The sequence below is a fragment of the Homo sapiens genome, chromosome X (genome assembly GCF_000001405.40).
Source record: "Homo sapiens chromosome X, GRCh38.p14 Primary Assembly".
Classification (NCBI taxonomy): domain Eukaryota; kingdom Metazoa; phylum Chordata; class Mammalia; order Primates; family Hominidae; genus Homo; species Homo sapiens.
In genome coordinates this window covers 102,212,366-102,334,261 of record NC_000023.11, presented here as the reverse complement: position 1 = coordinate 102,334,261, position 121,896 = coordinate 102,212,366, and the positions used below count along the sequence as shown (strand labels likewise).

At 42.4% G+C, this 121,896-nt stretch overlaps 2 protein-coding genes and 1 pseudogene across 3 annotated transcripts; all 3 read right to left on the bottom strand.

Annotated features, from left to right (window-relative positions):
- Positions 1-7,539: 7,539 nt before the first annotated feature.
- On the bottom strand, positions 7,540-87,095 carry NXF2 (nuclear RNA export factor 2). The gene is made up of 23 exons (NM_022053.4): positions 87,024-87,095; positions 85,704-85,825; positions 27,141-27,236; positions 17,110-17,299; positions 16,733-16,883; positions 16,346-16,429; positions 16,130-16,234; positions 15,934-16,014; positions 15,678-15,747; positions 15,433-15,521; positions 15,205-15,312; positions 14,916-15,025; positions 13,201-13,237; positions 12,752-12,820; positions 12,610-12,665; positions 12,371-12,478; positions 12,192-12,250; positions 11,938-12,053; positions 11,800-11,842; positions 11,127-11,199; positions 10,410-10,592; positions 7,939-7,999; positions 7,540-7,792 (listed from the first exon to the last, which is right to left on the bottom strand). Exons 3-23 carry the CDS (start codon positions 27,181-27,183, stop codon positions 7,748-7,750), a joined length of 1,881 nt encoding a protein of 626 aa, NP_071336.1. The 5' UTR covers positions 27,184-27,236; positions 85,704-85,825; positions 87,024-87,095; the 3' UTR covers positions 7,540-7,747.
- Positions 72,570-75,219, bottom strand: LOC100499471 (leucine rich repeat containing 14 pseudogene; annotated as a pseudogene).
- Positions 87,096-107,466: 20,371 nt separating the features above from the next.
- Positions 107,467-118,961, bottom strand: TCP11X1 (t-complex 11 family, X-linked 1). Of its 2 annotated transcripts, none has more exons than NM_001368158.1 (10): positions 118,922-118,961; positions 118,297-118,434; positions 116,182-116,307; positions 112,601-112,721; positions 111,647-111,837; positions 110,744-110,880; positions 110,277-110,497; positions 109,997-110,178; positions 109,072-109,235; positions 107,467-107,897 (listed from the first exon to the last, which is right to left on the bottom strand). In NM_001368158.1, the coding sequence occupies exons 4-10, from the start codon at positions 112,694-112,696 to the stop codon at positions 107,665-107,667; spliced, it is 1,224 nt and encodes a 407-aa protein (NP_001355087.1). In that variant the 5' UTR covers positions 112,697-112,721; positions 116,182-116,307; positions 118,297-118,434; positions 118,922-118,961; the 3' UTR covers positions 107,467-107,664. The 2 variants fall into 2 exon arrangements, with proteins under 2 accessions (NP_001355087.1, NP_001391955.1); NM_001405026.1 differs by having other exon boundaries at positions 111,647-111,867; positions 116,182-116,284.
- Between the last annotated feature and the right edge of the window lie 2,935 nt (positions 118,962-121,896).

Here is a 121,896-nt window from a genome sequence, read left to right as displayed (position 1 = left end):
CCAGTCCTTCGGACTGGAGTGGGAACTTGTGGTGCCCTTTCTGGGCCCGCCCATGGCCACCCATGGAGCAATTGGCATGCACTTCCTCCCCTCCGAGGCCCATAAAAGCCCTGGGATAAGCCAGAGCTGAGCAGACGTTGGGACGACCAGCTGCGGAGAGGAGCAACCCACTCTAGGGCCTCCTCTCTGCTGAGAGCTGCAGAGATGATGAAGAGACAATGGGGAGATGATGGGATGACCTGCCTGCAGAGAGGAGCCACCCACTCTCTAGGGCCTCCTCTCTGCTGAGAGCTGTGCAGATGATGGGATGACCAGCTGCAGAGAGGAGCTACCCTCTCTGCTGATAGCTGAACACTTGTCGGGTTGACTTGCCTAGCAGAGAGAAGCTACCCTCCATGCTAGCAGCTGAACAGTCATTGAGACACCCTGGGTGCAGAAAGGAGCTGCCCCCTTCGGGTATCCTCTGAGCTGTTCTATTGCTCAATAACGCTCCTCTTCGTCTTGCCCACCCTCCACTTGTCTGCATACCTTATTCTTCCTGGGCACAGGATAAGAACTCAGGACCCACTGAATGAGGCTAAAGGATCTGTAACACAAACAGGGCTGAGGCATGCCCCTTGCTCATCATGTTGCAGGTGAAGAGAAGGAAAGAAGAGCTGCGGCCGTTTGGGAGCCCAGACTGAGGAGCTCACTGAGCCAGGGCTGTGACTCTGTCTTTGAGGCACTGCAGTTCCTGGCGTCTCCAAGCTTCAAGGCACCACAGCGTTCCCTGGTGCCAACTGTGGAAGCCGTGGCGCACCTGGTCAAGTGGCAGCCCAGTGGAGAGCTGGCACCCATGCTGGCACCTGGAGCTCCCCACCCGCTGCAGCAGCCGGCATTTCTGACTGTGCAGTGGTTGGACAACACACTTGCTCACACACCCCTCGCTGCTCCATGCAGTCTCCCATGGCAGGCGTGTGATCCAGGCCGGTAGCATGAGCTGAGCGCAGCCTGCCAGGTCGAGTGGGTGGAATGAGCCCAGTGGGCCCAAGAAAAACTCAAGCAAAGGTGCCACAGGCCACAGAGGTTTCCGGCCAGAAAAGTGACACCCCAAAGATCCCGTAAAAGTGTGAACATCATAGAGTGTACTTGCACAAAACTAGATGGTATAGCCTACTACACACCTAGGCTATATGCTATAGCGTATTCCTCCTAGGCTACAAACCTGTACAGCATGTTACTGTACTGAATACTTTAAGCAATGGTAACACAATGCTAAGTATTTGTGTATCTAAACATAGAAGAGGTTCAATAAAAATATGGTATAAAAGATACAAAATAGTCACCTGTATAGGGCAGCTCTATGATAATCTGATAGAACTACTGTCATATATGTGGTCCATCGTTAACTGAAACATTGTGGAGAGAGAGAGAGAGAGAGGAGAGAGAGAGAGGAGAGAGAGAGAGAGAGAGAGAGAGAGGAGAGAGAAGAGAGAGGGGGGAGAGAGAGAGAGAGAGAGAGAGAGAGAGAGAGAGAGAGAGAGAGAGAGAAGCAGTAATGCTCATTGTTAACAAGAAACCCCAAACAACACACTTAGGTTCACTGATTGTCTTCGCAGATAACGGAGCAGAAAAATAATGGTGCTCTGTGTAATTATAGGTTTTGAGTTCCTGGACATTAATTTACAAGTTTATTTCTCTAGGGAAAGTTGCTTAACTTCCCATAACCCCTGTACCCTGATCTGAATAATATCAACAATGAACAGTAACTTGAATAGCTGTAAGAATTCAATTAGATAAATTACCTGTGGATTAAAATCCTTGCGCAAACGTCAGTAATCTTTTTCAGGCCACCTTCCAGAGAGAGCAACAACTCCGTTTTCATGTAAGCCTTGCTTAACACCTCAGGGACCAGCTCAACCATGTGGCTCCTACACCCAGGTTTCTGGCACAAGGTTTTTATTCCTATACTGAATATCATGTTGAGGGAGTACCCATGTGGATACAATTCTAGGACAGCTTAAAACAATCACTCCTTAAGCTTTGGAAGCCCATCATCTGAAAGGGAGGCTAACGGGGGTATTGTGAGGCGGGCAAGAGAGAGAAGCCCATTCCTGCTCATGACTTGATGTGTGACCCTGAAAAAGTATAGTGTTCTGTGGGTCTATCCTTGATCATCTGTAAAACGGGAATGTTACCTTCCTCAGAGAGCTCTGGTGGGGAAAAAAGGAGAAACCCTATAGAAATGCCTGGCACATTGTAAGACTTGGAAAAACATTAATACTGCCCATTTCACTTCCTCCCATAAGAGAGATGTCTTTCAAATAAACTATAGAGCGTATCTATCTTAGAGAACACCTGGAAATAATAGCCAGAAAAGAGAAATATACAGATATTTACCTAATGTATGAGTTTTGGGTGTCATTTCCGTGTCTTGGGAAAAGCAAGGAATTTTAAGAAGGAGAAGAAAATAATTTGCTTTTATTTCAGGTGATTTCCAATCTTCTTATTTCCTTTCTAGTTTGATACCAGAGGAGCATTTCCCACCAAGTCTTTAAAAAAGAGCATAAATGAGAATAAAGCAATATTGGCACCCATGGTGAACCAGAGGACCTTGGGTGAGTCCCTCGTCCTGTGCTGGCCTCAGCTCTAACGGAGAAGAAGACGCAATACAGAAACAGTGGTTGTGGGCGTGGAGTTTGTAGAGTGAGATACATGTGGATTTGTCCTTTAGTTGAGAGGCACTTAATCTCGAGGAAGCAATTTCTCTCTCCGGAGTTCACCTTTCTTCTTGGGCTATATGGGAATTGGGATGGTACTTGCCCCTTAAAGATGACATGAGGAGTAAATGGATCACTGCATTGAAAGCAAGCAGAGCAATGATATATTAGTCCATTTTCACATTGCTATAAAGAACTACGCGAGACTGGGCAATTTATAAAGAAAAGAGGTTTAATCGACTCACAGTTCTGTAGGCTGTACGGGATGCACGGCTGGGGAGGCCTCAGAAAACTTACAATTATAGCAGAAGGCAAAGGGGAAGTAAGGCACAACTTACATAGTGGCAGGAGGGAGACAGAGAGAGAGAGAGAGAGAGAGAGAGAGAGAGAGAGAGAGAGAGAGGAAAGTGCCACACTTTTAAACCATCAGATCTTATGAGAACTCACTATCACAAGAACAGCAAGGGGGAAATCTGCTACCTTGATTCAATCACCTCCCACCAGGCCCCTTCCCTGAAACTTGGGGATTATAATTTAACATGAGATTTGTGTGGGGGGACACAGAGACAAACCATATCAAATGCCCAGCATCTTCTAGTGATGAATATGCATTTGCATCATTCATCGTATTTATCGTTACTCCTCCCAACCATCCAAAAGGAGAGTCGTGTGAATGGGGTTTGCATTGCCAGGCAATGTAATTGTTCTGTGGTGCTGCACCTTCATCTTTGTTGGGAACAAACTGGTTGACATACAGTTTAAAGGGGGACTGTAAAAAGCTCGGGAGCAGTCTCAGATATGTAACATTATTTAGTATAAGACATATTTGGCATTTCCAATCCGTGCATTCAGATGCATGGTTCTAGAAATGAGACAGGTGCATGTATATACGGTTTGATAGAAATTGAAGTTCAATACTTTCCCCATAGCAAATTATTTAATATTAATTAAAACATCAACAAAACAATACAGCATAAAACTGCGTATATATCACAGTTCTATGAAATGTCAATGCAGTACATTTGCACGTGGGCAAGCAAACAAAAAATAAGGGAATGAAGTTCAGGAAAATGTTAACAGTTCTTTTTCCAGCGATGATGGGATCGTTGGTTATTGATATTTTCATCTCTATAATTAACTGTATTTTAATCATTTGGTAAAATGAGTATATGTTTATGGTAGAATAAACCTTCAGCTTCTAAAATTTTTGTTACTAATCCAACATATCAAATATGCAAAATGTTATAGAGAGCTATAAAATGAACACTTGTGTATCCACTAACCAGGTTAAGCAATAAACTTGACGAATGTTTGAGCCCATCCCCTCATTTCACTTGTCCTTCCTTTACTCCTCAGATGTAACTCATAACCAGAACGTGGTGTTTATATTCCCCATAAATTGTTTCATAATTTTATCGTGAATAAAAGCATTCTTAAAGTATTATATATATGTTGTATGCATATATTTTCATACTGTAGGTGTCTTTATTCTCCTTATAATCATGATCTGAAATTTCGTTTTTCATACGAATATATGGTCTGATTCTTATAGGTCTAGGGTATTTATTTTCATGGTTATAGAATATTCCAATATAAGAATGAGCCACAATGTATTTTTTTGGACTAATGGTAATGAACATTTTTGTTTTTCCTACAGCTTTGCTCTCACAGACAATGCTGAAGGTACCACGATTACAGATGAGGCCATGTACGGACATGCCAGATATTCTCTAGTTTCTTGCTACTCAAAGTGTGATCCATGAAATAGTAGCTTCAGCATTACCTGGTATATTAGGGATCCACCAAGAAACAGAACCAGCAAGGGGTGTGTGTGTGTGTGTGTGTGTGTGTCTCGTTTGTGTGTGTGTGTGTGTGCACTTTTTTAGAAATTGGCTCCCGTGAACCTGGAGCCTGGAAAGCATGCAGGGAAGGCTGGCAGGCTGGAGACCCAATGAAGAGCTGCAGTTCAAGTCTGAAGGCATTTTGCTGGCAGAATTCCCTCTTCCTCAAGGCAGGTAAATCTTTTTACTCCTGAAGGCCTTCAACTGATTGGATAAGGCCAACCCACATTGTGCAGGGTAATCTGCTTTACTCAAAGTCTACAGATCTAAATGGCAATCTCATCTAAAAATACCTTCACAGAAGGTATTTTTAGAATAATGGAAGGCATTTGGAATAATGTTGGACCAAATATCTAGGTTCGTGCTCTTGGATGTGGCCATTGAAGGGGAGAAGGGTTCATATCCAACCACTGGCTTTCTCCAGCACAGGGGTAACAGGAGGGTGGGATCATAAGGAGTGCTGCATGGAGGGGAATTCTGAGATCATTAATGGAATGATGCCATTAAGGCCTCATGAGCAGACAACTAGGATGAATGGAATCCATGTTTGCAAAGATCAGCAGCAGTTATGCAGTAGGGCTGAGGGCAGGAGCTATAGGCAGGAACCCTGGGGTAAGGGAATCAGTTGGAGGCAAGTTCTGGGACAAACTATTAGGAGTGCAGACTAATACACAGGAGCCAGAGGTATTCTGAGGGAAGGCACAAAATTTACTTGGAGATGAGGGATAGAAAAGGGCATCATCAAGGCCACTCACCCTGGTGTTCCTGCAGTTGCTTCTGGACTCCTTCCACATGGAGGTTCCTGTGCTCTGATGAAGACAGGGAGGGGTCCACCACCCGCCCACACCAGCAACCTTTGTAAGAAGTGCAACTTTGCTGGGTGACTGTAATCCCAGCTACTCTTGAGGCTGAGGCTGAAGGACTGCTTGAGCCCAGGAGTTTGCACCCAGGAGTTAAGAGTCCAGCCTGGGCAACATAATGAGACCCCAACTCTAAAAAAAAGTACACCCTGTTGGAGGTGTCTATAAACTTGATGCCATCATATGCAGTGGGCAGGAAAACAAGTGACATATGGGAAATAATGCCTCTTCTCAGGGATGAGCCCTTATGAATTCCACAGCCCCAGCCTCCCTGCCACCCTATCCCTAAGGAGAGTGTGCCAAGGCCCAAGGAAAAGAACAGAGCAGTTGTGGATGGACTCTCCTGGCTGTGGCTGCCGTATGCTCCTTTCTGTCCTAATCAAAGTTTCCCCTCCACACTCCACACAATTAGCACATAAATGAACAATGTCAAGAATAAAAGAAAGTCATCACTGCAGATCTACATAAAATTATAGCATGATGACATGCATAGCTTTATGTTAATGACTTTAACTAAAATGAAACGGATATTAAACTGCATCTGCATTATGATTTCTCTTATATAAAAAGTGTGCATATATATTTATGTGCACATATATATTTATTCAATTATTTATGACTGAATTGTTCTCAATGATTCTAAAAAATGGCTATGTCAATTTACATGCTCGGAAGCAATGTATGTGAGTACTCTTGTCTCCTCCCTCCAACTTCAGAAATAATCTTGGGAAGCATACACTTTGCCTCACCATTTAAACTTCCAAGATTGTCTCCTAATGGACCATTTGCAGATGATGATGATGATGATGATGTGTGTGTGTGTGTGTGTATAGAGGTAGAGCGCACGAGAGATGAGAGAGTGAGTTCAGGTGTCAGAGTTAGCATGTGCTGGGAGGATAGGACCACAGGAAATCGTGGGAATTGGCAGGAGGATGAGTGACTGGAAGACCAGGACGTCAGAGCTGGCTAGGGAAGGAGGTCCAGGCTGTGGAAGCCTGATGATGTAGAGAGAGGAAGCAGAGGGGCCATGTGATGGGTTCCATGGTTCCTGTCCACAAAGGAACCCTGGTAGCTCTGAGAGCCTGAGCTGAATAGACACTGTGGTTGATGGGTAACATGTGAGGCCATCTCTAGTCCCCACGATGAGGCTGAGAAGCACACATTGTAGTCTCTGCTCCCTGGCTGAGAGGACCAAGGCTTAGAGAGGTATAGGAGCTTGTCTTCGACTATTGAAGCACTACAGGGAAGAACAAGGTTGGCATATTCTTTTTGTAATGGCAACTATCCCCTTAGTTCCTAGTTTTATGAAATCCACACTCCAACATATGGATCCCTAATGTACATGTACATAAAGAACTGAAAAGTGGCAAGTGGTAGGAAGGCGGCAAGTGGTAGGAAGTAACGTATGCCAAACACGAAAGTGGAGGCATAATTTGTAAACTGGTGGTACTTCTCCTATGTCACCATTTATAGGACTGTGACTTGAAAACGTCACACTGCTATTATTTTAATTTCGAAAAGTATGCCAGCTGATTGTCTAACGTGCAAGCATCACAGGAGTGTGGACAATAAATTGTGCAAACGTTTCGTTCAACTCTTGCCTGCAATTAGGAACTGCTAAATGCCAGTTGTTGAGAACTGACCATAAGGTGAGATTCTGTGCTATCGCTGTTTGTTTAGAAGTGAAAATAAATGGCTGATCCCCTTCAAGAACATGGACATGGAGCACCCGGTGTCAGCTCTCTGAGGAGTGTGCCGGGTAGATGGGCTGAGTATCCCCCTCCCCCGCCACCCCCCGCCGCAGGTGCTACCCTGAGACGACTCCTCGAAAAGTGCACCTTTGGGAAAGGGAGGGGTCGGGACGGTGGATGGAAGCCCCTGGTGTGCCAAGGTAACATGCCTGCTTCTGTGGGCCTCCAGGTCGAGCATCTGACAGAGTCCAACTGTCTCTCAAGGCCAGTCTCTGGAAGGAGCGTGTGTCCTTTCTCATGAGGATTTACGGACAAAATTACCTATGAAGGCAAGCCAGATTCATGTATCTGCTAAGGCCAGCCAGGGATGAACAGGGATGCAGTGCTTTCAGTCCTGGTCCCGCTGGCTCACGGCTGGGGCAGGGGAAGAGCAATCCAGGGCACACAATGTACAACGTGTAACGTCACTCTTTATTATGAAAATAAAATGGTGATCATGAGTGGGGCGAATACACAGAGCAACTGGCTCTTTGGGTGGTTATGTCACGTGGCCTGCAAGTTAACGTTGGCTTCCTGGTCAGCCAGGCCTTAGGCTGGTGAAAAGAGGAAACAAAGAGGATGTGAACGAAGACAAAGAAGACATCGGAGGGCTCCTTTTAGGAGATTTGCTTGAAGGCCTCCGCGGGGATCTTGCCCTCGGTCTAGAGAAAGTAAAGAAAAGGAGTTGGGATGTTAGTAGAGCCAGGTGCACTGGGTTCCATCCCCACACTACCTGGCCTCCATCTTCTTGGCCCTCCTGACGACCCAGAGACAGCTGTCTTTTACCCACTTGATTCCCAGACCTCACCTGGAGCATAGTGAAGGCCTGGCCAGCTCTAGTGTAGTTCCACTCATTGTCCTGAAGGCACCTGGGGTGGGAGAAGAACAGGTGCTCTCCATTACTAGCCCAGGACAGACACGCTGACTATGCAATGCCACCCTTAATCTATGCTACCTTTTTGCTGGGTCACATGTACCAATATGAGCACTATTGTAACAATGAAAAAAGGCCTGGGGAAAACCAAAACGCCCATCCCTGACATTAATGCCCACTAGAATTCAAATCAGAAACATAGCGGTATTCAAATGAACAAGGGAGCTTAATACATATTGATAAAGAAAGATGTTCAAGAAATAACAAGTGGAAATTCAATAATACGTTTCTTTTCTATTGAGATATAATGCACATACTGTAGCAGTCACCATTTTAAGGTGTACAATTCAGTGCTTTTAAGTCTATTCACAAGATTGTGCAACCATCACACCTATCTAATTCCAAACTGTTTTTATCACCTCAAAAAGAAACTCCTTAACTGTTAGAGATCACTCCCTGTTCTCCCTCTTCCCCAGATCTTGGCAACCACTACTCTGCTTTCGGTCTCTACGGATCTGGCTATTCTGAACACTTCGTATGAATGGAATCATATAATTATGTGGCTTTTTGTGACTGGGTGCTCCCACTTAGCACATAATGTTTTCAGGGTTCATCCACGTCATAGCATATATCACAACTACATCCTTTTTTGTGGATGAATAATATTCTAATAATATTCCACCGTATGGATGTACCACATTATCCATTCATCAGCTGAAGGTCAATCCATGTGTTTCCATTTTTTGGCTATTTGGAATAATGCCACTACGGAAATTCATGTGCAAGTTGTTGAATGGGCATATATTTTCATTTCTTTTGGTATACACTTAGGAGTGGGATTACTGGATCATGTGGTAACTCCATGTTTAAGATTTTGAGGAACTGCCAAAATCTTTTTGCCAGCAACTGCTCCACTTTATGTTCCCAGTAGTAATACATGAGATTTCCAATTTCTCTGCATTCTCACCGACATTTGTCATGTTTCCTTTTATGGACTAAAGCTAGCGTAGTGGGTATGAAGTGGTAACTCACTGTGGTTTCGATATGCGTTTCCCTAATGACTAACGATGTTGAGAAGATTTTCACGTGCTTCTTGGTCATTTGTATATCTCCTTTGGAGAAACATCTATTCAAATCATTTCCCCATTTTTTAATTCGGTGGCTTGTCTGTTTGTTGTTGAGTTGTAAGGGTTCTTCTTGTCGGCGATGTGATTTGCAAATATTTTCCCTTGTTCCCACCAGTCGGTTTTCCGCTTTCTTGATAGTGTCTGCTGATGCACAAAAGCTTTTAATTTAGATGAAGTCCAATTTACCTATTTTTTCTTTGGTTGCTTGTGCTTTTGGTTTCATATGTAAGAAATGGTTGCCTAATTCAAGGTAATGAAGATGTACACTTACAGTGTTTTACAGTTCTGGCTCTTATTTTAGGTCATTGATCCATTTTCTGCCAGTGTTTGCACGTGATGTGAGTTAGGGGTCAAAATTAATTGTTTTGCAAGTGGATATCCACTTCTCCCAGCACCATTTGTTAAGAAGACTATTTTTTTTCTCCATTGGATTTTTTCAGCACCCTGAATGATAATCAACTGGACATAAATACGTGAGATTATCTGTGGACTCTCAATTATATTCCATTGATTCCCACGTCTGTTCCTATGTCGGTACCATACAGTCTTGATTAATGTAGTTTTGTAGCAAGTTCTGAAATCGGGAAGTGTGAGTCTTCTAACGTTGTTCTTCTCTTTCAAGATGGTTTTGGCTGTTTGGGGTCCACTGCATTTCCACATGAATTTTGGGATTACCTTGTCAATTTCTGCAAAGAAGTCAGTTGGGATTCTGTCAGGGACTGCAATGAATCTGTAGATTGTTCTGGGTGGTACTGCCATCGTAATGATATTAAGTCTTCCAATCTATGAACGTGGGATGCCTTTCCACGTATTTAGGTCTTCTTTAATTTTTTTCAGCAATGTTTTGCAGATTTCAGAGTACAAGATTTGCGCTTCTTCTCTTAAATTTGTTCCTACATACTTTCTTCTTTTCGATGCTACTGTAGATGGACTTATTTTCTTAATTTCATTTTTTTGGATTGTCCATTGCAACTACATAGAAGTACAAATGATTTTTGTATATTGTATCTTTCAACCTTGCTGACCTGGTTTATCAGTAGTTTATTGTGGTTGATTCTTTCAGATTTTACAAATGGAAGGTAATGTCATTTGGGCATTATGCCATTTAAAAAAATATTTACATATACCAGTATAAAAGTATGATACCTTTTTCATGGACCCACTTTTTTTGGAAGCAAAATACCCAGATAGTTATTTTTCCAAATTGCATGTGAGTTTCCATTACTCATTCCTCTGATGTCCCAACAGCCCCCATCCCCATGTACTCCCAGCACTCACTTCTGAGACCACTCCAGTTTCATCCCAGACTGGGCAGAGAAAGCCTGCACCATTTCCTGCTGCTCCTGGGAGAGGGAGGGCTCAGAGCTGGAGGAGAGTGTGGACACTGGGATGGAGAAGGCACTCTGAGTCTCTTGGGGGCTGGCATCCCTCACAAACAGCTCGTCATTCACGATGCACAGACTGGAGGAAAGAAAAATGCACCCTCAAACTGGACAAGTAGATAACTCCGCACCCCCAACAACAGGATCCTTCTTAACCACTGCCACTCAACAACCAAATTCCTTCCATATCCCTAACTGTGCCTGCCTCCCAGATTTTTTGGCTGGTACCCTCTAACCCTCCCACAGAGTCCACCTTTGGAGGGACTGTCTACCAGCTTCACTAGATTTTTAGATCCAACCCCAACGCATTTACCCTGTACAACAGCCCAAGGAAGTGGATAGTCTTATTCCAATTTTCAGAAAAAGGCACTGAATCACAGAGTGGTCGAATAAGTTGATCAAGGTCACACAGTTTGTGAGTGTTGGAGTGAGGAACAGAATCTGTATTCTGACTCCAGGGCCCACACTCTTAAACACTAGGCTAGACTGCTCCTTGGATCTTCCTGTCGGCCTTCCACAATATTGAGAACACCCGGAGGACTGCACCCACCACATTTCCACAACACTGGCCCCAAGCTTGGATGGGTGCTCCCACCCACAACACAGCACTAACCTGGAACTGCTGCCAGGGGTAGCAATGAAGGTCCGGGTGAAGGCGAGAACAGAACCCTGAGACTGTCCTTCCACTTCAAAGACAACAAACACCACCACCTTAGAGTTGCACAGGCTTTAACATGCTCACACGGTGATCCCCAGTCAGAGTATTGCTTGACACTCACACAGAAGGGGGGGAGGGGGCAGACCAGGACAATTGTTCACTTGGAGTCAGGCGGATGTGGCAGGAATGGGGAGGGCAGCAACAGGAACAATCCGCTCCCAGTGACAGGGCCCCTATCATGTGTGGGGCCCTGGGAAAACCACAAGTTCACTTAATTCCTATTTCACAGTAGCCCAAGAGATAGATTATTAGCCCCATTTTGCAAATGAGGAAACTGAAGGGTTAAGTAACCAGCACAAGTTCACAGAGTAAGGACCTGGGATGAGAGCTGTCAAACTCCACAGTCTGTGTCCTTAACGCACGCCTGAGCTGTGCAGGGCAGACAGGCATGGACCTAGGTCAGATCAGGGTGGTTTGAAGGCAGAGTGGGGGTGGGAAAACACGGAAGAAAGAAGAGGAAGGAAAGGAAAGGAACGAAAGCAGGGAAGCTGGGGGAGTTCTGAGAGGGAGCCCAGCCAGGGGGAGGGAGCAGTGGGGGATCTGGGGAGGGGACTATACAGACACTCACCTTCCTTGAAAACCCCATTGACAGAAAAGCAGAGCATCCTTTCCTGAAAAGGAAGCGCTCAGGTGCTCAGGATCCTCCTTAACCTCCTACCCACCTCTGGCTCTCTGGGCCTGCCCAAGGGAGGAAGCAGGTGCTCACCGTCTGGCACCACACGTCCACCAGGATGGAGCTGAGGTCATGCTGAGTTTTGGGCAACGCACTGAGGGAGTCCACAATGTCACGTTTTGTGCGCCTCAGCAGTTCCCCCTTCAGGTCTGTAGAGGAGAGGAGAAGCAAGGAATGGCAGGGTGGGCGGGGCAGGGCGGGGGGCTACCACATCCTGGTCCTTGGCCCCTGTGATTGTTCCCATCACACCCCCTTACCTTGCCCACTCTTCCCCATCACACACTTACAGGGGTCCTTGAGTGTTTTCATATTCCTGCTATCCTCAAAGTACTTGCACAAGCTGCTCCTAGGAGAAAAAGAGGAGCAGGAGTGGGTGGTCCGGCCAGTGTGGGCATTTCCAGGAGTTGGCCTGTGTCTGCTGGGGAGACACACAGCCCCAGAGCAGAGTCTGAGCCGTGATACTCACGGGGCTGAGTCCTTGGGGTCGAAGGGAATAGCCAAGGAGAAGCAGGCCTCATCGTGGTAAGCACCGAGGAGACCCTGTCGATCTCCAGAGTCATAGATCGAGTAATACCTGTGGGGAAGCAGTGAGGATAGGCTATCTCTGTGGCCTGGGCCCCAGATGAGACTTGAAAACTCCCAGGCTGCACGGGTGGCCCAGCCTGTCTCAGCCCTCCCCTTCCTCATGGTCCCAGGGATACTCACTGCTGCAGGAATTGCAGGACTAAATGCTTTAGGGTCTCAGATCCAGTAAAGTTTTCCTGAAATCAAAAGACAATTTGGATCTATGCGGTGGACAAAGCCTCCCTTACAGCAACCCAAATCTTGCTTGGTCCTTCTTCCTCACCTTGCAGGGTTTCATTGTCTCAGAGCTGTCAATGTCAACAATCACTGGTGCGGATAACTCTCGGCCGTCCTGGAGAAGGAAAGAGGAAGTCAGCAGTGGAGACCAAGGAGATGGAGCTGGATGATCGATAAGATGAACATGCCCAGGGAGACAAGCATCAGAGGCTAGGTGGGAAATGGCCCTGGAAATTCCAGTGGGTGGCTTTCTCATGGGGTGCTGGACATCTCTACTATCACATGCAAATGTGTGTGTGTGGGGGGGGTGGCGGCGGGGGGACACATTTTCCAGGGAGAATATTCTTGTCTTTTTCAGGAATCCATGCCTGTAAAATGGATGAGGGTCTGATACAAGCATGTAATCTAGGCAAGACCCAAAGGACTTGAGGGCAGGCGTGGAGGTCCTTTTCTTGAGTAAGAGGAGACAATGATGACGGTATTATACATACTTACCAGGCGTAACAACTTGGGGAAACAATCCCGGATGGCACTGTCCAAAACCAAAAATTGAATGAAGTGACTGACAGTTCAGGGTTGCACAGTCTCTCTCCCACTCCCTCTCACACTCCTCCCTCTCCTTCCTCCTGGTTAGCTTCCATCTAGACTGTCCTGACTCCCTTTTCTCCAGTGCTACAAGAAGCAGCACTGGGAGCCCAGGCTCCAGGGCTTTCTTCCTCTCCCTCCCTCCCCTTTGCCCAAGTCACCATGGAAGGCTCTGCAGGGAGCAGGAAATGGGGTGGGAGCCCAGGGCTCTGCCACCTCACTGGCTGTCCATCAACCTGCCTGACCAGGCCCTGGCCAAGACCAGGTCAGCCCTTAGGGATGGCCCAGGATGCTGGGACACGGAGGTGAGTGAGGCCGGACTCAGGAGGCAGGAAGCGGAAGGCAGGGGGGACAACAACAGAAACGGGGTGAAGGTAGGGGAGGGACGGATGGGTGAGACATAGGAGAGGAGAGACAAGGGAGAAACAGGATGCAATGCAAAGGGAAGGGAAAGACTCTCTACTGCGGAGGTGGAGTTCAGGGAGGAGAAGAGGAGAAAAGGGCTCCCCTGCTGCAGCCCTTTCCCTCACTGCTCCCTGGCTGGCCCTGGGGACCGAGGCAGGAAAGGAAAACATGCGCCTGTTGGGCTGGGGCCCACTGGATGCAGCTGGAGCCTTCCTCACCTGTGTGAGCTCAGTCTGAGCTGGGCATGGGAAACAGAGCAGCCACGGGGACAGGAGACCTTCTCCCGGGAGGAGTGAAGAGTCAGGCCCCAGCTCAGCATGGGGTTCAGAGTCTGGGGACCCCCTCTCCAGACCACTGCATTCTCTTCTGATGGTCCCTGACTCCTGTGCCCCTCTGTGCTGACGCCTTGACCGAGGAATGCTACCCATCTCGGGCTACCCAGGGCTCCTCTGAGGGCCCAGGCAGGACGATGTGAGGTGGAGAAGGAGGGAAGGTGGGGCAGTGCCCTGAGAGGCCTGTCCTTCTGTCTTCTCAACCTCCTCTGCCCTCTGCCTTCCACTCCTGCCTCAGGAACGTGGCCCGCTTCTGGCCCCTTGACGTAGGAAACCCAGGTTTCTCCCCAAGGAGGGCCCAGCTCCTGGCATTGGGCCAGAGGAAGAGATGGCATGACAGCAGCCACCCGGGGCCCCAGCCCTCAGTATGGGGCAGGGAAGCCCCCATGCCAGCCCAGGACAGGTGGGGGGACCTTTTTGGAGCAAGAGAAGGAGAACCCCTCTTGGGACAGGGGAGGGAAGCCCCATCGCAGCATGGAGGCAGGAAGGCCTGTCTCAGCATGAAGCCCCGGACTAAAGGACTCTTCTCGGTCCAGGGCACCAGCATCTGAATACTGCTGGTCCTGGGGAGGTGGGGGAGCCCCACTTCCTGGAGCACACTCACAGAGGGCACACTGGAGGAGGCTTGGTGGAGACAGGCGGGAAACACACCCCAGAGCAGGTGAAAAGGGGACCATGTCAGAGGAAGGAAAGGAGACCTCTAAGCACAGATGAGTGAGTGACAGAGAGAGAGGAGAGAGAGAGAGAGAGAGAGAGAGTAGGAAGGGAGGTCTGTGGTCCTCCCAGAGGACCAAGGCTGCTTCTTCCTGCAGAAGGGCACCTTCAGACACAGCTCAGTCACCCAGGGAGCAAAGGTGCCCAGGAAGGGTGACCGGGGTTGCCACTGACCTTACATAGGCGGACTGGTCCGAGAAGGTGCTGCACAACGGGTTCCCTTCTAGCCATAGCTCTTCGAGCTTCAGCCCTTTCACCTTGCCCAACTCCCACGCCGACTCCAGCTAAGAAAGATGGGGAGGAAACTGGAGAAGGAGGGCCAGGGAAAGAGAGACACCCAGGACCCTGGGCCCTGAATTCCCCCGGCCCTCATAGTCACCCACAGGTGCCACTGCCTGGCTGTTGCCATTATCCTGATGTGTCCTGCCCTCCACCCAAAGTTGATCTGGCTCCCCCTTCTCACCTTATTTTTGGAGAGATTCAGGGTCTTGACTTTGGGAGCCTTCTCTGTAATGTCAGAAAGGCCATCCAGCTGGTACAGCTTGTTGTTGCACAAGTTCAAAGACAACAGCTTTGGGTCAAGAAGAGTTAGAGTGGCGGCTACTATCTTGGGCCTCAGAGACAAATCTGCCCTCCACCTTATCCCTTCCACCCCTCTAACTAAATACCAGCACTGAGCCTAAGGCTTCACCTCAGGGAAATTTCTTTCAATGATCTTCAGGGTGGCAGCCATGCAGTTTCTTCGATTCAGGATTATATCAATGTCACGGCCCATCAAGTCTTGAAGAAGCCAAGAGAAGGGAATCGGAAGGCTGGGAGGGCCCTGGCTGGACCAGAGCCAGCCCCAACCCCTCTGTAAATTGCCATTCCTAAGTCTCCCTCCCAGGCAGACCTCTCTGCCCCCGCTTGTCTTAGAATTGCTGCTGTCAGCCTTACCTGGGTCAAAGCGGAGATTCTGGAGATCAAGAGCTTGCTGGGAGACATTGTACCGTTTGTTCATGGTCAGCTGCAGAGATAGAGATGAAGACAGAGGCTCTGGGGCTCTGGTGATGGTGGTGGTGGTGGTGGTGATGGTGGTGGTGGTGGTGGTGGTGGTGGTGGTGGTGGTGGTGGTGACAGGGAAAGAGGGGGCCAGGGGAAGAAGAGGTGGGTCCAGGAAGCAGGCATACAATGATCCTTGAGTCTGTATTACCTTTAGCATCTCCATTTGGCCTGGCTTCAACTTATTCTTCACAGAGTAGGGCGCAGTAGAATGATTGACAAATATACATATCTGCAGGAAGGCAGGGTGGTAAGTACCAGGACCTCTAATCCCAAAGAGGATGACCAGCCCCCTGGCCTGTCCTCCTGCCCAGAGACTAAGTACAGGGCATGCCCTCGGCACACACCTTTTGGTTCTCATCATCATAAATCTTATAACTGACATCCTTCAATGCGGAGGCAGCGCTAGCATCCTGGACAAAGAAGCATGCCCGATTTCGGACGTAGTGGAACTACAGGGAGTGAAGGCAAGAGCAACAGCGTCAGAGGCCAATGGCCCCTGCTGAGCCAGGCCTCTCCCCGTCCCCCATGCCCACTCATCTGGCTTCACCATCCTCTCTTACATCAACCGGAGTGAAGCGGTCACTGCAATGGCTCTGGATTGAATTCATTAGCCATGCCTTGTCATACTTTATCCCGTAAGGAATCTAAGGGTAAAAAGAAGAAATAGGAGGGAAGGGAGAGACAACGTGGAACTAAGGATGGAGAACAGAACCAACCAGCTGGGTTTTTTTTTTCTTTCTTTCCAACCTTCTACTTAGCTTAGATTTCTAAAGAAAGGACCGCTGACATGATTTCTTATTTTTGTGCCAAATATAGATGCCCTAAACTCCCTTTCCCCCCATTCCGAAGCTCTCCTCCAAATAATCAACTTAGGGTGTTTTAAGTGGTCTTCCTTCTATCAGGTTCCAGAATAGTCCACCTAATGCAGACCCCACCAAGATACTCACTGTGACCTTAAACCAGTTCCTTGTGTATCCATCCTGTGTGTTCTGACTCATTTTTCTCTCCGGAGGTTTTCTATTTCTCCACGTGGTAATACGGATTTCGTCTTCACTATGCCATTTCATTCTTCTTTCGCATCGGATGCTATAAGGAGTGCTGTGGGGAAGAGGAGAGAAGGCGGGTATCCATTAAATCTAAGAAAGTCTCCTATACATGCTCCACTCACTGACGCCAGGGCTACAATTAGGACTGCTCAGCCACTATTCCACTTCCAGCATTCGTCAGTTCTCTAATGAGAGAAGAAAAGGAAGACCACAGAGAATGAAAGGGTTGCACAGTCCCGGGGGCTGCTACGTGCAAACCAGGCTGCCTGGTCACTTACTGTCTTAGTTGTTGGTCCTTGTGGACATCCCTCATCTCCACGCTTCCATCATTCTCCTGGCAGTGTGAAGGCGGGCGCTCATACCCACCATGTTCATAATGACAGCTCCTCTTGTCAAAATTATCCCGGAAAGAACTCCCACCTTTCTTTCTTCCTTGAAAAGTGCTACCATGGTCATGGCATTCTGCAACTGAGAACAAAAAGACAAGTTTGAGACACATCAATGGTCCACTTACCACGTACCACGTCGTGAGCTAACTCCATGGTAGGGCTAGCAAAGTGCCAACCCGCCACATAAGCCCCAGAAAACAAACTCCTCTGCCTGTCCAGATACAAGAGCCTTATCTCACAGGTGGCACAATCAGGGTAGGAATCTTGGGAGAGGAAGCAACTGTGTTGAACCTCCTGAGAAATGGAGCAGGAATTATAAAGAACAGAGGTGCGCGTGTCCATGGGTTAGACTAGACACCAGCCACACACCTGGAAGGGGTCCTAATCTTGCCTTCTCTCAGGCTTCTCTAATCTAACAACCACACCAACACCTGGGAGACAAGCTCTCTCGCACCTCCCAAATCCAATCCCCAAATGCATTCTGTGAACAATCAGCAAGCTATACCTCTTTGCCAGTGCAGTACGAGCTTTAATGACAGGTGGGTCCGATGTAACAGCTTCCCAAGCTGCCCTCCTGCCTCCAGCCTTGCCCTCAAAAATACTCAGTTTGAAATACCCAGAGCAAGCTTTCTTTTTGCCCAGCCCGAAATGCTTTCAGCCCAAGAGACAACTCTTCCTAAGCAAGTGACAGAATTACTGGAAAGAAAATCAGCAGATACTGAAAACCACTACAGTAACAGGATCTAAATGACATAAATAAAACACCGTACCCAACACACTGTACCCAACAACAAAAACAGAGCATGTATGTTTTTTCCCCCTCTACTGTCTTGCAGCATTCACGAAGGTAGACCATCTCCTGGACCATCAAACAGACCTCGACCAATTTCAAAATGTACACCTTGTCTCAGGGCACTCTTATGAATAAAATTTCGGTCACTGCTGACCTCTCTGCAATATACTGATTATGGCCAGGCCTCAGATGAACTTCTGTAGGGGGCATCATTGCTTTCACTGTGTGTGACCCGCTGTCAGGACAGTCCTGCTCCTCTCGATTGCTGGGACTTTCCCTGTGTGCCATTAGAAGTGAAATTAAATGTGGGCAGAGCATCTGACCTAGACATTCCTGATGCTTGGTCCCTACAACTTGGAAGTGGGGCTGGAGTGCTCTCTTTCTCTCACACTCTACATCCAACCGATCAGGATGGATGTATCTTCTCTTGGCTCTACCTTTAAAATATATCCAGAGTCTGGCCACTTCTCACCCCCTCCATTGCTACCTACCCTGGCCAGGTCACCAACATCTGTCTCCTGGATTATGCTGCCTTCCAAGTTGTCCTGCTTTTGCCCTTGACTCCCCTACCATCTATTTTCAACACAGGAGGCAGAGTGATTTTTTAAGGCATAAGTCAAATCTTGTCATTCCTTTACTCAAAATCCTTTAACCGCGGTTTGGAGCCCATCAGTATGTTAAAAAGTTATGAGTCCATAACAATACTCAACAACAGCAACAACAACAACAAAGACCCCTATTGGTGACATTTGGAGGATGTCCAGAAACCAACTCATTTTCATGAAAGTCCATAAATGAAAGGGAAAAAAATCAAAGATTAAAGTGAGGGTTAAGGGCACACGGTCAATATATGGAGCACAGGAAGAGTCAGAGTCATTTTTGAGAACACACATTACTTCAGAAATAACGTCACTGAGGGGAAGAAGGTGTAAAAGTGTAAGCTAGCCAACAGCTACAGCTACAGCCTCAGGCAAGGCCTTGTGTTGGAAGAGAGCACATGTGATAAAAAGCCACAGAGGGACCGGACAGAGAGAGATGCCGAAGACACAACACACACAGGCGTACATCCACTTGCTGAACTCTGGCATCTCAGCACAATCCCTGTCTCGCAGTTGTGCTGCCAGAATTACGGGCGATCTCAAGAGTATTATAAAGCAGCTAGTACTTCTCACCCAGACCGCCTGGGTTTCCCCTCAAGTCCCACCATGTACTGGCTGATCCCCCCACACAGACATAGTGGTGAGTAACCTTTATGACATCACGTGTGTTCCTACTGGTACTTCCTGTGTTAGTTTGGAATTCTGCCTACATCACTGCCATGCCACTGAGTGCATGGCATCAGCATCCCTGCTACGGCAGGGAAAGAACGGGATAAGAAGAAAACCAACCCTTGCCCAGTGGCAACCAACATCTGCTCAGTGTTGGGCAGACTCACTAGGTTTCTCTTGACCTCCTCACAGAAATCCCATGAGAATTTTATCCACAGTCCCTTTTCAGATCATGAATATTGGGTTCACAGATGTCGGGTACATTTCCCAGCCAGGTAAGTGGCAGAACAGGAATTATGTCCTCACGTATATTGGTCTGCCTCTATACCCTGAGTGCTCCTCCAGAGACTGCACTGGTTCTCCCTTAAATGGCAAGCTTTCAGGTCTCATCGACAGATTTTTTTGTAAGCAGGCCGGGATGATGTTTTGTGCTAGTCACTCCTGTTGGGGTGGGAACCAGGTGTCTTGGATAAGGTGGAGATCTCTGTCTTGGACCAGATGGGTGTAATCTGTTTGGGCCATGGGTTTTCAGATTAGGAGTCACTTTGGGCTGGTAGTGTCTGGCATAGAATAAGGGCCTAATTAATATTTGTTAAATGAATGCATTTGATGTAGGTTTGGGATCATCGACAAAACCACTTTTGAGAATACATCCATCTGAACCATTTCTACCGACCTCTATTTATATTTATTCCAGAGCTATTCGGGCTGCAGAACTATTTCATAACCTGACTGCAAAACTAGAACAAATTAATCTTTTCTTCTGCAACATTAATATTTTTTCATTAATGTATCCTTAGAAATAGAACTGAGTACCTCCCTGCAGACTGTGGCTAGAACTGCAGCTTTGAAGATCTCAGAGAAGGAGGCTTTTGCAAATAGTGCTGACAGAAATGAGGAGAGGCGTTCCCTGAATCCAGCAGATAGGGCTTTCTGGACATCTGGTCTCTGTAGGAAGAATGTTCTGGACCTACAGGCATGTTGTGTTCACTCAGCCTTGTGACAGACAGGAAGCATCATCCCTGTCTCAGAGAAAGGGAAGAATGTGTGGTCTGTGTGTCCGTGTTGCCCATGCGAGCAAGTATTAGTGTTTCGTATTACATGCTTCCACAATTAGGTTACAGATACATGTACTCCAAATCATGTTGGTAAACACATTGCCACACAACACTGGATCCCACTGCACATTTCTTTTCATGTGTTATGTATTATATATGGCCAAATTTTGTTTCTTGTTCAGAATATGCTTTTTAGTGCTTTTTTTCTTTTCTACCTCTCGGTGTTTTAATATTTGAACTGATAGTTTTAAAATAAGAAAGTAGGAGAGTTCCCTGTACACAAAAGTAATGGAACAATACCCACAGGTTGACCAGGGTTACAGAGTACCCCCAGCAGGGGTGGCCAAAAAACCCAGTGGAACACAGCCAGGGCTTCGAAGTGGGTTTAAGATTTTGAGTCCCTGCTCTACAGTTTCCCAGGAGAAGCACATGAGTACTTTTAAGCATAAAGTGATATTTTCGTAAGGATTTTCAATGATATTTACACCAATATACACTTCCACTAACCGTGTGTGAGTCTAATTTTCTGCAATATGCCTAACCATTCAGAAGTCATTCTTACACTTTGATCCAGACGTTTCACTTTTCGAATTTATTACATATATCACTCTCTGTCTAAATATATACATATAATTATACGGCTGTGCTTTACAGGTCCTTTGGGACAGAAGGATGACGGGACCAGAGAGTGGCTGATATTGTCAAAGGGAGAAGTAGAAATGACTGCCCTTGCAATGAAGTAGACATGGCAAGGAAGGGGCATGAGTACCTGACATACAGGGTGAAAAGGCCAAGGGATGGATGTGTGGGTCAGAAAGAAGAGGGTGAGTACAGAGAAGACAAAGAAACACACATTGAAAACGCCTCCAGGGAACTGAATTCATCCTGGCGATATGCTCCCCTCTGAAAACCCTCCTTCCTTCCTGTCCATGTACATCTTGTCTGTCCCTGTTACTTCACTTCAAGTTGAACACCAGAGAAACAGTTCCCACACAGTCCGAAAAAAGGAGAGATGGTATAGGGCAACACTGTGCAATGATGAGTCTCTTGGACAGAAGGCTGGAGTCGGGACATTGGTTCCAGAAACCACACCCATCATTGCCCAGCAGACTTTGAGTGGGCCCTGTCGTACTGCTCATTTCAGCCTTGACACAGAGTCGCACATTATTGGTTATGGGCCTAGGATTTGTGGTCAGATCCATCAGGATTTCAATCCTGGTGCTAAATTCTATGATCCAAGGCAACTAAGTGACCTCGCTGTGACTCAAGTTCTTTTTGCTTGTTTTCCCCCTAACTCAAAGATAGTAACAGTTTCTACCTCATGGGCTACTGTAAAAATTAAGTGAGTTAACACATGGAAACACGTGAAAAGCACCTGGAGAAATGCCCGTGACCTAACAAGCACTATAAATAAGTTGTCTATTACTATGTCGAGAACGTAGTACAACATCTGGCGTTTATTGAGGGAGAAATACGTGTTAGTTGCATTCGTTGTTATTAGTCCTCCTGGAAATGACAAGGAAAAGAGATGAGTGAGTGGCATCTGGTTGCCATGTCAGCTATTAATGTATCTTACAAAGCGGCAGTAGTAAAACAGGGCAGCCCCGGCTCCAGTGGGGAATCATCTGACATATGGGTTCAGGGAACCAAAACAGAAAGCTCAGAGCATGAAACAGGTTATGCGGAAGGATTCAGTAGGGAGCTTAAGTTCCCGTTTCCGATCTTTCAGGAAAAAAAAAAATGTATTATTATGCAAGAAATGTTTCAGGTTTAAGTGGCAGACTATAAGCAACAAGGTAGAATACTCGTCACGCCACGTGATACAAAGGGAAAGAAAAACAAAGTCAGGTTATAAAACTGTATATTACAGTATGATTCCTCAGAAGAAAATATTAATGAGAAGTTATGTTTTCATTTGTAAATATAAACACAAACAAGTCAGGGTAAAGGGACACGTGAGAATGTCAACCATGTGTAGAAGTAGGTGGCTGGAATGCAGAATGGTTATACTTTCACACCTACGCTTCATACTTGTATAAGAGGATGTTTATGGCCGGGTCAGGGTTTTGTCAAGTGCTTGGGGAGAAGCACTTTTCCTATCGACCCATATACAGCATAATGGAAACCGTTTATTACTGACAATCAAGTGTGAATATCTTCTCTCTGATTAATAAGCTAACCTCACTTTTGACGACTCATTCAACTTCTCCTGATCCCAGGTTCCTTACATGTAAAAATCAGAGATTAGGGCTAGCTACCACCTCAATCAAGATATAGAACATATAACACAACCCAAAAGGTTTCCAGTCGATCTCCTCTTCATCCCTTGGCTCCGTGCAAACATTGATATACTTTCCGTTACTATATATTCATCTTCCTGTTCTAGGATTTCACACAAATGGACTTGTGCATGCTGCACCCCTTTGGGTCTGGCTTCTTTAACTCGGCATAATGTTTCTGAGACCCATCCATGTTCTTGACTTTTCCTTGCTGAGTAAAAGCCCCTTGATGGATATACCATAATTTGTTCACCTTTGATGTTGTTTTAATGAAGTTTCAGGAGGAAGTGAAAGGAGATCCTTGCCTTCAAAAAGCCATCTTTCTTGGGCAGTCTTCTATTCTTTCGTAATAGACACAATTTCATCCTTTATCACTCCTTTGTCTCTCTGGGGAAATATTATCTTAATGTCTGTTTCAGCCTCTTCCATTCTTTCTGTTCCCTCAGTGCCAATTATTGGATTTGTTGAGTTTGTGCCATCCCTTCCTTGCTGATCCTGGGTTGTGGATGTCTTCTGCAGAGGAAGCTCCACTGCTGAATCAGCCCTGGGCTCACAGACACTTAGCTTTAATCCATACCTTGCTCTGGCCTTGCCGGCAGTTTAGCTTCAAGCCGGACACAACCTGTGGTGGCCCCGGCTTTACCACTGTGTTTTCCCATTTCCTTTCTCTTTGAAAAAGACAATCTTCTCGATGTCTTACATGGGAATCTTTATTTCATATTTTCCAGCGTAACTATGTATTTATTATTACTGTAATATTATCATTCTGAAACCACAATTATAAAATTTTAAAATTAAATATTGTGAAAGGCTTGCATTCTTATGATTTAAATTGTTCAAGCAGTTCTCAACCATGATTACACATTAGAGCCACTTGGGGACACTGAAACAATTCACTAGCACCAGGACACACCCAAAACAATCAAAGCAGAACCGTGGTTAGATCCAGGCAACCACATTTTTTAACTCTCCATGTGAATTGCAGTGTGCAACCAAGGTTGAAAACAACCGTGTTAAAGCCTCAGTTTTTGGCTTATGCTTGCCAGAGGATCCTAGCAATAGCTGCCTCCTCATTTTGCTGACTTCCCACTCAGCACTGTTTTGGGGACCCAGTGAGTCTATTAGCTTAGAGGTCAGCAACTTATTAGCTTAGAGGTCAGCAACTATGCCCTGTGGGCCAAATCTACCCCAGATCCCCATTTCCTTCAAGGTCTTTTGCTTGCAACCAATTTTGCTGCCAAGTACTCTGTTAATCAAGGTCCCAACTTGCCTATGCCAGAATTCACTCTAGCTCTTTTATACAAACAAGATATCTCTAATAAAATATATTACATAGCTTACAAAAACTCTGTGAGGGCCAGAAAAGCAGGCCTGGATGCTGCACAGCCAGGAGAAGTCCACCCACGTGATGGAACTGCTACAGCTGAAATACCACTGCTGCCTGCCCGTTAATTGACATGCATGACAGAGACTGAATTCTAGAAACTCTGCAATGGCTGCCGCATGAAAACTGGAGACCTCCCTCATCACAGGTAGTCCACCCCACATATGGCTCCCATGTTATTCAGTTCCACTTCTGAGTCTCATGTTGGCACATACGCTTGATGCGATAAATATCCCATTTGAGACCCTAACTGCAAGGGACTCTGGTAAATTGTATGTGTGTGAGAGTGTATTTGTGTGTGTGTGTGTGTGTGTGTGTGTGTGTGTGTGAGAGAGAGAGAGCGAGAGAGAGAGAGAAAGAGAGTGTGTGCGCACATGCGTGGGGTCATGTGCATGTGTGTTTCCTTTCATGTTCCAACTTTCTAGTCTCTACAGTACAGGAAAGCATATAAGAATGTTTAAGAGTGCTGGAATAGTTGCCAAGTAAGCAGATTCATCGTATATTTCACAAGACATGTTTTCTGTTGTAAATGGTATATTTACAATAATGATGGTATTTTCTTTGTTACAATGGTTTGTGTATGTTCGTCTTATAGCCAACAAACTTGTTAATCTCCATTATTATTTTTAATTTTCTGTAGCTTCTCTTGAGTTTCATATGAAGATAGTCACGTTGACAGCTTTTTCACTTTTATACACGTATTAATTTATGTATGTAGGCATGCATGTATCACAGCTTACCGCACTGCCTAGTATGACATATGGCTTACTGCACTAGACTCAGTACGACATTGAACAGAATTCGTCATACCAGTCATCTTTATCCCTTTTCTGATTGTAAGGAGAATACTTCTAATGTTTTACTATTAAGGGTGGTGTCTGATGGGGTCTATTGTTTTGATACCCATTGTCAGTTTAAAGAGATAGCTTTCTATATTACCGATCTGCTGAGAATTATTGGTATTGTTGTTGTTCAATCCCGGTTGGTTAATTTATTGCATACTTTTTTTTTTAACTGGATCTTTTGTGGTATTTGTCCTGTCCTCCTCCCTTTATTCAGCTAATGTGTTAGATTACATTATGGATCTCTTAAAATGTTAAACTCAGCTTGCATGCTTGGGATTAAACACAACCTCGTCATGCTGTATTATCTGCTTTACCCATTGTTGGGTTTAGTTTGCTATTAATTGATTTATATTATTTGCGTTTATGTAACTAATTCGGGTTGGCTAGTAATTTTGCCTTTGCATGTATTCCTTGTCAAGAATACATTGAATAAACCAAGGTTTTCTATTCCTTCAGTTTGGAAAGTTATATATATTTTTCCCCTGGAATTCATCTATTTAATCTAAATTTTCAAATTTTCACATCCTTTTCATAATGTGATCTTTTTCAATCTTTTCTGTCACTGTAAGTGTGACACTATCTTCATTCCAAAAGTGGCTGACCCGCACCACCTCGCTAATTTTCTCTGCCCGTGTGGCCAGAGATTTTATCATTATCCTGCGCTTCTGAAACACTGACATCTAGCAATTTTGTTCAACTCTCTCACATGGTGTTTTCACTTTCATCAAGGTAGGCTCTATTTTTTTATCATTTTTCCTCAACATAGCGGTAAGACATGGGGATTATTCCACATTAAGTAAATGATCAATGAAAAGTCCTTTCATCTACCACCTGGTTTTATTTTTATAATTGAATACAATGGATATTCAAATATCCAATACATTCCCTCATTTGGAAAAGACCTCTGGCTTATCAGTGCTGGTCTTTTTAACCAGTGCCATCGTGTCTATTCAATTAAACTATCAGATGATTAAGGAAGAGGGCATTGCATCATTGATGTAAAAGAATTTTTACTATAAGCTTCCTTTAAGAGAAGAGCAGGCAGCGTAGAAAGAAGCAGAAAGGACATCGACTTTGAAATCACGCCTGGGTGGATTCAAATCCTGATTCTGTCACTTACGGCCGATGTGATGTTAGGCAAGTACTTAATCCCTCCCAGCTTTGATTCCTTCATGCAGTAGTCAGTGCTGCCATTTACCAAGTGTTTACATTCTCCCCTGTACCAGGCACCTGGTAGGACTGCCCGACCCGACTGCCTTCCTTGGGGCAGGGCCGTGCATGTGACTAGCTCTGGCCAATGGGTTGTGAGTGACGAGTGACACGGGTTATTTCTGGGTCAGAACCTTTGGTTGTTGGTTTGAGACCCTCTACGGCTCTCTCCCACTCTGACGCAGTGAGTAACCCCTTTCTAGATGGTGGCTGCTCCATTAGTTTGGGTCTCTGAGTCATTCCAATAAGAATGGCTCAGAACCCAACATCCACCATCCCGTGAAGGATATGCACCTGGCATAAACATGCAGCAGGAGTGAGAAATAAGTCACTGAGGTTTGGGGGTTGCCTATAAGCACAGCGTTACACTCAGCCTCTCCTGACTCATATATCTCATCTGTCAATTAAGATAACACCCTCTCAGGACTTTCCTGAGGGTTAAATGCAGTAACTTGCATGACAGCCGAGGTTATCACAGTGCTTGACATATGACAGGGGCTCAAACTATGGCAGCTGTAATTATTAAGTAATAATAAAATGGTTCTGAAGAAGTGTGGTTTTTTATTGTGTAAAATGAGCGGTACTGCATCTGCTTGTCCTGACAGGTAAGTTGTATCTTGTTTTCAAGAGTGGGGGCACTTTATTTGCTGCCACAGGTAAGGCTTCCTAATGACTTGCATTTATGCACATATTGTCTGCCACCACCATGGTATCAGATGCATGCTTGGCGGTATCTCTGAAGAGTAAAAAAGTACAAAGATTCAAGCAGGAGAGACTGACTGATGACATGAGATAAAATGAATTAAAGAGCAACAATCAATGTCTTAATGAGCAGACTAGATTACAACTATTATAAACCCACATTCCATTGTTCTGAGTAAACAAAGGCACAAGGTTTTAAAGTGTTAGAAGATGTAGTCTGAACAGGGTTTCCCCAAATATTTTCTGAAGAACACTGGTACCTCAAATGCTCTGTGGAAAAAAATGTTCCATTCCCATACAAGTTGGGGAAAGTAGCCCCCCCTTTGAGACTCGTGTTGTTTATTAGCATATCATCTAAAAAAATCCTACAGTATTCGTTTACCTTCAGTTCTGTATGTCCCACACTTCTTTAGAGTAGAGCACATTTTGTTGTTGCTTTGTCCTGACACTACAGTCTCACAGAACGAACTTGGAAATGCTGAAATGAGAGAAAAATAGATTATTCAACCTACATGTAATATCAAATATCACAAGTGACAATATTCTCTAACCATCTGACAAGCAATATTTGAAACCCCGTAAGTTTAAGCACAATCTTGCTATTTGCTCAACTTCATTCACCCAATACCGCTTTCATGATGTACCAAATGTTATCACCCATGATTGTACCTTAAATCCATTCACTATACTTTTTTCCACAGGAAGAAAAGGAGAGAGTTTTCAGAAAGGAATCTAAGAAGCAATCATTAGAAAATCAGGGGTTGATGGGGGGAGAATCAGAAACAAAAGAGTGTGAAGCTATACTACTATAAGCTACTGAGAGATCCTAAGCGCACACACACACAAAAAAAATGTCACCCACTCCCAAATGTACTTTTTAAAGCCAATGGAGTTCAAATAAAGTATAACAAGTAAATTCTGAATCTTCACATCATGACGACTTGGACACTTTTATTGAAATATCAAATTCTCTTTTTAAAAAAATTCCCGATTCCCCTCTCTCCCTTTCGCCCACCCCCCTGAGCCCATGTTTAGAAGGTTTAGTAGAAAAATAAATCATGGAAACAAAGAGAATCTTTACATAATCAAATAAGAGACAGAAATTAAGATTGGGTCTGGAATCGTCTATACAAACTGGGATCTAGGCAGTCTCGAGTGTCCTTAATAACAACATGGTCTGAGGAGGGGCAGAGGACAGAATCACCTGGCACAGACGGTGAATCGGGCAGAGTGACAGGCAAGGGTAGGGCTTTTAGTGTGGGGGCGGGAAGGGGGGGGAATCCCATCAGGCTTCCACAGCCCTGCCCCTGAGAAACGACTTACGAGTTCATGAATCCCTGCCGCCCCACTACCAACCCTACCCCTATCCCCCAGCCCCACATTCTGCCCCAGTGCCTTCTCCTCCAACAACAGCTCCTGTGAGTCCAGGATCAAGGCGGATGGCAGACATAGATGCATGGGTGCGCACGCACACACACACACGCACGCACACACAGTTTCTCTGCCAGGTGTTCACAAGTTCGGCCACATTAGGGAAGTCCTCCGCTACCTCCACCCAAACCCCCCATACACCCCGACCCTCCCGCACCCCCCACCCTCCCCACCCCCCCACCCTCCCGCACCTCCCGCACCCCCCACCCTCCCGCACCCCCGGCACCCCCCACCCACCCCACCCCACCCCACCCCCTCAGAGCCTCTGCTATTTGGAGATTGCTCAGCCACGCCTTAAAGCCCAATTCTCAGTAAACTTCTAGTACCGGCTGGTTCCACTCGTACCAGACTTCCTTCCAGCGCGTCAGGATATGAAAGTTGCCGGAAGGCTTCAGATCTGAGCCGAAGTCCAATAAAACTTCCGCCTGAGTCAGGGTGTGGAGCCGGAAGCACCTCTCTGACAGGATTCGGAGCACTCAATCTTCACGTGAATGGGAGGGTGCGGAATCTCACGTGACCATAAGAGCCACATGTACAACAGCCATTGGTTAGCTGCGGTGCTCACAGGACCGCAAAGGCTTTGCCTGCCACGAGATGACAGGAGCCACTTGGCTGCCCACACACACATCTGCAGAGTTTGGCAGCTCACAATCTTCACGTGACAGAGAGGAATGAGCCTAACACTGTGGCCATGGGGAGGGGTGAGTGGGAGCAGTGGACATGACCATAGCATCCACATGACCCTAAACAGTAGGTCATCTATATGACTTCGAGGGCTGAGACTTCCACATGCTGGTAGCCAGTAATGGCCAGGTGAGGGAAGAATCCATGTGAGCAACAGGGTTCAGGAGTCCACCATACTGTAGTGACTGGAAGAGCTGGGCCCATCACATGACCATAGGAGCAACATGACAAGAGAGGCCACATGACCTCAAAGTTTTAGAGCCCTTGGTGCTGATATGACCAGTAGGGCCCTATCAGTAGGGCTCATAATTGTAGTGTTCACATGATGGTGGCATCCACGTGGCTTGCAGCCTTAGGATCCTGCAAGGCTCAAGTACCCAGGATAGGTGGGTGAGCTTGGGTCAACTTCCTGACAGTAGAATCCAACCACTGCAGAGTTCTCCTGATCTGCATGTTTCAGGAGACCGTTCTGTTCATGAGACCTGGAGCTCTGAGATTGCCCATATTACTGAGATGGTGGTACCTCCAGATAACCTCCCACAGCACACAGACTTGAGCTTTTGCTACCCTCACCTCACTTTTTTTTTTTTTTTTTTTTTTTGAGACGGAGTTTTGCTCTTGTTGCCCAGGCTGGAGTGCAATGGCATGATTTCAGCTCACTGCAACCTCCGCCTCCCGGTTCAAGCGATTCTCCTGCCTCAGCCTCCCAAGTAGCTGGGATTGCAGGCGCCCACCACCACGCCCAGCTAATTTTTGTATTTTTTTAGTAGAGACGGGGTTTCACCATGTTGGCCAGGCTGGTCTCGAACTCCTGACCTCAGGTGATCTGCCCGCCTTGGCCTCCCAAAGTGCTGGGATTACAGCATGAGCCACCGCTCCCGGCCCCCCATCCCTCTTTAATATATTTTATGTGTTTCATTTCTAACAACACGTGAAATTTAATACTTCACAATGAAGAAGGTCCTCACTAAAACCATAATCATAGACACTACTGCAAGAGCCTAAGCAGTCCGTACAGGTAAGCACTGTTTACTTAATTTCATACAGGGCCAAAGGAAATTAGGGCAAACCTAATGAATTTTAGTTGTTCATTTGAAAAAGAAAATGTGTATAGTGATTAGTATGTGCCACACACTCCAAAAGGTTACCGCATTTAAGAGTGCTAACTCTATGGAGTAGGTAGTATAACAGAATTTTACAGACGAGGAAACTGAAGCACAGAGGCGTTAAATCACTTGCCTAAGAGGTCACAGACATTGCAGGTGGCAAACCAGCTGTCTCCCCCAGGCAGTATGGTGCTAGACTGTTCTGACCACCCCCGGGTTTTCCAAAGGAAATTAATTTTAGTTCAGCCTTATTAATTCACACAAACTGGAAGCCAGACCCAGTTACTGAAGAGTTGAGGTCTTGGATGTTCTCTTTGAAATACCAACTAAGAAATTTCAAGTACTGTCAGTAATTAGCACCAGTCAATGCTGAATCTAATTAAGGACCTCAGGAGATTCATTTAAATGTATACATATAAACCTACCATTAATATATAAAATATGTATATATGAAAGTCAGTATAAAATGTTTGAGGTTAGCTGAAAACATTTCCTTCTTTAAAAAAATTACTGAAAAGAGAAAGATTAGCACTTTTAAAACATCATACCTGGCTCTGGCCTGAACTGCAACAATTTTGTATGAGTGGAATCTGAATTATAATTAGATTTCACTGTATTTTTATTCTGCCTGTGTCTCCCCAGAAAGGATAGAGAAAAGAGAAGGAGAGTACACATTGCAGTTGTTGTTAATCGCAATTTCACGACCACCTGTTTTGCTGGTTTGTGTGGGAAACTGCAGCTTCACCTGCATGTCCAAAATAAATTTGGTGGAGTGGAGTCTTTCTGATTTGCTTGCAGAGGCAAACAATGCTATACAAGCATTGGGATTACTTTGCTAGGTTCCCGCACTGTGGCCTGGCTACATAAATAAGCAGAAGAAAACTCAACAGACCAAATTTTCCACCACAGTTAAAGTTGAATATACTAGTGAGGACAACAGGCTGTGTTAGTGGCTCTAAGGTTATCAAAGGAAGTCATGATATTTGGACGATATTGGGCGCGTTCACGGTGGTATGGCCGTAGACTGAAGTCATGATAATTGGAATGAATGACTAGGAAGCGCCAATCAGTGGGTCTCGGATAATTCTGGAGAATTATTTATGGGACACATGTAAATAGAGGATATAAAATGGGGCTACATATTTATGAAAGAGCCTATTATGAAATTTCAAGTTGGATTTAGGAAGTATCTATACAAAGTCACAGGATGGAAGCCTACTTCAAGACCTGGTATCTGCCCTGGCCCCCGTTTCTATCATTACATACAGATGAACAGATCACCAGTAAAAGGCACAGCACAATTTTATCTAGCCCACCTATGCTCAACTGGAACTTACACGGTATTGATGATGGTCAAATTCTTTCACCAAAAGACAAATCCTAATTATAACTCTTACTTTAATTCACAGTTTGCTCCTGTCAGACCTGATACTCATATCATTCACTCTTTCTCTGAGATGATTATCAGGACTTTGTTAGGATTTTTTTTTTTTTAAGTTACACCAATGGAAGTCTGTCGGTGCTCTAATATGCACAAACAGTGGGGGAAGGTAACTCTGTGGACAAAGATTCATATGTCCGGGGTCCAGTTTAGGCACTGAATTTATTAGGCGCTGTGTTTACTGGGGTGAGGCAGGTTGATAAGCCATTTCTCTTGCGTGTGATACGGCAGGATTTAACAGGAACAACTTCTCCTTCTTTTACCTTTTCGTTCTGTGGTGGACATTTTGGGGATCCATGCTAGTGGCTTTAGGAGGGGTGGCTTTACCTAACACAGAAAAGAGAGAAAGGGGAGTACTGGAACTCCCCTTTCTAGAACTTACTTACTCAGAACTCCCCTAAGTATCAGAACGGTTGCGACGTTGTTAAATTAAACATAAATACTCTAACGCTTTTGGTTTGAACAGATACATACACCTGAACTAGGTGTCCTATGTAAATTAACTTTCAGAAAGTAAAAATGACTGACCTAGCAACAGCATACAAGGGAAAGCATAAGATGGGACTCTATCATTACGGGCATTACATTCAAGACCTGTTTTTCTGTGTTCCTTCGTGAAATTCATTAGCGTAGCTAGAAGTAACTTTATGTCAGTGCCAAGCAATAGGAAAAAAAGAGAAGCAGTTGCAGATAGTGCTCCCTGGCAAATTGCTCAATATGCCAACCCCTCAATGCAAGGTAAAATTCAACAGCTCTAGGTAATAGGCTCACTCTTTGAGGACTACCACAACATACAAATACAAAATTATGTCTACAAGGAAAACTTCCTTCAGGCAAAGGATGGAGAGGAGTGAAAAGGTAGGGATTCCATAGAGGGTGTTTACTGAAGAGCAGTGCCATTTGTGAAGATGCAGCTCTCTGGTCCAAACCCCCTCCACTGTGAAGACCATTTAAAACAATGAGCAATTATGATTCAAAGATTTCTAATGTATTAAAAGTAGAGAATTTTAAATTTCCCAGATTGCTTCCTGTTATCTGCTCAAGGCAACTATATTTTGCAATTCAAGAAATAGTTCTAAATACTCTGTTGGAAAATACTGTCAGATAATTTTTAAAACATAGTCAGCCACATTGTTTTCTTTTTAGTGTATGCAGCATTTATACCTTGTTTCTTGTGATCAGCTTATCACTGATAATTTATTATCAGTGATTAGATCCTGTGAAAAAAGGCAAGATATATAATGTTTGTGTTTTCTTTTAATCCTTGGATTTAAAACATCACGTAGTTTATCAACAGTTATAGAATGACTCACTGGCTGGATTGCTCAACTGGCTAAGTCAATCAAGGAGTTAGCAAATAATGAACCAGTGAACACGATTAAGCTCATTTCACAGTGTAGATGCAGACTAAGGCAAAACATGAGCAATAACACATTACATATCTTGTCTATGTGATACTACAACGTCTTTATTAAGAGCTTCCATTTATATATTGATAATTAATTTTCAAATCTGCATATTCGCAGATTGGGTGATTATCTTATTTTTAATTTTCTTTTCATATGCATATTTGGTATTGTTATGGAAACATATTCTTTTCAAAGCGTGAATAAATGTGTGCATTAGAGGAAAAGGTTGTTCTTTAATTTTGGTACATTATAGGAGTCTGACTCTCTTCTTTTTTCTCTCCTTGAGACGGACTCTCGCTCTGTTGCCCAGGCTGGAGTGCAGTGGTGCGATCTTGGCTCACTGCAACCTCCGCCTCCCGGGTTCAAGTGATTCTCCTGCCTCAGCCTCCTGAGTAGCTGGGACTACAAGCGCATGCCACCAAGCCCTAATTTTTTTGTATTTTTAGTAGAGATAGGGTTTCACCACGTTAGCCAGGATGGTCTCGATCTCCTGACCTCGTGATCAGCCCGCCTTGGCCTCCCAAAGTGTTGGGATTACAGGCGTGAGCCACGGCGCCTGGCTGAGTCTGACTTTCTTCTAAAGACCCAGGGCTTTTAAGGTTGTTCCATACTGAAATCTGAGGATCTTTGATATCTTTGTGAAGTCTGTGTCGCGTGTTTACAGAAAGACAAAACTTAACGGTAAATACGAAGAATTCAGTTACCTCTGGTCAAATAATCCTAACACAACATCATCTCAGGACAAGAGCGAATAGAAAACTTTGCCGACGAATCGAAAAAGAATGAAAATGGGATTTAAGCATCCCACAGTGGATGCCTGTTGAGGTTCTTCCAAAACATATACTGCACAGGGGAGAGCTCTCATGCTTTGTAACCGCCTATTCATGAATTCAATATAGGTAGCTCCTGAATAAAATATCCGTCTTTGTTACCCGAAGAGTCACTCTATTAGGACACAAGAAGGACTTGAATATTGTGGTTACTATGCTCATAGCGGTATATATAATTTGAGTCTGTACCTGCAGGTGACATTTTTGTTTACCTACACAATATACATTCCTCACCTTCCTGGCTGGGCTCAGGCCTCCATCAGTGTATCTCCTCCCAGTAGAGTCATGTGCTTGAGGATATATGGCCACTTTCTTAGCTCCAAGAGTGGGCCCAGAATTAGTCTAATCTAATCCAATAATCCAATGCCCAATCCAGCAGTGGTTGGGTCAAGATTTAGCCTGGATGTTTACATCTTTCCGTTACTGGCTCAGTTAACCATGAAACTCACTCTGCCTCTGAACTCTCAGTTATATAAGCAAGTGTCTTTACCTATTGGATAAGCCAGCGAGACTTGCACTTTCTGTTAGTTGTAGTTTAAATATCCCTGACCAATACACATTCAATTTTATGGCCATCCTGGGCATCTTACAAAGATGGCTTTCTAAAATAAAACCAACGTATTGGTCTTTTGGTCAAAGATTTTTATGTCTCATTCAGAGTTTCTACACCTAATCTTGTCACAGTCCTGGGTGATTTCAATGTCCATGTAGAAAACCAGTCTGATTCCAAGCCTCATGGTCGCAAGACCTCTTATTTGACTGCCATGCTCAGGGGCACTCCCTGGATCTTGCTACTTCTTGGAACTGCCCCAACTCTAAAATAGTGCACTTTTATATTTTATTGTGGCAACCTTCTTGTAACTCTGAACATCGTGCTTTATGTATTTCTTGGCTATGTTTTTGAGTGCATGTTAAGTTCAGACTTTTTAGCTCTTTGATAAATGTTCTATCATGACTACATGGTGGCCTTCTTTATTCCAAATAATTATTGTTGTCTTAACGTCTATTTTGTCTGATACTAATACAAAAGTAACAGTTTTAAATGGTTTGACTTGTGGCTGGTATTGTGGGTTTCTTTATGGTTTTTTTTCCATCAGTTTATTTGCTTCATTTCTGTGACAGGCCGGAAGAGTTATGTTCATGATGCCCGATATTGAGATGACATTGCTATGAGAGACAAGAGAGCCAAGGTGAGAGAAGGAGCAATGAGCAGGCAAGTGTATGACATGCTGGGCTTTCATAATCCTGCAGCTTCTCAAGTTCAGAGGACTCTCTACAGGCAAAGAGGTTCTGGTGGATGGCAGGAAAGATCTGGGACAACTAAGCCCCAGGTAAGACTACACTAAGACTACTTTATTAATCAAGAGTGGTTTCACTGAGGAGAGACAGGGGCATTTTACTGCTGAGGATTTGGGACTGGAGCACAGTTAGACAGGAGGAATATGTTTTGGTGATCAATTGCACAGCATAGTGAGCAGAGTTAATAACAACGTATCATATATTTCAATATTGCTTTAAAAGTAGATTTTAGATATTCTTAACACAAAATGTGATAAGTAGGTGAGATGATGGATATATTAATTAGCTTGAGTTAGTCTTTCTAAATGTATACACTTATCAAAATACCACATTGTACCCCGTAAATATATACAATTTTGTCTAATTAAAAAATAAATAAAATTTAAAAACAAATGAAAGGAACACAGTGCTTGAAGTCCAAGTTTTTGCTATTACTAATAGAACCTCTCTTTTACTTCATGATACTTGACCTTTCTTAGTTTCAGCTTTCTATTTAGCTATAGACAAAATTTTCCATCATGATCCTCAATTTGGCGTGAGAATTAAATGAAACTTAGATATAGCTCTGCATAGAATAAGGGCTAAGTGGTTTAGCACTGTGGGAGCAGCTGAGTGCCAAACGCTCCTCCTCCACCACCCTCTTTATTTAATCATCAGTCCCTGGGACACCGGCTGCCATGGCTATGCACATGAATACGCTTGAGGGTAAGGAGAATGCATGCTACGGCAGCAACTGTGGTACCCATGCCTGAAAAACAATGACTGTTAGGCAACTTGGTGCCATGCTTAAGTCTCCCTGGGGTGCTGGGGTCCTTCCTTTTTTTTTTTTTTTTTTTTTTTGCATAACTCACAAGGGCTCATCCCCAGGCCCATCTCAGGGATGCACAATCACAAATAATGTCCATATGGCTGCCCCAAGCAGCCACTGATGTTCACCAGGCTAGACACAGTGACCAAAGAGCTCTAGCTTGATCCTTGCTAAACAGGACTCAAGTGCTGTATTCGTTTCTTCAGGCTGCTATAACAAATTTCCATAAACGGGTGGCTTGAAACAACAGAATTTTAAACTCTCACATTTCTATTGGCCAAACGTTTGAAATCAAGGTGTCAGAAAGATTGGTACCTTGTGGTGAGGGTGGCAGTTAAAGAGAGAATCTGTACCACACATCTCTCTTAGCTTCTGGTGGTTGCTGGCAATCCTTGGCATTCCTTGGCTTGTGGCAGCTTAACCCTAATCTCTGCCTCGGTTGTCACATGGTATTCTCCCTGTGTGTCTGTCTCTTTGTCCCAATTTTCCTCTTCTTATAAAGATACCAGTCATTGGATTAGGGCACACCCTAGTCCAGTGTGACTTTATCGTCACTTGATTACATCTACAGAGACCTTGCTTCCAATTAAAATCACCTTCACAGATTCCAGGTAGACATAAATTTGGGGAGGGGGGTGCACGCACTATTCAACCCAATAGAGTCTGCCCTCTGGCTCCCCAATATTTACATTCTTACCGTGAGTAAATTATATTCACCCCATCTCCAAATCCTCCAGATCTTCACCTATTCCAGCATTAACCCTAAATCCAAAATCTCATCTAAAATTGTCAGGATCTTACCGAGTAGACTTTGGGCAAGGTCCACCCTGGGGCAATGTTCCTCTCTGTCTGCAGACCCATGAAGCTAGAAAACAAGTTATCTACTTCCAGAATACTACAGTGGGACGGACGTAGGTTAGACGTCCCCTTCACAAAAGGGAGAAGGTGGAAAGATTAAAGGGGTTGTCGCTCTGGGGCAGGTTCACAACCCAGCAGGAAAAAAGTCCATTAAGTTTCAGGCCAAGAGTAAACTTCCATGGCTCAATCTTCTGTCCCAAGGGCCCTTCAGGGAGGCAGCCCCAAACTTTAGGACCCTCCAGGGAGGCAGCCCCATCTTCCTGGCTTTCTGGGTCAGGGACTCAGTCCATCCAGCCCTCCAGGGTAATGACAATGCCATTTCTGGTCTGGTCTTCCATGTTTCTGCCTTCAGAGACATTCTTCTTTCATTTTTGTCCCATCTCTGGACATTTCAGTCCAGGCTGGCAGCGTTTCTGCTAGTATAAAACTCTCAAAATCCTTGCCATGTTTTTGCAGATGCCAAGGGGATCCACACAACTAGATATGTAGGCTCTGTGTGGGTCCTTCCTGGATTAACCTATCTGGTTTCCTGGCTTAGGGCCAAGGTGGTTGGTTGGGTCCACATGCCTAGCTAGTCTCATTAGCAAATGGCTGTTCAGCCACACTTTTGGCCCTGTTTCCATAGTGCACTATCTGGGTAGACTGTGAATTTTCCAAATCATCAAGCGTGCTTCCTTTTGGCTTAACAGTTCCTTCCTCAACTTATCTCTTTACTCTCACGTTTTACTATAAAGAGACAAGGCCACACCTTCCAGAGTTTGCATGGAAATCTCCTAGCTAAATATCCAAGTTCGTCGCTTACAAGACCTGCTTTCTACACAATTCATTCAAGTTTTCTGACACTCTATCACAAGGGTCACCTTTCCTCCAGTGCTCATTAACATGTGTCTAATTTCCATCTCAGACGGCATCATAAGCAGCTTGAATATTCATATTTCTAGCATCATTCTGTTCATAATGATACACGTGTTCTCTAAGATGATAAGCACTTCCTCTACAACTCTTCTCACTTCCTTCTGGAGCTCTCACAAGAATCACCTTTAGCATTCATATTTCTACCAACGGTCTCTTCAAGGCAATCTAGGGTTTTCATATCATGTGCCTCAAGTCTTCCAGCCTCTAGTCATTACCCAATTACAAAGCCACTTCCATATTTTTAGGCATTTGTGACAGGAACAACCCACGTCTTAGCACTAAAATCTGCATTAGTTTCTTAGGGCTGCCATAACAAAATACCCAAACTGGGTGGCTAAAAGCAAGATAAATTTATTCTCACACAGTTCTGGGGGCTAGAAGTACAAAATCAAGATGTCAGCAGGGCCATGCTCCATCTGACGGAAGAAGCCTTTCTTAGCTCTCCTAGTTCCTGGTGGATGCTGGTACTCCTTGTCACTCCTTGGTTTGTAATGCCTTACTCCAGTCTCTGTCTCTGTCTCCACGCGACTCCCCTATGTGTCTGTGTCTCCTTGTCCAAATCTACCTCTATTTATAGGGACAGCAGTCATATTGGAGTTAGGGCCTACCCTGCCTGGTTCAATATGATCTCATCTTAATGTGACTGCGTCTGAAAAAACACTATTTCCAAATACGGCCACATTTACAGGTTCAGGGTGGACAGGAATTTGGCGGGGGCCACTATATGACTCAGTAAATGCCTCAATTTTTAAAAACCATAGAAGAGTATCCTACTTTCCATTCATTTCAGTGCATTTCATTAACTAATTTTTTCAGGTTCTAGATCCATTATATTTCAGACATAATAAGACATTTGTCAGTAAAGTCAATGAGATTATTTTTAAAGTCTCTATCATGAGGCTGGTAAAATTAGACACTGAAAGTTCAAAAAGGACAGTACGAGCAGTAAAAATTATAGTATATATAATTACAGATGCAAAACTTCTAAATTAATTATTACTAAACTTAACTAGTATATGTCTATTAAAAAAGCGTTCGTTCCAGGAATGAAAGGGTAGTGGAACATTAGAGAATCTATCAATTTACTTCTGATTACTTCAGGAATACTGAGTGCAAATGCTTTTTATGCTCCCACCAGAAAACCCCTAATAATGAAGTGGGGGGGGGCGGGGGGTGCAAAGCGGGACAAAAAATCAGAAGGTACCAGACAACGACACCACACCAAGAAAAATATGTTAGCAAAATTTTATAGGCTATAAAACAGACGTATAGGTCATAAGTCCTTAGAAGACCACAGAAACTAATCCAGCAAGAAACAAACTTCAGAACTCTGGTATTAGAGGTGATAAATATGGTCGAAGTCAGAGACTAGAAGATGTGGATACTTACCGGAGGATTCAAGGAAGGCATCATAGGAATGGCAATCAGCCCTACACTTTCCACCACCCTGAACAGCCAGGATTTCCACCCCAGGCTCAATGTGAACCCCAGTTTTCTTCACATCCTCATTCTTCTCTAGTATACCCTGTAAGAGCCACTGTACCACATCCTACAACAGTTTATTTTTACGTTCTGTGGGTGTCGAGGTGGGAGTATATTGGTGAATGTTCCTTTTAACAATTAAACTGCCAAATAAGAACATAATGATCTAGACCTCCTCTCATATTCCCTTCTCAATGACTGAGAAGTGATCCATGTTGGGAGAATCTCAGGACTGGTGGGCAGCTGATCAAGGAAGCAGGACAGAGGTGCATAAACAGGGTAAGAGTGGAAAACACTAGGCACGTGCCAGAACCCACCCAATGTTTTTAAACAGCTAAACCACTCTAAAGAGGACTGGAGAACCTGCTGCATGTGCCTGTGGCAAGTTTGGATCTTCTCTCTTTTCTTCTTTTTCAGAATTGTTCCGTTTCTCTGAAGGTAAAGCCCATGTTTAACCACTCAACTTCTGCTGACATAATTTGCAATGACCACAGCTAACTTATTGAAGCAGAGTACTATTAGGGCGCCAAGAGCTACCTTTGCTCTTGCCCCGCTTGACAGTAGATGCTGAAATTCACCCCCCACCCCCAAACCAATGATAAATCTGATTACCAAAGCATTCAATGCGCATTTGTAGACGTCTTCATGGGGACAAACGGGGGAGATTCAATGGCACGTGTCCCAGTGAAATGTCACCAAACAGTCTGCGTTAGACTATCTTGCCTCTCTTCCTCATACCCTCATGAGATGGATGGGCATCAGCTCCTGTTCTTCCTGAACAGTCTCATTCCCTTCAAATCTCTTTTCTCTGTGGAGCCATTTATCTCTGTGAGATTCTGATGACTGAATCCTCAGACTCATCACCCTGATCAGCACATCAAGGATCTTTATTCTTAACCCCCTTCTTTAGAATATAAAAGAGTTGTACATAATAATTGTTTTTCACTGTCACATTGATTTTTCTCACATCCTACTCAGAGCTTCCTACCGTAGGTCTTTGAGCCCAAGGTCCATAGTGTATCTTTTCAACAGACTTCTTTTTTTTTTTTTTTAATCCTTTAAGTTTTAGGGTACATGTGCACAACGTGCAGGTTTGTTACATATGTATACATGTGCCATGTTGGTGTGCTGCACCCATTAACTCGTCATTTAACATTAGGTATATCTCCTAATGCTATCCCTCCCCCGTCCCCCCACCCCACAACAGGGAGATACTTTTCTCTGCACTGTCTTTAAAGGTCACCCCTGGGTGCAGCTGTGTAGAGTCATATCCATGCTTGAAAGAAGAGCAAAAGAAAAGCAGAAAAATAAAAAGAAAAAATAATATGAGGCGAGAAAGCAATGAGGTATAAAAGAAAAGTACAATAGAGGCCGGGCATGGTAATCTCAGCACTTTGGGAGGCTGAGGCGGGCGGATCACGGGGTCAGGAGTTCGAGACCAGCCTGACCAACGTGGTGAAACTCCGTCTCTACTAAAAATACAAAAATTAGCCAGGCGTGGTGTCACGCGCAGGTAATCCCAGCTACTCAGGAAGCTGAGGCAGGAGAATCGCTTGAACCAGGGAGGCGGAGGTTGTAGTGAGCCAAGATGGCGCCACTGCACTCTAGCCTGGGTGACAGAGTGAGACTCTGTCTCAAAAAACAAAACAAAAAAAAAAAAACAAACAAAACTAAATATATATATATATATATATATATATATATATATATATATATGGAAAGAAAGAGAGAAAGAAAAGTACAATAGAGAGAATCAACAAAATCAACCAAACCAAAAGTTGGTTTCTGAAAAGACTGACGAAACAGCCAACGTTGGCAATACTGGTGAAGGGAGAAAGATGAAGAGCAGTGGACAGGAGGAGAGAGAGAGAGAACACAAAGGAACAATATTAAAAATTAACAAGCAGAATATGATTAGACATAAACAATAAACAAGATAATACCAAAAACAATTTCATACTGATATAAATTAATGCCTAGACAACGTAGAAATTTTGAAAGAGAAACATATCCTGCCTAAACTAACTATAGAAGAAATAGAAAACTTGACTAGACTTAACAACGATTAAAGAAATTACTGTGGACTACTCGAGGGGGCAGGGAGGGGATATGGGTTGAAAACCTATTTATTGGATACTATGCTCAAAACCTGGGTGATGGGATCCACACCCCAAACCTCAGCATCACACAATATTCCCATGTAACAAACCTGTATGTGTAACCATTCTATCTAAAAATAAAAGTTGACATTAAAAAAAATAGATCTTTAGTTCAAAAAAAAAAAAAACAACGTCAAGAAAACTACCAGGAACACGGGGAAAATTCCACTAAACATTCAAGGAGTAGATAATTAATTCCAAGTTCATACAAACTTCACCAAAGACCAAGATAAAAGCTTACACTCCCAAGTATATTTTATGAGGATAATCTTGACTCTAAAATGAGGTAAGTATAATAGGAGAAAGGAAATTTATAATTCAAGCTAAATGCTAAATTAAATACTGCAGACTTAAGTGACGCACAGAAATGATAATAAACCAGAACAAGTTTGGTGTATCACAGCAGTGTAAAAATGCCTTAACATTAGAAAGGAATGTTAATGTAAATCATCCCATTAATGGAAAGAAACAAGATTGGGCTATCATTTTAATGGACAGGGTAAAATCATTTGATAAAATCCAGTGCCTGTTCACGGAACACACAAAAACAAACCAAAACACAATTCTTGCCAAACTGGGAAAAAACAGATGGAAAACACATATCTACAAAATAATCTGCACCAACAGCTGTGCACACTGGTGAAGATTTACATGGATTGTCCTTAAAAATCAAGAACAGGACAAGGTTGCTCAATATTGTCATTTCTGCTCAACAGTGGCGGTTCTAGCCAGTGCAATAAATAAAAGATATAATGATTGGAATTAAAAACACCCAAACGATCATATCTATATAGACAATATATTATTTACCTGTATGGAAAAACCTGAGATAATCTACAAACTCTCAGCATTAATTACAGCTAAGAAGAAAATCAACTGTATTCCTACAAACCAGCAACAACCACTTAGAGGAAAAACAACTCTTCAATGAACACCAATTATAACTGCCACAAAATAGTAAGGTACATGGAAATAAGTCTAACAAAGATGCTTCAGACTTTAAATGAGAAAATTATCAAATGTTATCGAGAGCTATTAGTTCCAAATTAGGCAGATATAAAGCATGCTCATGGAAGAATCCCTATGATAAAGATGACGGTTTTCTCCACTTAACCTGTATATTTGACGTGATTCCAATAAAAAATCCAACACAGCTTTCTACGGAACAATAGACTCTATGACTCTAGAATGCATACTGAAGGACCAAGGGCGCTTAATATCCAAGAATATTAAAACAAAGTAGAGGGGATCAGAAGGGACATGGCTTACAAGATATCAAGTTTTAATAATTAAGATAGTTAAGATAGTTCACTTATATGACATCTAGGCCAATACAATTGATAGGATAGAGAGCCCATTAAATATAGGAAAACGTGGCATGAGAGGTTTGCCATTGAAGGTTAGCTGAAGAAAAGACAGGCTATTCAATATATAGTGCTGGATCCATTGGTTATACCCATTTTTTAGAGAGGAGATTGCTATCTCACTCCATACACAATATAAATTCCAGAAATTAAAAAAAAAAAAAGAAACCTTAGTGGAAAAAGAAGGAGGTGAAAGGTCTCTAAATGAAAAACAACAAAACACTGCTGAAAGAAATCATCAATGACAAAAACAAATGGAAGCACATCCCATGCTCATGGATGGGTGGAATCAATATGGTGAAAATGACCATACTGCCCAAAGCGATCTACAAATTCAATGCAATTCCAATCAAAGTACCATGATCATTCTTCACAGAACTAGAAAAAAAATATATCCTCAAATTCACGTGGAACCAAAAGAGAGCCCGCATAATCAACACAATACTAAGCAAAAAGAACAAATCAGGAGGCATCACATTACCTGGCTTCAAATTATACCACAAGGCTATAGTTACCAAAGCAGCATGGTACTGGCATAAAAACAGGTATGTAGACCAATGGAGCAGAATAAAGAACTCAGAAATGAAGCCAAATACTGACAGCCAACCGATCTTTGACAAAGCATACAAAAACATAAAGCGAGGAAAGGGCACCCTATTCAATAAACGGTGCTGGTAAAACTGGCAAGCCACATGCAGAAGAATGAAACTGGATCCTCATCTCTCACCTTATTACAAAAATCAACTCTCAAGATAGATCAAAGACTTAAATCTAAGACCTGAAACCACAAAAATTCTAGAAGATACCATCGAAAAACTCTTGCAGACATTGGCTTAGGTAATGAATTCATTCCTTTTTTTTTTATACTTTAAGTTTCAGGGTACATGTGCACAACGTGCAGGTTCGTTACATATGTATACATGTGCCATGTTGGTGTGCTGCACCCCTTAACTCGTCATTTAACATTAGGTATATCTCCTAATGCTATCCCTCCCCCGTCCCCCCACCCCACAACAGGCCCCGGTGTGTGATGTTCCCCTTCCTGTGTCCATGTGTTCTCATTGTTCAATTCCCACCTATGAGCGAGAACATGCGGTGTTTGGTTTTTTGTCCTTGCGATAGTTTGCTGAGAATGATGGTTTCCAGCTTCATCCATGTCCCTACAAAGGACATGAACTCATCCTTTTTTATGGCTGCATAGTATTCCATGGTGTATATGTGCCACATTTTCTTAATCCAGTCTATCATTGTTGGACGTTTGGGTTGGTTCCACGTCTTTGCTATTGTGAATAGTGCCGCAATAAACATACATGTGCATGTGTCTTTATAGCAGCATGATTTATAGTCCTTTGGGTATATACCCAGTAATGGGATGGCTGGGTCAAATGGTATTTCTAGTTCTAGATCCCTGAGGAATCGCCACACTGACTTCCACAATGGTTGAACTAGTTTACAGTCCCACCAACAGTGTAAAAGTGTTCCTATTTCTTCACATCCTCTCCAGCACCTGTTATTCCTGACTTTTTAATGATCGCCATTCTAACTGGTGTGAGATGGTATCTCATTGTGGTTTTGATTTGCATTTCTCTGATGGCCAGTGATGAGCATTTTTTCATGTGTCTTTTGGCTGCATAAATGTCTTCTTTTGAGAAGCGTCTGTTCATATCTTTCGCCCACTTGTTGATGGGGTTGTTTTGGCCATACTGCCCAAGGTAATTTATAGATTCAACGCCATCCCCATCGAGCTACCAATGACTTTCTTCACAGAATTGGAAAAAACTACTGTAAAGTTCATATGGAACCAAAAAAGAGCCCGCATCGCCAAGTCAATCCTAAGCCAAAAGAACAAAGCTGGAGGCATCACGCTACCTGACTTCAAACTGTACTACAAGGCTACAGTAACCAAAACAGCATGGTACTGGTACCAAAACAGAGATATAGACCAACGGAACACAACAGAGCCCTCAGAAATAATGCCACATATCTACAACTATCTGATCTCTCACAAACCTGACAAAAACAAGAAATGGGGAAAGGATTCCCTATTTTGGAAATGGTGCTGGGAAAACTGGCTAGCCATATGTAGAAAGCTGAAACTGGATTCCTTCCTTACACCTTATACAAAAATTAATTCAAGATGGATTGAAGACTTAAATGTTAGACCTAAAACTATAAAAACCCTAGAAGAAAACCTAGGCAATGCCATTCAGGACATAGGCATCGGCAAGGACTTCATGTCTAAAACACCAAAAGCAATGGCAACAAAAGCCAAAATTGACAAATGGGATCTAATTAAACTAAAGAGCTTCTGCACAGCAAAAGAAACTACCGTCAGAGTGAACAGGCAACCTACAGAATGGGAGGAAATTTTTGCAATCTACTCATCTGACAAAGGGCTAATATCCAGAATCTACAATGAACTCAAACAAATTTACAAGAACTCGTTCCTACGAACTCAAAAGCAAATGCACCAAAAACAAAAATAAGCAAGTGGATCCTAATTAAACTAAAAAGCTTCTGCACGGCAAAGGAAATACTCAGAAGAGTAAACAGACAACCCACAGAGTGGGAGAAAACATTCACAAACCCTGCATCCAACAAAGGACTAATATCCAGAATCTACAAGAAACTCAATAAAAATCGGCAAGAAAAAAGCAAAATCCCATCCAAAAGTGGGCAAAGGACATGAATAGACAATTCTCAAAAAAAAAAAAAAAAAAAGAAAAGAAAGATATACAACCAGCCAACAAACATATGAAAAAAAATGCTCACCGTCACTAATTATCAGGGACATGCTCATTAAAACCACAATGAGATACCACCTTACTCCGGCAAGAATGGCCATAATTAAAAAGTCAAAAAATAATAGATGTTGGAGTGGATGTGGTGAAAAGGGAACACTTTTACACTGCTGGTGGGAATGCAAACTAGTACAACCATTCTGGGAAACGGTATGGAGATTCCTTAGAGAACTAAAAGTAAAACTACCATTCGATCCAGCAATCCCCCTACCGGGTATCTACCCAAAAGAAGACAAGTCATTATATCAAAAAGACTCAAGCACATGCATGTTTATAGCAGCATATTTCACAATTGCAAAAATATGGAAGCAACCTTATTGCCCATCAATCAACGAGTGGATAAAGAAGATGTGGCATATATACACCACAGAATACTACTCAGCCATAAAGTGGAACGAAATAATGGCCTCTGCAGCAACTTGGATGGAGCTGAAAGCCACTACTGTAAGTGAAGTAACTCAGGAATGGAAATCCTAATATCGTATGCGCTCACTTATAAGTGGGAGCTAACCTATGAGGGTGCAAAGGCATAGGAATGACATGATGGACTTAGGGGACTCGGAGGGAAAGGTGGAAAGAGGGTGAGGGATAAAAGAAGACTATCTATTGGGTACAGTGTACACTGCTCAGGTTACGGGTGCACCAAAATCTCAGGAATCACCACTGAAGAACTTATCCACGTAATCAAAATCCACCTGTATGCCCCCAAACTATTGAAATTTTAAAAAATGTTAGAACAATTACGAGAGTGCCTAAGTTTATGTCCTCAGAGCAGGAAAGACTTTTTCGCAAAATTAACCACAACCCATGAACACAGGACATCTTTCCACTTATTTATGTCTTCTTTAATTTCTTCAAGCAGTGTTGTAGTTCTCAAGGTAAATGTCTTGATTACGTCTACTCCTGAGTATTCTATTCTTTTCGTGCTATTGTAAATGTAATTATTTTCTTAATTATTCTTGGACTGTTGATTGTCAGTGTACACAAATGCAACTGGTTATGGTGTGTTGATTTTCTATCTTGCAACTTTGACAAATTCATTTATTAGCCCTAACAGCTTTTTTTGTGGAATCTCTAGGGTTTTCTACATAGAAGATCATGTCGTCTGTGACAGGGGATAACTTCTTCTTTTCCATCTTAGATGCCTTCTATTTCTTACTCTTGCCTAATTACTCTGTCTAGAGCTTTCAATAGTATGTTGAGTTAGAAGTGACAAAAGCAGGCATCCTTGTCCTGTTCCCGATCTTAGGGGAAAACCTTTCAGTCTTTTCCATTGAGTATGACGTTAGCTATAGGTATTTCCATATATGGTTTATGTCACGCTAAGGAAGTATCCTTCTCTTCCTAATCTGTTGAGGGTTTTTATTATAAAACCATGTTGGATTTTGTTAGGTGCTTTTTCTGCATCAGTTGACATGGTGATGCGGTCTTTTATCATCAGTCTGTTAATATAGTGCATGGGTTTATTTTCATGTGTTGAATCATCTTTGCATTTCAGCAATTATTCCCATTCAGTCATGGGTGTGTAATCCTTTCAATATACTGCAAGGTTCTGCCTGCTAGCGTTTCATCTAGGATTCTGAACACTGGTATTCATAAGGGATATTGCTTTGTAGCTTTCTTGTTGTGGCTTTGGCAGACTTTGGTATCATGGTAACTAACATTGGCCTTATGGAATGAGTTAGGAAGTGTTCCCTCTTCTTCAATTTTTTGGAAGAGATTTAGAAGGAATGGTGGTAATTCTTCTTTAAATGTTTGGTAGAATTCACCAATGAAGTCATCTGGCCCAAGACTTGACTTTGTTGGAAGGTTTTGATTACTGATAATTCCTATTACTGATAACTCCTTACTATAACTAGTAAGGAGACTGTATCTCATAAGAGATATGTAGTCCTCAAGCAGTAGGCGATATATTCAAAGTTCTAAAAAAGGAGAAACCTGTCAAGCAGGAATTACATATCCAGCAAAACCATCCTTCAAAAATGAAGGGGAAAATTAACACATTCTCAGATTTAAAAATTACTGAAGGCTTTGGGGCAAAGATGGCTGACCAGATGCAGACAGGAAGAACTCCTCCCAATAAGAGACCCGATCATCAAGAAGACCAGCACATTCCAAACAGATCTTTGGAAAGAAGGCATTGAAAATGGATGGAGGAAGGACACAGACCCTGAGCTGAAAGGGGAGGAAGCTGGGAACCCTGCATCAGGTTGCTGAGGACCAGGACTCATTTTGGGGCCTGAGTGACTCCTGGGGAAGGGGCGAGTAAAACAAGCATAGAGTGGCTCATTCTCGCCATGGACCTCTGGAATCCAAGCTGCAGGAGACCCCATGACCCCCACAGACATTTGAGATTGCAGGGAGAATTGCCGGGAGAGCTGGCAGAGATAGAAATCTTGCCTGCATGGAGTCCAGAGGGTTTAGCATGGGAAAAGCTGCACTGAAGCATGGCCATGGGCACCCAACCCCAAGCCTCACCACACTCCTCTCTGTGGCTTTAGTGTTTGCTGGCTGCTGGACCTGGACGCAGCAGGGCAATCTTGGCCATGGGATAGGGTCAGTCTGATCTGAGTGTCCCGCTGTCTGCTGGCCTATCCCAGCGTCCCTGCCTGGCCACACCCGCTTGCAGCGCAGCCTCAGCTTCCCAGATGAGGCATTTGCCAGCAGCCACCACCATAGCTCTTTCACTGGCAGACGCTGCCTAGCAGTTGGGGATCTTCTGCAGGTGGTCCCCTGCAGACAAGTGCACCCTCCCGCAGCCCTCCTCCACCGATGCACTCTCACTCATAGCCTTCCTGCACTGCTTCGCTGGTGAGCCCATGCATTTGGGGGCCCTTGCTGCCCTACCGCTGCCCCACGGAAGTACTTTGGCCGGAACATCCCATCAGAGTGCTGTTGCCAGCGGAATGGGAACACCTCAGCCCCTCCAGAAGAGCAGGCAGTAAACCTTCAGAGTCCAGAAAAAAAAAAAAAAACAAAAACAAACAAACAAAAAAAACCATGGACACGTCCCAGCCCCCAGGGGTAGAGCATGCAGCCCAGGAGCGCTGAGCTGTGTCTTGGTTCCCCAAAATCATCCAGAAATGAAGCCAATTGACTAAATTGACTTATACCACATCAAAACCTCAAGTTCATCAAAGAATGTAAAAGCAAAAAGGCCCATCCACAGGACAGCAACCTCAAACATTAAAGGAACGTCAGCCCACACAGATGAGGAAGAACCAGCCCAAGAACTCTGTTAATGCTAAAAGCCAGAGTGTCTTCTTGTCTCCAAATGGCCACACTAGCTCTGCAGTAATGGTTCTTAACCAGACCTATGTGGCTGAAATGATAGACATAAAATTTAGAATCTGGATGGCAACAAAGATCATTGAGATTCACGAGAAAGTTGACATGGCAGCCAAGGAATATAAGGAATCCAATAAAACAATACAAGAGGTGAAAGATTAAATGGCCATTTTAAGAAAGAACCAAACTGACCTGCTTGAGCTAAAAAACTCACTACAAGAATTTCATAATACAATCAGAAGTATTAACAGCAGGCTAGAACAACCTGAGGAAATAATCTCAGATCCTGATGTCCAGTTGTTTGAATCAGATCAATCAGACTAAAACAAGGAAAAAAAGAATTAACAAAAATGAACAAAACCTCCAAGAAATATGAGATTATGTGAAGAGACCAAACCTATGACTCATTGGTGTCCCACAAAGAGAGGGAGAGAGCAAGCAACTTGGAAAACATATTTGAGGATATTGCCCACAGACATTTCCCCAACCTCGCTAGACAGGTAGAGAGGCAAATTCAGGAGAGTCAGATAACCCCAGTGAGATGCTACAGAAGATGACCATCCCCAAGATGCATAGTCATAAGATTCTCCAAGGTCAAGGTGAAAGGAAAACCACTAAAAGCAGCCAGAGAGAAGGGGCAGGTCACATACAAAGGGAACCCCATCAGGCTAACAGCAAACCTTTCAGCAGAACTCTTACAAGTCAGAAGAGATTGGGAGCCAATAGTCAGCATCCTTAAAGAAAAGAAATTCCAACTGGGAATTTCATATCTAACCAAACTAGGCTTCATAAGAAAAGCAGAAATAAAATCCTTTTCAGACAAGCAAATGCTAAGGGAACTCATTGCCCCCAGATCTGCATTACCAGAGGTCCTTAAGGGAGCGCTAAACATGGAAACAAAAGGTCGTTGCCTGTCACCACAGAAACACACTTAAGTACACAGCCCACTGACACTACCAAGCAACTATATAATCACGTCTACATAACAACCAGCTAACGGCACAGTGACAGGATCAAATCCTCACATATCAATATTAACCTTGAATGTAAATGGGCTAAACGCCCCCACTTAAAAGGCAGAGAGTGGCAAGTTGGATAAAGAAGCAAGACCCAACTGCATGCCGTCTTTAAGAGACCCATCTCACATGCAATGACACCCATCATAGGCTCAAAGTAAAGGGATGGAGAAAGATCTATCAAGCAAATGGAAAACAGAAAAGAGCAGAGGTTGCTGTTCTTATTTCAGACGAAACAGACTTTAAACCCACAATGATCAGAAAGGACAAAGAAGGGCACTGCATAATGATAAAGGGTTCAATTCAACAAGAAGACTTAACTATCCTTAATATATATGCACCCAACACTGGAGCACGCAGATTCACAAAACAATCACTTAGAGACCTACAAAGAAACTTAAATAACCACACAATCATAGTGGGAGGCTTCAACACCCCACTGACAGTGCTAGATCACTGGGGCAGAAAACTAACAAAGATATTCGGGACATAAACTCAACACTTGACAGAATTGACCTAACAGATATCCACAGAACATCGCACGAAACAACAACACAATATACATTCTTCTCATCTGCACAGGGCACATACTCTAAGGTCGACCACATGCTCAGCCATAAAGCAATTCTCAAAAAATTCAGAAACAAACCCGGAATCATACCAGCCACACTCTCAGACCGCAGTGCAATAAAAATAGACATCTGTAGCAGGAAGATCTCTCAGAGGCAAACAATTATATATAGATCTTTCAAAACCAATCAATTATATTATAAGGTCGACTACATGTTTGGCCGTAAAGCAATTCTCAAAAAATTCAAAAACAAACCTGAAATCATTACCAGCCACACTCTCGGACCACAGTGCAATGAAAATAGAGATTAATACCAAGAAGATGTCTCAAAACCAAACAATTGTATGGAAATTAAACAACCTGCTCCTGAATGACTTTTGAGTAAAGAGCAAAATTTGGGCAGAATTCAAAAAAATTCTTTGAAGCTATTGAAAACAAAGGTACAACATACCAGAATCTCTGGGGGCACAGCTAAAACAGTGTTAAGAGGAAAGTTTATGGTGCTAAGTGCCTACATGGAAAAAGTCAGACAGATCTCACATTAGCAATCTAACATCGCACCTAGAGGAACTAGAGAAACAAGAGCAAAGTGACCCCAGAGCTAGCAGAAGAAAAGAAATAACAAATATTAGAGCTGAACTGAAAGAAGTTGAGATGTGAACCACCCTACAAAAGGTCAAAGAAACCAAAGGAACCAAAGGTCCTTTGAAAAAATAAATAAGCTCGACAAACTGCTAGCTAGACAAACAAGGAAAAGAAAGAAAGAGAGAGAAGGCCCAAATAAACACCATCAGAAATGACAAAGGTGACATTACTGCGGACCCCACAGAAATGCAGCAACAACAACAAAAATCCTCAGCGACTATTATGAACACCTGTATGCACATAATCTAGAAAACCCAGAGGAAATCGATAAATTCCTGGGAGCATACAACCTCCCAAGATTGAACCAGGATGAAACTGAATCCCTGGACAGACCAATAACGAGTTTCAAACTTGAATCAGTAATAAAAAAGACCTACCAACCAAAGGCCTGGACCAGACGGATTCACAGTCCAATTCTATCAGACACAGAAAGAAGAGCTGTAACCAATCCCTAATGAAACTATTCCAAAAATTTGAGGAACTGGGACTCCTCTCTAACTCATTGTACGAGGCCAGCATCATTCTGATTCCCAAACCTGACGGAGACACAGTGAAAATACAACACTTCAGGCCAATATTCCTGATGAACCTAGATGCAAAAATCCTCACCAAAATACCAGCAAATTGATTCCAGCAGTACATCAAAAAACTAATCCATCACGATCAAGTAGGCCCTACTCCTGGGATGCAAGGTTGGTTCAACATGTGCAAATCAATAAATGTGATTCATCACATAAACGCAACTAAAAACGAAAACCACATATCATCTCAATAGATGCAGAAGAGGTTTTCAACGAAATTCAACATCCCTTCATGTCAAAAACCCTCAACAAACTGGGCATCAGAGAAGCATACCTCAAAATAATAAGAGTCATCTAGGACAAACCCACAGCCAACATCCTACTCAAAGGCCAAAACCTGGAAGCATTCTCCCTGAGAACCAAAACATAGTCCTGAATTACCGACGCCACCCCTCCCCCACCCCTGGCCACAGCAGCATGGTGTGGAGAGCATCTCTGGGTGCAGGGGGAGGGAGACCACAGCATTTGTGAAGCAATGACCTCAGTGCTATCCTGTTAGAGCAGAAAGGAAAACCGGACCAAACTCAGCTCATGCCCCCCCAACAGAGGGAGCATTTAAAGCAGCCCTAGCCAGAGGGGAATCACTGATCCCAGTGATCAGAACTTGAGTTCCCACAAACCTCACCATGGCAGGCTACAGCACTCTGTGTCTCCAAGTAAATTTGAAAGGCAGACTAGGCCATAAGAACTGCAACTCTGGCCGGGCGTGGTGGCTCACGGCTGTAATCCCAGCACTCTGGGAGGCTGAGGCGGGAGGATCACGAGGTCAGGAGATCGAGACCATCCTGGCTAACACGGTGGAACCCCGTCTCTACTAAAAATACAAAAAAAAAAAAAAAATTAGCCGGGCGTGGTGGCGGGCACCTGTAGTCCCAGCTACTCAGGAGGCTGAGGCAGGAGAATGGCGTGAACCCGGGAGGCGGAGCTTACAGTGAGCTGAGATCGTGCCACTGCACTCCAGCCTGGGCAACAGAGCGAGACTCCATCTCAAAAAAACAAACAAAAAAAAGAACTGCAACTCTTAGGTGAGTCCTGGTGTTGAATTAGGCCCAGAGACAGTGGACCAGGGGTCGGGGGAGGGGGGGGGTCACACGACATACTGAGATACCAGCTGGGGCAGCCAAGGGAGTGCTGGCATCACCCGTCCCCTAACCCCAGGCTGCACACCTTGTGGCTCCGAAGGAGACCCCTTCCTTCCACTTGAGGAGGGGAGAAAGAAAACAGTGGTGAAGACTGTGTCTTGCATCTGGGATACCAGCCCAGCCATAGCAAGATAGGGCACCAGTCAGAGTCACGTGGCCCCTGTTCCAGGACCTAGCTACTAGAGGACATTCCTAGACACGTCCTGGGCCAGAAGGGAACCCACTGCCTTGAAGGAAAGGACCTAGTCCTGGCAGCACTCACCACCTGCAAACTGAAGAGCCCCTGGGCCCTGAATAACCAGCAGTGATGCCCAGGCACTACATCGAGGGCCTTGGGTGAACCTCTGAGACTTGTTGGCTTCAGGTGAGACTTGGTACATAACCAGCAAGTGGTGGCTATGGGGCAAAACTCCTTCAGTTTGAGAAAAGCAGAGGGAAAAGTAAAGGGGACTTCGTTTTGCATCTTAGGTACCAGTATGGCCATAGTGGGGTAGAGCATCAAGCAGACCCTTGGAGTCCCCAGTTCCAGGACTGGACTCTTGGACTGCATTTCTGGACCTGCCCTGAGCCACAGGGGAGCCCACTGCCCCGAAGGGTGAGTCCCAGGCCAGGCAGCATTCACGACAGCTGACTTACGAGACCTTGAGCCTTAAGGGAACATTGGCAGTAGTCTGCCAGTACTGCTCGGGGCCTAGGGTGGCGGTGGCTACAGTGTGAGGCTCTTGTACCTTTGGGAAGGGGAGGGAAGAGTGGGAAAGACTGCGTCCTGTGGTTTGAGTGACAGCTCAGCCACAATACTTAGAACCACAGGTAGCCTTCTAAGGTTTTTGATGCTAGTCCCTGATTCCCAGATGGCACTTCTGGACCCACCTGGGGCTTGGGGGACCTCTCTCCAATGAAGGGAAAAACAGTCCTAGCTGGCTTTGCCACTTGCTTATTGTAGAGCCCCAGGGCCTTGAGCAAACAAAGGCAGTAGCCAAGGAGTAATTACAGCAGGCCTTGGGGGAGACCCAGTGCTGTGCTGGCTTCAGGTCTGACCCAGTGCAGTCATAGTAGTGGTGGCCGCATAGTGGTGGCTGCAGGGGTGCTTGTGTCATTCCACCCTCAGCTTTAGGTGGCTCAGAACAGAGACAGAGAGAGAGAGAGAGACTCTGTATGTTTGGGAGAAAGTAAGGAAAGGGAACAAGAGTCTCTGCCTGGTAATCCAGAGAATTCTCCCGGACCTCGTCCAAGACCATCAAGGTGGTGCCCTCTATGAGTCTACAAGAACCACAGCGTTACTGAGCTTGGGGTGCCCCCTGAAGCAGACACAGCTTAGATCCAAACACCCAGGTCCTCTGAAATATTTGAAAAGCCTTCTGACGAAGGACGGCTACAAATAAGCCCAGACAGTGAAGACTACAATTAATACCTAACAGTTCACATACTCAGAAACTGAAGAAAAAAATATTCGCATCAGCACCATCCAGGAAAACACGACCTCACCAAATAAGCTAAATAAGGTACCAGGAACCAATCTTGGAGACAGAGAGGTATGTGACCTTTCAGACAGGGAATTCAAAACAACTTTGTTGAGGAAACTCAAAGAAATTCAGGATAATGCAGAGTAGGAATTCAGAATTCTATCAGATGCATTTAACAAAGAGACTGAAATAATCTGAAAGAATCAAGCAGAAATTCTGGAGCTGAAAAATGCAACTGGCATACTGAAGAATGTATCAGAGTCCTTCGATAGCAGAACTGATCAAGCAGAAAGAAAGAATTAGTGAGCCTGCAGACAGGCTATTTGAAAATACACAGTCAGAGGAGACAAAAGAAAAAATACACAAAAATGAAGCATGCCTACAGGACCTAGAAAACAGCCTCGAAGGGGGAAATCTAAGAGTTATTAGGCTTAAAGAGGAGGGAGATGAAGAGATAGGAGTATAAAGTTTATTCAAAGAGATAATTACAGAGAACTTCCCAAACTTAGAGAAAGATATCAATATCCAAGTATAAGAAGGTTACAGAACACCAAGCAGATTTAATCCAAAGAAGACTACTTCAAGGCATTTAATATTCAAACTCCCAAAGAACAAGGATAAAGAAAGGATGCTGAAAGCAGCAAGAGAAAAGAAACAAGTAATTTACAATGGCGCTCCAAATGTCTGGCAGCAGACTTTTCAGTGGAAACCTTACAGGCCAGGAGAGGGTGGTATGACATATTTAAAATGCTGAAGGAAAACAAACAAACAAAAAAACAAAAAACGCTTTTACCCTAAAATAGTATATACCCTAGAAGATATCCTTCAAACATGAAGGAGAAATAAAGACCTTCCCAGACAAATAAAAGCTGAGAGATTTCATCAATACCAGACCTATCCTACAAGAAATGCTGAGGGGTGTACTTCAATCAGAAAGAAAAGGACGTTAATGAGCAATAAATTATCACCCGAAGGTACAAAAGTCACTGGTAATAGTAAGGACACAGAAGAACACAGAATACAATGACGCTGTAACTGTGGTGTACAAACTCGTGTTACCCTAAGTAGAAAGACTAAACGATGAACCAATAAAAATTAATAACTAGAACAACTTTTTGAGACATAGTCAATGCAATGATATAGAAATAGAAACAACAAAATATTAAAACGTGGGGGGATGAAGTTAAGGCACAGAGTTTTCATTAGTTTTCTTTTTGCTTGCTTGCTTTATGTTTGTTTGTTTGTGCAAATAGTGTTCAGTTGCTATCAGGTTAAAATAATGGGTTATAAGATAGTATTATTGAGCCTCATGGTAACCTCAAACCAAAAAAAAAAAAAAAAATACAATGGATACACAAAAAATAAAAAGCAAGAAACTAAATCTTATCACCAGAGAAAACCACTTTCACTAGAGGAAGACAAGAAGGAAAGAAAGAATGAAGAGAAGATCACAAAACAACCAGAAAACAAATAACAAAATGGCAGGACTACGTCCTTACATGTCAACCGTAACATTGGATGCAAATTGGAAAAACTCTCCCATCAAAAGTCACAGACTGGCTGAATGGGTGAAGAAACAAGGCTCATTGATCTCTTGCCTAGAAGAAACACACTTCACCTATAAAGCACACACAGGCTAAAAATAAAGGGATGGAAAAAGATACCCCATGCCAATGGAAACCAAAAAAGAGCAGGAGCCGCTATACTTATATCACACAAAATAGATTTCAAGACAAAAACTATAAGAAAAGAAAAAGAACGTCACTATGTAATGATAAACGGGTCGATTCACCAAGAGGATGTAACAATTTTAAATATATATGCACTCAACACTGGAGCACCCAGATACATGAAGGAAATATTACTAGAGCTAAAGAGAGAGATGGGCCCTGACACAGTAACAGCTGGAGACTTCAACACCCCACTTTCAGCACTGGACAGATCTTCCAGACAGAAAATCAACAAAGAAACCTCAGACTGAATCTTCACTGTAGACCAAATGGATCTAACAGATATGTACAGAACGATTCATCCAGCAGATGCAGATAACACATTCTTTTCCCCAGAACATGGATCATTCTCAAGGACAGACCATACATTAGGTCACAAAACAAGTCGTAAAACATTCCAAAACCCTGAAATAATATCACGCATCTTCTCTGACCACGATAGAATAGAATAAGACTAGAAATCAATAGCAAGAGGAATTTCGGAAACTGTACAAATACATGGAAATTAAACAATATACTCCTGAATGACCAGTGGGTCAATGCAGAAATTAAGAAGGAAATTGAAACGAATGGCAATGGAAACACAACATACCAAAACCTCTGGGATATGGCAAAAGCAGTACTCAGAGGGAAGTTCATAGCTATAAGTGCCTACATCAAAAAAGAGGAAAATTTTCAAATAAACAATGTAACGATGCCTCTTAAAGAACTAGAAAAGAAAGAGCAAACCAAACCCAATATTAGTAGAAGAAAAATAATAAAGAGGAGAGCAGAAATAAATGAAATTGAACTGAAGAAAACAATACACTGAACAATCACTGAAACAGAAAGTTGATTTTGTGAAAAGTTAAACAAATGAGACAAACCTTTAGCCAGACTAACTAAGAAAAAGTGAAAGAAGATACACGCAAATAAAATCAGAAATGAAAAAGGAGACATTACAACTGATACTGCAGAGATTCAAAGGATCATTAGTGGCTACTACTATGAGCAACTATATGTCAATAAATTGGAAAACCTAGAAGAGATGGACAAATTCCTAGATACAATACATCCTACCAAGATTGAATCCAAAACCCGAACAGACCAATAACAAGTAACGAGATCAAAGCCATATGAAAAACTCTCCCAGTAAAGAGAAGCCTGGGACCCAATGGCTTCACTGCTGAATGCTACCAAACACTTAAAGAAGAACTGATACCAATCCTACTCAAACTATTCCAAAAAGGAGAGGAGGACAGAGTACTTCCAAACTCATTTTACCAGGCCAGTATTACCCTGATACCAAAACCAGACAAAGAAACATCAGAAAACAAAAAGAATGAAAGAAAAAGAAAACTTCAGGCCATTGTCTCTGATGCATATTGATGCAAAAATCCTCCACCAAATACTAGCAAGCCCAATTCAACAATATATTAGAACAATCATTCATCTTGACCAAGTGGGATTTATCCCTGGGTTGCGAGGATGGTGCTACATACACACATCAATCAAGGTGTTACATCAGATCAACAGAATGAAGGATAAAAGCCATATGATCATTGCAATTGATGCTGAAAAAGCATTTGATAAAAAATTTAACATCCCTTCCTGATAAAAACCCTCAACAACCTGGGTATAGAAGGAACATACCTCAACATAATAAAAGCCATATGCAACAGACTGACAGCTAGTATCATACCGAATGTGGAAAAACTGAAAGCCTTTCCTTGAAGAACTGGAATACGACAAGGATGCCCACTGTCACCACTGTTGTTCAACATAGTACTAGCAGTCCTAGCTAGAGCAATCAGACAAGACAAAGACATAAAGGGCATTCAAATTGGAAATGAAGAAGTCAAATTATCCTTGTTTGCTGATGATATGGTCTTATATTTGGAAAAAAAAAAAAGACTCCACAAGAAAACTACTAATAACTGATCAACTAATTCAGTAAAGTTGCATGGTACAAAATCAACATACAAAAATCAGTAGCATTTCTATCTGGCAACAGTGAACTACCTGAAAAACAAATTTAAAAAGTAATCCCATTTAAAATAGCCACACATAAAATTAAGCACCTAGGAATTAACTAGGCCAAAGAAGTGAAGGATCTCTATAATGAAGACTATAAAACACTGATGAAGAAAATTGAAGAGGACACCAAAAAATGGAAAAATATTCCACGCTCATGGATTGAAAGAATCAATATTGTTAAAATGTCCATAATACCCAAAGCAATCTACAGGTTCAATGCAATCCCTATCAAAATACCTATTTTGATACTATTTCTATTCACAGAAATAGAAAAAAAAATTCCTAAAATTTATATGGAACCACAAAAGACCCAGAATAGCTAAAGCTATCCTAAGCAAGAACAAACCTGAAGGAATCTCGTTACCTGACTTCAAATAATACTACAGAGCCATAGTAACCAAGACAGCATGGTACTGGCATAAAAACAGATGCATGGAACAATGGAACAGAATCGGGAGTCCAGAAAGAAATCCATACACCTACAGTGATCTCATTTTTGACAAAGGTGCCAAGAACATATACTGGAGAAAGGACAGTCTCTTCGATAAATCGTGCTGGAAAACCTGGACCACCCATATGCAGAAAAATGCAACTAGACCCCTATCTCTCCCCACATACGAAAATCAAATCAAAATAGATTAAAGACTTAAATGTAAGACCTCAAACTCTGAAACTACTACAAGAAAACATTGGGAAAAATCTCCAGGACATAGGTCTGGGCAAAGACTTCTTGAGCAACACCCCACAAGCACAGACGACCAAAGCAAACATGGACAAACGGGATCACGTCAAGTTAAAAAGCTTCTTCACAGCAAAGGATACAATCAACAAAGTGAAGTGACAACCCACAGAATGGGAGAAAATATTTTCAAACCACTCCTCTGACAAGAGATTAATAACTAGCATATACAAGGATTTCAAACAACTCTATAGGAAAAAATCTAATAATCTGATCGAAAGATGGGCAAAAGATTTGAATGGACGTTTCTCAAAAGAAGACACACAAATGGCAAACAGGCATATGAAATGGTGTTCAACATCATTGATCATCCGAGAAACACAAGTCAAAAATTCGATATCATCTCACCCCAGTTAAGATGGCTTATATCCAAAAGACAGGGAGTAACAAATGCTGGCATGGATGTGGAGAAAAGGGAAAGTTCCCACACTTTTGGTAGGAATGTAAATTAGTACAACCATTTGGAGAACCGTGTGGAGGTTCCTCCAAAAACTAAAAATTGAGCTACCATATGATCCAGCAATCCCATTGCTGAGTATATACCCAAAGGAAAGGAAATCAGTATGTCAAAGATATATCTACACTCCTATGTTTGCTGCAGAACTGTTTACAACAGCTAAGATCTGGAAGCAACCCAAGTGTCCATCGACAGATGAATGGATAAAGAAAATGTGGTGCACATACCCAATGGAGTACTCTTCAGCCATGAAGAAGAATGAGATCCTGTCATTTCCAACAGCATGGAGGGAACTGGAGATCGTCATGTCAAGGCAAATAAGCCAGGCACAGAAAGACAAACATCTGATGTTCTCACTTATTTGTGGGATCTAAAAATCAAATCAGTTGAACTCATGGACACAGAAAGTAGAAGGATGGCTTCCAGAGGCTGGGATTGGTAGTGGGGAGTTGGGGAAGTGGTGGAGATGGTTAATGGTTAACCAGAAACAATGAATAAGACCTATTACTTGATAGCACAACACAGTGACTATAGTCAATAATAACTTAACCGTATATTTTAAAATAACTTAAGGAATGCAATTGTATTGTTTGCAACTCAAAGAATAAATGCTTGAAGGGATAGAAGAAGAAAGAAGAAGAAGAAGAAGAAGAAGAAGAAGAAGAAGAAGAAGAAGAAGAAGAAGAAGAAGAAGAAGAAGAAGAAGAAGAAGAAGAAGGAAGAAGAGGAAGAGGAAGAGGAAGAGGAAGAAGAAGAAGAAGAAGAAGAAGAAGAAGAAGAAGAAGAAGAAGAAGTAGTCATCATCGTCGTTGTTGTCATCATCTTCACTGGCCCCTTCCAATTATGATGGATCTTAGACCACAGGCAACTGACCAGTGTGGGTGGTCCACAAATATGTCCCTATATGTATATCCGAGTTACACATTTGCAAGCCAGTAAATGAATTCCAATTAGGTCTGCAGAAACTGCGAACTCACTAGTAGATCTTGGTCAGAACTCTATTTACTACCTGGCCCGCACATGCCCCCTTTCTAACAGGGTGCCACAATGACTTTTGGGGTATCAGTGTCATCTCCTACTCCATGCTTGACATTTCTCAAGATACCTGGGCATTTTCCTTTCCACAGTTCATGGTGACGTGAATCAACGGATGGATGCCTCTTGAGGGGAGGTCTGGGTGAATCATTACTGTGTCCACAGGCTGTGGTGCTGCACAGACCTTCTCTGCCTGGGTACCCAACCTCCTTTTCAGTCAAAAAGTTCCAGATGTAAAAAATTGATTCAGGTCCAGGAATTGAACAAAGGATCCCGAGTTTCCTGTGGCAGGGGTTGGAAGGGCTGCGAAACTCTTCAGTATACCTGTCATCAGTCTTGATTTCTTCTGATGGCACATGTTGAGAAGTACTCTGTTTTACTCAGGAGTAAGGTGGCAACACATTCTGTTAACGATTTCCATAGCTCTCTGTTGTCAGGTTTCCTTGGGGCTCATTACAGTAATTCAATCCACCTGGCTGCTGACAGTCAAATGCTGACACCTGCCTTCTATAGTTTCAGGGTCTTGTCATCTCCATTTCTATCTGTGCGCCTACTTCTGTACTTTCTTCTCTTACTGTGATTTAACCCTAGTTATGGCCTATGGCAAGGGGATGTTTGGGAGGTACATCCTGAGGGGATGATATGTTGACTTGAGAGAGAAACCTGTGCATTTTCTTCACGCAAGAAGAAATGCTAGCTCATGATAAGAAGGAGTAGCTCACTTCTGCAGTTCAAGAGATTCCTCAGATTTGCGGAAATTCAGGTTTCTAGAGGTCTCATTCCAAACTACATTATGGGTCTCAATTTTGCCCAGTGCGAGCCATGAACCTGGAGAAACGGTCCTACTTTGGGTGGAAATTTAACCTTCTTTGGAGGTTTACTTCTATGATTATTAAATCACAAGCTTTCTCTGCCATCCTGTGCCAGGAGTTGAAAGTCTCCGTATAATCCCAAGGAAGCCCTGTGGCTTTCGCAGTCGGCTTTCAAGTGCATAATAATTTCTCTCTGATTTCTTTGTCTTCTTCTAGAGTGTCAGTTGAGCTTAGTAGTAGCCATAGAATCTTATTTATCCATTACAATCTCCACCATATTTTTCAAATGCTTGAAGCACTGCAACAGATAGTCTGTGTGACTGATTTTATTGTGCAGGATGTTTATGTGAGAGTACATATGGGATGAGTACCTGTGGAGAGCACAGTCAGAACACAGAATTTGGAAAAGGAAGGAAATGAGCTACTATGAGGTCTCATTACCCTCAGCCAGCTCCATGGGGTACTCTGAAGCTAAAAATGACCCTTGGGGTTTTCTTACGTTGATTAAAAATGTCTGATTTTATACTCCTGCCTCCACCAGTCACTGAATGTGGGCCACTGGAAAAACAAGGAGGCTCTCCGGAGCCAAGGTGCTCTCCAAGGAAGCTGGTAGCTGAAGGCTGTCTGTGGACAGCACTCCCAGCAGAGCGAGGAAAACATCCTAAAGGGGAATCTGAGAGTGTTTTAAAATAGAGTGGATTAGTAGAACATTTGAAACAGATCAGGAAATGACTGCCTTGGAGAGACAGATTGTTAGTCACAGTTCCGAAGAGAAGAAAGGATGCCCAGACATGGGAAATCTCATGGCGAAGCACCATGGTTGGTCCGGGCCAGAGGGAGACAGGAGAACTGCAAGCCAGAGCATTTGTTGTTGTCTCTGCCTCTGTGGGAAGGAACAGGCAAGGGAGAGTAACCAGTTTAGGATTGGCTAGTCTGAATAATTTAAGCAGCCTTGGGGCATAGGGGCTGTCCCTAGTTGCCTGGTACCTGGCCTTGGGGTGATTAGGGCAGGTGGATAGTGACCCAGGGTGTGAGAGCCCTATATAGGACATGGTTGGGAGGTATTGTATCCCCGTTGATTTGTTTGCATTTGAAAAGCACGCTCCAGGGCAAGGTGTTTACTATTTCTAAGAATTGCCTTACCAGGCCTGGGAGGAGCAAGCCTTCCAGGGTCAGCAAGGCCCAGGATGTCAAAGCATCACGACACAGAAAATAAAAGACATGCTTAATAGATCTTTATGTCCACCACGGAGGGCATGTGACGCTAGAGATGACAAAGATGGTCTTTTCCAATTTATCTGTCTTTCTGGTGCCAGGCACAGGGCTTAGAGCATCATATGTGCTCCAGAAGCGTTTGTTAACTGGACATCGTGAACATCTGGTTCTGGGTTAGGCAGTGGAGAATAAACAGGAAATGATGACAGAATCCACCGCATATGGAAAATGTTCAACACATATTTGGTGAAAGAATGAATCTATGGATGAAGCCCAGGGACTCCTAGTCAACACATCTCAGAAGAATCATGGAAAAGCCAGAAACTGACAACCACCTTCTGTGCAGCTGTGGATCCCTCCTTTGTATTGCACTGAGTGAGTTTCAGGAGGCTCTGAGTAAGGTTAATGAGTAAGAGTGGCAGAGGATCTGAGAAAGCATATCTTCCAAATCAGAGGCAAACCAGGTCAGAATCAGGAATACAGGGATGACAGTCTGTCAGAGTTGGGGATTACAGCAGGAATCACGCCCTAGAACCGATAGAGTTTTTGCTGATTCAGGACACAGTGGGGAGAAAGGCAGGTTACAAAATAACAATCAAGGTGCCGAGTTTTGAGACATAGTATAACATTCTCCCCTTTTCAGTCCACCATTCTGTGCATTTTGACAAAAGCATGCAACCATGTGATCAACCCAAGAATGAAGATCTAGGACATGTCCAAACCTCCATAAAGTGCCCTCATGCCCTTTTAAAGTTGATCTTCTATAGCCCAAGAGAACCACTGATTGATTTGTTCTCTCTCTAGTTTTCCCTTTTCTATAAAGCCAAAGAAATGGCATTGTATGTAGTCTTTTGAGTATGTCTTCTTTCACTTAGCATAATGTATTTTGAGAGTCATCCATTCTGTGGCACGCATATTATGTTATCAGTACTTAGAACTGTCTTGTTGTCGAGTAGTCTTCCAGTGTAGGTACATACCACAATTTGTTTATCCATTCCCCAGTTGATGGGCATTTGAGATGTTTCCAGTTTTTAGCAATTAAGAACGTTTTGCTGGAAGGTTTCCTGGGAAGAAGGATTTCACTTCTCTTGGGTAAATACCCTGGAGTGCGATTGCTGTATAAGTGTACCTTTAACTTCATGCAAACCTGCCAAATTGTTTTTCAAAGTGTCTTGGCCATTTTATACTTCCATCGACAATGAGAGACAGTTCCTTTTGTTCTTTTTCCAGCACTTGACAGTGAAACAGCAAGGTACCGGTACAAAAACAGACATATAGACCAATGGAACAGAATAGAGATCTCATAAATAAGACTGCACATCTACAGCCATCTGACCCTTGACAAACCTAACAGAAAGAAGCAATGTGGTAAGGATTCCCTATTTAATAAATGGTGCTTGGAGAACTGGCTAGCCATATGTAGTAAACTGAAACCAGACCCCTGTAGTAAACTGAAACCAGACCCCTTCCTTACACTTTATACCAAAATTAACTCAAGACGGATTAAACACTTAAATGTAAAACCCAAAACTATAAAAATCCTAGAAGAAAATCTAGGCAATACCATTCAGGACACAGGCACGGGCAAAGACTTCATGACAAAAACATCAAAAGCAATTGCAACAAAAGCAAAAATTGACAAAGGGGATCTAATGAAACTAAAGAGCTTCTGCAGAGCAAAAGAAACTATCATCAGAGTGAACAGACAACCTACAGAGTGGGTGGAAATTTTTGCAGTCTATCCATCTGACAAAGGTCTAATATCCAGAATCTACAAGGAACTTAAACAAATTTACAAGAAAAAACAAACAACCCCATTAAAAAGTGGGCAAAGAACATGAACAAACACTTTTCAAAAGAAGATATTTATGCGGCCAACAAACATATAAAAAAAAGCTCAACATCACTGATCATTAGACAAATAAAAGTCAAAACCACTGTGAGGTACTATCTCACACCAGTCAGAATGGCGGTTTTTATAAAGTCACGAAACAAAAGATGCTGGCGAGGCTGTGGAGAAATAGGATTGCTTTTAAACTGTTGGTGGGAGTGTAAGTCAGCTCCACCATTGTGGAAGACAGTGTGGTGATTCCTCAAAGACCTAGAAACAGAAATATCATTTGAACCAACAATCCCATTACTGGGTATATACCCAAAGGAATATAAATCATACCATTATAAATATATATGCATGCATATGTTCATTGCTGCCCTATTCACAATACCAAAGGCAATGAATCAACCCAAATGGCCTTCAATAATAGAATGGATACAGAAAATGCGGTACATATACACCACGGAATACTATGTAGCCACAAAAAGGAACAAGATCATTTCCTTTGCAGGGACATGGATGGAGCTGGAAACCATTATCCTCAGCAAACTAATGCAGGAACAGAAAACCAAACACCACATGTTCTCACTTAAAAGGGGTAGCTGAACATCGAGAACACATGGACACAGGGAGGGGAACAACACACAGTGGGGCCTGGTCGGGGGCACCGGGGGAGGGAGAACATCAGAATAAATAGCTAATGCATGCGGGGCTTAATTCCTAGGTGATGGGCTGATAGGTGCAGCAAACCATGACACACGTTTGTCTATATAACAAACCTGCACGTCATGCACATGTATCCTGGAACTTAAAACAAAATGAAATAAAATTTAAAAACACCTGAAGATTTTTTTAAAAAAGAAAAAGTTTTAGGCCTAAAAATGACATTAACTTCATCAAAGTAGAAATCCAACAGGTCATTTTTTTTTTTATTATACTTTAAGTTTTAGGGTGCATGTGCACAACGTGCAGGTGTGTTACATATGTATACATGTGCCATGTTGGTGTCCTGCACCCATTAACTCGTCATTTAACATTAGGTATATCTCCTAATGCTATCCCTCCCCCGTCCCCCCACCACACAACAGGCCCCGGTGTGTGATGTTCCCCTTCCTGTGTCCATGTGTTCTCATTGTTCAATCCCCACCTAAGAGTGAGAACATGCGGTGTTTGGTTTTTTGTCCTTGCGCTAGTTTGCTGAGAATGATGGTTTCCAGCTTCATCCATGTCCCTACAAAGGACATGAACTCATCATTTTTTATGGCTGCATAGTATTCCATGGTGTATATGTGCCACATTTTCTTAATCCAGTCTATCATTGTTGGACGTTTGGGTTGGTTCCAAGTCTTTGCTATTGTGAATAGTGCCGCAATAAACATACGTGTGCATGTGTCTTTACATCAGCATGATTTATAATCCTTTGGGTATATACCCAGTAATGGGATGGCTGGGTCAAATGGTATTTCTAGTTCTAGATCCCTGAGGAATCGCCACACTGACTTCCACAATGGTTGAACTAGTTTACAGTCCCACCAACAGTGTAAAAGTGTTCCTATTTCTCCACATCCTCTCCAGCACCTGTTGTTTCCTGACTTTTGAATGATCGCCATTCTAACTGGTGTGAGATGGTACCTCACTGTGGTTTTGATTTGCATTTCTCTGATGGCCAGTGATGATGAGCATTTTTTCATGTGTCTTTTGGCTGCATAAATGTCTTCTTTTGAGAAGTGTCTGTTCATATCCTTCGCCTACTTGTTGAGGGGGTGGTTTGTTTTTTTCTTGTAAATTTGTTGGAGTTCGTTGTAGATTCTGGATATTAGCCCTTTGTCAGATGAGTAGATTGCAAAATTTTCCTCCCATTCTGTAGGTTGCCTGTTCACTCTGACGGTAGTTTCTTTTGCTGTGCAGAAGCTCTTTAGTTTAATTAGATCCCATTTGTCAATTTTGGCTTTTGTTGCCATTGCTTTTGGTGTTTTGGACATGAAGTCCTTGCCCATGCCTATGTCCTGAATGGTATTGCCTAGGTTTTCTTCTAGGGTTTCTATGGTTTTAGGTCTAACATTTAAGTCTTCAATCCATCTTGAATTAATTTTTGTATAAGGTGTAAGGAAGGGATCCAGTTTCAGCTTTCTACATACGGCTAGCCAGTTTTCCCAGCACCATTTCCAAAATAGGGAATCCTTTCCCCATTTCTTGTTTTTCTCAGGTTTGTCAAAGATCAGATAGTTGTAGATATGTGGCATTATATCTGAGGGCTCTGTTCTGTTCCGTTGGTCTATATCTCTGTTTTGGTACCGGTACCATGCTGTTTTGGTTACTGTAGCCTTGTAGTATAGTTTGAAGTCAGGTAGAGTGATGCCTCCAGCTTTGTTCTTTTGGCTTAGGATTGACTTGGCAATGCGGGCTCTTTTTTGGTTCCATATGAACTTTACAGTAGTTTTTTCCAATTCTGTGAAGAAAGTCATTGGTAGCTTGATGGGGATGGCATTGAATCTATAAATTACCTTGGGCAGTATGGTCATTTTCACGATATTGATTCTTCCTACCCATGAGCATGGAATGTTCTTCCATTTGTTTGTATCCTCTTTTATTTCATTGAGCAGTGGTTTGTAGTTCTCCTTGAAGAGGTCCTTCACGTTCCTTGTAAATTGGATTCCTAGGTATTTTATTCTCTTTGAAGCAACTGTGAGTGGGAGTTCACTCATGATTTGGCTCTCCGTTTGTCTGTTATTGGGGTATAGGAATGCTTGTGATTTTTGCACATTGATTTTGTATCCTGACACTTTGCTGCAGTTGCTTATCAGCTTAAGGAGATCTGGGGCTGAGACGATGGGGTTTTCTAGATATACAATCATGTCATCTGCAAACAGGGACAATTTGACTTCCTCTTTTCCTAACTGAATACACGTTATTTCCTTCTCCTGCCTGATTGCCCTGGCCAGAACTTCCAACACTATGTTGAATAGGAGTGGTGAGAGAGGGCATCCCTGTCTTGTGCCAGTTTTCAAAGGGAATGCTTCTAGTTTTTGCCCATTCAGTATGATATTGGCTGTGGGTTTGTCATAGATAGCTCTTATTATTTTGAAATACGTCCCATCAATACCTAATTTATGGAGAGTTTTTAGCTTGAAGGGTTGCTGAATTTTGTCAAAGGCCTTTTCTGCATCTATTGAGATGATCATATGGTTTTTGTCTTTGGTTCTGTTTATATGCTGGATTACGTTTATTGATTTGTGTATGTTGAACCAGCCTTGCATCCCAGGGATGAAGCCCACTTGATCATGGTGGATAAGCTTTTTGATGTGCTGCTGGATTTGGTTTGCCAGTATTTTATTGAGGATTTTTGCATCGATGTTCATCAGGGATATTGGTCTAGAATTCTCTTTTTTTGCTGTGTCTCTGCCAGGCTTTGGTATCAGGATGATGCTGTCCTCATAAAATGAGTTAGGGAGGATTCCCTCTTTTTCTATTGCTTGGAATAGTTTCAGAAGGAATGGTACCAGCTCCTCCTTCTACCTCTGGTAGAATTCGGGGGCGTGAATCCATCTGGTCCTGGACTTTTTTTGTTTGGTAAGCTATTAATTATTGCCTCACTTTCAGAGCCTGTTATTGGTCTATTCAGATATTCAACTTCTTCCCAGGTTTAGTCTTGGGCGAGTGTATGTGTCGAGGAATTTATCCATTTCTTCTAGATTTACAAGTTTATTTGCATAGAGGTGTTTATCGTATTCTCTGATGGTAGTTTGTATTTCTGTGGGATCAGTAGTGATATCCCCTTTATCATTTTTTATTGCATCTATTTGATTCTTCTCTCTTTTCTTCTTTATTAGTCTTGCTAGCGGTCTATCAATTTTGTTGATCCTTTCAAAAAACCAGCTCCTGGATTCATTGATTTTTTGAAGGGTTTTTTGTGTCTCTATCCCCTTCAGTTCTGCTCTGATCTTAGTTATTTCTTGCCTTCTGCTAGCTTTTGAATGTGATTGCTCTTGCTTCTCTAGTTCTCTTAATTGTGATGTTAGGGTGTCAATTTTAGATCTTTCCTGCTTTCTCTTGTGGGCATTTAGTGCTATAAATTTCCCTCTACGCACTGCTTTGAATGTGTCCCAGAGATTCTGGTATGTTGTGTCTTTGTTCTCGTTGGTTTCAAAGAACATCTTTATTTCTGCCTTCATTTCCTTATGTACCCAGTAGTCATTCAGGAGCAGGTTGTTCAGTTTCCATGTAGTTGAGCGGTTTTGAGTGAGTTTCTTAATCCTGAGTTCTAGTTTGATTGCACTGTGGTCTGAGAGACAGTTTGTTAGAATTTCTGTTCTTTTACATTTGCTGAGGAGTGCTTTACTTCCAACTATGTGGTCAATTTTGGAATAGGTGTGGTGTGGTGCTGAAAAGAATGTATATTCTGTTGATTTCGGGTGGAGAGTTCTATACATGTCTATTAGGTCCACTTGGTGCAGAGCTGAGTTCAATTCCTGGATATCCTTGTGAACTTTCTGTCTCATTGATCTGTCCAATGTTGACAGTGGGGTGTTAAAGTCTCCCATTATTATTCTGTGGGAGTCTAAGTCTCTTTGTAGGTCTCTAAGGACTTGCTTTATGAATCTGGGTGCTCCTGCATTGGGTGCATATATATTTAGGATAGTTAGCTCTTCTTGTTGAATTGATCCCTTTACCATTATGTAAGGGCCTTCTTTGTCTCTTTTGATCTTTGTTGGTTTAAAGTCTGTTTTATCAGAGACTAGGATTGCAACCCCTGCCTTTTTTTGTTTTCCGTTTGCTTGGTAGATCTTCCTCCATCCCTTTATTTTGAGCCTATGTGTGTCTCTGCACGTGAGACGGGTTTCCTGAATACAGCACACTGATGGGTCTTGACTCTTTACCCAATTTGCCAGTCTGTGCCTTTTAATTGGAGCCTTTAGCCCATTTACATTTAAGGTTAATATTGTAATGTGTGAATCCGATCCTGTCATTATGATGTTAGCTGGTTATTTTGCTCGTTAGTTGATGCAGTTTCTTCCTAGCCTCGATGGTCTTTACACTTTGGCATGTTTTTGCAGTGGCTGGTACCGGTTGTTCCTTTCCATGTTTAGTGCTTCCTTCAGAAGCTCTGTTAGGGCAGGCCTGGTGGTGACAAAATCCCTCAGCATTTGCTTGTCTGTAAAGTATTTTATTTCTCCTTCACTTATGAAGCTTAGTTTGGCTGGATATGACATTCTGGGTTGAAAATTCTTTTCCTTAAGAATGTTGAATATTGGCCCCCACTCTCTTCTGGCTTGTAGAGTTTCTGCCGAGAGATCCGCTGTTAGTCTGATGGGCTTCCCTTTGTGGGTAACCCGACCTTTCTCTCTGGCTGCCCTTAACATTTTTTCCTTCATTTCCACTTTGGTGAATCTGACAATTATGTGTCCTGGAGTTGCTCTTCTCGAGGAGTATCTTTGTGGTGTTCTCTGTATTTCCTGAATCTGAATGTTGGCCTGCCTATTTTTAAAGCACTGTGAAGTGAAAGTAGAAATGTCAATGAAAGTGAAATTAACAATAAGTAGCCACATACAATTTTTTTTTTGAGACAAAGAGTCTCACTCTGTTGCCCAGGCTGGGGTGCAATGGCATGATCTCGGCTCACTGCAACCTCCGCCTACCGGGTTTCAAGCAATTGTCCTGCCGCAGCCTCCTGAGTAGCTGGGACTATAGGCGCCCGCCACCACAACTGACTAATTTGTTTTTTGTTTTTTTTTTTTTTTAGTAGAGACAGGGTTTCACCATGTTAGCCAGGCTGGTCTCGAACTCCTGATCTCAAGTGATCCGCCTGCCTCAGCTTTCCAAAGTGCTGGGATTACAGGCGTGAGCCACCGTGCCTGGCCGCCACATACAAATTTTACTTAAGATCAATGTAAATAACTATTGGATTAATAAAAAAAAAATTCAAATTAAGAATATTTTACAAAGTCACAATAATTTAGAGGAAGTCTTGTGACTGGAGTCAAGGGACTTGAATTTATCTAACTGCTTCTACCATTACTAGCTTAATGTTACAGAAAAACATCAATTCTGGCCTTGTCCACTACTATGCACTAAAACAGAAGCTATTGTTTCAGAAAAGTGCTCAAAACATAAAAATGTCTTCAAATATTCATAAAGTAATCACATTCTAAAAATAATTATACCATATGTTATGCCAGAGAAGTTGGTGACATTCCAAATAAAATTAAATCCAGAATTTCTCATGGAAAAAAAAAGAGTAGTATGAACAGTTCTTGCCTTCTTCTCATCTTATTAATTGTGATATGGAGTAGACATTTTTTCCCGTGACTTGGCAAATTTTGTTTCTCAGTTTTGAGTGTTGATCAGCTTCCACAACTTTATTCTTTGTTCTTTCTGTGTCATGAATATCTCCAAGGAATCCTGTAGTGTAAAGTTTTTTGCAAGTGTCACTTTCACTGGGATATCTTAATCCTTTCCATCAAAACCGTTTTGCAATTTCCACTTCCAGCATTATTTCTTGTCATTTGTTTGCATGTTTCTGTCTTTGTTGGCCAATTACCTTTTTAAACTATCCAGTTCTTTGGTAAAATGTCATATGAGTAGTTCACTGGGAGACAAGGAGGAAACTCAGCTTCATTCTTTGCTGTTGATGCATGAAATAAATAATAGATACTCAGTGACCAAACATGATTAGATTTTAAAAGAAAAGTGACATGACTGGTCACTGATCCTGATGCTCATCTATTATTTAAATAGTGATTTGTGGAGCGACACAAACAGAATTTGAAAGAAGTGACATGACTGGCCACTGATCATGATTCTCATCTGTTATTTCAGTAGCGATTTGTGGACTGAAGAACCAGCAGCAATGTTTGGTCTTTATGTAGTTACTGACAGTTAGTTTACCATGGTAACTGAAATTTGACCCATACTGTGAAGGGACTAGTGTTATTTAACTAAATCACGGTGAATGACCTTAGTGCATATCAGAACTGTGCAAAGGGAGGACTGTATATAAAAATAGAGTTGACCTACTTTTAATATTGACCTGGTATACGGCAACCTAGGCACACTCACTCATTAGTTCTAGGAGGTTTTTCATAAATTCCCAGAAATTTTATACATAGCCACCATGTCAGTAAATAGGGACACTTTTTCATGACTTCATTTCCAATCTGTGTGCCTTTTAGTGCTTTCCTTTGCTTTATTGTACCGGTTGGGTCTTCCAAGGAGGTATTCAATAGGAATGCTGAGAGTGATTGTCTTTGCCGCAGTGCTATCATTTCAACATGTTGAACAATATAAACACATTAGTACTCTGTCTTCTTTTTTTACTGTCTTTGACCTGCAGTAACTTATCATTTCAACACGTAAACAATACAAATAAGTTATTAGTTAGTTATTCTACATTTTTTGTTTCTCACTAAGTCTTGAATATACCGTGTGCGTTTTACAGTTATCGTACATCACATTTTGGAGTAGCCAAATTTCTAGTGCTCAGTAGCCACATGTGGCTAGTGTTTACTATACTGAATAGTGCAACTCTAGGGGAGGAGCAGAGGGAGCAAATACATATGGAATGATGTGTACCATGAAGGAAATGTACATGGTACATTTAAAAACAGCATGGTGAAGTAAGGGAAGTAATGGGAGAGAAGTGGGGTAAGTAAGGAGAGGGAAGTAAGAGAAAAACCTCTCGGAGGACGTAACATCTAAGCTACGGCCTGAGTCTTGATGAGCTATCCAACAGCATAAAGAGGCCAATGTGGATTGAGCAGAGTATGCAAGGGGCAAAGCAAAAAAAAAAAAAAAAAAAAAAAAAAAAAAAATTCTGGGCCATAGATGGGCAAAATAACTTTCCCAAATCCCCTAAGAAAAGAGCGGGGAAACAGACAAAACATAGGAAGATCTGTACTGTGAGTGACTTGGTGTAGGGTCTTGTTTGCCTATTCATTCTTAGCACCGGGAACAGTACCTAGCTAATAACAGATCTTTGGTGAATCTGTGTGAAATAAGGGCAAACTGAACCCCAGGCTTCTGAGACCTAGGAAAGGAGATAGCAATATACTGATAAAGACACCAGTAGGTAGTGGGGATAGTTTGTTTCTTGTTGTTCTTGTTTTTCATTTTAATTGCCAATGGTTTGTCATAAGCAACCTAAGGCAATCATGAATACAGGAAGATTAAAGGACCTCAGTGAGTAATATTATTGGCTTCAGTAACCAGCACCTACTCCAGAAAAACATCCAGGAAAGGTTTCAACTGTCCTGACTTGCGTCAAGTACCCATAAGTGAACCGATCAGTGTGGACAGGGAAATGGTGTGCCACGACTGGGTCAGCCCATGTCACGTACCCAACACTGTGGTCAGTAACAAGAAGGAGGACGTAGAGGACAATGGGCAAGAGACCCACAAGACTTCGTAAAGTCTGCTGTTTCCTTCTTAGAGTTTTTCTTTTATGGAGGTCAGTTACATATCCAATCTTCCTAACACCAGTTTCCTGGAATAGCAGAATGGCACATTATGTGTCTTTACAAATTGGGCTTCAGGCAAGAACACTCAGTATTTTAGTGGCCACACATCAGTGATGAAACAACTCCTTGTCCTGTGAAGATCACTGAGAATGGGTGGTCTAGTTCATGTCGTTCTGTGGTACTGCCTGCAGCATCACCTTCAATGAGGCCTGCACTTTAGCAAGCTTGTATGTCCAAACTGCCATGTGATTGCCATTGTTCATAGCAATGGACAGGGACAGGATAAATCACATGCTTCAGCTCCATCAACGCTGTTAAGTGCTGCAGAAGACTCGTGAGCACAGGCATTGTAATGGGGTTGAAGACAAAGCTAGGGACACAGAGGTGGGAACAGTGGCTCAGGGCTGGGATGACAACAGAGAAAGTAGAATCAGTTATCAGGCAGTTGTCTATCTCCAGATGCTGCAGGGTCCCTGAGACCGTCTCCAGCAGAGCCTGGAATGGCTCAGAAACTTCCCAGGATATCTGATTGTTACTCAGACTCAACAGTCTTAGGTGGGTAACCTCAGAGCTCTGGGATAGGACAGTGATGTCTCTCTGGTAGAAAGTCCACAGAAAGACACATACAGTGTGTACAAATGAGATGGCAGGGCTCTGTAGAGAGAAAAAAGGAAGGCATTTCTGAAGAATGAGGGTTGGATTAGAGCAAGCAGCCCTGAATTATAGATACTTATGACTCTAGAATAAAGTAATCTGTATATCCATTGCAACAGCAGTTAACACTGTGGACTTTACAGTCAGACTTAATAGATTTGTGACCCTAAGAAAGTTACTTTTCCACGCTGAGATACAGTTTTTTAATCTTTCAAATGTGCACAATAGCAATTATTATAGAGGGTTGTGGGACAGATTAAGGGAAAAAGAATTTAACTTAGTGCCTACAGTATAATTAGCAGTGTATCTAGTTCAGTTATTTGATGGGGATGGGTCTGGGAAAGCAGCCGACTGAGAATTCCCTTTGACGAATTTCCAAATGACAGGTTCTCCATTCAGGTCCTAAGCCTCGGGAAAACTACAGGAACAAAACGATCTGGCGGTATTACCTATTGTGACCAGCCCATGGGGATGTGCATCAGTGCTACAGCGTCAGTTATTTCTCCGACTGAATGCCTCCCCTTCCTCTCTAGAAGGCTACACACTCCAATAAAAGCAGGACTGTTGTCTTTTTCGCCAATATGTCGACAGACTTATCTTAGTGTCTGCACGTCTGCACATGGTTGATTGACTGACTGACTGACTGACTGACTGGGCACAGCTGACTTTTCTAATCCTGTCTTTCTCCTCAGCATGAGGGACCACACTCTCTAGCTTGGCCAGTTTAAAACACCCAGCAGTGCCCGTGCTGATGTGGAAGGAGAAATAGGTTACAAAGTGTTTAAGAATATCTAAGAATAGTCGCACTCTTTTGTTCGTAATGGGGCATTCAGGGAACCCAGGTCCCTCCCCAACCTCTCACCCGGAAATTTTGTCCAGCTGATCTGTGAGGCAGAAGCAAGACAAGCTGAGTTCCTGGAGGTTGTTCATCCGCTCATGATGAGTGAAAAAAGTTGAGAAGTTTCTCCCCTTACAGGATTTTAAAAGGATTTTAGATAGACTAAGTCTGTCCTGGTGGATCTTCTGTGCCAAAAGGGTGCTGACTTCACTCAAACAAGCCTGACCTACTTCCAGGTGATCAGTGCATCCCAGATCCAGAAACTACAGGACGCTTTTGTGGGCAGACACTTGATGAATTTGCAAATCTCTGCAGCAGAGATGCAAGGACCCAAGGCTCTGCTCAACTTTACTCGAAAGGAAAGAAAAGAGTTGCCTTGTTCTCAAGGTACCATCAAGGGAAATGTCCACTAACAATCCCATGCGTTCCCTGGATGGGCCGAGACTCAGACTCTAAATGTACAATTTCCAGGCACCTAACACTTCGCTTGGCTTCTTCTATTTTCAGGATAGAGTGCTGAGAGTAAACGCAAGACTGAAAACAAAATGGGAATGTGCTCCTGATCTCAGAGCATGTGGTTCTGCTGTCTGGGTCCTGCTTTAAATCCAGGACCCTCCGTTTTGGCCGTCTGCAGGAAGAGGAAGAGACAGAATATGAAAGGTGGCTGATTTTAATATAACCCAGCAACATCAATGAGGGGAAGGAGGGGCAAACCCTTTATCTTTGCTCTTCACTCTGTAAACAATCTACCAACAAATATTTTTTTGTACAAACTCAACATCTTTTATTGTTTTTCCCATCCTTCCTTCTCCTCCGATCCTCCCCAGTCTGGTGTCCATGTTGTTCTTCTATGTAATCATACCCAGTAGGTGAATCCATCAATAGTACTCTCAATCACCTCTATTCCATAATCACCTCTGTAAGACATTAGAGTCCTTAAGGTGACCCCAAGTGTTGGACCAACAACCTCACAGAGATCCTCAGCATTCACCGTCAACCACCTTTGGGAGACTGTTAGGCCACCCCCTGCCTCAGGCTGCAGCATACCCTCCTGATGACTCACTATGTCTCTAGTGTACATAGGGTTACCGAGGGGAAGAGCTCTGGGCAGGGAGGATCTGCAGGACCATCAATCGTGGCTCCCAAGATTTCATAGTGTGACTCCCTTACACTCAACGGTCCAACATGGAGACAACGGGAGGGCCAAATCCTCACCATGGCCTTTAGTTTCATCTTCTGCCCACCCAAGAAGGCAGTGATGAACAATGGAACAAAGAGGTCTCATGGGAGCTCCTCAAGAGCATGGATAGCTGCAGGCTCATCACTCAGCAGACTCCATGCAGCGAGCTCTAGCAGTGTGGCTGGCACCTTTTGGTCCATTGACATGAACCTGCTTTAGGGTGAGGAACATTAACAAATCCTGAGAAGATTTTCACAGTCTCTTGCCTGCCACCAAAGATAGCAATAAATGAAATATGTATTGAACAAATATATGGTAAATCAAACGACCACTTCAAGAGACCTCTACTATAGACATGGAATACAAATAGACTTGTATGTGTGTATAAATGTCTGTGTTGGTGTGTGTGTGTGTGTGTGTGTGTGTGTGTGTGTGTGTGTGGTGTCTGTCTGTCTGTGTGTGTATACACACACATATGTATTTAGATAAGATAAAATGCCATTTGAAATCAGCTGTAAGTCAGCATAAGGCAATGTCGACCACCCAGGCACCTGCCTCCCAATGTTTCATGTCAAAAGGATATAAACCAATCAGAAAGGAAGATGTAAATCTATACAGAAGCCACATCCTCATCGTTACTTAGAAACAGATAATGCCAAATCTTTAGTAGTGAGTAAAAGGAGAAAAGGCATGAAATCCCAGCACAAGATCTGTCATGCTCTCATCACTAGTCTTTGTGGCAAGCAAAGACAGACCAAGAAAAGCTGCAAGAGACACAGAGAAAGGAAGAGGCAAGGGACTTAAAGTTGGTCCGAAACTACAGTTAAAATGACTGAGCCCAGACTAAGTCTAAAAAAATACCAAAAAGGTGTCCCAGATAATAAGAGCAGGGACTACAGGGAAGGACCTCTAAAATACGTGTAATTTAAAGGGGTAGAGATGATCTTAGAATGTAGTCTTTGGGTTGGGTGCAGTGGCTCATGCCTGTAATCCCATCACTTTGGGAGGCCCGAGGCAGGAGGACCACTGAGCCCAGGAGTTTCAGACCAGCCTAGGCAATATAGTGAGACCTCGTCTCTACGAAAACTTAAAACAGTGGCCAAGTGTGGTGGTGTGCGCCTGTGGTCCCAGCTACTCGGGAGGCTGAGGTGGGAGGATCGCTGGAGCCCAGGAGGCAGAAGTTGCAGTGAGCCGAGATCACACCCCTGCACTCCAGCCTGGGAGACAGAGCGAGACTCTATCTCAAATTAAAATAAAATAAAATAAAAGTAGCCTTTGAAATCCACAGCTTCTGGGTAAGAGTAAGGGCAAACAGAAAGGGAGAAGCATGCTTTGCCACTTTGGTAATGATGGGGAAAAGAAACAAAAGGGGAAAATGAAGAATCTTGCAAGACATAAGAGAACCACAGAATCAGAGCACTCATAACTTCTTTGTCCGCTACCAAAACAAGCAAACGAAATCAGTAAATTTCAGGCCTGAATTTTTCTACACTGACAGAAAATAGCACCTGTAAAATAGGAATCTGGTAAAACAATCCAATATCATAAAAATGAACAAAAGGAAGGATAATTCCTTACAAAAACATTCCAGAAAGAGAAAAAGAGCAGAAGACAAAATTTCACACATATTAAACAACCATGAAACAGAAGGAAACTGTACGTCAACCCTGCAAACAGAATTAATTCCATTCAAACAAGCATTTGAGGATATAAAACCTGCCTTGAATTAGAATATTACTTAAAACTCTAAACTCAGAAATGGGCTGAGAAAAACGTCTGAAGTACTGATTTGATATCCAGCTCAGCCGATCCTTCACTAATATCACAGCTTATAGAAAAACAGACAGGAACTTAGGAAATTATGTACCCATCAGCCCTTCCTGAGGACTCCACTAGAGCAAGGGTCTGCAAACTATGGCCCACTGGTTGGAATATTTACCATATGGCTCTTTACAGAAAACGTTTGCTAACTTATATTCTAAAGGGTAAACTGGGATTGTGATTCCACAGGTAACGACAGGAAAATCTTCCCTACAACATCTGATGGCAAGCATTTGGTATCTAATACTAAAATGAAGGTGAAGCAAGGAAAATGACTAACGTGCATTTATTTTATATTGTGGAAAAAAAGAAATAGTGCAAGTAAAATAAGAGAAGTGAGAGAGATAGAAAGAAAAAGAGAATAAACTTTTTTTTTTTCATAAGGCAGTAGATGAGTGTTAAAAGGAGACTGGGGGTTAAAAACAAACTAGTGGACCAGATAGTAAAATGTTCAATAAGAAAGCAGGTGCTAAAAGTAATTTTTTTAATGACAAAGTTTACATGCTAACATTAAAATTGAAAATTCACAGTGAATATATAATACTTAGGAATACTTATGCACCAAATAACATAGGAACCACCTTTGTAATGCCAAAAGGTATGGAGACATTGAAGCACAGTAATAATAGGAGATTTAATACATGGCAAGTCTCAGTACAAGGCAAATCCAGTGGTACAATAAAGAGACCTATACCGAAAATGTAAACAACACAATAAGATACATTGTGTGTGTGTATACACACATAGGCATACATACACACACATAAATCTACACCTTGGAGATAAAGAATATACCACCTTGTCAAAAGCTGATGGCACGTTAACAAAACGTGATCATAATTACCTCACAGTGAAGGCCTCGCTAATTTCCATAAAGTAGAAATATTACAACCAACCCTCTGCAATCACGATGCAACAAAAGTAGAACTTACTAACACAAACTGAAAGCACAAAGGCTCTTCTACCTGGAAAAAATGTTCAGTCTTCTATTAAGCAAATGTCGAGATAAAGACGAGATACCAACTGAAGTTACAGAAATATTTAAGAAGAGTGATTATAAGAGCTTACATATGAGACTCTGTAGAAGATAGTTAAAGCAGTGATTGGAAGCAGATTCAGAGCGCTAAATACTCTCATCAATGAAAATGAACGAATAAAATTAGACAAATTAAAGCACTGCCTCAAAAATCTAATAAAAGAACAACCCGGGAAACCAAAAGAAACACAAATAAAGAAATAACATAAAAGCAGAAATTGCCGGGCTTGGTGGCTCACACCTGTAATCCAACCACTTTGAGAGGCTGAGGCGGGAGGATCACTTGAGGCCAGGCGTTTGAGACCAGCCTGGGCAACATAAGGAGACCCTGCCTCTACAGTAATAATAATAATAATAATGATTCTTTAGCAGGGCGTGATGGAACATGCCTGTAGTCCTACTTACTGAGGAGGCGGAGGTGGGAAGATTGCTTGAGCCCAGGAGCTCAAGGCTGCAGTGAGCTGTGATCACAACGCTGCACTCCAGACTGAGTGATCCAGGGAGATTCGGTCATTAAAATGAATGAATGAATGAATGAATGAATGAATACATAAGCAGATGTTAATAAGATACATAGTAGAAAAACAATGTGTGTATATTTATTAAATCAAAATCCTGGTTTTTTTTTTAATGGACAAACTCACTAGGCAGATTAATGAAGGAAGAAAGGGAGAGAGCACAAATATACAAAATAATAAACGACAAATGATAATCATTTAAACAGAAAAAATTAGGTTGCTTTTCAAACCTGTGTATAAAGAAATTAAAAATACACATGAAATAAATAATTTCCTAGGAAAATACAGATTATCAAGATTTTTACTCTAATGCTGGAAGGCTTAACTTGGCCAATTTTTACAGAAAAAAATGGAAAAAGTTATTAAGGAATAACTCCCAAGAAGCACCTGGCTCAGATGCTATTACAGGTCAATTCTACTAAACCTTCAAAGATCAGATAGTACCAGAGTGCCAATGCTCTATAAATTATTCAACAGCATTATAAAGGAAATTTTCATAACTTCCTTTATGAAGCAAGTGTGACATGGATAGATAAGTGTAGATGCAAAAATGCTAGATAAAATATTAGCAAACAACATATTTAAAAAATCATAATATACTTTGGCAAAGTGGGATTTATCCCATCAATACAGATTGGCTCAATATTAGAAAGTACCTTGATATCATCCACCATATTAATATACTTAAAGACAAATATCATATGGTTATCACCACAGATGTTGAAAAAGCCTTTGGAAAAATTCAACACCTCTTTATGTTAAAAAATAGAAAAGCCTTAAGAAAATAGGCACCACAGGATGCTTTCTTAACATGATAAAACATATATACCTAAGTCCTAATGCTAGTAACTTATTTAATGGGGTGGGGGGGCACTCGAAGCTTTCCCTTGGGATCAGGAACAAGGAAAGCATGCCTACTACCTCACACCTATTCAATCTTGCATTACAAGTATTAGTCAACTGAGCAGAGAAATAGATCATTTTCCTAGGAATGAATAAGAAGAACTAAAAAGCACAGCAAAGGGAACAATCAACAAAATGAAATGGCAACTTACACATTGAGAGCAAATACTTGCAAAACATATGTATGAATAAGGGGTTAGCATCCAAATTTTGTAAGGAAATCATACAACTCCATAGCAGAAAAACAATCAAATTTAAACAACGGGCAAAGGACCTGAATAGACATTTCTCCAAAGAAGACATACACACTGACTAACAGGTGTATGAAAAAGTGCTCAACATCATTAATCATCAGGAAAATGCAGATAAAAGCTACTATGAGGCAACACCATACAACCATTAGGATAGCTATTATCAAAAAGCCAAGAGATGGCAAACATTGCCGAGTGTGTGGAGAAAAGGGAACCCTTGTACACTGTTGATGGGAATGTAGATAGGGACAATCATTATGGAAAACAGTATGGAGGTACCTAAAGAAATAGATTTTTTTTTTCTGTTTTAGTAAATAAAATGGTAGTTCTACATTTTTCTATTTTAGAAAAAAATATGGTAGTGAAAAAGAGAACTATCATATGACCCAGCAACTGCTTTTCTGGGTATCTACTTAAAGGAAATAAAATAACCACCTTTTGAAAGTAGCTGATCTTTGAAAAGTATCTGAACTCCCATGTTCACTGCAGCATTAATCACAATAGCCAAGATATGGAAACAACCTAGGTGTCCATCAAGGGACAGATGGATACAGAAAATGTGTTGTATGTATACACTTTAAAAAGGAGATCTTGCCATTTGCCAAAACATGGATGAATCTGGAGGACATTATGCTATAACAATGAAATAATAGTGAAATAATCCAGATACAGAAAGAGAAATATTGCATGATCTCACTTATATGTGGAATCTTAAAAAAATAAAAGTAAAACAAAACTCAAATATACAGAGATACAGAATAAAGCAGTGGTTATCAGGGTCGGGGTGGGGAGGAGGGGATGGGAGGAGGAAAGCGGGAGATGTAGGTCAGAGGATGCAAAGTAGCAGATATGTAGGATGAAAGAGACTAGAGATCTAGTGCACAACATGCTGGAATACAGTTTGTACAATTGTACTATTAAATATGATGCGGGATTTCTGCTAAATGAATAGATTTTAGCGCCTACTGCTACCAAAACCAAAAATGGGTCACTATGTGACATAATGGGTTATGTTAATTTGTTCCACTATAGTAACTATTTTACTATCCATACGTGTCCCATAACACCGTGTTGTATACCTTAGATATACACAATAAAACTTACTTTTTACAAAGAGAAGTAAAGCCATCTCTACATGCAGATGATATTATAGTATACCTGAAAAACCCTATAGAAACGATGATAAATCAACTGAACCAGTAAAAGAAGTCATTAAGGTAGCAAAATATAAAATTAACATACAAAAAATCAGCAGTCTTTTAATACACACACAAAAAATAAGCAGCTGGAGGATACATTCACAGACAAAGCCCCATATACACTAGCAACAAGGATTAAAGTTTAGGAATAAACTTGATAACAACATTTATACAAGAAAAATTTTTAAATATGCCTGAATGACACCACAGAAGACTTGAACAAATGGAAACACATACGCTATCTGAGATGGTCTGAATGTTTGTGTACCCCCAAAATTACTATCTTGAAATTTTTTATTTTTATTTTTATTTTATTTTATTTTATTATTATTACACTTCAAGTTTTAGGGTACATGTGCACAATGTGCAGGTTAGGAAATTTTACCCGCAAGGTGATGCCATTAGGAGGTGGGGCCTTTTGAGAGGCGACTAGGTCATAAGGGTGGAGCCCTTATGAATGGGATTAGTTCTCTCATAAAAGAGGCTTCAGAGAGCTGCCTTGTCCCTTCCACCATGTTGAGGATACAATTAGAAAGTACCATCGATGAGGAAGAGGGTCCTCACCAGACACCAAATCAGCCAGAATCTTTATCTTGGACTTGTCAGTCTCCAGAGCTGCGAGAAATAAATTTCTGTTGTTTATAAACTACCTAGTCTATGGTATTTTGTAATAGCAGCCCAAACAGACTACGTCACTGTCCTAGATGGAATAATCCAGCATTAAAAAGATGTCGGTTCTTCCTAAATTGGTGTATAAATTTAATTCAGTCGCAAAAACGCCAGCACACATTTTTATGCATTTAGGCAAATTGATAATAAAGTTAATATATTTGTGAAAACATGCAAGCATAGCCAGGAAACACGTGAAAAAGAAAATCTATGAGAGGGGACTTATGATATCAGCCAGAAAAGCACACTATAAAGCCTCTGTAATTACGACATTGTGGCACTGGTGCAAGAATAGACTAATAGCCCAGTGGACTAGAATAGAAAACTCAGAAATACAACCAAATCATATGACAGTTAGTACATGATAAAGATGGCACATAAACTCTTTAGGGCAAAGATGGACATTTAATAAATGGTCCTGGAACAACTGAGACGTCTGGAAAAATAAAGGTAGATCCATATAACACAGCATGCACAAGAATAAACTGCAAATGGGTTAGGGATCTAAACATAACAAATGAAACCATGTAAGTTCTTGAAGAAAACATGGCAGTGGCCGGGGGAGGGGGGTGGCTCACGCCTATAATCCCAGCACTTTGGGAGGCTGAAGCGGGTGGATCGCCTGAGGTCCGGAGTTTGAGACCAGCCTGGCCAAAATGGTGAAACCCCGTCTCTACTAAAAATACGAAAATGAGCCAGGCGAGGTGGCGGGCGGCTGTAATCCCAGCTACTCGAGAGGCTGAGACAGGAGAATTGCTTGAACCTGGGAGGCAGAGGTTGCAGTGAGCCGAGATCGCGCCACTGCACTCCAGCCTGGACGACAAAGCGAGACTCCATGTCAACCAAAGAAAAGAAAGAAAAAACAAAACAAAACAAAACAAAACATGGCAGAACCCCACTGTAGGGAAAAGCTTTCTAACTAGGATTCAAATTCCGGAGGCAATGAAAGAAAAAAATAATCAATCCATTTGACCACATAAGGATAAACGAAAGTGATGCAAATGCATCATAAATAAATCAAAAGGCAACTGACAAATTGATGTAAAGTACTTGCAGCACATATCGCAGACAACTGGATAATATTCCAAATATATAGAGAGCTCTTAAATATTGAGGGATGAAGGACCACAACAGCAATAGAAATATGGGGGAAAGATATGAACAGATAATTCCAACAAAAAGTATAAAAACAGTCCTCAAATATATGGTTAAGTGTCAAAACTTGCTCATAGTTAGACAAAGGTATATTACAGAAACAGCGAGACACCATTTCTCGCCTAACCCGTAGAAAAAAGTTTCAAAAGTAAGGCAACATGTTCTGTTAGTGAGGCTGTGGGGAAATTGTCATTCTCATATATTGCTAATGGAAATGAAAACCAGTACAATCCTTCTGGAGAGAAACTTGGAAACACCTAAGAAAACTACATGTGCACTTAACTTTTGGCCCAATAATCCTACTAGTGGGAATATACCTTGAAGGTACATTTCTACCAATACAAAAAAAAAAAAAAAAATCATGTCCAGGGTTATTCGCGGGAGTAATGTCTGTAACTGCAAAATCTTGGAAGGAATTTAAAAGCCCATACAGGCCAGGCACCATGGCTCATGCCTGTAATCTCAGCACTTTGGAGACCAAGGCGGGAGGATCACTGGAGGCCAGGAGATCCAGACCAGTCTGGGCAACATAGCGAGGCCCCATATCGACAAAAAATAAAATAAAAAATAAAAAGTCTTTAATTAGCCAGGCATGGTGGCACACACCTGTAGTCCTAGCCACTTGGGAGGCTGAGGCAGTTGTGAATTGCTTGAGCCCAGGAGTTTGAGGTTACCATGAGCTATGATTGTGCCACTGCACTTCAGTCAGCCTGGGTTATAGAGCGAGACCTGGTTTCTGTATTAAAAACAAAATGCCCAAACATAGGCGAGTGGTTGAATAAACTATGTGTGGCGCAGCCACACAATGGAGTACAATGCAGCTGTAAAAACGAACGATGAAGATCTCTGTGAAACAATATGGAGTGATTTCCAAGAATGCTGTTAAGTAGGAAAGGCAAAGTGCAAAGGAACATGTATAGTATGCTATCCTTCGTGTAAGAAAGGAATATGAGAAAACATGTATGTATCTGCTCATTTGGGCAAAATAAATACAGGAAAGGTTAAACCAGAAACCAAAGGGGCTGATTACCCTACAGGGAGGGCCAGGGAAAGAAGTGGAAAGAAATGGGGAATGGGAACAGGGTAGAAGGGATGACGAAGGAGTGACATTTCTCCGAGTATAGGTTTTTGTATAACCCTGACTCTTTGGATCATAGTAATGATGCACATACCCAAAATATAAATAAAAAATTAAAATCAACCGGGATATTGGGGTGAGGGTACCCCAAATCAAACAGAAACAGGTTCAACTAACAATATTACAAATGAGTGTCTTAACCACGCTGAAGGAGAGAGGAAGAAAAGATCTAAGATACATAACTTTGGAGAGCAGTATTTTGACTATATCCTCTAAGGCCAAAGACAAAAACAACTGTACAAAAATATAAGTTATTAACATGTTTGCAACAGGGGCATTTGTTAGCAATTCAGGCGCTACTTTATGTATCTACTGACCAGAAATAAACAGGTATGTAAACTATTTGATAATGAAAGCCAGGTCGGAGAACGAATCTACAAATAAGTCTAGAATGATTGGAATTGAAAGTATCAATACAAGCTCCTGGCTTTTAATAGCTATGCATACAGATAGATACCAAAATAAATGTGGATGTGTCTATAGGCATGGGTGTATACATACATTATTTCCTAACCCTCTCCATAGAGAGAGCCTTAGCAGCAATGAAACGCCATTAATAATGAACACACACCGAGATACTGGTTGGTAAATATCATTCCCCAAGAAAGGGAACCGGGGCTCCTCGTAGAAGTTGTTTTAATCCAGGGCTATAAGGGGTGTGTGTGTGTGAGGGGAGGGGGGCACACACATGCTGAATCTGAACATCTTATTGTGCCAGAAAAAGGTACCAAAAAAGGATAGGGTCATATCAAAAGACCACAGAACCAACCAAAATGACTTCCCAATGGCCAAGGCTAGAACAGTTCAAAGAACAAAATAATGATATAATTAGATTAAATTTTTATTTTATTTTATTGCAAGTTCCAGGATACATGCGCAGGATGTGCAGGTTCATTACATAGGTAAACCTGCGCCCTGGTGGTTTGCTGCACCCATCAACCCATCACCTAGGTATTAAGCCTGGCATGTATAACATAATTATTCAAGAGCCCATACTGAGATAAATAAATTGAAGAAATAAATGAATGAGGGAGTAAAGATAGCTCTTCCTTACAGAGGAATTCCAATTAATAAATGTAGCAGAAATTAGGAAAACAGAAAATCACCATTAGGTAATATTTGCTGTAGGCAAGATCCCTAGACAGATTTTAACAGTAGTGGGTCAAAGTCTGCGAAGAAACAGGAATATAAGAGGATCTATTGTGTTTCTTCTTAAAGAACTTTTCACACTATATTTATTACTAACAAAGAGGAAAATAGTAGCATTACACTGGGGCAGCATAACTCCCACCACTTTAACCAAGTGATCAAGGTGAGCACCACCAGTAATACAACTTATGGATGTCATGTACCCCTGACATGATCCACATAGAAGGGAACGAAATCACGTTTGCGGTAATGTCGCATAAGACCTAAAATTAGAGGTCCAATTATATGGATGCCTTGACATCTGGGGTAGAACAGGAGGACCCTGAATGGCCTCACCACAAGTTATCTTCCCTATTGGGTTCCCAGGGAGAAAGGCCCCCTGGCCAAAGTACCCTCCTTATTATCATGTTGAACAGACACAGTGCCTGCTTATCTCTGGGTAGCATGTTTCAGGTCCCCACCAGCCTGCAGAATTATTCAAACAAGCCAATCGTCCTACCCTGAACCAACGGTCACTTCATCCTCTGGTTACTACAAAGACTTCCCCCTGAAAGCCCCTGCTTGTTCACTCTCTTCCAGAGTGTGACACTGTGTGGCTCTACCTGGCGTGAGGTGCCCTCCTCTCTCCAGTTGTGAGTAAATGTTACTGATAAATTGCTGTGGATTCCGTCTGTCCAGTATAGGGTACCATGTGTTCAGCCGCCCCCATAACACTAGGGTGGGAATCCCTCCCTCGCCACTGGGAAAGGGAGGAGAATAAAACAGGTGTGCTTGCTACAAATGCACAACTTCAATCTAATCATAAGAAAACATGAGACAAACACAAATTGAGAGACATTCCACAAAATACCTGACTGGTATCTCCAAAAGTGTCAGGGCTGTGGAAGACCAATAAAGATTGAGGAAATGTCAGCCTGGAGGAGACTAAGGAGAAATGAAGACCAAATGCAATGAAGCGTCCTGGATAAGATCCTAGAATAGAAAAAGGACATCAGTGAGATATCTGGTGAAATTCACATAAAATCTGTAGATTAGTTAATAGTACTACATCAATGCTAACTGTTGGTAATTAACATCGATGTAGTAATGTCAATTAGTGCATCAATGTAATGTAGTAGTTAGTTTTGGTAATTTTTCTATGGTTATATAAGATGTTAACATTAAGGAAATCCAGGCGAGGGCTCTCTGTATAATCATTTTTGTAACTTTTCTGTAAGTCTAAAATTATTTCAGAGTAAAGAATTTTAAAAGACAAAATCAGTGGCTAAAGGGCTGGCAACCTATAAACCACACTGCTTAACAATAACCAATTGAAACATAGTTAGAAGGATGCATACAAAGAGGGATACATGCTCATACCACATGATTCATTAAAAAGATTATAAGAGATGAAAGCCCAGTCATCTTCAACACACAGGTGAATATGTATTTACTCTTCAGATGAGGAAAGCATTTTTAAGCATAAAAGGAATGAAATACAATAGAAAGAAAAATATCTATACAATCCAATATTTACAATTTAAAGCCCGCCATATCAAAATTAACCATAAACAAAACTAAGATGCAAAAGAGAAATATAACTTTCTGAAGAAGAAGAGAAAACCTGCCTGAGAAATTGCAAAGAGAGAACATGAAGTGATTAGCCATACAATTGAACCTAATCACACGTGAAGATAAGGGATACATAGAGAGTGGACTGGAGAGTGGACCACTGAGCAATCCAGCCGGATTTGCCTTTCCTATGAATCCCTAAACCTTGACCCTAGGTAATGTAGGCCAAAAAAGGCCTAGTTTATATAAAATTTATAGAAGGGCCGGGCACGGACGCTCACGCCTGTAATCCCAGCACTTTGGAAGGCCGAGGCGGTGGATCCCCTGAGGTCGGGAGTTGGAGACCAGCCTAACCAATATGGAGAAACCCCCTCTCTACTAAAAATACAAAAATTAGCCTGGCATGATGGCGCATGCCTGTAATCCCAGGTACTTGGGAGTGAGGCAGGAGAATCGCTTGAACCCGGGAGGTGGGGGTTGTGGTGAGCCGAGATCGCGACATTACGCCCCAGCCTGGGCAACAAGAGCCAAACTCCGTCTCAAAAAAAAAAAAAAAAAAAAAAAAAAGGCAAAAAAGAAAAGAAAGGAAATTTATGGAAAAGATATTGTTGTAATTTACCTAATTGGAAGAAGACTTGGAACCAACCTGGGAGCTACACTTCCCCTCAGAATCTTGCCACAAACAAGACGCAATCTTGTGGGTGGGGCCCAGCGTCTTAACGGTTCCTTCTCAAAGCAGTGGGGAGAGGACTTCAATTGGCTCAGCTTGGTCAGGTGACCTCCTTTGACCAATCATCTCCATACTGGGAGGCGGAGCCAGATTCCTGCCCCTCCCCCTCCTGGGGCTCGGGGGACGGGGGGCAGGGAAGGAGAAGGGGTTTCGAGAAACCAAGGGTGGGAGAGCGGGAGGGGCAGGAAGGATTGTGGGACAGGCGGGTGGGAGTGTGTGAGGTGGAAAGGGAGGGGTGTTCTGATTATAAGCCTGCCCCACCCGCTGATTTCGTCTTAGGTGAAAAGTGAGGCACAATGCCATTGTGTATGGCCTGGGCACTGGCCAGCCAGGGTTTCTTTGCTTTCTTTCTTTCTTTTTTTTTCTTTTCTTTTCTTTTCTTTTTTTTTTTTTTTTTTTTTTTTTTTTGAGACGGCGTCTCGCTCTGTTGCCCAGGCTGGAGTGCACTGGCGGGATCCCATCTCATGCAACCTCTGCCTCCCGGGTTCAAGCAATTCTCCTACCTCAGCCTCCCGAGTAGCTGGCATTACAGGCACCTGCCACCACGCCCGGCTGGTTTTTCTATTTTCAGTGGAGACGGGGTTTTACCATGTTAGCCAGGATGGTGTCCCTCTCTTGACCTCGTAATCCGCCCGACTCGGCCTCACAAAGTGCTGGGATTACAGGCGTGAGCCACCGCGCCTGGCCCCAGCGAGGGTTTCTACCAGGCCACGTCTCAACACAGACAGTTAAAAGCTCAAATTTAGTGGACGTGTAGCAGGGGATGCTTACTTAAAAAACGCATGGCCACTTGATGGCAAAAGGCTGTCAGATATTAGTGTCTCTGGTTCTCTGATATATTAAAGAAGGAACTGAGTCCTGACCAAAGATAGGAAAAATGTGTTGTCCTCTGCAGTGAAGCCAACAGAGCATTTACACTGATGCCTGGCAAAGGCGGCACAAAGGAGAAGACTTCCACCCATCTAATAATACTATCAATTGCAAAGCAGCCAATATTTGTTTGAATGTCCAACCCTCAGCCCACACTCCTGATTCCACTTCTTCCCTATTTGATTTTTCCCCCCCGCAGTCATCTTCTGGAATGCAATATATTTTAATCATATGCTGTTTTTGTTTTTTATTGTCTGTCTCCCATGGTGGAAAAATAAAAATTCCAGAAGGGCAAATATCTTTGTCTATTGCTCATTAATGTACCCTAAGTGCCTATAACAATGCCTGCTTCAGTGGATACTTTGAATGAATAAATGGATTTTTCTCCAGCCACACTAGCCTCCTTTTTGTTGCTCTAACACTAGCTCAGCAAGCATACTCCCATACCGTTGAGTGTTTTTCTGTAACAGCCTGGCTTTAGATATCCCTATAGCTACCTTCCTTACTTAGTGTACATCTCTGATCACCTTATCAGACATGTGGTACTTTTCTTCATGACAGTTAGCATGTCACTGTGTTGTTTTTGTTTTCTTTTGTTGTTTTCTTTTACTCTAATTACAGGTAAAGAAGCAGATCAGCTATGTCTGTTTTAATTTTTGCAGTACAGTGTCATCTTTCAGTAGATGGGGTAATGGGCATCAGGTATCTTAGGATTGAATCCGTGGCATTACCACTTTGTAGCTAAATAACCTTGGCCAGGTAAACTCTTCCAAGCTTTTATTATCCATCTTTAAACTGGGAATAGTAAAAAATTTAACCTCATAAGGCTGTGATGACATTTCATTAAGATAGTCCATATTCAGTCATGCACCACATAATGACTTTTTGTTCAATGATAGACCACATATATGATGGTGGTCCCATCATATCATAAGGTGATAAGTGCAGATTCCTGTTCTGATACCATCCTAGCAAACTAGATTGCTGGTTCACCTTGCCTCTTCACAGATGGCTGGGGGTGGGAGCTGAACTTCTACCCTAGCCCCCCTGAGAACATTTCCAATAAAAAAGGGGGCACCAATTCACCACACTTTGTTACCTCAGAGGTGGGGTCGGGGAGTATAGGCACAGTTCTTTGCTAGGCTTTAGGGAAAGGGGAACTGGATGGCTGACTCAAAGTTTTGTTGCTGCAGTGTGGTGGGGCAGAAGCCTAGGTCCCCACTGGTCTCTGAGAACATCAGGGGAAGGAGGGGGAAAGGAGACTGCCAACAAACCCTGCCTCCCACCACCTGATTCCATCTTGATGATGGGTGGATGAGGAGGCACAGCTCTCCATAGGGCCTAGCTTGCACAGAATGCCTGAGCGGGAAAGCAGAGTGTCGATTAGCCCCGCCTCACACCACTTCATTGAGTTTGGATGAGTGTAAAGGTTCAACTTTCCACTGGGCATCACTGACACCAGAGATGGGGATAAATGGAATGCTTACTAGTCCCAACTTGGACTGCCTTGTTCAGTGTTATTGATGTCAGGTGAAGGTGAAGGCTCATCTTGCTGCTGGACACCACTGACACTACCCTGACAGGTGAATTGGATCATCACCATCTGCCTCAGAGAGGCAGGATAGAAGACAAGTTTCCTTCTTGTTCCCTGAAACCTTGGGGGGTGGGGGAGATAAGGTTTTTCCATTGTTGTTTGTCTAGTGTAGGGGAGGGGAATTTGTCACAAAGGTTTTTCAGTTTTTAGATCACGTTTTTTATGGTCTTTTGGCAGAGGAAATAGGCTTTTCTTGGAGCTTTGTGTCTGCCATTGTTGGTGGTTCTGGACTGGGGGCTTCTGCGGTGCCCTGTCTGGGATATTGGGTGGAAATAGAAAAACCAAGGGAATGCGCTGCCTGTGTTCTTGCTCGAGTCCTGAGAGCACGAGTCGGTCTGCTTTCCCCTTTCCACGTTTCAGAGCTTTCTTTGCTGGTTTGCTGTTATATTCAGGGTGTTCTGATGTAGAGGGACCATCTGGGAGGAAAGGGCAAACTCCAGCTTGGCCAGAACTGGAGGTCTCTAGGATGTTTATTTTTGAGAATTTTATTTTGACATCTCTTGTGGGCCTACCAAGATCTGACCATCTCGTGATCATCTACTGGTTGCAGAGCAAGCAGTTCCTCGATTAGTAGGTGTAATCATAAACTTGCCTTTGTGATCTTTTTCTTCTTCCTGAACTTCCTGATTTCTGAACTCCTATGACTCATGATGCATTCTCAATAAAATCTGCCATATTAAATTCATTTTCCAAGCTTTCGTGTTTCCAAGTATGCCTATTTAACTCTCTGAGACATATTTATTTATTTTTTAATATTTGTTTCTCTCAGCAGTGACCAAACACTAGTTGCAAACTGGTAAGTTTTCCTTACACAAGACTTTTTTACAAGTCAGAGTCTGAAAGGTCTGGCCTGACTTGCCGATGGAATCTATATGAATGAAAAGGCCATCTCTATGGAAGATACTGGTAAACTTTTTTGTCAGCTTAGAGCCTGTTGCCCTGGCTTTGCTCACAAGGTTTGACACTGAAAGACTGTGAAACCTTCTGAATGTGAAATAGTGTATTGGAAATGTTTCTTGTTTAATTAATTCCATAGGTTGGGGGTCATGACATTCTAAAGTAAATAAGAAAGGAGACTATTTTCTGAAGAATAGAAAAGGCGCATATTAAAATCATTACACTGACCAAGTATCCACTCTCAGGCATCTTCTTACAGTGACTTCTTAATACAGGCCAATATCTCTGATGAATATCGATGCAAAAATCCTCCACTAAATACTAGCAAACCCAACTCAACAATACATCAGAAAGATCGTTCATCATGACCAAGTGGGATTTATCCCTGGGATGCGAGGATGGTTCAACATATGCAACTCAATCAATGTGACACATCACATCAACAGAATGAAAGATAAAAACCATATGATTATTTCAACTGATGCTGAAAAAGCATTTGATAAAAATCCAACATTCCTTCCTGATAAAATTCCTCAACAAACTGGGTATGGAAGGAACATACCTCAACATAATAAAAGTCATATACAACAGACTGACAGCTAGTATCATACTGAATGGGGAAAAAGTGAAAGCCTTTCCTCTAAGATCTGGAACATGACAAGGATGCCCACATTCACCACTGTTATTCAACATAGTACGGGAAGTCTTTGCTCAAGCAATCAGGTAAGAGAAAGAAGTAAAGAGCATCCACACTGGAAAGGAAGAAGCCAAATTACCTTTGTTTGCTGATGATACGATCTTATATTTAGAAAAACCTTAAGACTCCACCAGAAAACTATTAGAACTGATCAACCAATTTAGTAAAGTTGCAGGATACAAAATCAACCTACAAAAATCACTAGCATTTATATATGCCAATAGTGAACACCCTGAAAAAGAAATCAAAATTAATCTCACTTACAGTAGACACAAATAAAATTAAATACCTCGGAATTAACCAAAGAAGTGAAAGATCTCCACAATGAAAACTGGAAGACATTCATGAAATAAATCGAAGAGGACACAATAATGGAAAGTTATTCCATGTTCATGCGTTGGAAGAATCAATATTGTTTAAATGTCCATCATACCCAAAGCAATCCACAGATTTGATGCAATCCCTACAAAAACACCAGTGACATTCTTTACAGAAATAGGAAAAGCAATCCTAAAATGCATATAGTACCACAAAAGGCCCAGAATAGCCAAAGCTATCCTGAGCAAAAACGAACAACACTGGAGGAATCACATTACCTGACTTCAAATTATACTACAGAGCTATAGTAACCAAATCAGCAAGGTACTGACATTAAAACAGACCCATAGACCAATGGGACAGAATAGGCAACCCAGGAACAAATCCACACACCTACAGTGAACTCATTTTTGACAAAGGTGCCAAGAACATACACTGGAAAAAGGACAGTCTCTTCAATAAATGGCGCTGGTGCTGGGAAAACTGGGTATCCCTATGGAGAAGAATGAAACTTGACCCTTATCTCTCATCTTATATAAAAATCAAATCAGAATGGATTAAAGACGTAAATCTGAGATGTCAGCCTATGAAACTTCTACAAGAAAACACCGGGGAAACGCTCCAGGATACTGTTCTGGGCAAAAATTTCTCGAGTAATACCCGAGAAGCACTGGCATCCAAAGCAAAAATGGACAAATGGGATCATGCATGACTAGTTAAAAAGCTTCTGCACAGCAAAGGAAACAACCACTAAAGTGAAGACACAACCCACAAAATGGGAAAAAATATTTGCAAGCTACCCATCTGAGAAGGGATTAATAACCAGTAAAATATACAAGGAGCTCAAACAACTCTATTGGAGAAAATCTAATAATCCGGTTAGAGAATGGGCAAAAGATTTGAATACACATTTCTCAAAAGAAGACGTACAAATGGCAAACAGGCAGATGAAGAGGTGCTCAATATCACTGATCTTTAGAGCCACAATGAGATATCTTCTCACCCCAGTTAAAATGGCTTATATCCAAAAGACAGGCAATAACAAATGCTGATGAGGGTGTGGAGAAAAGGGAACCCTCGTACACTGTTGGTGGGAATGAAATTAGTACAACGATTATGGAGAACACTCTGCAGGTTCCTCAGAAAACTAAAATTTGAGCTACCACATGATCCACCAATCCAACTGCCAAGTATATACCCAAAAGAAAGGAAATCAGCATATGGAAGAGATATCTGCACTCCTGTTTGTTGCAGCACTGTTTACAATAGCAACATGTGGAAGCAACCTAAGTGTCCATCAACAGATGAGTGGATAAAGAAAATGTGCTACATATACCCAATGGAGTACTATTCAGTCGTAAAAAGAATGAGATCCAGTCATCTGCAACAACGTGGATAGAATTGGAGATCTTTATGTTGAGTGAAATAAGCCAGGCACAGATAGACAAACATCGCATGTTCTCACTGATTTGTAGGACCTGAGAATCAAAACGATTGATCTCGTGGACATAGAGAGTAGAAGGATGGTTACCAGAGGCTGGGAAGGGTAGTGTGGAGGCAGGGGGTAGGTGGGGATGGTTAATGGATGCAAAAAAATACAGAAAGAATGAATAAGGTGGGATATCACAGCATGCTGCCTAAAGTCAGTAATAGTTGAATTGTACATTTTAAAGTACCTAAGAGGATACAGATTGTTTGTAACACACATGACAAATGCTTGAGGGGATGTGATGTGATTAGTACACACCGCATGCCTGTTCCAACATATCTCATATACCCCATAAATATATACACCTACTATGTACCCACAAAAATGGAAAAATGAAAAAAATTAAAAGAACTTCAGGGTAATGAACTAGGATATCTGGCAGTAAAAATAACTAAACAGCAAAACATTCAAGGTACTGCGTGACTTTGTTCGGCCACTTAGACAAAAATGAGAGAAGAGAGAAATGCTTTAAAGATGGAATTTGTCAATTAAAAGATAGGAAGAAGGTAAATATGTTGAAAAATTTCACCCTAGCCATGTAAAGAATGAAAAAGCGTGTTTAGGAGTGCAAACTACAGACATGGCCAAGTGACCACTTTGCTAATGAGATTACCATGGCTAGAAGGGAAACAGGTGCTATTCAGTAAGACAAAGACCACTGGAGAAAGGCCCTGACGGCATTTCAGAGTTTTCCAGGCTGCTCCTCCAGTCACATGCCCAGTGCACAATGCGAAGGCAAAGTTTCCAGAGAGACGCCCACGGGACCTCAACATCTGCTGCCCCGTGATGCTTTTAAGTGTCTGCTGCCCGCACCTTCGTGCAGCACTCCTCGGCTGTCCCAGCCATAGTTCAAGGGGGGCCGGGTGCTGAACAGGCTGCCGGTCTGGAAGGCTCAAGCGGTGGACCTTGGCGGCATCCAAATGGTGCTGATTCTGCAGGTGCACAGCATTCACGAGCTATGGGTCTGTGACGGCCTCCACCTAGATTTCGCAGAATGTTGCAGACAGCCTGAGGACCCATGTAGAGACCTGCCACAGGGGCAGAGCTGCCAGAGAGAGTCCCCATCAGGCCAGTACCTGATGGGGCTGTGGGAACAAGTCAGTTGCAGAGAGTCCCAATTCGGGTAATGTCTAGTAGAGGTGTGGGAGCTGGACTGCTACTAAGATTCCAGAATTTCAGAGCTACTGGCATTTAATGATACCCTGGGAGAGCTGGAGGAACAAGACTCCAACCTGTGAGAGCTGCTGGGTGGACTGAGCCTAGCAAAGCCATAGAGGCATGGCTGCCTGAGAATCTGGGGGCCCAATCCCTGCCTCAGAAGGCAGAACTTGAACATTATTCTCAAGCCTCAAAATTTAATGTTGTTTGCTCTGATGGGTTTTGGACTTTCTTAGGATCAGTTATGCCTTTTCTGTTGCCTGTCTCTCCCTCTTGGAATGAGAATGTCTATCCTACGCCTGTCCCGCCACTGTATTTTGGGAATAGACAACTTGTTTTGATTTCACAGACTCAGAGCTAGAGGAAATTTTCCTCAGTCTGGATCCTGCCTTGAGTCTCACCCATCTCTAATTTAGATGAGACTCTGGACTTTGGGTGCTGGAGTGAGTTAAGACTTTGGGGCTACTGGGATGGAATTAATGTATTTTGCATGTGAGAAGGACATAAATTTGGGGGGCCAGGGGCAGGATGCAATGGTTGGTTTGAATGTGTCCCCAAAAAAGCATGTGTTGGAAACTTAATCCCCAGTGCAACCCTCCCTCCTAATGGGAGGTGTTTAGGTCATATGAGGGTTGCACCTTGAGGAATGGATTAATACCAATTATAAAAGGGCTTGAGTCTATGAGTTTGATCTCTTGCTTTCTCTCTCTTGTGCACTCTAGCCCTCCCACCTTCTGCCATTGGATGACACAGCAAGAAGGCTCTCATCAGATGCAAGCCCCCCCACCTTGCACTTCCCAGCCTCCAGAACTGTAAGATACAAATTGCTGTTCTTTATAAACCACCCAGTGATACAGTTTGGCTCTGTGTCCCCACCCAAGTCTCATGTTGAATTGTAATCCTCACGTGTGGAGGGAGGGACCTGGTGGGAGGTGACTGGATCATGGGGGCGGTTTTCCCCGTGCTGTTCTCACGATAGTGATGGAGTTCCCGCGAGAGCTGATGGTTTTAAAGTGTGGCGCTTCCTCGCTCTCTCTCTCGCCTGCCATCATGAAAGACAAGCCTTGCTTCCCCTTCGCCTTCTCCCATGATTGTAAGTTTCCTGAGCCCTCCCCAGCCATGTGGAACTGTGAGTCAATTGAACCTTTTCTGTTTATAAATTACCGAGTCTCAGGCAGTATTTTTACAGCAGTGTGAGAACAGACTAACACACCCAGTGTTGAGTGTTCTCTTATAACAGCACAAAATGGACTAAGACAGGTATCTCAGGGTTCACTTTGCCCTCATCCTCAGGACAATGGAAAACACTCAGCCTGGGCCCTTGCCACCTACCAGCTCTAACTGAAAGTGAGTCTGCTGGGTGTCCTGGGGGTTGGAGTGGGAGAGGGGGCCCAGAACCCTTCATGCCCTGTGAGATCCTGAGGCCAAGGATTGGCACTGACCAATTCACCCATGGTGTGGCATGTGGGTAGTGACCTGTCACCACTGTCTTCACATGGTGTTTGTGAGGAGAATCTGTGAGATCTGGAGCTGGGGTTCAGAGAAAATTGAGGGGATCTGTCAAACGAGGCAAGAGTAGGCCTCAGACCATTTTGTCAGGCTCACGTGAGCAAGGTGGAGTTTTCAAAATAAGTCCTTTCCCGAAGGGCATAGTGAGGAGAGCCCTGGGAGCCAGAAGAGACTCTACTTCCTGTTCTTAGTGCCCCCTGAGTTTGCCACCAACACCCAGGGAGCTGTTTCCAATTGAGTCACCCCTGCAGAGCAAGCTAACTATAGTCGGGAGACCCGGAACCCAGGTACTCGTAGCTACGGACATGGGGGAACTCTGAGGGCCTGCTGCATGCCATGCTCTGTGCTTGCTGCATTACATTACATTTTCTTCCTCCATGTGTTCCTCATAACGGGATTCTGGTAGGCAGAATTACCAGCTTCTTGGCCTGTCTTAGGTTGCTGAGACTTAATGAGTTGTAGAAGCTTGTCAGGGTTCATTCAGATGCTACATGAAATTGCCAGCATTAGAACTGAGCTCTACTGGATGGGCATGATTTCACCACACATAGTTTTAATAAACTCTTGCGCATCACATATTCTTAAGGAAGGACAAAGTTATCAAAAATATCTGAAAATAACTGAATGACAGAAAAAAAAAGTGCAGTCCATCTCAGAGAGGGCATATTAGAGACAGACATGGAAAGTATAAAGGAAATAGGAAAGATAATTTAGTGGCCACTGGAATGGGAGTAGAAAAAAAGAATCACACCTTTTCCTTTTAAAGTATTGAATGTACAAAGATGCTATTTGTTTGTCAGAGTCAGACTTATAACCCCAAAAGTCTCAGGACAGATCAGCTTGCAAGGGGAAGGGAGTGATAAAAGGGACTGATATGCAGTGCATCAACCAGAAATTTCTATAATTGTCCATCCCTTAACAGCAATCCCTTATTGTGTCTCTATGCCCTGAGAGAGGACATCCAACCCCTGAGAGAGCAGAAGATAAGTCTGCACATTGAGAGTTTGAACATTCTAAATGATGGAACTGTAATATACAAATCACACACCTACACAGATAGGGGTAACTCTCAAGTCAAGAGTTATTATAATCTTTCTTTTAAAAAAAAACAGCATAGCATGAACGCTTCTTAAAATAAAAATATTTATGTGTTTTCTTGTTAATTTGCTGTTACATATTTTCAAGTGTTTCTCTCAAGAAATTTTCCTAATTAAAAAATACTAAACATTATAAATGTATATTTAGAAGATGAAATCATTCTACATCTTCCATCTATATGATCCCATCACTGTGATGCATACATATTCAATGTAAAAAGATTGGTGTATATTTTTCAGATGTGTTTCTCTTTGGGTAATATGTCTACCTACCTGCCATAGTCTGTTTTCTACTGCTATAACAGAATGCACAGGCTAGGCAATTTATAAAGAAGACAATTTTATTTGGCTCACTGTTCTGGCGGCTGGGAAGTCTCAAGAGCATGGCACCAGTATCTGGCAGGGTACATTGAAGGTGTCACATGGTGATAGAGTGTGTGAGACAAAGAGAAAATGGGGTTTGGACTTAGCCTTTTATCAGGAGCCCACTGCCATGATAACTAACACAGTCTCACAATAACAGCATTAATCCATTCATGAGGGCAGAGCCCTCATGACCTAATCTGTTCTGAAAGGTCCTAACTCTCAACATTGTTACAACAGCAATTGAGTATCCAACACATGAACTTTGAAGGACATATTCAAAGCACAGCACTACCTTAAATTTTTTTTTAAGTATTCGTTCGTAGGTTCTTTTTAAAATTTGCAATCACATAAATAACTTTATTCAAATTGGCTTCATTACTTACTTGGACATCAGATTTTCATTTCTTCAATTAGGGTGGTTTTGTGGCAAGCCAAAGTCTCACTAACACAGGCCTCCGTACCAACTGTTTCAGTTCTGACTCAGTGGTGAAGTTAAATATTAAAAACTGGGTGGAGCCAAGATGGCCGAATAGGAACAGCTCCAGTCTACACCTCCCAGCGTGAGCGACGCAGAAGGCGGGTGATTTCTGCATTTCCAACTGAGGTACCGGGTTCATCTCACAGGGGAGTGTCGGACAGTGGGTGCAGGACAGTGGGTGCAGTGCACCGTGCATGAGCCAAAGCAGGGAGAGGCATCGCCTCACCCGGGAAGTGCAAGGGGTCAGGGAATTCCCTTTCCTAGTCAAAGAAAGGGGTGACAGAGGGCACCTGGAAAATAGGGTCACTCCCACCCTAATACTGCACTTTTCCAACAGGCTTCACAAACAGCACACCAGGAGATTATATCCCGCACCTGGCTCAGAGGGTCCTATGCCCACGGAGCCTCACTCATTGCTAGCACAGCAGTCTGAGATCAAACTGCAAGGCGGCAGCGAGGCTGGGGGAGGGGTGCCCGCCATTGCTCAGGCTTGAGTAGGTAAACAAAGCGGCCAGGAAGCTCGACTTGGGGGGAGCCCACCAGAGCTCCAGGAGGCCTGCCTGCCTCTGTAGGCTCCACCTCTGGGGGCAGGGCACAGACAAACAAAAGACAGCAATAACTTCTGCAGTCTTAAATGTCCCCGTCTGACAGCTTTGAAGAGAGTAGTGGTTCTCCTGGCACGCAGCTGGAGACCTGAGAACAGGCAGACTGCCTCCTCAAGTGGGTCCCTGACCCCCGAGTAGCCTAACTGGGAGGCACCCCCCAGTCGGGGCGGACTGACACCTCACACGGCCAGGTACTCCTCTGACACAAAACTTCCAGAGGTACGATCAGGCAGCAGCATCTGCAGTTCACCAATATCTGCTGTTCTGCAGCCACTGCTGCTGATACCCAGGCAAACAGGGTTTGGAGTGGACCTCCAGTAGACTCCAACACACCTGCAGCTGAGGGTCCTGGCTGTTAGAAGGAAAACTAACAAACAGAAAGGACATCCACACCAAAAACCCATCTGTACGTCACCATCATCAAAGACCAAAGGTAGATAAAACCACAAAGATGGGGAAAAAACAGAGCAGAAAAACTGGAAACTCGAAAAATCAGAGTGCCTCTCCTCCTCCAAAGGAACGCAGCTCCTCACCAGCAACAGAACAAAGCTGGACGGAGAATGACTTTGATGAGTTGAGAGAGGAAGGCTTCAGATGATCAAACTACTCCGAGCTGCAGGAGGAAGTTCAAACCACTGGCAAAGAAGTTAGAAACTTTGAAAAAAAATTAGACGAATGGATAACTAGAATAATCAATGCAGAGAAGTCCTTAAAGGACCTGATGGAGCTGAAAACCATGGCACGAGAACTACGTAACGAATGCACAAGGCTCAGTAACCGATGCAATCAACTGGAAGAAAGGGTATCAGCAATGGAAGATGAAATGAATCATATGAAGCGTGAAGAGAAGTTTAGAGAAAAAAGAAAAAAAAGAAACGAACAAAGCCTCCAAGAAACATGGGACTATGTGAAAAGACCAAATCTACATCTGATTGGTGCACCTGAAAGTGACGGGGAGAATGGAAACAAGTTGGAAAACACTCTGCAGGACTTATCCAGGAGAACTTCCCCAATCTAGCAAGGCAGACCAACATTCAAATTCAGGAAATACAGAGAATGCCACAAAGATATTCCTAGAGAAGAGCAACTCCAAGACACATAATTGTCAGATTCACCAACGTTGAAATGAAGGAAAAAATGTTAAGGGCAGCCAGAGAGAAAGGTCGGGTTACCCACAAAGGGAAGCCCATCAGACTAACAGCGGATCTCCCGGCAGAAACTCTACAAGCCAGAAGAGAGTGGGAGCCAATATTCAACATTCTTAAAGAAAAGAATTTTCAACCCAGAATGTCATATCCAGCCAAACTAAGCTTCATAAGTGAAGGAGAAATAAAATACTTTACAGACAACCAAATGCTGAGAGATTTTGTGAGCACCAGGCCTGCCCTAAAAGAGCTCCTGAAGGAAGCACTAAACATGGAAAGGAACAACCGGTACCAGCCACTGCAAAAACATGCCAAATTGTAAAGACCATCCAGGCTAGGAAGAAACTGCATCAACTGACGAGCAAAATAACCAGCTAACATCATAATGACAGGATCACATTCACACATAACAATACTAACCTTAAACGTAAATGGGCTAAATGCTCCAACTAAAAGGCACAGACTGGCAAACTGGATATAGAGTCAAGACCCATCAGTGTGCTGTATTCAGGAAACCCATCTCACGTGCAGAGACACACATAGGCTCAAAATAAAAGGATGGAGGAAGATCTACCAAGCAAATGGAAAACAAAAAAAGGCAGAGGTTGCAATCCTACTCTCTGATAAAACAGACTTTAAACCAACAAAGATCAAAAGAGACAAGGCCATTACATAATGGTAAAGGGATCAATTCAACAAGAAGAACTAACTATCCTAAATATATATGCACCCAATACAGGAGCACCCAGATTCATAAAGCAAGTCCTGAGTGACCTACAAAGAGAATTAGACTCCCACACAATAATAATGGGAGACTTTAACACCCCACTGTCAACATTAGACAGATCAACAAGACAGAAAGTTCACAAGGATATCCAGGAACTGAATTCAGCTCTGCACCAAGTGGACCTAACAGACATCTACAGAACTCTCCACCCCAAATCAACAGAATATACATTCTTCTCAGCACCACACCACACCTATTCCAAAATTGACCACACAGTTGGAAGTAAAGCACTCCTCAGCAAACGCAAAGGAACGGAAATTCTAACAAACTGTCTCTCAGACCACAGTGCAATCAAACTAGAACTCAGGATTAAGAAACTCACTCAAAACCGTTCAACTACGTGGAAACTGAACAACCTGATCCTGAATGACTACTGGGTACATAACGAAATGAAGGCAGAAATAGAGATGTTCTTTGAAACCAATGAGAACAAAGACACAACATACCAGAATCTCTGGGACACATTCAAAGCAGTGTGTAGAGGCGAATTTATAGCACTAAATGCCCACAAGAGAAAGCAGGAAAGATCTAAAATTGACACCCTAACATCACAATTAAAAGAACTAGAAAAGCAAGAGCAAACACATTCAAAAGCTAGCAGAAGGCAAGAAATAACTAAGATCAGAGCAGAACTGAAGGAAATAGAGACACAAAAAAACCCTTCAAAAAATCAATGAATCCAGGAGCTGTTTTTTTGAAAGGATCAACAAAATTGATAGACCGCTAGCAAGACTAATAAAGAAGAAAAGAGAGAAGAATCAAATAGAAGCAATAAAAAATGACAAAGGGGATATCACCACCGATCCCACAGAAATACAAACTACCATCAGAGAATACTATAAACACCTCTACACAAATAAACTAGTAAATCTAGAAGAAATGGATAAATTCCTCGACACATACACCCTCCCAAGACTAAACCGGGAAGAAGTTGAATCTCTGAATAGACCAATAACAGGCTCTGAAATTGAGGCAGTAATCAATAGCTTACCAACCAAAAAAAGTCCAGGACCAGATGGATTCACAGCCGAATTCTACCAGAGGTAGAAGGAGGAGCTGGTACCATTCCTTCTGAAACTATCCCAATCAATAGAAAAAGAGGGAATCCTCCCTAGTTCATTTTATGAGGACAGCATCATCCTGATACCAAAGCCGGGCAGAGACACAGCCAAAAAAGAGAGTTTTAGACCAATATCCTTGATGAACATTGATGCAAAAATCCTCAATAAAATACTGGCAAACCGAATCCAGCAACACATCAAAAAGCTTATCCACCATGATCAAGTGGGCTTCATCCCTGGGATGCAAGGCTGGTTCAACATACACAAATCAATAAACGTAATCCAGCATATAAACAGAGCCAAAGACAAAAACCCCATGATTATCTCAATAGATGCAGAAAAGGCCTTTGACAAAATTCAACAACCCTTCAAGCTAAAAACTCTCAATAAATTAGGTATTGATGGGACGTATCTCAAAATAATAAGAGCTATCTATGACAAACCCACAGCCAATATCATACTGAATGGACAAAAACTGGAAGCATTCCCTTTGAAAACTGGCACAAGACAGGGATGCCCTCTCTCACCACTCCTATTCAACATAGTGTTGGAAGTTCTGGCCAGGGCAATCAGGCAGGAGAAGGGAATAAAGGGTATTCAATTAGGAAAAGAGGAAGTCAAATTGTCCCTGTTTGCAGATGACATGATTGTATATCTAGAAAACCCCATCGTCTCAGCCCAAAATCTCCTTAAACTGAGAAGCAACTTCAGCAAAGTCTCAGGATACAAAATCAATGTGCAAATATCACAAGCATTCTTATACACCAATAACAGACAAACAGAGAGCCAAATCATGAGTGAACTCCCATTCACAATTGCTTCAAAGAGAATAAAATACCTGGGAATCCAACTTACAAGGGACGTGAAGGACCTCTTCAAGGAGAACTACAAACTGCTGCTCAATGAAATAAAAGAGGATACAAACAAATGGAAGAACATTCCATGCTCATGGGTAGGAAGAATCAATATCGTGAAAATGGCCATACTGCCCAAGGTAATTTATAGATTCAATGCCATCCCCATCAAGCTACCAATGACTTTCTTCACAGAATTGGAAAAAACTACTTTAAAGTTCATATGGAACCAAAAAAGAGCCCGCATTGCCACGTCAGTCCTAAGCCAAAAGAACAAAGCTGGAGGCATCACTCTACCTGACTTCAAACTATACTACAAGGCTACAGTAACCAAAACAGCATGGTACCGGTACCAAAAAAGGGATATAGACGAATGGAACCGAACAGAGCCCTCAGAAATAATGCCACATATCTACAACCATCTGATGTTTGACAAACCTGACAAAAACAAGAAATGGGGAAAGGATTCCCTATTTAATAAATGGTGCTGGGAAAACTGGCTAGCCCTATGCAGAAAGCTGAAACTGGATCCCTTCCTTACACCTTATACAAAAATTAATTCAAGATGGATTAAAGACTTAAATGTTAGACCTAAAACCATAAAAACCCTAGAAGAAAACCTAGGCATTACCATTCAGGACATAGGCATGGGCAAGGACTTCATGTCTAAAACACCAAAAGCAATGGCAACAAAAGCCAAAATTGACAAATGGGATCTAATCAAACTAAAGAGCTTCTGCACAGCAAAAGAAACCACCATCAGAGTGAACAGGCAACCTACAAAATGGGAGAAAATTTTCGCAACCTACTCATCTGACAAAGGGCTAATATCCAGAATCTACAATGAACTCAAACAAATTTACAAGAAAAAAACAAACGATCCCATCAAAAAGTGGGCGAAGGACATGAACAGGCACTTCTCAAAGGAAGACATTTATGCAGCCAAAAAACACGTGAAAAAATGCTCATCATCACTGGCCATCAGAGAAATGCAAATCAAAACCACAATGAGATACCATCTCACACCAGTTAGAATGGCGATCATTAAAAAGTCAGGAAACAACAGGTGCTGGAGAGGATGTGGAGAAATAGGAACACTTTTACACTGTTGGTGGGACTGTAAACTAGTTCAACCATTGTGGAAGTCAGTGTGGCGATTCCTCAGGGATCTAGAACTAGAAATACTATTTGACTCAGCCATCCCATTACTGGGTATATACCCAAAAGATTATAAATCATGCTGCTATAAAGACACATGCACACGTATGTTTATTGCGGCACTATTCACAATAGCAAAGACTTGGAACCAACCCAAACGTCCAACAATGATAGACTGGATTAAGAAAATGTGGCACATATACACCATAGAATACTATGCAGTCATAAAAAAGGATGAGTTCATGTCCTTTGTAGGGACATGGATGAAATCGGAAATCATCATTCTCAGTAAACTATCGCAAGAACAAAAAACCAAACACCGCATATTCTCGCTCATAGGTGGGAATTGAACAATGAGAACACATGGACACAGGAAGGGGAACATCACACTCTGGGGACTGTTGTGGGGTGGGGAAAGGGGGGAGGGATAGCTGTAGGAGATATACCTAATGCTAAGTGACGAGTTAATGGGTGCAGCACACCAGCATGGCACATGTATGCATGTGTAACTAACCTGCACATTGTCCACATGTACCCTAAAACTTAAAGTATAATAATAATAATAATAATAAAGTATTCTGCTGCAAACATGTATTACTCTTCAAAACAAAAACAAAAACAAGATAACTCTGAGGACAGAGCCTGGCTCTGTTCACTTAAAGGGTGGAGCCTCGGGCATAGAGGGCAGAGCCTCTAGCCACGGAGGAATATTCCCAGGCCTTGAAACCTAAATGAGTTTACCTGATTGGATTTCAAGTTGGCTTGGAGCTGGTAACTTTTTGCTTGCTTTCATTTTTTCCCGTTGGGAGGGGGACTGTCTATAACCATTATCCTATGTCCATGTCACCACTGTAATAAAAAAGAGGTAACTTTATTTTCTAGTTCGCAGGGCCACTGATGAAAAGAAATTTAGCCTCAAGAAGGATCATACCCAGAGTCTGTCTCATACCTGGTTTAGATGATTTACAGATGAGATTTTCAACTCGCGTTGGTGTTAAGACTTTTGGGGATATTGAGGTGAGGCAAATATATTTTGCATGTAGAATGAACATGAATTTTGGGGAGTTAGAGGGTAGGCTGTGGTAAGCTAAATAATGGCCTCCAAAGATATCCATGTTGTAGTCTCTGGAACCCCTGACTGCCACCTTATATGGCAAAAGGGACTTTACAAATGTGACTAAGGATCTTGAGGTGGGGAGATTATCCTGCCTGGCCCTAAATGTAAGAGCGTTTCCTTATTAAGAGGGAAGGAGAGGGACATTTCACATAGAAGGAGGCAATGTGATGACTGACACAAGAAGCTATGATGCTGGCTTCGATGATAAAGGAATGGGAGCTCTGGAAGCTCCAGGGAAGAATCCATTGCCTTGCCAAGGAATAAAGAATACAGCTTCAGAAGCTAAAAATGGCAAGGCAATGGATTCTCCCTTAGAGCTTCCAGAGGGAGCCTGGCCCTACTGACTCCCTGATTTTCACCCACTGAAACTGATTTTGGTCTTCTGACAATCAGGATGATAAGATAATACATGCATGTTATTTTAAGCCACAAAGTTCAGGGGGTAATTTGTTACAACAGCCATAAGAAAAGAAGAAAATAATACAGGAACCTTTAGAGATCATCTAGTCCAGTGGTTTTGAAACAGTCCTCAAAACTCCTTCTTCCAGCTCTACTTCAACTCAAGCTGCCTAGCTTTGATCTCTCTTATTCGTGATCTTCTGGAAAGATTTCGTTTTGTGAAAAATGACTCTATAAAATTGAACAAGAAAATCAGTAATTTAGTCAAGTATAGAATTTTATCGATGAAGACAAAGCCCAAGAAAGTGAAATGATTTTCCCTTACTCACTCAAAGAAGACCAGATAAATAAATATATAAACAAACAAACAAACACCGGTTCTTACCCTCAGTTAGAGCTTTCTGTACAACATTGTTCTAGAATTGGAAAAGTAGACTGGAGATAAATTGTTAAGGAATAATTGAAATAATATATGTAGAGTGCTTAAAAGAGTGCCTGGTGCATACACACTCACAAATATTTGTTATAATTATAATATGTACTTGCATATGCACAGAATATCTTTAGAAGTATGCACAAAGACCTGGATATAGTTTCCTCTAAGTAGGATAAATGAGATACAGGGGTGGCGAAAAAACCGAATTTTCTCTGTACTGCATGTCATTTTTAACCATGTGCATGTTCCACCTATCTATCTAACTGTGCATCCATCCATCCCTAAATGGTGAACAGAATTGAGTGAGCTATCTTTCCTTGTTTAGGATCAGGATTCCCATTTCCTCCACGTAGAAGCACAAGAGAATCAATAAACTCAAAATCTCCAAGAAATCAACACAAGTCAGATTTTAATTATAAAGTATAAAGCAAAGTTTCATTGCAGCCCAAAGTCAGTATCCGTCAACTACTCCGTCATCTTCACAGGGATCACTTCAGAACACACTTGTCTGTAAGATAATCTGGCTCCCAAAATTAATACTTTTTTAAAAAATTGTATTCGTATTGTCTAATCACATTAGAAAATTTAACTAGGCCAGGCTCACTGCCTATTTATTAATTATAAAACATTCATCTGCCATGGTCTCTGTCCTGAGACTATCTAGTCACAAGATTAGAACACGTGAATGATCCATTCCACAGCTTTTCTGTGTGCCTCATCTCCAGCCAAAGTAAAAGTAGCACTCTGTTTACCCAGCTATGTCACCCATCTGGTATCCACCCTCTAGGGAAATCAATCACGTGGTTCCCTGGGGAGTAATGGAACTCCAATCTCATCTGTTGTTTTTCTTGGGCTGAGTAAATTGTACTCAGCTCCTTCCATCCGCCGAAATAATGAGGACATGATTTTTTTCAACCAGTTTGGGTCTATCCCATAAGTAAGTTTCTATTGTCCCCTGTCCATTCTGAATCCAAACCTAGTCCAAATCCAAACCTAAATTTGTTCCTAATTTTCTAGATTGCTGCTTGTCTGCTGCAGTTGGCCTGGGAACGATGGGACGAACCTCTGCAGTCTCTAACAACAAGCCCAAGTCCTTGTGGACCAAGAACATCTATCATTTGTGTTGCCAAGTCAGCTGATATTCATAACTTGGCAGTTGGAGTCCCAGACTAGGAGTGGGAAAAAGCATGGCAGCTGCCCCACGCTTGAATACGCACATCGATTCTGTCAAGAAGAAGGAGATGTTCTAAGCCTAGAGATGTGGCCAGATAAGATTAATTCAGCTGTAGAAATAGGATCGGGGTGAACTTGATATGATACTCACTGACCTAATTGCTTCGGTTTACTGTCATTATCAGAGATTCCAAGCCTGACCCCTAGAATCACTTAAAAGAAAGAAATCCCTTGGAAGCTGAGACCTGTCCTTAGCTGAATGCCTGTTGGCACAAAGTTGATATTCACCATATCAACTTTCAACCAATCCCCAGTTTTCATACTGCTTCAAACCAGACACTAGAACGGGAGTTCGCAACTCTTGCTATTGCTGTATCCTTGAAAACTACAGGGAAATGTGGTGCTAGAAATGGAGTTCTATGTCTTCTCTTCATCTGCAATTCAGTGAATTTCTGACTTCCAGAAGCCCTTATAGTCATTCTCTGGATAATCTCACAAAGAGTTTTCAAAGCCCTCAAGGAAATGATTTTTCAATGGAGAAAATAATGCTAGTGACTGTAGGTTAATGAGTTCCCCCCTCCCCCACCAGATTACTTAAGGCTGTATGTCTGCTGCCTGAACCCTGAAGGCCAGGTGGTGGTCTAAGGCCATGCATGGTGCCCAGCTTAGGAGCCGAGGTGTCTGTGAGAACCAAAACATCCCAGAGTGTACTGGGAAACATACCAAGAGAAAGAGTCTCATTGCATACAGAAGGCAAAGAGCCAGAAAATTAGCTTAAAAGCAGCTTGCAGAGGAGTGTCAGGGCAGATCCCCAGAGCTGTCCTGCTGCCACCCAGGAATGCCCTATACGTAAGTCCCAAGAAATTCATCTGCTTATCAAGCCGGACTTGTCCGGGTCATTCTTTGGTCTCTTAGCTCCTTCCCAGTTTTCAGGGGGCATTATTCTATACAGTCCCAGGATTTTCCCTTATCAGTACCTGATGCCCAGATTCGGCTCAGGCAAGCATACTGAAGAATGATCAGCCAATGAAGGGAAAACAGAGGGCCCACTGGATTCTCACTCAGCTAGTTAGGGGATGAGGCTGCAGAACCTGACTTCAGCTAGAACACAGGAGGAACTGAAATTTTCTTGCAGCTCAGAGGTTTATTAGTGAAGGGGATTGGGCCAGTTGGTGCTTACATGCTTGACCCCTGCATCCCTGTGTCCTGGCTATAGCGAGGAAGAGGGCTGACTGTTCGACTAACCACAGGTGATGTCCTCCCAGAAACATGCTGACCTCTCTCTCCTGAGTCCCTGTTGCCATAGCTGGGGTCCAGCACTATCAGTTAGGCTCCACATCTGTTTCTTGTGCTTGAGCTGGATGGATGATGTGTTTTAGGATCTCAGCATAGTATGGGCCAAATACCTGCTGATTATGATGCATCAGATTGAGAAACTTCCAGCCCAGTTCTGCCAACTCCTTTTCAATGAGAATGAGGCCTCCAGGAAAGTGTAGCAGAGACTCCTGCATGCCATGAAGCAAACAGCATTTGAGAAAAAAACGGATCCACTGATCTGTGAGCAGGGAAAAACAATGACAAGAGGAACGAAGTCGGTACAGAAGAAATTCACAATGCCTTTGCTCTATCTGCTCACCAAAGTTTTGCATTAACCGAGTTATTCACTGACCTCTCTGCTCATTTGGGTAAACCGTATACATGAGATTTTTGTTTGTTTGGGGGAATGGAATGCCATCAATCTCCCAAAGGACAATGCATGATCAAAAGATGCTGAGGTAGTAAATTTCTGGGGGTTCATAAGATTACTTTATGTAGCTGTATGTGAGATCCTAGGGCACGTTTAACTTAACAAGAGGACCGTAGACCCGGTACCTGAAAGTAACAACACATGTTGCAGCCAGTGCACCAAGTTCAGGCCCATACACCCAATCCAGGCTATGATCAGATGGTAAAGTTCAAAGCAAGCTGGCCAAGTTCACTGCTTCCATTCCAGCATGGAACATGTCCTACAGCCCAACTCAGCATCACTTCCATGGAGAGGCGTAGGGGCCCAAATGGTAGCTTAAAGCATAGGATAGAGAAAGGGTTCCTCCATATATCTTGGCCGACATTTAGAATATGACCAGGAATGGGCTGGGCGTGGTGGCTCACGTATGTAATCCCAGCACTTTGGGAGTCCGAGGCAGGCGGATCACGAGGTCAGGAGTTCGAGACCAGCCTGGCCAACATGGTGAAACCCCATCTCTACTAAAAATACAAAAAAAAATAGCCAGGCATGGTGGCGCGTGCCTGTAGTCCCAGCTACTCGGGAGGCTGAGGCAGTAGAATCGCTTGAACTCAGAAGGTGGAGGTTGCAGTGAGCCTAGATCGTGTCACTGCACTCCAACTTGGGCAACAGAGTGAGACTTTGTCTCAAAAAAAAGAAAAGAAAAGAAAAGAGAAAATACCAGGAATGACTTCATAGGGTTAGCGTGATAATATCCAACACCTGTGAATGACATATCTTGGGTACAGAGCTGTCTTCAAACCATACATGCATTCTCCAAATTGAGAAAGATCTATTTGAACAGTGCACATTATAGACGAGGAAACTAAAGCTAAAAAACTTCCCAAATGATCATGCCTTTTCATTTTTAAATGCTTAGGTAACTCACATTCAGGGTAAGGTCTACCCACCCATGCCCCACATTCTTGCCACTTTTCTGCACGACGACCATGGAGATTCTTACCAACAATGCTACGAATGCAGTTCTCTTTCTTGGTGATGTTCTGGAGTTGGCCTAGAAGAGATGCTGTGTTTTCACTGCTCAGAGTAGTGAGGCCCATGTCCTTAAGGCCTTGATGGACTTCCTGAGACACCTGTTCACTCACACTCAGCATAGTCTCTTCAGGCCTAGATAATAAGGGATAGAATGCAGAGTGGGCCTGGCAGAGGGGCAAAGCCCAGAGAGCCTCATACCACAAGCCAGGCCTATTCCAGGAAGAATTCTGGCTCTCTGCCACCAGAAGACAGCATTAGCCACTGGGCAGATGAAATACACTCATTGTTACCCGCAAGGTACCACCTGATCCAAACACACAGCACCATATGCCACTTCGATGAAAACAAAGTAAATTGGGCAAGGGTTCAGTTCCATCCTTGGATCTACTCGGCATTCTCCAGTCCCATCAACTGTATTTAAATGTTGTTTTAAGACTCTATTGGATATTTTTCATGGTTTTTCTCCTACCCCACCAATTAAATTGCTAATATATTAAGAGGCTTGGACTTCCTACTCCTCCTTGTACTTTGGTATAATATCCCTGCCCCCACATGCAGTGAATGGTCAATATCACTGACCAACCGATCAACTTCTAGATATACATAGCACAAATCCACTGTCATTCAATCACGTATATAATGACTCATTTTTAGCAAACACATAAGGAATATTTGTAGCAAACTGGCTTCCACACTCTCCTCTTTGGAAAATAAGTTTTATTTTCTGTATCCCAAACCTCAATACAAATTATCAAAGATACCAAAATCTTTGAAGATCATTTCCAAGGGCCTTTGTGTGGTTTGTGATGAAGAATAAGCAATAATAGTATTGATATTACCTATGTCCCAAATACCACACATTTCCCTCTCTAACAGAGATCTATGAATCTTACCTGGAGATAAATTCCTCAGTTAGGGCCTTGGTGGTGCATTTCAGTCTATCCACAAATTCAGGTGATCTGAATAAAACTTCACCAGAGAAGCTTCTGGCCACTAGCAAGACTGAGGCCAGGACAGTTAACTGGTGCAACTGGAATGCCAGTTCCTGGAGCCGGATTCTGTCCATCAGCAGAGTCTGGTGAGGGAGCGAAGGACAGCCCATCAGAAGAGGAGGGTTTGAATGGAGGCACTGAATACCATAGAACAAGGCAATGCCCAAACACACATCCCTACCTCTGGGAATTCTACGTTTTCAAGATCCCAGAGGAGGAGGTTCAGGTAACCTTGGTATAGCACCATTGTTGGACTGGGGGGCTCTGAATTGTTACCTGCCCCGCTTGGAAGTGAACACACCATGCTGCAGGAGGAGCTAGGTGAGTCAGGAGAACTCGGACATAGTGTAGTGATGTCTGTGGCTGCTTTGGTTAGCCATTTTGTGGTATAATCGAGGAGACCTACGACGAGAAGGGAATATGCATCTTAAAATTCCAAGGCTTAAAGATGATGGCTCTGAGACATACTCTTGGTCTATAAAGAAGTGATTTTGTAGATCTTTCTATCTTAGAGAAACATTCCTTCTCCCTACCCCTTGCCCAAGGAAGAAACTTTCTATTCAAAAAATAGAAAATACCCTCTATTGCTATAAGAAGGCAGACCTGAGGTCAAATCTCCCCTCTCCTGCCCTTGAATTTTAAACATACTGGGCTGTTTATCAAGGAGTTCCTGGAATTTAGCTTGTTCATACTGGATGGAATGTTCCTGCAGGTAGGGTCGAAAGCTCTGGATGGTATAGTTCACCATGTCCATTTTCATTAGGCCCAGAACACGGAGGATGCCCCTGCCGTAGGGAGAAACAGAACATTTACACTATTAAAGGAAATCTAGTCTGGAAGGGTGGAATCCAAGCAAGGAGCCATAAAAGCAGAGTATTTGAGAGTCAGAAGAAGCCTTAAAAACAAACAGTCCTATTTCAACTTATGAATAATGGTACTGTGGCCAGTGACCCAAGGCCATAGAGTGAGTTGATGGCAAAACTAAGGACAGTTATACCTCCTGACACTTTAACAACCAGATGAGAGCTCTTTTGCCTGTAGTCAGTCTGTCACCTTGAAAAAAGGGTAGTCAGTGAAAGGAAAATCACCAAGGTGTTAACAATTATATGTGGGTAGCTGGGATGTGGGTGACTGAATTTCTAACTCATTGAGCAGATCATTTTACTTTTCCGGGTCCTGGTTCTTCTAGCTGTGAAACACGGATAATCCTCTTTCCTGTCCCCTCACAAGGTCTGAGTTGGGACAAACAGGACAACATCTGGGAAAAGGCAATTTGCAATCTATAGGAGAAAGAATTACTGTACCTTAATGTCTTAACAGTATCATGACATAAAGGAGACCCAACTGATCTAAAGATCATCAAAAGGAACCCCGAGAGACTGTCCTTGGAAAATAAAAGCCAATAATCCAGAAAGGAGAAAAGGTGTGTTAGTCAGGTCATCAGTACACAAGAGTTAGATAAGACAGGGGCTATATCCACAGTGGCTGGCTCAGAGTTCTCCGGCACAGTGTCTAAGGCAGATTTGGGGGACAGCACATCTAGACTCTCACCTCAGTAACTGCACTGGATCTCTTATGGTCTCTAGTTTCTGTATCGCTTCATCTCGAACCGGTGCACATAGCAGAGCCATCAAATTGAGAATGTAGTTAGAAAGATGAGGGACATCCAGGGCCCCATGTTCTGCTTCCTGCTTGAGGAGATCTGTGTCCAGAGCTTCTTCTATCTCATTTCTTAGGCGGTTCTGCCATGGTAATAGCAGTGATAGCAAGGTCTGCCCAACAAAGGAAATCAAAGGAGCCAAGTTCTGTTCAGAACCTCAAACTTTCTCCAATGAACTATGCTCTTAGGCCAAAGGCATCCCAGATTATGTCTTCTGGGGGGGCAGAGAACTGAGTCTCTACATTTCTTAGAGAGTATTATTTCTTTCTGTCTAGAGGACAATTACCATTCAAGGCTTCACTGGGATCAGTTATAGTAGTAGTCATTACTATTTTTTAGGTAGAATGAGGTAAAAATATGAATAAAAATAAGAATGTGGTTTTAAATGTGTGGGATATAAGAAATATGAAATACACACCACCACAAGGAGATGAGGCATTCTTAATAAAGGATAAGGATATTTTTAGATTGTTTTACTCCAAAGTGTGAGGATAAAATAGCAAATCTGGAATCTTTAAGGTTCCCTTGAAATAGCCTTTTGACTCAAGCATGCAAGTTCCTTGTGGGCAAGGGCTCGCCTATTCATCTCCGGGATTCTGAAACACATAGACCATAGTGGGGTTTCAGTAAGAATTTGTTTAATTGAGTTATATATTGTTATAGTCATCGCCCAATGGTCAAGTTTCATCTTATACAAATAAAATGGAAGCTGCCCCATCCTATCTATTTAAGTAGTAGGTCACGTTAAAAAAAGTATGCTACTTGATATATTAACAGCCATTGACGATCCAAGGTTCTGAGATGCCCAGGAACTTCCCATCCACGAATGGGAGTTGGTTACTCACCTCCTTAACATCTTTTAGAAGTTCAAGGGCACAAGTGAAGTCAGGAGGAGTACTCAATAGCTGTTCTTTCAGATGGTTCCAAAAAGCATTGTACATTGCCTCCGCAAACCTGCCTTCTACACTATAAGAAGGGTTAAATGAGCAGATTGCTCTTTTACCTAGAAAATTGATACAGGATCATAATTTCCCAAACAGCATTTAAAATTATGAAAGACCATTAACTTGACAGGCTAGGAGGACCTATGTTTAGACTTGAGAAGGGCTGAATAAACTGAAGGTAGTCTCAGATGGAAAAGCATTGGCTAAATTCTCTCAGAAGGGTACCTCAAGGTTCCAGAGACACTCTCTTCCTGCAGCAGGAAGAACCATAAACTAGGAGTTGAGACTCTGACTTCTAACCCTAGTTCTGCACCTAGCCTGGATGTGTGACTTAGTTTCCACTGCCATAGACTTAAAACTTTGAACCAGATGCTATTTTTCCTTCAGGCCTGAAATCTAGGAAAGGATTTTACCTCTTGATAATACCTGAAGGTCTTCTGAGACACTTTAAATTCAGCAAGCCCAAAACTGAACTCCTTATCTTCCTTCTTTAAATTTGTTCCTCATGTATACTTAGTTCTGTAACCAGAAATCTGAGACTTTTTCTCTTTAAAAAAATATAATAGTAGGCCGGGCGCGGTGGCTCACGCCTGTAATCCCAGCATTTTGGGAGGTCGATGCGGGCGGATCACGAGGTCAGGAGTTTGAGACCATCCTGGCCAACATGGTGAAACCCCGTCTCTACTAAAAACACAACAATTAGCTGGGCGTGGTGGCGGGTGCCTATAGTCCCAGCTACTCCGGAGGTTGAGGCAGGAGAATTGCTTAAACCCGGGAAGCAGAGTTTGCAGTGAGCCGAAATAGTGCCACTGCACTCCAGCCTGGTGACAGAGCGAGACTCGGTCTCAAAAAAAAAAAAAAAAAAAATATATATATATATATATATATATATGTATATACACACACACACATATATACACACACGTGTGTATATATACGTGTATGTATATAATAGTAATGTATGTTTTCTGTTTACAAAAATACAAGTGATTAAAAAATATATGAAACAAAAATTCAAAGTTTCTCCTCCAACACAACAATCTAACCTGTGAAAGTTCAACTATTATCTATCTGGTGTGTACTGTAGTCCTTCTTAATTCCTTTCCCCTCATGTCCTTTATCCACTCAGTCACCCAATTCCAGAGATTTTGCTTCCTAAATATCTCTGGAATCGGCCCCCACCCACTGTCATCTCTTTCCTGAACTATTGCTATAGTCTATTAAATGGCCACCTTACACCCACAAAACCTTACCCCAACAATGGTACATATTTTTGATAAAAATCAATGAGTTTTCTAAGATACAAATCTGATCATAATAGTATACTCATTTAAAGTTCTTCAGACGCTACCTATCTCTAGCAGTGTACGTGGCCTTTAAGTCCCTTCACGATCCTATTCTGCCACTTCTCCTACCTTAACCTTCTTTCTCCTCCTACATCCTGTGCTCTAACAATCACAGTCCACTTATAATTAATATATAATTGTCTTCCATCCCTCTATGGCTCTGAAATGACATTTCCTCTTCCAGGAGAGTCCCTTCTCCCCTAAACCACCTGAAAAGACTCAATTCAAGTGTTACCTTATTAGGAAAGTCTTCGCTGACCTTCCCCAGGTAGCTGAGCACTGCATAGAACTCCACACACTAGATATGAGATAACTTATCACTCTGCACAGTAGCTATTTGACTATCTTCCCTACAGAAGCTTTTTGATGGCAAAGACAGTGACTCACTCAACTATATGTCTTCAGCTTTCAACATTCTGCCTTCCACCTAATAAGTACTCAATAAATGTTTGTTGAATAAATGTCTTATTATGAGATTTCCCCTAAAAACCGGTAACTGTGCTTAGTATAATTTTATAAGTCCAAAGGGAAAACTGTCAATTATCTGTAGATAATGGATAACCCCAAACTCTATTTCAACCTCTTATCCAGTATACATTTTGTATTACTACATTTGAAAAAGCCTGTTAATTTAAAAAACACAGTGAAATCCAAGCCCTAAATAATATTATTCCTCCTGCTTCATCTATCCACCCCCTGAGATCCCTAGCCACTTTAACAGACCTTCATTCTCTTAGCTTCACTTTTTTCTGCACCCCTACCAGGAGAAAAACAAATCTAACTCGGGCCGCAGGGACTATAAAGGCAATGAGGGAGATGCTACGAGACCTGTGTTTTGGTAAAAACTTCCTTCAGGTAACCCATCCTTGGCAACAGACAAAGGAAAATCTAAGAAGTATGAAGATCAAGAGAACCACTGACAAAGCAAGGGGCTTTACGTAACAGAATCCCAAAAGTGGCAAAATAACAGAAGCATTTAAGGTGGGAAATTAGAAATACCGTAAAATATAGATTCTGACAAAGAAATCAACCCATTTAACTCTTAATAAACACTAGAAGCATTCAATCCATAAATGCTGGATGATTCTTAATCATATATTGTTATATCAATATAATTAAGAGAAACCAATATAAAGCCTAATTGTAGAAGCACACTATTTATCGATGGGGTTCTAATCTTGATTCACAGAATCTTTATTACACTGATTATGAAGCAGAAGTGTCCCCTGAAATTTCCTACTCCTGAAGAGTGAACAAAACCACTATTAGAAAATCTGCTCATCTCTGCCTGTTTAATCTGCAGATAATTAAAAGTTGAACGGCTAGGAGTTACCTCTTCCAAGTCTGTCTGAAAAGATCTGAAAATCACTCTACGTTTCATTATTAACTAAGATCCTGAAATGAACATTTTGACAATACAGAATGAATACCCCTTTTCCAAGATGTTTGGGACGGGAGTATTTTGGATTACGGATTATTATTGTTATTATTATTATTTGAGACAGGGTCTCACTCTGTCGCCCAGACTGGAGTGCAGTGGCGTGTTCGCGATCTCAGTTCACTGCAACCTCTGCTTCCCAGGCTCAAGGGATCCTCCCACCTCAGCCTCCTGAGTAGCTGGGACTACAGGCATGCACCACCATGCCCGGCTAATTTTTGTATTTTTTGCATAGACAAGGTTTCGCCATGTTGCCCAGGCTGGCCTTGACTTCCTGGACTCAAGCAATCCACCTGCCTCGGCCTCCCAAAGTGTTGGAACTTAACAGTCGTGAGACACTGCGCCTAGCCAGATTACGGATTTCTTGGATTTTGGAATATTTGCAGCATACTTGTATACCGCAATGAGCATTTCCTTTGAGCATCATGTTGGCGCTCAAAATGTTTTGGATTTTGGAGCATCGTGGATTTCCGATTTGGGATGTTCAACCTGTAACTGCATTGGTTTATTACCTGTTTAAATATAATTTGCTGCTTTGACACTTTTAAAGTAATACTTACACTAATTTGTCGGTACTATATAAGACACACTCAACCATTAAATTTATTAATAAGATGCTTCAAGTCTGACCAAAAGTCATTTGTGCTATGTACCTATGCCCCGAAGAGTAAAATGGAAAAAAACTGAATAATCTGTACCTGTTTGGAGGCAAAATGGTCTCTTCCACATAGAAATCTTGGTTTACTACAATTTCATGTGAAATGCTCAGCTTGGAAACTTCATTAACTGTCTCTATCAGATCTGTGACAGAAAAGACATCAGGTCTGCTTTCCGGAAAAAGAAAGAAAAAAAGCATAGCCATCATCAACAGGGAACCCACACAAAGAGAATTTTTATTTTATTTAGAGATTCACTCTGCCAAGTAAGGCTCCCAAGTTTAGATTCATCAAACGGATCTTACACAGACTTATTCAATCATTTTACCACCAGAAGTTTTCTGAACTCTTTGCTCTTCAGTAACACTGAACATCTCAGAGAAGTCAGGCATGGGAGGAAGAAATTAGTTTTTGAAAAACATAAAACAGTTTTGAAAACCTTCCACTTGAAATGTAAAACCATAAGCAAAACACAGCAAACAATGAATAAGTTGTGATTTGTAAAATTAATGTGTATCTAAAAGTTATTGTGTTCCCACTGTTCTCTTCCTACCTCAGGGGCTACACACAAGATGAAGGCTAAAATCTCCTTATAGATACCACACGAATCTTACTAGATGGCTCTAAAGCTGAAACCTGCTCCTAAAACAGTAGTTTCCAAATCTGGGTATTCAACAGACAACACTTCAAAACAACATGAGTGACAGATAATGATTTGACAATTTTTATTTTTCCACATATGGACATGAAAGCAAACAAGCAAACAATGAAACTACCCTACCATCATCAAAATAATCACTTCATAAAAAGAAAACATATTTTAACACCTCAGAAAGTATAAAGAAAACACAGTCAGCATTAAGAGTACTCTTTTAAATTGAATCAATTTAATATTATTTTAAAAACTCATTACAACCTCTTTATTGTTTTATTTCATTCAATATTGGTAAGAACTATGTCCTAGCCCAGCATTCGAATTTGGGAACCAGTGTTCTAAATTCATCATACAGAGTACTTTCAGTAGTAAAACAAAGTATATATAGTAGTCACAATTATTACTTGATATGTAAAATAAAATATGCAATAAAACTATTTTGTAACTCAATTTTAATGTAGTTTCATAACTTGGTCAGAGAGAACGATTTATCCTTAAGATATAATAAAACTCACATATAAGAATCCTAAAGCTCACTCCAAGAAGATGGTCCATTTATGCCCATTTATTTTTCATTTAAAAAACCGTTGATAAGACTTCTGTTGAAAAGTTGGTCCATCAACTGGTATTTCCCTTCTATACTAACTAAAAAGCTACATATGTTAAAATATACCATCTAATTAATTCATTAAGACATCATTTCTTTGAGAGATATTATGAAGTATGAATTGTGCCATTCTGCTTACTAGCAGTGACCCCAAGTGGCCACCAGAGAAACACACGTAATTCAACTTCATATTTTTTCCCCGTTTCAGTGTTCAAGAGGTTGGATCAAATTGCTACATCTGGAGAGGTCTGCAGATTAACCTTTGGTTAAATTCACTGGAGATTATTGTAAAAGAACTGCAATTTGAGTTCCTGTGAGGTTGGACTAGTCAAGCCAAAGCTTCAAATGCCTAACATAAGGTGTGAAAAAGACTTAAAGTCCCAATGTTCACATAAAAATGCTATTATTAAAGACCTAAATAATTTTACCCCAGAGCAGTGGTAATTTTTATGTCAACAAAGCACCCCTGGAAAAGGACAGAACACAACTGAAGCAACAGATAATTTGGATCACTTCGATCTGTCCTAGATCTACCATTTGCACTTTACAAAATCAAAATACAAGAATGCTATTTATTTCCCAGGCTTTGAACTGACTAAATCACTCTCGACTGTTGTCAAACACAAGTAACTTGCTTTGTCGGTCTCTTTCTCTAAAACCAAAATCTTTTAATTTTACTTACCAATTAGGGGCCTAAGTCCTGCATGTAAAAATTAGAGGGGGCAGAAAGACAAGAGAAAGAATAATCCAAAAGAGGACTAACAGAAGGATTAGTAAGGAAAAATGCAAGGTTGCAAGAGCCTTCTATATCCCTTAAAGGCCCTTAAATCACAGGCTGTCTATTCCTTTAGCCTAATTGCTGTCCATAGAAGTGATGACATGATTCTAGACCTACCAGGAGACTGGTCATCTAAACAGAAACTCTTGCTTTTCTGGCTCTGCCCTGGTGTTTTAGGCTCAGGGGCCCCATTCTCTGCTACACTGGGATCATTCTGGAGCACAGTTTCCTCAGTCTTCGGCATCTTGATGTTATCTGGAATTGGAGAGAAAAGAAGAGGCAAGCTGTGTAAGACCTGACTCTCGCCCAGGGACAAAAAGAAAGAGCGCTCTTCAACTACAATTGTGTGTCCTGGTGACTGAACCCGCTGCCGTCAGTTGAAAGGATTAAGTACCAGGGCTCAAAGGTTCTCAAAGGAACAACTAGGGTCTTCAAACAGGCCTCGAGGGGAAGGGGAATTAGTGGCACTTCCTTTACTGAAATCAAAGAAGTCTGGTCTTGGGCAAGCAGAAGAGGAAAACAAGGCCCAGAGATGGACAATTAACTCGCCAGAAGCGGGGCACACTGCACATTACTGACCAAGCTAGGAAAGGAATCTTCCTCGGCTCTGGCTACCTTTCATTGGTCCTGGAATACCTTCTAACTCCTTAGCTACTGCTCCAGACCTTCCTGAAGGGGCTCTGCCGGCCTGGACTCAGGCAGCAGGGTATCCCCCACAGCCCTCGCGACCCTGGTCCCTCACCTCCTCCTCGTCCTCGACTGGCGGCCTCGCCTCTGCGTCTGCTAGCGAAGCCCCTCTGCCTCCCCAACCTGGTCTGGGAAGTACCATTGTAGCCAGGAAGAGAGGGGAGATCATCAGGGAGGAGTAGGACGGAACCATGGAGATTATGAGGTCCACCTGGAGCGCACCCCTACCTGTGACACAAGATAGGAGAGTCCAAACATGAAAACAAAGGGTGATCCGTTTCCAGGGTAGCGGGGTGGTATCACTTGCCCAGGGTGCCTTGGAAACCAAGACGGCAGGAAACGCAAGCAGAGCCTCACCATTGGGTGACAAAGGCAGGAGGCTGAGATAGACGTAAGGAGGCTTCATGTCCAAACCCTCCCGCCCAGGCTCGGAACCCCTCAGGAGCTTGGAAGTCATCTTCTCAAGCCCTGCTCCTCGTGAACGAACTGTTCAAAGCTTTTATCCTTACTGCCCCAGAAACAAAAATAGCATTTAAATAACTATTTAGGGGGAAAAAATAAGCGTTTGTTGTTTATTTGTTTCACTTCATGCTGTTCATACAGCCCCTACAAATGAAGAACCAACAGGGCTACAAAATTCCAGAAGTCTGTTTTGGGTTTTCTTTTATCTTTTGTATAAGTGAATCCTCCACACAAAGTAAGGAGAGACACATGAACTGTTAAACTCTCATTTTACAAATATGCAAATCAAGAATCATTTTAAAGGGCTAGCCACAGAAGCTGTGTGGTAAAGGGGCAAGACCATAAGCCTGAGAGGAATCCTACATTTTGGTTTGGGTTCTTTCAGCTCAATTCTTGGCATGTTCTTCATTGCAATCCAATTGTGAGCTTTGGAGCTCATCTGTAAACTGAGGGCACTGGAACGGACGATCCTAAGGGGCCTCATGTTGCTCACTCTTCAGTCCTAGTCTACTTTGTCACTCCACTGGCCAGTCACCACAGTGATATGAGGACCCCTGGATTGGCCTATTTCCAGCATATATACATTTCCACACTATACTAGTTGATCCCTCTCTTACCCTGACTTAATTTCTTAACACATTAACTTGTTTCTTTTATAAATCAAGACTATACTTTGACCAGATTCTCACCACAATCCTCGCCTTGTTAGTGGCAACAGTACCGTGTGAATATCTTGCACAACATGGGGATTTTGAAGAAGAAAGTTATGGGGAAGAGGTCCAAGAACTTTCCAGCCTAGGAAAAATCCACCTTAACTTCCAGGCACAGGAGGATATGAGGGGACTTGGCTAGTAAAGTTAGCGCTTAGCTAAAGAGTTTATTTTACTAATGAATACTAAATCTGAATTCCCTCCTCATCCTCTCCTAGTATTTCCTTCAGTAATATCAGCTGTGAAACAAATTGCTCTCATATCAACCCCAGGATAAATGTTTAAATATATTTTTCTTGATTTGAACATAAAATTATACATTCATAAGGCATATGTTTCACTATACCAGAAGTTCATTTCTCATTAAAAAAATCAGAATTCTATTGTATTTCTTTCTAAGAAAACCTTCCAGAATGACACCAATTCATCTTCTCACAAAATTGCATTGTTAAAAAAAAAAAAAACTCTACGCAGTGATAACCTAAAATTCTATCAGCTCTTCATTCAAATAGTGAAATAGTCTTTTGAAGTGTCTTTTAATATTGAAATCCCCTGGGAGAGGTAATGAGGGGAAATAGAAGTGTGGGAAAAATAAAGGGAGAGAACTAGTGGAAAACAGCAAATCACATTTTGCCTAGGGATGGCCCAGATACTGTATTTAATAATACGTATTATCAAGAGTTGTCAAGAACCAACTAGAGGAACAGAGAGAGATGGTGGAATAGAAGGCTATACCTTGTGTACCCCCTGCAGGAACACCAAATTGCAACCACTATCTGCATACAGAAAAGCATCATCATGAGAACCAAAAGTCAGGTGAGCAATCACAGTGCCTGGTTTTAAATTCATATTGTTGGAACAGACATTCAAGAGGTCAGACAGAGACAGTCAGTCTTAAATCGCCGATGCCACCCCTCCCCCGTATCCTGGCAGCAGCTGTGCAGCCCAGAGAGTCTGTACACTTGGGAGAAGAAGAAGGCAGTGACTGGGGAACTTCACATTGAACTCAGTGCTACCCTGCCATACCAGAGAGCAAAGCCGTGCTGGGCTCAGCCAGTGCCCACTCACAGAGGGAGCATCTGGACCAGACCTAGCTAGAGGGGATTCACCCATCCCAGGGCGGAGAACTTGAGTCTCTCGGCAATCCACACCACTACAGGCCAAAGTGCTCTGGGGTCCCAGGTAAACTTGAAGGGATGCCTAGGACACAAAGACTGCAATTCCTAGGCAACTCCTAGGAAATTAAACGATATGCACATAAATGAACAGTGGATCAAAAAAGAAGTTAAAAAGGAAACTGAAAACTTTTACGAAACAAATGATAATGGAAACACAACATACCAAAACCTATGGGATACAGAAAAAGCAGTACTGATATCAAAATTTATAGCTGTAAATGCCTACATTGAAAAGAAGAACGACTTCAAATAAAAAACCTAATGATGCATCATAAAGAACTATAAAAATAAGAGTAAATTAGAGGAAAACAAATTAGAAGAAAAGAAACAATAAAGATCAGAGCAGAAATAAATGAATTTGAAATGAAGAAAACAATACAAAAGATCAATGAAACAAAAAGTTGCTTTTTTGTTAAAGGTAAACAAAATTGACAAATGTTTAGCCGGACTCATGAAGAACAAAATGGAGAAGACCCAAATAAATAAAATCAGAGATGGAAGAGGAGACATTACGACTGATACCACAGAAATTCAAAGAATCACCAGTGGCTACTATGAGCAAGGATATGCCAATAGATTGGAAAATCTAGAAGAAATGGATAAATTTCTAGACACATACAATCTACCAAGATTGAAACACGAAGAAATCCGAAACCTGAGCAGACCAATAACAGGTAACA

Coding starts and splice junctions, on each gene's coding strand:
- NXF2 (NM_022053.4), bottom strand. CDS start 27,183: ATGTGCTCTACTCTAAAGAAGTGTGGGACATACAGAACTGAAG. Junction 17,300..27,140: donor TGGGACATACAGAACTGAAG/GTAAACGAATAC, acceptor TTTTGTTCTCAG/TTGCAGAATGCCATGACCAT. Junction 12,054..12,191: donor GAAAACACTCAAGGACCCCT/GTAAGTGTGTGA, acceptor TCTCCTCTACAG/ACCTGAAGGGGGAACTGCTG.
- TCP11X1 (NM_001405026.1), bottom strand. CDS start 118,423: ATGCCGAAGACTGAGGAAACTGTGCTCCAGAATGATCCCAGTGTAGCA. Junction 111,868..112,600: donor TTCTAAAAGATGTTAAGGAG/GTGAGTAACCAA, acceptor TTTGTTGGGCAG/ACCTTGCTATCACTGCTATT. Junction 107,898..109,071: donor CTGCATTCGTAGCATTGTTG/GTAAGAATCTCC, acceptor CCCTGCTCACAG/ATCAGTGGATCCGTTTTTTT.